General features: G+C 31.1%; 2 protein-coding genes across 3 annotated transcripts; both read left to right on the top strand.

Moving 5' to 3' along the window:
• Positions 1-10,729: 10,729 nt before the first annotated feature.
• On the top strand, positions 10,730-28,969 carry LOC143042392 (uncharacterized). 2 transcript variants are annotated; one of them, XM_076214668.1, is made up of 4 exons: positions 10,730-11,345; positions 20,082-20,333; positions 26,215-26,399; positions 28,414-28,969. In XM_076214668.1, exons 1-4 carry the CDS (start codon positions 11,199-11,201, stop codon positions 28,964-28,966), a joined length of 1,137 nt encoding a protein of 378 aa, XP_076070783.1. In that variant the 5' UTR covers positions 10,730-11,198; the 3' UTR covers positions 28,967-28,969. The 2 variants fall into 2 exon arrangements, with proteins under 2 accessions (XP_076070783.1, XP_076070784.1); XM_076214669.1 differs by lacking the exon at positions 10,730-11,345 and adding an exon at positions 15,917-16,056.
• Positions 28,970-39,744: 10,775 nt separating this feature from the next.
• Positions 39,745-96,678, top strand: LOC143042393 (anoctamin-4-like). The gene is made up of 22 exons (XM_076214670.1): positions 39,745-39,835; positions 47,922-48,376; positions 48,781-48,856; positions 52,575-52,678; positions 53,425-53,545; positions 60,156-60,197; positions 60,859-61,213; positions 61,822-61,869; positions 65,119-65,201; positions 65,453-65,574; positions 72,445-72,690; positions 73,360-73,396; positions 73,757-73,866; positions 74,469-74,620; positions 75,550-75,718; positions 76,371-76,500; positions 77,127-77,260; positions 82,604-82,684; positions 82,975-83,153; positions 83,577-83,713; positions 84,605-84,686; positions 91,765-96,678. Exons 2-22 carry the CDS (start codon positions 47,945-47,947, stop codon positions 91,970-91,972), a joined length of 3,048 nt encoding a protein of 1,015 aa, XP_076070785.1. The 5' UTR covers positions 39,745-39,835; positions 47,922-47,944; the 3' UTR covers positions 91,973-96,678.
• The last annotated feature ends 9,704 nt before the right edge of the window (positions 96,679-106,382 follow it).

Below are 106,382 nucleotides of genomic sequence, written 5' to 3'. Positions count from 1 at the left end.
AAATGAAATAGGTCTACAGTATGAGTGATTTCAATCATTAAGCACTTATTTATCATATGTATAAATTAACATTTGTAACCCATATTTAAATAGGTTTATATTTAACCATACTCACATTTGTATTTGTAACATTTTCATACCAATATTAATTTATGTTCTTATCAAAATATTTACATATAAACATTTTAATACAAAATATTTAATTGCCAAAATTTTGTTTCAGTAGTAATAATTTAAGTGTAACTTGAAAAAGAACAGTAAATTCTAGAAAGAGAAATAAAGCAGAATAAATATCCTGTACAATGGTTGTAATTTGAAAGCTCGGAACTTTTTTTTTTTCAATTACAAAAAAAAGTAGGATGTAAAATGTGTGTTTTGGTTTCCACATTTTAAATGTTTTGACACTACGTTTCTGAATTTTTATAGAAGTCGTTATCCTCATTGCTTTTTAAATTGATATTACTGACCGAAACCAAATCAGGACATAAAATTGAGTGTCCAAAAAATAAATCAAACATATGCAAATTTATATAAAAGATATAACAAAAAACTGAATTCATCAAATATGGGTCCACTTTCTACATGATAACTTTTAAAAAGTACTCACAATGTTAAGGCAGATCATATGTAAGTTTCCTGAGATTCATTTTTTTTATACTTTGCTAAATTGAAGATTTTTATATGCTCTTTTAAAAAATATAATAGAAAGAATGGGCCTCTGTGCTATTTTTAAAACTATGAGTCATTGAAAAATTGTAGGATCATGCAAAAACACATTTTTGTGCAAAAAAAATCTATGAGATAGAACTTTCATTGAAAGAAATTGTGAGAAGATAGGTTTTATAATATGTATAAAGAAAAAAAAAGAAAAAGTGGTGTCACTGAACTGCTTTCTTGATACAAGTAAAATTTTAAAAAAATCCCAATCAGACCAGTAACTTTTTTTTACTAAAAGAGTTATCTCCCCTTAAATGGCTCAGTTGAAAAAAAATGTCTCTAAAACACAAAATGTATGGTATTTGTTTAAATATTTTGGATAATGCAATAATTATCTACCTATTGAAGGAACTCATTAATTACAAATTACTAAGAAATACTATAATAATATTAAGTCTTATATATTATTAATACCATTTTTTACAGGTGAAATACAGGTAAATGCGTTAAGGTGCAACTATTATTTTGGAAAAGTAATGCAAAAAAATGTTGGAAACGTAATACACCCTTTGAAAGGAATATCTCATAGAAAAAAGCAAAGTTGACTTCCATTTAAAAAATCTCTTTTTATCCATTTCTTTTTTTCTTTTGAACAACTCGTTCTATATACAGCAAGAAAATACATAACAATGTACCTTTCCAAGTATATAAACTATTTATCTACTTCATACAAAATACATGTACATGTATAAATGCATACCTAAACATTTAAAAACCATATTTTATTGTCTTCTGAAGCAAATACAACTGGATTGCTTATTTTATCAAAGCTAAATATATGTGTGTCAATCTTTCTGTCATCGGTGACCAAGAATAGTCCAGATTGTTCCGGAATGGGAAACATCTCCAATTTTACCCACATGGTAGCTTTATCTAGATGGTTGTGTTTGAAAATCTTAGAAATTGTGCCAAAGCGACGGTTTGTCCTATGCGAAACACTAACACAATAGTCATGTGAGCGTGATGCTGTCGTCTGATGCTCTGTTGTTGAGAAGAAAATTTGTCTTTTTAACTCGGCATCCTGTCTTTGGCTGAACTTTAGATATGTGACCACTGGGTCTATGTCAAATAACTCATAATTTTGGTCATATATATTATTGTAATTGTCTTTTAGAATTGATAGATCCTCACTTTGCAATATGAATCTTTTCGTAGATGCTGTAGATATATCTTGATGGTGAATGGAGTTTACTTTTTCTGCCAAGCGACACAGACTTGTTTGTCTGCTGTAATTTATAATTTCACCACTCAAAATATTGTGAGAGCTCCAATCGTATATCTGAAATATGAATTAAGGAAATTAATTTATGCATACTAGAGTAAGTGAATGAGATGTGATAAATTGTATCTTAACAAGGCTGTATTCCTTAACTCTTGAAAGCCAAATCAGTAAATTGTATATAGATAATGTTAAATGCTGAAAACCATCACATATAGGGTGCTCATGTGAACCCTCATATGCAGAATCTCAAGAAAAATGCGACAACCATATAAATCATGTCTGTCTTGTGTTAGACTAAAAACATATGTGTTGACTTTTAAACCTGAAGCATTTGTTTACAACTGTCTTAAATAAGGTACCTGGTGTTCAGTTGTTGTCGTTTGTTGATGTGGTTCATTTTTCTTTTCATTTCTCGTTTTTTATAAAAATTAGACTGTTGTTTTCCTATTTTAATGGTTTTACACTAGTCATTTTTTGGGGCCCTTAGTAGAAGTTGTTTGGTATGAGCTAAGGTTTTTTGTGGAAAACCGTTCTTTGGTCTTTAATGGTTTAATTTTAGTGATAATTATGAAAATGCAACACACAATATAACTTGCTAATATGAACCTTGATTCAAATTTCACCAAGTATTTTGAGCGTATTGTAAGGCAAAACATAGATCCCTACTTATAAAATTTCATTACACTGCAACAAAATGCTTTGACTATCACTTGTCAAGGTGTAAAGTACAAACAAATATCAAGTCAATATCTTAAAGAAGATAAAAAAAAAGGTAGAAAGTAATGATTTGAGTGAATTTTCAAAGTCCAAGGACGATAACTCTGCACATATTGTTTTCATAGTATTATTCATCTTTCTCAATACATTTTTAATCCCAAAATGAAAATTTGATGCAACTCAAAACGCCTTCATTTTATAAACTATCATCTATATATAAGATGTTGTGGTCTGCTCGTTGTGGCTCATTATTGAAGGTCATACGGTGATTTATAGTTTTTAATGTTTTCGTCTCTGGTGGACAGTTGTCTCATTGGCAATCATACCACATCTTCTTTTTTATGTTATTCAATTCTGTTTTAACTTACCCGGTATGTCTGCATCACTGTTGATTCTTCATGTCCATGTTGTAAAATTTGTCTGGTCACCCAACTGTTTGCTCGTTCCAAAGGATAAAGCCATCTATCATACAATGGTCCATAGTCTTCATAACCCTCTGGGATATGATGTAGCAGGTGTGTTGTGATATTCTACAAATAAAAATATTTTAAACAAATGAAAAATTATAAATTCATTCGGTATTATATAGTACTACATCTGAAAAGAAAATTATATAAACCTTAATTCTGACTACAGTACTGACACTCGTTTAGTGTCTGTCTGTTATGATGTTACTGATGAAACTTAACAAATCAGCTATACACAACTCCAGGATGTGTGTGAAGGAAATTATTGCAAGGGAAATAATTGAATGTGCTTATTTTAATTGATATTTCAACAAGCATCATGTTTAATTATTAACATCAAAGTCAAGGGTATCCCAAACTCTGTCTGAACGACAAAATGGCAGATAAAAAATCATTCGGACAGACAGAAATTTTGAAATATTTTGTTTGAATATATATGTACAAAAACCCAGATTTCTCTTTCGGTCAGACAAACCCTAAAACAGTTTGGCACAGACTGAAAGTCCATTAATTGGTCACTGAGAGAGTTGGCTTTTTGAAATTATGTGACATCTTCTTACGTTGCATTTTTATATCATTCCGCAATTTATCTGCCCTTTAATTGTTTTTTTTTAAATTATGTATACATTTATAAGGGTGCTATAAACAGTTTCATATAAACAACAGGGGTTATTCCCTGACTAAAAATAACCATGGAGGGAAACCCCTGTTTATTTACTCAATTAATGCTAAAGTAATTAGCTTTCAATTAAAAAAGGTTGAATATTGAAATAATTTTTAAAATTATATTAAATATACATGTTTTGAAGGCAGACAACACTGTAAACATCCTGTTTTTAGGCAGTGAAAAATTAAAACATATTTGCAGCCACTGAAGCTGTTTTCGGAGCAGGAGACCGTACTTTTCAAAGGCCTGGTTAAAACCTATAAATTTCATACAGTTTTGATTATATAAAATGTGCACGTCTGTATGGGTATGAACATAACCTGATTTCAGGTTTTTTATGTTCAAATTAGGCTTCTTTTTTAATATGATAAAAGTACACTTTCTATCAAGGTTATAAGAAGCTAGAGAACATTCTGATTCCAGTGATATCTAGTTTTATACAGGTATCTTTATAAATCAGTCCACCACTAAGGGTCACTTATGCATGGTCCCTCAAAATATGACATCATAGAAAAAACTGTTGATAGCACCCCAAGTACTTAAAATAAATAGTGCCTGATATTATTTGTTTTATTCAGCTCTCTAAGCATACTTTTGGAAAATTAGATCATAAAAATATACTAATTCTTATGAAGCAAAAATCTACAATCTGATTGAACAATTACAATTAAGGCTGTAAATAAAACTCCATCTACCTTAGCAGCTAGTACATGTAGTAGTAAGCAATCTTTAATTATGTGCAGAATTTTTTTTATAAACTGTTAAATTAATTTAAATGGTTAAAACAATCATGCCTTTTTTAATCAATAAACAAAATATCTTGTTTCAATTCGTTGTTTTTTTATCATTTACATTTCCTAGGAGAGGCATCAACAAAATGTTTTGAAATCTTATAAGAATTAACTTTATTTTGGTTGATCAGGGGTGTACGGATATTAACTGTAAGCCTCCTGCTGTAAATTGTGTGAGATAATTAAAATGATAAAGTAGATTATTATTGTTTACTTGATTCTTTCAATTGCAAATACGGATGAATATAGAACTCATACATCTAAGTAGATAAACTAACCTGCAAGGTCAAAGGAAAATCCCTTTCAAGTAATACCAATGCTGTACTTGTGTCTTCAATAAGTCCTTGAAGCTGCTCAGTTGTGTAGGATGGTTGTGTCAGTCTTTTGATCACTTCAAATAAATTGAATAAGGTTTCTTCTTGTGGCTTTGCTAGGAGGCCTCTGATACACCATGCTGCAATATTCTTGGTTACGAACTGAAATAAAGTATTTTTCTATATAAATATGAATAAAAGGAGAATATTCACTATTATTTGAGTTTGAATTAACAAATGTTCTAAAAAAAAAATACTTATATCATACAAGTATCTGTCATGACTGAATTAACTGTACTTTAATAAACCCAATACAATATTTACACATTTGACTTTTATCAAAAGTTCAAAATAGTTTTTTTATCTTTAATGACATTTATAATTGTCATAATTGATATTTTCAATAATTCTCAGTTTAGGGAACTTGACATATTTGTAATTGGTTTCCTTTAAATTCTATCTTCAAGTTAATCATTTTTTTTAGATCACTTTATTGAATATTTCATAGCATTTGTGCATGGTAACTGCATTTTGTTAAAATACAAAGATTCAAAGCATTTGGATGAAATGATATATATTACTAGATATATAGGGCATACTTTCAGTATATATATATATATATCAGAAATAAACAAAAGTTATACTTTTTTTCCAGCTTTCAAATAATTATAATATTATCTAAAATTATTATTAATTATGAGTTATTATTCCCTCCCCTGAATGGTTGCTTTGACAAACACTAATTTTGATCATTGAGAAGCTCAATATTCCTTTAACAACACAACACTCTAAAATGTTTCGTCGATTTAAAAGAGTTATCTCCCTGTAGTATCAGGTACCACCTTAACCTTGCATTTTGGAAATTTTGTATATATATGAATTAAACAGGGATTTTTCTAAATATTGCTAAAATCTAAATTGCATTTTAGTCCCCCAAAAAAGGTGCAATAATAAATGCAAGCAACAATTTCTGAACTTACAGTATTCATATCTAATTCATTAAATAAAATATTTTTATAATCAATACCTGTTGTTTGCCATGCATTGTACGCAGTGTCCATGCTCTGGTAAAATGGTCAGCAGGAGTATAATCAAAGCCTTTAGGGTATTTAACACTCTTTGCTCTGTTGTCAGCTAATTTAACATCCTGTTTTGTTAGTAACCAAGGAGCTGCTGGTAAAGGAGGCGCTTTTGGTGTTGGTTCAGGAACAGCTGTATCTACAGATGATTTCTTTGCCTGTTTGGATGGTCTCTCACATTCGGTTGTTGATAATGATGGTCTTTTTGGCCAGGTTTCTTTAAATCGATTATAATCTTTTTCGCACTGGCGAACTTTAGGTCCATCAGATTTGCCTGTTATCAGATCAAGAATGTTGCTGATGACATCTGCTAATGTGTGCATGCCATCTGGTTGCATCTGATGCACCCTGTCAAAATATGGTAGGCGATGAAGTGGATGTATCCCTTTAAATCCAGTTTCTTTTTGTAGTTTACATTTTTGGTTATTGTTTTTTTTTTTGTCATATTCTTTTCTTATTTCCATTTCTTCTTCCCTTGAATATGCTTGTGGTTTGGGAGCAACCTCTTCAGTTTTCTTGGCAAATAATGTCTTGTCTTTCCGAAATGGCGAATCTGTGGGTAAAAACTCTCTGTTTGATATGTGCAATACTTTATTCACGGAACTGCTATGGACACCTGTATCTTTGCAGAAAAAACAAGCACGAATAGCTGCTTGACCAGAACAGTGTAAAAGTTTAGAAAAAGCTGGTATATCACATAAATACTGTAATAAAGCAATCTTTACATTTACTGGTGCATCTGTGTAGGCGTCATACAAGTTACATTCAATGTTTGATAAAAGTTCGTCAACTAAAACGTTAATATAAGGGTCCAGTGATTTTGGTTCTTTTCTACCATAGCCTGGAACAATACCTGCCAACATCATTGGTCCTAAAATATATCGCATTTCTTGTGGGAGTGTTATCCAGGTGATGATGAGAGGCCATATTGACTTCTGGACTGTTTGGTTCTTATTTGGATTCACACCATCAGCAAAAAGAGCCAATGGCACACAGTTCTGCTGTTGCTGATCTTTGAAGACTCCATCTGTCATCTGTTGTCGAAATATATTGCCATCTGTGTAGCTGCTTAGCCTGCCAGTTGTGTTAAGCTTGTTGGCATAAAGAATCTTTGCCAGGTTCCTAGTTCCATACCAACGAACTATGCGTGGTACTATAGGCATATATTGGAATGTTTTTTTGTTCCTGTTGTTTGAAAACACCAAACTTTCATTACAGTCTGGACAGGCAAGAATGGTACTGCTGATAGGAAAAATTTTACAGTCATTTGTACAGCATTTAAATTTTTCTATTGGCATCAGGTATGGTTGAATAATAGTGACAGCTTCACAATAAGTGGATGGCAGATTGTTTGGTTGTGGTAGAACACACTTTTCGTGGTGAAGATACTGTGACAAAGCTGTCTTTGACATTCCGTTATTAGATGAAAATATGAATAAATGTTCGGCTATGGCATCTTTTACAGTTCTATTAGTTCCTTCATGGAGTGACTGATTTAAAATTAAAGTTTTTTTTAAAAGTTCCTTAGACTCTCTTACAATCTCAGGTTGTTCTCTATGAGTGTCTGATATTTCAGCATGGGTGTTATGAATTTTCTTTGAATGAGCTCGGAAAGTCTTAATGTTGACAAATTTTCCATTACACTTTGAACATGTGCATTGTCTCTTCAAGTTATCCATTAAGGTGATGGTATGGCTGTATACTTCATATGACAAAGATGTTGATGATGTCATCCTGCAATAGAGAAAAAAAATGACTGTAACTACTGCAGTGGTATATGGATCATGCAAATGACTTGAGAATAAAATAGAGAATTTAAATGGAAAATGTGTCCAGGTGACAACAACCCGATCAAAAATAACAATTTAGTCCAGTAAATCTAGCATAAATTTGACCCAAACCTGAAAGTAATTGCAACAGAAGATTAGAACTTTTAATCTTTAGTATTATACCCCAAATATACACAGAAAAATTCCCATAAATTTTACTCAAGGAAGACTTAAAAAACTCTTACAAAAATGGTAGAAATATCAATAAAAATTGATACAAAATGTTAATTTTTCCGCTTCTATTCATCAGAATGTATTGATTCTTGATTTTTTAGCGGTCTTTAAAGTATAACAAACAACTCTAAAGGTGTTTTCATATCTTTTATCAAGCTAATTTACCTAGATTTTTGTAATTCATTTTTTTACCATTTATTGAATTTTTCAACATGTCAAGTGGTCCGAGTACACAGTTATTTCGTAGTGCATTTCTTATGGACAATAAATAAAAAATTAAAAATTAAAAAAATCCCACCTGCGCTTTCTAAATAATATTTTTACAGTGTGCTGTACTACTTTTGGGACAAATTATATCAAAATTATAGAAAACTTCATCAGCTCTTACTCAAAATATGGACAATTTTATGTTAAGGGGACTTGAAATGTTTTGACAGCTTCCGAAGTGCTAATTTGTGACCTTTTCAGCTGAACCTTATCACTACTTTACATTAATATTTATGACCCAAATTTTTTTACAGTGTCAATTCATCCCCCAACTTGCTATATGAGGCATAAAACATGGAGAAATAAATTTGGAAGGGGTATAACAAAAATTGACAAGTAACACACTGTCCACAATAAGGACTATATTCGTGGACAACGAAAATCAAAGGACGATAACTGTGTACTCGGACCTAATAGGATAGAAAAAGTTTACCAATCTTAATAAAACTTGGTATAACTAAAGCTTAATATATTCTAAGACTGCTTACAAAGTTTCATAGCAATAGGATATATATTAAAGACATTATGATTAATTCTATATTCAACTTTACGTGTTAAATTCAGACGTTAAAATTGAGAAATTTCAACTATCAACATTTGAGGCTTTTAAAATTTAAATATTGCAAAAAAATACTTTCAAAATGCCTATATATATAATATGTCATGTAATTTAAAGCAATAGATTACTCATTTGATACATCAGACTTAGCATAATTATTCAAAAGTCAACTTTATATGAGCCTATGACTAAAAATGGAGGTTTTCCAATGAAGGGGGACCTTATATAAAGATGTAATATTTTCCAGCAATTTTAAATTTGTCAAGCTTTTTGATTAGAAATAATCCTTATACATGTTATATATGTATTTAATGTACTTTAAATGGACAGAACACTTACAAATAACATCATATTAATTTAAAAGGGTCTTAGGCCAAGTAAGACTAAAAATAATTTAGGGTCAATTTAGGCCGTAGCACATATTTACATTTAAAAATGCATATTTGAGCTATAGGAAATAAAAATTTGTGTCTTTTCTATCATTTCTATACTCAGGTGACATGATGCAATAAATCTGAGCACAAAAAGGCTCTTACATTCAACTGTTTAAGCAGACAGTATGGTCTGATACAAAGAATTTTCACTTTTTACACCGGACACAATTTTTAAACTAGATACCCCAATGATGATTGTGGCCAAGTTTGGTTTAATTTGGCCAAGCAGTTTCAGAGGAGAAGATTTTTGTAAAAGTTAACGACGCCGGACGCTGGACGACGACGCCGGACGACGCCGGACGCCGGGTGATGAGAAAAGCTCACTTGGCCCTTCGGGCCAGGTGAGCTAAAAAATCTGTTGCAATTAGTTTGAGGTTAAAATTTAATTTGACTGGACTAATTGAACTAAAATTATAAACTGAACTTTAACCATTAATTCCAGTGGATAGGATAGGATTAGTGTTTTTATACAAGTTATAAACAAAGTTTATAATTTAAAAACACATTTGGATCAAGACCACAGTGTATCAGTTTTTAAACAATCTTAATCTTCTTGTCAATTATTTTAATTGAAAAACAAAAATTATATCAAAAGATTTTTTTGTTGATGCATTCAAGAATTTGTATAGTTAGTCTAACTATACAAATCCTTGATGCATGAGATCTGAGTGTTTCTTGAGAAGACAACTAGCCGATATTTTCCTGTTTTTCATTAAAAATGTGGAAAATTTGTAATATGGCCTTAATGTAAATTTTTCAAACATTTACATATTTTTTCTTTAGTGGCTGTTATGTATACATACGGTTACCAATTAATGAGCTTTTAAATTTTAAGTTTATAATTTTAAAAACATTTGTGAAAAAAAATTGGAACTTTTTTGTAAATTATTAATTATGAAGGATTGAAGTGTTACATTTAATAATACATGTACTGGTTTGTTTAATATAGAGTAGAAACATAAACAAAAAAAAGTCACAAAACCTCAAGGAAAAAAAGTCATTTTGATAAGATATAAAAAATAAATAATTATGAAACAAAATTAAAAAAATCAACCTACTAAATTGCTATACTAGTTCTGGTGCTCTTGTCATGGTTATGTGCCATATGAATATAACAAGGTAAAAATTATGGAAATATGCTTTCTAAAGGTTAAGCTTAAATTTTATACTTTTTTAATTTTGTGTAGAATTTGAAAGTAAAATTTAAGTTATAATCTAGCTTTTCTTGGACATAATGAAATTAAGTGAATCTCATCATCCACAGACTGACTGTGGATTTTCATAGATTACCAAGTCTTTTGATTCTGTTGAATTAATTTTTATTTGACAAATTTTGCAAATAAATTGTTTCACATAATCATATATTAAAGAATATTACTGGTTAGGGCTATAAACTTTAAAGTTAATAGTACTATTTAAAAATGTTAACACAAAACCGCTTTACATATAATGCACAAGGATGCAGGAAAATAAATAATTTACATTTATATTTATTCAAAAACACTTTAATTATAAATATAAATGTATTATAAACATAAAACTTCTGATTGTAATTAATGTATATCATTAACATTGCAAATATATTTGTACACAACATTTCAAATGTATTATACATAGTAAAATAATTTAAATGTTGTTTTGATAGCAATTAGGAAAAACAATCCAAACATTTAATGAATTTGCAAAAAACCTTTCATCATTTGAAGTTTCCTATCAGGATATATTTGAATGGCTTCACAAAGCCAATCATAAAATTAAAAACACAATAGAAATGGCATTTTCTATTTACAAGAGCTATACACATGTCAGCTTGGCATTGAAGCCATGTTCATCGTTATTATAACACCTGTAAAACTTCAAATAGAAAACACAAGTAGATGTTTAACCAATCAATTATCATCTTTTTAACCTTATATAAAAAGTAAAACTGAATTCTTGCACATCATTGTTTGCTTGTCAACATGGAATATCAACGTCACTACCAGCCAACCTTTACACATCTTAACAATGTGAGAAGTAACAACCAGATAATGCATCAATACCAGCCAACTTATTCTCTGCCAACTAGTAGTAGATCAACAAGTCAGATGTCATACCAGCAAAATACGGTGAGTTGCAAATACACTATAGTAATTAGTTTAAATAATTAACATGTGAATAATTAATATAAGGCATCAAAATCTGTCTAGTAAAGTTACTTATTTCGGTTTTTTATTTGGGAGGACAGATAGAAAAAGAGGGGAGGAGTGTTAATTACTCTGTATAAAATAATAATATTGAAACACAACCATTATAGACCCAATAAACCATTTCAACTCATTTTAGTTTCATTATTTTCTCACCTGTTTATGAATATGAACATGAATATTGCATTTTTAAAAGTAAAGTTATTTTTTTTATCATATTTTCTAATAATCAGATAATGTTGCTTTGCTTTATATATCATATTTTATTTTTCTGAGCATAAGCAAGGCCCTATTTTGCAATTTGATGTTGTTAAGTATAAAAAATCTGGATAATTAACATAATTGTATAATATTTGATTTAAACAATGATTTGTATAGTCTAACTATGATCCATGATTAACCTAAACATTAGTATCAAATTTGAGATACAAATTTTTTTTACCAAAATTGTCTTCAATTATATTTAAGGATGTTTGCTTGTCATGTTTTGGAAATTTTGTCAGCTTTTGAAATCCTCTGGTTTTATCCATTTGAATGCCTTAAAAAAATTTGACCATGAACCCCCATTTTTTCTTTGTATAAATCTTATACATGTATAATTATAAGCCATTTGTGACAGTCTTATAAATCTTAATTATATTAAATAGTTTTTGAGAACTTTTAACTGGTCAATGGTAAAGCTAGAAAAGTCAAGAGAGAACATTTCTGGCCAAAATTCCAATGGCTAATATCTCAAAAACAATCACATTGACCCCTATATTCTTTTTGATTTTTTTAATCCTCAACTTAACCCCTATCAATACATACTAGTTTTTGGAAAGTTATTTATTTTGAATCTGAGCAGCAAACATCCTTAACTGATGATATTCTGATGGTAGTTCATATCAAAATGTTTTTGATACTTATATCATGCTGATAGACCAACAGATATTTATTAAATGAACACTCTCTGTGTAATTATAATTAATTTTTCAACATGTTTCTTGCATTCCATGAATATAGGTTGTAAATTATAAAATATCCTTTTTGATGTTTATTAAAACAATTTCATCTCAGTATAGGTGTTGCTCATTGTTGAAGGCCATACAGTGACCTATAGTTGGTCATTTTGGTAGCTTTTGGAGAGTTGTCTCATTGGCAATCATATCACATTTGCTTCTTTTGGAAACATCTGTGCAAAAAATTATGATCTGATCTTCTAATGGTTTAACTTTGGACCCTTTTGGCCCCTTTTTCCTAAACTGTTTGGACCAAAACTCCCTAAATCAATCCCAACCTTCCTTTAACGGTCATAAACCTTGTGTTTAAATTTCATAGATTTCTATAAACTTATACTAAAGTTATGGTGCTAAAATCAAGAAAAAAGCTTATTTGGGCCCCTTTTTGGTCCCCAATTCCTTAACTGTTGGAAACAAAACTTCCAAAAACAATCCCGACCTTTCTTTTGTGGTCACAAACCTTATGTCAAAATTTCATATATTTCTATTTACTTAAACTAAAGTTATAGAACGAAAAACAAGAAATTGCTTATTAGGGCCCTTTTTGGTCCCTTATTCCTAAAATGTTTGGATCAAAACTCCCAAAACCAATCCCAACCTTCATTTTATGGTCATAAACCTTGTGTTAAAATTTCATAGATTTCTATTCACCTTTACTAAAGTTAGAATGCGTAAACTAAAATTATTCGGACGCCACAGACGACAACGCAAACGTGAAAGCAATATACGACGTAAAAATTTCTATTTTTGCGGTCGTATAAAAATTTAATATAATTTAAATCATTGTGAAATTATTTTTAGTGCCATTCATGAAATGAGACCCCCCCCTTATTAAATACGATGTCATCATTATGGAACTGTTTCAAAAGATATGAAAATGATCCAAATAATTTTAAAGTTCACTGGTTCAATTGCTTTAAATAACTTATCAATTAAGCATATATATATATATATATATATATATATACTTTTGTAATTGCTTTTCTTAATTCAACAATTGGCCAGTTCTATTTGAAATATATTTAAATTTTTTTCACTGGTTAATATGGCAAGCCGTTTTGCTATTTAATCTAACTTCAAGATATCTCATAAACTTTATAAGATATCTTATATAATAGTTCATTAGATATTTGATATAGTTTGAAAGATATCTTATAAAGTTTATAAGATATCTTATATAGTTCACGAGATATCTGAAATAATTTATGAGATGTCTTATACATGTAGTTTATAAGATATCTCATATAATTTTCTCAATATGATATTGAATGAACTAAATAAGATATCTTATACAAAACATATTTACAAGATATTTCATATACTTTAAGATATCTTAAATAAATCTTATATATTATATGAAATATATATTATGAGATAGTTTGAAATTCGAATAAATAGCTAAAGGGCTTGCCATAGGTTTATGTTAGCTGGTACTTGTGGTATATATGTTTTTTTGTAATAGGCCTCGTTTACCAAAGTTAAGATGATAGTGCATCATATGCAATGATATTCATGTATTACAACTTCCCTGGTCTGAATCCAATAATTTCTTCAATCAGTGTACAGAAGAAATTAACTTAATATTCATTTTCCGTTTTTACAGGAAAATGATATATGATTTCGTCTTATATTGTATGCATAAAAAAATTCCCAATTTGATATTTAAGGGACCCATTTGTAAAAACCTGGAATCATCCCTGCAATTCACTACTTAACAAAAAGTTTCAGCACCAAAATTTTTTTGACATGAATTACATCCCCCTACTTAATATTTCATGCATTTAATATAATTTAGAAATAAATTGGGAAAGTGTATTAAATAAAACATGTTAGTTATACACTGTTTACACTAGGGACTATATTCGTAGACAACGAAAACCAAAGGAAGATAACTGTGTCCTTGGACCTTATGATCATAAGATAGTATCCAGAAGAAACTTTTGTAAAAATAAAATTCCATTTTTTCAATATTTTACATGTAAATGGACTCAGTTTTTCTGCGGGGAAACATTACATTCACTCTGTGGTTAAAGTTTTTAAAATTTTAATAACTTTCTTAAACTATCCTTGGTTTGTACAGGAATTGGACAGAAGCTTATTTATGATCATAAGATAATATCCAGAAGTAAATTTTGTAAAAAATAAATCCATTATGTCCATATTTTACATTCGAATGGACTTAGTTTTTCTTCCAGTTAACATTACATATGTATTCTGTGTTTAAAACAAGTGTTGAATGTGATTTAAATATTCAAATGATTTTATCAGAGTTATCTCCCTGCTATGTTATACAAATGAACAATTTTAGGGCCTCCTTATAGCCTAACAGTGAAAAACTGAAGAAATAGCATAAAATGAGAACTAAGTTAACTAACAATACTTTTCAGATCACTAATATAACAAGACTAGTAGAAAGTTACTTTCACTTGAATGTCATTTAATCAAACCATTCAATAATGCCTCTCATTATTTTGTATATTCTGTAAACAAACTTATAGTCACAGATACTTCTTTTCACATTTAACTTTCTCTAGCCAGTTTCACAGTGATATAATTTCTTGTACTTTTATTATACATAATTGCAGTCCCCTTGATAATACTAGAGCAAGGAAAATTCACATAATTTAGATTAATTTAAACTTTAGAGATAAATTTGTGATCAATCCTGCAGTATATACAATAAATTTTACAATTTTAATGCATCTTTGGAATTGCAAGTTTGAACATGATGAGTCTTAACTGATTTTGATGAGTCTGGGACTCATTGACTTGCCTTAGAGAGAACCCTGATAAGAAATGCACTACAAGTATAAATAAAAAAATCATTGAAAAGCAGGGGTGGATTAAGCGGGTTTTACATAGGGAACCCCCCTTTTTGTGGGAAAAATTGATTGCTTATATAAATCACTGAAGCATGACTGATGCAGGGACCCTCTTAGTTAGTCAGTGGACCCCCTCTTGTGAACATTTCTAGATCTGCTACTGAAATGGACACATTTCTTTTCACTATAAATATTGACTAAATAAATAACTATGCTGTGTTTTGTGAGGCTGCAACCTTTTGATTATCGGGAGGGGGATTTCAATTCAAGACAAACATCTTTTTTCTTTGGCAAAAACAATCTATATTTTTGGGGACTAGTCCAAAATCCATTTGTTTTCTTTCAATTTTAGCATCATATTACACATAGTCATAGTGGCAGCTGCATGAGGATGCAACATACATATCCTATTTACTGGTCAAAAACAAATATTTTTTTCTCTCCAAAACCTGTAAACAAACTTATAACCACCACCCCCTCCTAATCAAATGGTTGGCCTAAGTGCAACATTACCATTTCTATTTTCACCTGGATAAGGAGGTAAAGTTAGAAAAGGCTTTGTTTGAAAAACAAATGAAGAAAATCTCTAAAAATCCTACATTTATCCATCTGTCTAATCAATCTGTCTGTTTGTCAATGTTCACGAGATTGGCAAACACAGAAAAAATGTCACATGATACAACGTTTCAACCTTCACCTCGAATCAGCTTCTAGCTCTGTCGTCTGAACGACATGCAGCTAAGATGTCAGACAAAATTTCCTGTTTATTAACCTTTTTGCATAATAAGATGGGACTCAGTTATTTCAAAAAAGGTAGACAATATTCATTTGTTATAGTCACTGATAATTATGTGAGGGACTATCCACTAGGATGGGGGAGGGGGATGATTTTTCTTAAAAAAATTATCATGGTCAAGCAGATGACAAAAAAATATATTCTTAAGCCAGTTTGTCCCATGCCGTTAATATACAATGTTAGTGTTGAATATAGAAAATTAATTTGAATAAAGCGCCTATAAGGGACTGTGCAATATTTATATGAGGGTTGGGCTAGTGCAAACATGGACGGGGCACATAATTTTTTTAGGCGAATAATGAGTGGGGTGAAAAGTTGATTAACTAACATATGGGGGGTGCACTCTTTTTAATAACCCTTTCATGTGTGCATTTTAAAACAATTAAATCAGGGGCGGATGCAGGAATTTTCGAAAGGGGGGGTGCTAACCCAGGGCAAAGGGGGAGTGCAGGGGGGGGGTGGAAAACATGTCCCGATACAAATGCATTGATCGGCAAAAATAAAGGGGGGGTGCGCACCCCCGGAACCCCCCCCCCCCCCTGGATCCGCCACTGATTAAATCAATTCAATTCTATTCAATTCTTTATAACTTTAAGCACATTATGCTTATCAGAGCAATAAATACAAATACATTTCTATAACACAATATCACATAAATCAAGAGTGTAAAAGATTAAAACTATATTTTTTAAAATCAAATTGAATAACAGCACTTTAACAAATCAATGACTTGAGGATGATTGTTAGTTCATATACTTATACATTATCTGAATGCATTATGTTTATAGGTCTAAATGTTCTTATTTATTATACACATATTTGTTATTTCTGTGAAAAAAATGAAAGAAAAAAAAGCACAATTGAATGTAAACCAATAAAACCTAATACAGAGCTTCAATACATTTTTGTGTGTTTTTGTGTTATCAACTTCAATAAAAACTACCTTGACCAAAAACTTAAACCTTAAACTCCCACTTTCATTTTCTCTGAACAGTTGACCATGAAATTGTGATCAAAAGTTTATTTTGGCTTTAAAATTGGAAAGATCATATCATAAACAACAAGTGTACTTAGTATCAAGTTCAGCTTCCTTAAAAAACTACCTTGATCAAAAACTTTAACCTGAAGTGGTGCGAGCAAACTCACAGACATACTAACTGACGGACAAAGGAACGGAGGCACAGACCAGAAAACAAAATGCCCCTCTTTTATTGTAGGTGGGGCATAAATAATATTAAATTGCTTATAGTACATTATTATTAAGCATTGTCTGTAATAAATAAAATATCAGAAAACTAAAAATGATGTGAATTAAACATAGCATAACGTATGGTAAACAAATGCTTAAAGTAAACAGAAAATAATTTCAATTGTATTATAAACAAGCATTAGCCTTTCAAAAAGGGCTAAGTGCTCTCGCTTAGTAGATTAATTCATTTACTAGAATAGCCACATGCATCAATCAACAAATTTTACTACACCCGTGAGGTCAAACGTTATGAAGTAGTATTTATCATTTAAAGTTGTTGTTTACTCCAGAAGATTCACCTATTTTAGATAAAAGTTACCTGTGTAAAATTAAATTTTTGAGCATTAAAAGAATGTCAACGTAATCTATGATACAGCTGAATTATGTCCCTTGGGAGTATTAATCTCCAACAAAAGTCCTTGCAAACAGTTGAAATGAAAAAAATGTATATATGCCTGATATAAAAAAAAAAGATAGAAACTACTAAATGAAGCGATATTGAAATATTTGCTGAATGAATTGCCAAGAATGTGAACAATTCTTTGCACAGGAGAATATAAATTCTATCCAAATTAAGCCTCAACTCAGGTTGGTCTCTTTTTTTCTTAGATGGACAATTTAACATTTCTTATTTTAATAGATTATGGCTATAGAGAAATATCTAAGTGATACATTTAGGGAATTACAAAGCAAATATAAGGCAAATAACCCAGTTAAAATATTTGTTTCTACTTGAAATTTTGAGTTTCCAATTAAATTAATCATTGTGAAAGGTAAAAACAAATACAAAAGAACAATAGTTTGGTGCAGTTTATACAATATAGCTTATATTGAAATCCGAATATACAGTTTAATTATTTACCCATCAATTTGACGTATTATGATGACTTTGGACTTTTTTCTCGAAACAGTATTAATGTTCTCAGTGAAACATTTCTATACTTTGTGATAAAAATCAAATGTACTAAGCTTCAAAAAAGTAAAAACATAACTGAAGTCTGATGCCCACGGTCATTTAACACCAAATTAATGAATATTTATATAATATTTCAATAGGTTTTAAAATTGAATTTGGAAATATACAAACTACAGATGACTCATAGATAGATAAAAAAAATATTGTACCCTTGGATCCAATCACAGTGCTCCTAAGTTGACTTCCTTCACAAAAATTAAGTCTTTATAATATTGAAATATATATGCATTTTAGTTGAAATACCAGCTCTGATATGTACATGTATTATTGATTTCGTAAAAAAATATCATATGTGTACTTTAGTTTTTTTTAAGCAGGGCAAGGACTTTTTTCCCATTAATTAAAGCCAAGCGAGAACTTTTTTTAATAATAAATATTGACAGGCATAATTTTCTTTTTATTTGCTCCCAGCAAAATCACACTAGTGTTTCGAAAAGTAGTATCTACATTGTATTATCATATGGTGGAATTAAGTCGACAATTAAACATGAAATTCAGAAGTGGCATTATAGTAGACAAATATAGTGTTGCCAAATCTAGTACTTTTTATTTTTTTAACAGAGATTATCCCATTTGTACCATCTCCCTTTTTCCAAAGATCTTTCTCAAAAGTCATAATTATTTATTAGCTTTCTCTTTTACCAATGCATACATGTACCGGTAAACATGTTGTGCTACTTTTTTCTTTCACAAATAAATTTTTACTCTTTGGTCGGGTTGTTTTTCTGTGACATTCCTTGTTTCCATCTGTAATTTTATTGTTATTAACCTCATCCTATTTTTTTTATATAAATCTGATTTTTTTTAATTTTCAAACAATGTATTATGATAATTTGTGTTGATAATTACTTAATACAAACAACTAACAAGAATGAAATTAAAACTCTGAGATGGGGAAATATGAACTTTTTGTTTAAAGAGTATATTTATATATGTATATAGTTAATTAGCTAAATAAACATGATAAATAAACTTAAAACTATTTTGTCCAGGGTAAAACAGTTAAGATGGTTACACTAAAGACTGGTGTCTGTGTAAATGGTGAGAAGTGAGGGTCTAGCATTGATATTAACCATTTATATCTAAAATTAATAAGTCATTTTGCAATAATATGTCATTATAAAAACAACCATTTGTTTTCAAGAAACCAGTCATGGTTACTTCTAGTACAGGGGTACTTCTAGTACAAGTTATTTGTGTCTACTTATAAGTAAATTTTGTTAGATTCAAATTTCATTGTCGATAAAATTAAACATACATGTTGAATAATGACATCTGTAAACATATGGTAAAGGACAGACACTCATGTTTGATAAAAAAATCTCAAAGAAATTTAGATAGTTTGACTTTTTTTACTTGTATAAGTTAAAAAATTTAATGTCTATGGTACATACATGTAACTAAATTAGCCAATAAAATAATATATTAGAAAAATTAAATAAAATACACTTGTATCAAAGTTGTATGTATATTTTTAAAAGTACATGTATCTTACTAATAAATTCTTTAAATAAATAAAATAAAAGTAACTTGTACATGTATGTAGTACTCTTGACTGATATTTCTGTACATTTTCCGCATCTTTGGCAAATAACAATTTCTTAGTTAATTATTATTGTTCTATTACAAAGGCAAAATACTCAAATAATTGCTATGACTGAGATAATAAAATAGTCTATCAAAAAGGATGTCTATGCTCAAGTCTTAATTTACTGAATCTTTTAAGAGTTCACTGAAATTATTATCATGTTTCAATATTTTATTATGCATACAAAAGTGATTTAATTTACATTGCAAATTTCTTATTTAATTTTCAGATGCTGAATCCTTCCTCTCAAGACATAACTATGGCCACACTACAGAACTTTAATACACAATCTGACAGAGGAGATCAGCCACCAAAATGTGATCTAAGATGCAAGTGCTGTGCTGTACAAATGGCTTTTGGACTAGTGTGTGCCTGTAATCTGACCAAAGAAAGTGTTGGTACACAGACTGATATTTTAGTTCTCAACATGACTACTGAAGACTACTTCAAACCAAAGACAACTGCCTTTAAGCTATTACAGGTAAGACAATTATGTATTTTATATTTTACTAGACCTTTAATTAAGAGTATCAGTTGAACATAATAAAAGTAATATTGCATTCTAGTATAGACATGATAGATGTAGTAATACTATCATACTTTGAAAAAATATAAAAAATTAAGGGTCTGTTCTAAAAAAAAAGTACTTTTATTTTCTAAACTAAATTCTAACCAATATTTTAAAAAGGGAAATTTGTATTAAAGACATTTATAATCAAAAGAATGTTGGATTAGATATTGTCAGATGTGATCTTAATATTATTTATTTCTATTAGAAAGTAAAACAAGTCTTATCATATCAGAAATATTCTCTCATACATTTAGAAGTGATATTTTCAAACTAATAAGTTATCAGTATGATTGATAATGGTCTATGCATTCGTTATAGAGAGTGTTCAATGAAAGAAAGTAACATACTATTATACTGTATTAGTCTGGTACTAATTTAGCATGATCAAAACTACCATTCAGAAGCATACTACAATTTGTACATTGTATATCAACAGAAAGAACACATTTAAAGTTGAAAAGATGATGATCAGCCTGAATAAACCATAATCAGAAAATCTTAACATTCAGCAATCATAAATATATAAATTTATTATTGTTTTTCCCCCATTTTCTAGCATTTAAAAAAGTATAATTTAAGTTTTAAAGTTATCCAATAGGGGTCAAATTATGGATTAGCTTTAAACAATCAGTGGTAGTTCATATACATATTCAGGACAAGCCATGATAATGAGAAATTTATCAATTAGAATTGTTCTTATAGGGAAGGTGACTGTGACTGACATTGCCTAGCCTTCAACAATAATCAAATACTTCAATTTAGCATTAAGCCCCATTTATACAAATTAATATCTAAAAATGTTTTATTTGTTTATGTGTTGATATTTATTTAAATGACCTGCTAATTTTAAATACTTTTTGAATTGTAATTGAAGAAATTATAAGCTATTTAGGTAAAACAGGCAGTATTATGACCTTCAAATATATATATATTTTCAGTTCTGATACCATGCACTTAAAACTTTGAATATTTAAATATTTTAAATCCATGAAATAAAACTGAATTGTACATGCTGTAACTTACACAAGTTTGTCAATTCTGGGCCTTTTATAGCCGTCTATGCAATATGGGCTTTGCTCATTGTAGTAGACTGTACAGTGATTATTTAGTTAAGTGTCATTTGGTCTCTTCTGGAGAATTGTCACATTGGTAATAATGAATCATACCACATCTGCTTTTAAATATGAAAGAACTTAATTTTGATTCTTTACAAATATGTACAAAAGTGAAATTTGAAAAATCTTAAATAGAAAATTTATACTATAAATTTGGAAACATTATTGCAGAAAAAAAAGACTAAAAATATTGATATGATATATGGAACTCATTTTCCTGATATTTGACACTTGTGGGGGTGACTGCAATTTAAATATGAAAAAACTTATATTATGATCAAGATGAAATAAATTGTATTTCTGTTTGTTTCATACACTGATACATAGTATGTCAAGAATTCAAGATAATTAAATGTGAATTTTCATTTAGAAGAAAAATTGCCAAAGTTTTAACTCGTATATTCATATTTTTACAAGTTTTTAAGGATTATTATAATATATATAGCACAATGTTTTTTGTTTGAAAATGCATTTTGAGGGGAAGCGACTCTGAAAGAGGGCATTTTCTGAAGGAATTTACTTGTGTATCTTGCTGTTTGTATAATAGCCTTAACTGTGACCCTATTTATTCTTTAGATATTTTAAAAGCCTTTTCAAAGGTATCTCACTAATCGTTTAATTTTTTAACCATAAATTAACATCAAAATCTATTTAGTTTTGTCTCTGCTGTGTATATAATAATCAGTATAATTATATTCAAGTATGAGTTAAAAAAATTAAGTCTACTCACCATATTTGAAAGGAACTGCAACACCCATAGTTTAATACAAGAAACAAGATTAACAACATTTATGCACTGACAGGATTATGAGATATGGATTTCAATTAAATAATTGAAGTTATATTTATATGGCATTGCTTATGTTTGTGTTTAAGACTTTCTGATTGGCCAATGAGTTTTTAAACATAGGTAAAAGTAAAATGATGCTGTTTCATGATTTGATAAAAAAACATCAATCAAAGGATTAAAAAAATATTTACCTTTGATCAGGTTGATGAAGTAATAAAATTTATTTTGCAAAAAGTTTTAACTATAGGTAATACACGAAAGGTGTGAAAAAATTTAAAGATCTAATATATTGTGCAATAAAGATGTCAAGGTTGTGGATGTAAATTAAGATCAAAATGATAAGATTAAACTCTTACCTTCATCAATTGTACACTGATCATTTAAAGGTGTGAAAATTACAAACGAGTGAATTAAATTGTAATTAAAGTAAAATAAAATGAATTGGAAAAATTATGATGAAATTATGAAAAAATAATAAAGCCTTTCTTTTAATGCATATTACACTTCTGGGACTATCATTATTATTATACTGAGGATCACTATTTTAAATGCTTAAAACACTTAATGATAGGGTACTTTGATATTTTGTATTTAAGGAGAAATTTTTCTTAGTTTTAAATAAATCTGTTTATTCTTTACATGCCATTAAGGTTTCACTTAATTTTGAATTATAACTTAATGAATGATATTTGAAATAAAATTGTTTGGCCCATGAATTAATTTTATTTCTTGAAAACTTTAAACAATACTAAGTTTTTTTATAAAGATTATGGTTCAAATGGATAATGTTTGCCTACGGCATGAAGATATGAAACTACAAATGTATTGGGTCAGAGAAAATTAATACACCTGAAATTTTCTTTCCACATACAAAAAAAAACAACTTTTTTTCAGCTTAACCTTGTACGCTATTTGTAAAGTATTGAACTCGTTGATAAAAATTTACTCCTAGCTTTTGTTAATAATGAAGAATAGGAATACATTTCATTATGATTATGAATAAATAGGTGTAATATACGAATGTAGGACAGAAAGTCACAGGACAAAAAGTCACAGACAAAAAGTCACGGACAAAAAGTCACAGGACTAAAAGTCACAATTCATTTTTTCTGATTATTTTCTTTGAATAAAAACTGCTTATTTCTAGAAAAATATTTTTGTATTTTTCTTGAACTATTGTAAATAAACCAACTTTGTTAACAAAATTTATCCAAAAAATATCAAAGATGATCAAATAATTGTTAAAAAAAACAAAATGTCAAAATGGCTTTGCCCTTAATTGGCTTCATGATGCCAAGAAATATATCTTTTGCATGATTAAAATTAAATAAATCTTGATTTTTCAAGACTCATTTTTTTTAATGACTCATTTCCTAAACTTTAATATGCATTTATGTGTTAAAAAGTAAATATTTCAAGATATTTCTCTTATATATTCAAACAATTGTCAACAAATAATTTGTGACTTTTTGTCCTGTGACTTTTTGTCCTACCAAATTTGTGACTTTATGTCCTGTGACTTTTTTTCAACAGGTTTTTTGGTAAAATTGTATGAGCATCTCCTAATAGTTAATTTGAAATAAAATTAAAAAGATTCAAAATAAGATTCAAAATTTATCAAGGAAACTCAAATGTTACTATGTGACTTTTAGGTAAGCAGGAAGAAGTCTAAGGACTTAAAGTCACAGAAAAAAATGAAAATAATTGCAGTGAACATATTTATTTCAAAATGCTTAAATGACAAAAATGACAGAAGATTGTATAATTTAAATATATAAAAGCAAGATCTTTAAATATTGTCTTTTTATGACATATTCATTATTCAGTTTAGGAATTTGTTCTTAAGGAGGCTCATGCAACGGTACAAAAAAATCTGCAAAAATTGAAACATTTGTTTTTTCATTAAACATTTCATTTATTACATCTAAAATTAATTGTTACTTTAAAACAGTTGTTTTGGCCCCAGATGACTTTTAAAATTTTTAGATAATTAAAAAAGCTCCCTCGTTGGTAAAAAATGCCATTATTTTGCATAGAAATTAAAATAACTTTTTTACCTCATTAGTGACCTATATTTTTTTCAAATGAACTGATCTTAAACTTAATATTGTAAGATTTAAACCATTTCTGTAGTTTGATTCTTTTTTTGTTTCAATTTTACCCTTTTTTTCTCCTATTAGTTCAACAGAAAAGTACTGTAAATTCAGAAATTATTGCGCGTGTATGATTGCGATTTTGTCATTATAAACTTAAATGTGATTTTGATTTTTACGATTTTGAGATAAGTCATGCTTTATTCAGTTAAAATATTACAAAAAGTGAGTTTTAATTATTACGTTTACAACTCTGTCGCATTAATCGCAATAATAAAAACCTCACAATAATTTCTGTATTTAAAGTACCTAAAAAAAATGCATGCTGCTTTCAAAGGTAGATTGTGAGCTGAAATAAACAGTGACCCCATATTTTTATTTATTTATTTCCATTAAGAACAGGATAATTTATTTATAGAAAAATAGTGAAATCCTTTGATTGAAAAAAAATAATTATTTAGACTTGCAAGCCCCCTTAATAGAAAAAAAGAAGGTGTGGTATGATTGCCAATGAGACAACTCTCAAAAGGACCAAATGACACAGAAATTAACATCTACAGTTCACTGTATGGCCTTCAACAATGGGCAAAGCCCACACACATAGTCCGCTATAAAAGGCCCAGACATATTTCTTGGTTTTCGACCCCCCTGGGAGCAAAAAAATAGCTGGATCTGCACCTGAATAGAGAGGGGAAAGGTACCAAAGGGATATCCAAACTCATATATCAAAAATAAACTGACAGCACAATGACTATATATATAACTGTAAACAGAAATAGGGGTCAGGTCAGTGAACCATAAAATTGGAGTAAAAACTTTCATACGTCATAATTACTCATTAGATTTAAATCTCATATTATACAAAACTGTTGTCTGCTCTATGGTTAGGTTGTTGTCGCTTCGACACATTCCCCATTTTCTTTCTCAATTTTAAAACTGATATAAGAGTTTAAGTAATAATTCATAGAAAGTCTCATGAAGTTTTTTCAATTTATTGCAAGAAAATGATAAGATTGTCGCAAATTTTTAATATTACAACATCACTTCTGACAATTTATCACTTATGGTCACATCTAAAAAAAAAAAAATTGGATACAAACACTGAAAATTGCAAGATGAACCTGGGCATGTAATTATGGCCTTAAATGGACCTTTAAGGGCAAAATGGATAATTCTTGTTGTTTTAAAATAAATGTCCATGATCTGCTATTTCTATGTTCTCTATTTTCCATGTTCCTAGATCTTTCTGTCAGTAAAGATTGTTGCATCTTTTCTTGTTAAAGTTTCCGGTCAAGGTAGATTTCAATGACGTTTAAGTCACAGCTACTTTAAACTTTTAGGACATATAAAAAAGAAGATGTGGTATGATTGCCAATGAGACAACTATCCACAAAAGACCAAAATGATACAAACATTAACAAATATAGGTAAATGTATGGCCTTCAGCAATGAGCAAAGCCCATACCGCTTAGTCAGCTATAAAAGGCCCGGATGAGACAATGTAAAACCATTCAAACAAGAAAACTAACGGCCTTATTTATGTAAAAAAATGAACGAAAAATAAATATGTAACACATTAACAAACCACAACCACTGAATTACAGGCTCCTGATCCTTATTAGTTGTAAGTCAAATTAGTGTTCTGACCAAATTTCATGGTTTATTGGACATTGAAAATATAGTGTGTCACACTAAGTGAATGTCAGTACATCAGAACTGTACTGTAGAACTTATTCCTTAATTTCTTTCTGTAATATTATCATTCATTTTATCATATTTATTCATCATTGTAGAACCAGATAACCAGTGTCCTCCATACAACCAAACTGAGCAGCACATCTGACAAAACTTTTGAGGACAGTGTTTCAGAAGTAATCAACTTCATTAATGATCTACCAGATACACCTAGAACCAGAGAAAAAGTTAGAACAAGGTTCAGAAAAAGAATGTACAACCAAAAGGGATATGAAAAAACCAAGTGAGTATAATTTTGTTTTAAGAAGTGTATGCATAATTCATGCTCCTGCCACCAGGTCAAAAGGGTGTTGTTTACCTTTGTCCTTAAGAATGTCAGTATATGTTTGTCTGTAATGTGTTTAAAAAATAATGGGGCGTAGCATACAACATTCTTGAGTTATATAAAATAGAAGATGTGGTATGATTGCCAATGAGACAACTATCCACAAAAGACCAAAATGACACAAACATTAACAACTATAGGTCATAGTACAGCTTTAACAATGAGCAAAGCCCATACCGCATAGTCAGCTATAAAAGGCCCGATAAGACAATGTAAAACAATTCAAACAAGAAGACTAACCGCCTTAGTTATGTAAAAAAATGAACGAAAAACAAATATGTAACACACAAACAAACGACAACCACTGAATTACAGGCTCCTGACTTGGGACAAGCACATACATGTTCTTTAAGGAGGCTCGAGGGTGTAAGATTTTCAGAAAAAAATTAAACATATATTTTTTATTACAAATTTTATTAATTATCCTTAGTAATTGTTACTTTATCATATGGTACAAAAATCATTCCAAAAAATCTTTCTGTGTTGGCCCCAGGTGACATTTAAAATGTAAATATCATTGAAAAAGCACTAAATTATCTCCCTTTGATGCAAAAATGCCATTTTTTGGCATTAAAATTGAAATATTTTTTTTAAATCATAGGTGAACTATATTTTTATTGTTTTTTTTTCGAATAAGCTGTTCATAAATTAAATAATTGTATAAGTTTAATTGATTTCTGTAATTTTTTTCTTTCTATTTTGATATTACTGTTTCTCTTATTATAAGTTTGACAGAAAAAAAGGACATTTACAAAAAATGTATGCTTTTTTTTGAAGATTGTGAGCCGAAATGAATGGTGACCAAATTTTTTTATTTATCTATTAAGAATAAGATAAAGTTCATTTATAAATAGAAAAATATAGCGAAATCCTATATCATATAAATAAAAATGTTTTAGACCCAAGAGCCCCCTTAATCAGGTTATATATAAGCCAGGCTACATTGCAAGTTATAAGAAGACCAAGAGTAACACCTGTTTAACAATCCAATAAATGGTCTGAATAAATTTTAAAATTGAAAACAAATGACATGTATATAAATCACAGAATTGCATGCTCTCGATTACTTTAGACAAGTGAATAAGTGACATAGTTTACTCAGGGAGTTGATATGAAAATGTTAATAAAATTAACAGTTGTTGATAGATATATCTTCAGTGAATCTTTGCCACTTCTGTTCTATATAAACAATTAAAGAAACAGGAAACAAATACTGGCAAATAAACTTACCTTACAGAATGAGATGATGATACCAGTTTCTTTTTACTTCTTAGAGGTCTTCTGAGATTTCTTGTTCAGTTGTTACATTCCATGTTTCCGGTACTGGCTTTCATGCAAACCGTGAATTAAAGGTGTACGCAATATATATGAGATATAGAAGTAAAAAAAAATCTTTCAGTTAATCAAATTAAGAATTCTGTTTATGAAATGTCAGTTCCTGATCCTAATAATAGAATGAAGAAGTCTGGAAGACTTGTGAACTTGCTTATTATTCCCAAATTTCTATAAAATTAAATGGTTTTATTATGAAAAATTAAAAAAGACCCTTTCACCCTCTGATGTTAATATTTCCCCATTGTGGCTAACATTGGACACCAACTAAAAAATGGAGATAATTGAATCTTTTATGCAATATGATAACAGTTATTATTATTGTTATTTTAAACACCTTTGTTGTTGTTAACAATTCAATATTTTAAGTTATATACTAGTGAAAGATGTGTGTTATAATGCAGCATATTCTGAAATATTGATGCATTAGTCATAACAGCTAAAACAAATAATAACATTTCAGTTGCCGAGTTAACTATATAAAAAACAAATTACTTATAAAAAGAAAATCTGTATAAATATTTACAAACTTAGGTTTATAGAAGTACAGAGATACTAATTATTTATTTTTTTATTTCAGAGAGTTAGCCATAGCAACTGGCGGTAGTGTTAGAAAATTGCAGTGGAAGAAAGCCAGAGAGGCAGTAATACCACCAAAACAAGCCAGGGCATCCTTCAAACAAAGGAATATTTCAATTGTGAGTTCCGCAACAACATCACCCATATCTTCTCCTGCTGTGTCTCCGGTATCTACTCCATCAAATTCTCCACAAACTTCACCCACTCAACCTCCAATGATTTCTCCTGCTTTGTCAGTCTCTTCTCATACCCCAGAACAGCTTCCACAAACAAACAGTTTAGGAGTTCATTTTAAAGTAGGAGACAATGTCTGCATTGCAAGTGGCGGCAAGACTTATGACTTTGCAACTGTGGAAAAGATATGGACCTCAAGAGTCGACATTACCTACCTAAAAAAAGCTGGGCCTAAGCTTTCAACATGGAAGTTGGGTAGTGGTAAACTTTACAAAGACAGTATTCATAAGAACAGTGTCTTTCATTGCTTGGGCAAAGTAGATCTAGTAGAGGGTCAGCTAATGCAGACAATAAAGAAAAAACTAAATAGTCTTTTTTAGTAGACAATTTTGTAAAAACATGTAAAGTTTGACTTTTGAAATATGTTATCTTATTGTCATTGAAATTTTATTTTCAGATTTTATCAAAATTTACTAGTAATTTAAGGGCCCTTTATGAACCGAGGCTTCGTGTTGAAGGCTTTTCATTGACTAATAATTGTTTACTTTTTTAAATTGTTATTTGGATGGAGAGTTGTCTCATTGACACTCACACCACATCTTCCTATATCTATAAGTTAACAGTTTTGATTATAGGTTAAGCTAGCTGATTGTTTTTTTGTATATATTTATGTAAATATTTCAGGTTTCAATTAAGATATATAATATAAAATACTCATTGAATAAAAATATATTTAATTCATTTAAGACTGTTCTCTTCTCTTCTATCTTAAAAAACTTGCCAGTAATTGGGAATCCTATAGCTTTGTTTTAAGTTTATCCATGAACTACCATTTAAAAATTTTGCACACTAACTCCGACTTTTTTCCCTTAAATGTATCACGTAGAGTTAAAAATGTCATGTTTACAAAACTATAGAAATTTTGGTTATATTTTCATGGGTTTTGAAAGAAAAAATGTGCCAATGTTAAGTGTAGGAAAGTTGAACACAATATTTATTTTCTGACAAATTTTCAATACATGTATTTATCTTGAAAAAATGCACACAGACCAATTATTTGTTTTCTGCTTTTTCAGTCCCTTTATTTATATTAAATCAATTTGTAATAGTATTGTAAAAAGCTGGTTATTTTTACACTGAGTAGAAAATACCCTTCAACATGTTAAATTAAGGAGATAAGAAACACAAAAAATACTTTGTTTATTGTTGAACTTAGTTGTCTTGTATTTTTATTGTTAACAGGCAAATATGTTTTGAATGTTGAATTGTCACTTTACTGTTTGTCATCTTGCAGGAAAAAATTAAATTTCTTTTTGTCGAGACTTTGGGTTTTCCCTGTGTTATTGTTATACTAGTAGTATTTATAAGTTCAAAAATGGTTAGTGAGAGAAGTTGTATAATAGGTTCTTGTTTTGGGAAAAAGATATATATAGGTAAAATATGCAAAGACGTACTTTGGCGGTTCAAAAGGTGGGGTTCAGTTATGTTATATTATTTTTTCACAGAATGTATGATTTACAATATCAAATATGACTTCAGTCCATTTAAATAATGTATTGGACATTTTGTAATTTGTTTTGTTTGAATATTGTTGTTATAATATATATGTTTATTTATAATGTTATTAACATGATTAAAATTGCTAGCTAGAAAAGAGAAATGTTATTGCTAGCAACTAAACTTATACCTAGAGTTTTGTTTTATTTATTATACGAAGGATTAACAAATGCAGAAAAAATGTTTATATAGATTTACATATTACTATCTACACTTACACTTCCAAAGAAAAAATAATCTGCTTTAATTCATTAAGGGGAATAACTCTAACTTAACAATTGGAAAACTAGTTTGACCTAGTGTTAAGTACATTCAAGACAGATTTTAGCATGTCAAGAATATATCAAGAAAAATTAAGACACAATTCAAAATGTTAAGAATGTGTCGAGACATAATGAGGAAAAAAAAGAATGTCGAGAATCCGTCGAGACATAATGAGAAAAAAAAAAGAATATCGAGAATCCGTCGAGAAATAATGAGGAAAAAAAAGAATGTCGAGAATCTGTCGAGAAATTTTAAGACAGTATTCAAATGTCGAGAATTTGTCAAGAATTTTTTAGAAATTATTCAGAATGTCGAGAATATGTCGAGTAAATTTCATACTTATTTAATACAAGTCAGAATTTGTCAAGAAAAATTAAGACATAATTCATTCTTTTTGAGATTGTCGAGTAAAAGTTCATGCAAATCGAGACAAAAACTGGTCTTTTCAGACTTTTGGACTTTTGTAGTGTAGTTGTCAATCTGGATAGTCCATCTGCATCTGCATTGGTCTTGCCTGGACGATAGATGATGTCGAAATCGTAAGCGGCTAGTGCAGCGAGCCAACGGTGTCCAGTAGCATCTAGTTTTGCAGACGTGAGTACATATGTGAGTGGGTTGTTGTCTGTGAGTACTCTAAACTTGTGGCCATAGAGGTAATCATGGAACTTGTCGGTTATGGACCACTTTAGCGCAAGAAATTCCATCTTATGTGCTGGATAGTTCTGTTCCGCTTTTGTTAAACCTCTGCTAGCATATGCGATTACACGTTGATGTCCGTCTTGCTCTTGATATAGTACGGCACCAAGTCCTTGACCACTGGCATCGGTGTGTAGTTCAAATGGTTTGGAGTAATCGACATATCCAAGTATCGGTGCTGATGATAAGTGTTGCTTTAATGTTGTGAAAGCTGTTTCTTGCTTATCAGTCCACTGAAATGCTTCTTGTTGTTGTTTCTTAGTCTTTTTTTTTCCTTTCTTTATATTTGAAGTTGGCATGATGGATGTAAGTGGCTTTGCTATCTGACTGAAGTTACGGATGAACTTGCGGTAGTAACCTACGAATCCGATGAATCTACGTACTTCTTCAGGTGACTTTGGAGTAGGCCAATTCATTACTTTCTCAACTTTCTCTGGGTCTGTCTCTACTCCCTCCTCAGATACAATATGTCCTACATATTTGACTTTTGGCTGGAAGAAAGAACATTTTGATGGCGAAAGCTTCAAGTTGGCTTGTCGAAATCTGTCAAAGACCATCTCAAGTCGCTCTAGGTGTTCCTCGTACGTTTTAGCAAATATGATGACATCGTCTATGAATACGCAACATATACGCATGTGAAGATCTCTGAGACAATCTTGCATAAGACGTTGATAAGTGGCGGGGGCGCAAGCAAGTCCGAAAGGCATACGGTTGTACTCGAAGAGTCCAAGAGGTCCTACGGTGAATGCTGTCCTCTCCTTGTGTTCCTCAAGTATCTCCACCTGATGATAACCAGACTTCATGTCTACGGTCGAGAAGTACTTGTTTCCAGCCATGCAGTCTAACATATCCTCCATTCTTGGCAAAGCATAGGCGTCCTTTTTTGTCTTTAAATTCAATTCTCTGTAATCTACGCATATTCTTAGTGTGCCATTCTTCTTCTTAACTAGAACAACGTTGGAGGCATACGGACTATGAGACTTTCTAATTATTCCTGCTCGGAGCATCTGGTATAAGTGGCTCTTAACATCTTCATACATTGAAGGCGGTATGTGTCGGTATCGTTGTTTGAACGGTCTATCATCTTCTAAGAGTATCTTATGTTGTACTATGTTGGTATGTCCAATGTCGTAATCATCTTTGGAAAATATATCCTGGTATGATGTAATGAAATCTTTTCCACGTTGAAGTTGATCTGATGTTATGTTGTCGTTGGATATGTCTACCTGCTGTAATAATGGTGGTTCAAATTCTTTCTCTTTATTTAAAGGCTTATCTTGTATGAGTACAGGTTGTAGTTCAGCAATTATGGCGTTTGGTTGAATGGTGACTGTTCTTGTAGTGATGTTACAAATTCTGAGGTTGAACATGTCATTATGCTGGTATTTATAATCTATCAGTGATGGTTCAATATCTAAATCTGATGGTAATATAGATGACTTTGTTTGCTGCGTGATAGCAGATGTGGAGTGGTAAGGTAGTTCTTTGGTTGTCATGGCTTTGATGGATATCTGACTGTTTGGTGGTATAATGACTCTTTCATATTCAGCTGATTTAATTAATGCTAATCTGTTGTTCATCTTTCTAAGTTCTTTCTCTCTCAATAGTATACATCTAAATGAAGAATACCAGGGTGTTGTTAAATCTGAAGTTTGAAGAAATCGGTTGCCAAATCTATCTTTGTAATTATCCATGATGGTTGTCAGTATATTTGTTCCCAACAGAACTGGAACTTTGGAGTGATACGGACTATCTGGTACGACAAGTAGTATTGTTGGAAAATGCTGATCGGTTTCTTTCAGTTGAATGTTGGCCTCAATATATCCATGGTACGGCAATGAATTTCCATCTGCACATTCAATGCTGATAATCTGTTCTAAAGGTTTGAGTGGTGTGTCAGTAAAGTGCTGAGTGTAAAATTCATGAGCTATTGTTGAAACAGTGGACCCTGTATCTAGAAGAGATGAAGTTTCAATGCCATTGATGATAATTTTTGATTCAGTTGGTTGTCCACAAAGTCCTGGTGGTATTGTTGATTTGCATAAATTCTGTTGAATAGGGCTTTGTATGTTCATGTCGATCGGCTGCCCCTTGTCGATGACATCATCTAGTTTAAAGGTTTGCCGTTGACATCAGTGTTGGCTCGGCATCCTCTGGCAATGTGCGAGTCTCTTCCACAACGGTAACATGTAATCGGTTGAGCAGACTGATGTTGATTCTGACCAAAACCTCTTCCATTACCTCTACCATAACCTCTGCCATAACCTCTTCCATAACCTCTATCATAACCTCTACTTCCTCTACCACCTCTATTATATCCTCTACCTCTAAACTGATTAAAAGTCTCTTGGTACGGTTGTGGTTGTGTGTCTTGTTGTTGTTGATTTGGTTGATCTTCAAATTGTTGCTTATTATGTTGTCTAGATTCTAAGTGTTCAAGGCGTGTGTTTATCTGCTTCAGTGTTGTAACAAGTTCAGATTCCTCCTCTTTCTCATTCATGTCATTAGCAATGGCTTGTTTTGATGTTGCTTTCACCTTCGGTAGTTCATCCAGATTATGTTCTTTCTCAATCTTTCTCAAAGCTACACGCAAATGATCAAATGTCTTAAAGCGTTCCTTCTCATAGTGGCTAATATGCTTTATATCTGGTCTAAGTCCTTTCCAAAGCATGTCATGCATCATGGTATCTGCTTGTGGCTTACTGACTTTCCCTGAATGGATGGCTTTATCAAGTATTCCTTCCAAGCGACAACTCCATGCTGAAACATCCTCGGTTTCCTTCTGCTTTGCATTGTAAAAGTCACCCATGATAGTTTCAAGTTCATCTACATTGCCAAAAAGGCTTTCCATCTTGGTCATGATCTCAGTTAATGATGCATCTGTTCCTAAACGCATTGCTACTAATCCTGCTTCCCCACGCAAAGCTCTACGTATGGCTTGGATAATAGCTTCCTCTGAGTGGATCTTATCCTTCATGAGTCCAAGTACTTCATATTTCCAAAGTTCGTATGTTGTTTCACCTCCTTTCTTTTCACCACTACCAGAGAAAAGGTTGATTCTAGGAGGCTGAGTATAATGGGATGACGTTGTTGTTGATGGTTCCTTCTTAATAGGTTGCGTCTGTTTTCCCATCTGTAGTGTTTCTACTGCGTAAGACTCAATCCATTGTTGTAATGCCTCAGGTGTATCAGCCTTTGGTTTTATATGCATTTCCTTTAAGGTGTCGACAAGCTGTTGATATTCCTCGTCGGCCATGATGTCAAAATATGAATGAATGTATAATAAGATATCCTATATCTACAAGAAATATAATAAATATTAGCACCTACAAAAAAACAAAGTATCTACAATAAATAAAGAAAATAAGTATCCTACAAGAAATAGCAAATGAATGTTAATCACCTACAATAAAGAATGTGATTAAATTCCTAAAATGAATATCAAATGTATATATTAAGTACCTAAAATTAATATGAAAATAGAATTAATTACCTACAATGAATAAGAAATAATATTAAATACCTAAAATGAATATAAGCAATGTTAAGTACCTTCAATGAATACAAAAATTTATTAAGTACCTTCAATGAATACAAGAATTTGTTAAGTACCTTCAATGAATACAAGAATTTGTTAAGTACCTTCAATGAATACAAGAATTTGTTAAGTACCTTCAATGAATACAAGAATTTGTTAAGTACCTTCAATGAATACAAAAATTAAGATAATGAATAGCTGAAATCAATACAAATGTATTTGACAAACCTATATAAATCTATCTGGTAAATCTATATAAATTTATCTCGTACTCAAATTAGTCAAAATGAAAACAAATATCTGGTAAGTATATCCTAAAACACAATGCAATATGATATAACTATATGTATCACCAGTAATCTATGATGGATAAAGAAAACAAAATAATATATATACTATATGATAAATATGTAGCACTGAAAATTCAAGTAAAGATTAGTTAAAGTCCAAATATGAAACAAAATATCAAAATCTGAAATTAAATAATAATTAATAGATCTGAAATATCAAAGTTTAGTATTAAATCTGGTACCAAGGAACTAAACTAACTGTAAAAGAAGTTATGTATAATGATTAAATACAAGTATCAAAATACAGAAAGAAAAAAAAATAAAGTCAGCTATCTAATAGTATAGTAATCTGAAATTATAAAGTACAATTAATTTCAAAAAAAAAATAATAACCTAAGTATGATAAACACAATATGCAAAGAAAGACAACTCAATAATAGTGAAGATTATCTACCCTGATGAAAAGTAATGAATAAGTATATCAAGTATGTAAATATCTAAACACAAGTATGAATATATACAAATATGACACCAGTACTATGTATAAATAAATATGAACAAAACTAAAGTAAAGATTAGTTCATCAATAGATCAAAGTAAAGTAGATAGAATATAAAGTAAAGTTAAAGTACAAGTATAAGTATAAGCAACAGTGACAACAAATACAACTAAGGTTGGACCACAACACAACTATACTAAGTTTTACTGTGTAACCGAAGCCTACTGTGTAATGTAAGTTTTATATGTATGGGCTTGGGTTACTTACATCAAATCATATACCAAATATGTCTTCTCGTCTCAATCTATGAGTTCACTCAAATGTATCTATATATCGCTATCTATATCTGCTTCGCTTATAGACTATCAAGTGTATGACTGTATGCTTTTAAATGTGTATAAAAGTGTATTAATTTACATGCACTGCAATGCACAAAGTAGGGTAAGTGTCGGGCAAGGCAAGGGAAAATTTATTAAAATGTGAAAGGTCAAGGTCAATCACAGGTTCATATCAACATTCAATCATACATACGCACACGTAGACATACAAATAAAATAAATACACCTATACCCTTATATACTAAGTACAAGTACAAATGTATATGTGACTACCCTGTATAGCAATACACTATGTCAATAAATACTAAGTACACACGTACTAAGCTAATACCAAATCAAAGTATTTTTTTTTTTCAAATATGAAAAATAATCTAAGTACACTTTCTCATAAATAATACCAAATCAGTACAACAGTATCTCACTATTGATGTGTATGCGTGTTAACAAAGTGTAAGTGAATGACAAGAACAAACACAAACAGATATGTAACACCTACCAATCAATAGTACACAATGTAAACAAATAAAAAAAAAAAATGGCTAAGTACAAAACACAAAAGTCAAGTGTAAATACCAGCTGGATTTTCAAAAAATTTCTAAGTTTGGACAAGCAGACCAGTTGTCAGTATTATTCAAACAAAGAAAATTTATAAACAGTACAATAATATACAATATCAACACAAAACATGCATGATAATGGCCAATTTCAAATTTTGGATGTTTTCAAAGTCAATGTTTTTCTTCAATAGTGGCTTTCTGATACCAAATATTTACAAAATATTTATATAGAGTGTAAACTATGTGTATATTCTCACCATTTCATTACATAAACAATGTATACAACAGCAAATAGTCTGTACAATAAACGATTTTCACCAACGTGTTGAATATTTTCGACTGATTTTTCCAATCTTCCGATGGATGTCACGTCCTAGATCCTGACCTTCAGTGAGGCTCCAACAGGAAATATGTCGTTGAACGTCTAACCTACTAGTGGGCGCCAAATGTAATAGGGTTCTTGTGGCGAATAAAAGGATTCGTCAAGTTTAATTATTCATTTATTCATACGACATAAATAAATCAACCCTGAAAGTACACAAATAACAAAACGTAAATACATAGACAGTACAGTGTACAAAGGGATATAACTCTAAATCATAAAACGGAAAGTACATGTATAAAATACGATAAACTAGCTCTTTTCTGTAAGAATACAACCAATACTATTTAAGTGTATATTATAATTATATGAATTCAATCAAACTCAATTATAAACCAAGTCAGGATTAATTACTACATATGTCCAATTGTATTACGCTACTCATTCATAGATTTATGAATGAACTACAATTTCTTACTATAATGTTTACATGTAATAATTGACATACAGGTAACTACTATTCACAAGACACAAACAATACATATACTGAACTAAAATTAAATAGGCAAACACAGACAATACAGTAAACTAAAAATACATGTAACACTGATCTTACCATGTATATGGTACAAAGGTCTATCTCCGTATTTGGAAACATCACCAGATCAATAGAATATGAAGATATTCTGGTCCTGTTAAAAATACAAATATAACCTACATAAGTCTAATGAACTAACTATATCAGCATAGCATTTATATAAACAATAAGTTTAATGTTCAGAAAACATTACTTTGGACCTTTTATAATAATAAAATAACTGTACCAATACATGTATCATTAATATATCTATGATATATTATTGCTCTGAGTTCATGAAAATACTTCTTTAAAATAAAATATCTATCATCCATGCACAATCATTCTGACTTATTCAAAATACATTTTCTCTCAGATTCAAACTAAAGGAATACTGTGCAAATATTAAAGACTTAGAAATATTAGTAACTGACCTGATTAATATGGAATAAGTGTCCAGAATATTTAACTATACAACTATTTTAAATATGGCTGCTACATGTAAAGCTTTCTCTCAAGGTATATCAAAAAGAGTGGCAAAAACTATGAACTTAATGACTGTGACCAATAGTAGACAAGATAATATGACACATGACTGACTGACTAATGAACCAGAAAAATAGAGTAGAAATGTACTAAGAAGATATAAGAGAATAGAAGAATTGATGAACTCTTAATAAACATATAATAAAACTACTTATTAATATTAATTATTCTAAAAGAAAATAAATATTAATGCTAAACACTCTACCCGTTGATTTACTATGAAAATTCAGTACGAAATAAAATATTCCGTTTTCCACTATAAAAGTAGCTGCAGAGCAAAATGAAAGCATATTGAACCATAAAAATTCAACAGGCCAGATTAGGAGAAGTGATCCAAGGTTGTACTGGATAATAATATTTGTATATAACTAAAAAAAGAACTTGGCAAAAATTATGTTAAAAACTTGTCTAGTAAAAGAAGATATATGGCAAATTTTTACTGAATTTATTACAAATAGATTCGATCGCTTAATTTATTTCTAAATAAAATTCACAGTACCAAAGGTTAATATATATTTGTATTTACAGCTATAGGTTTTAAAAACACTTTTTGTATCAAAAAGATCGTTTAAAACTTGAACTTGGAGATCATCCCAGGATAGTTTTGGGGTTTGTGTTACTTATTTTCAATTCGATGTTGTGTTTTATAATACTGTCTTTATTGAGTTGTCATCGTTTTCATGTTCGTTTTTCCTATCAGTTACTTTTTGCCATCAATACAATAATACAATACAAAGTTTATTTACGTCTCACCATTAATATTACAATACATAACATAATACACGAATACATATAATAATATAAAATATTAATGCCATTCTAAAAAGAATTATGAGAGACGGGATTAAAATATATATATGTATATATATTGAAAATTAATAATTATAAATATCACTGTACAGCTAGATTAAAAATTTACTTTTTATATTTACATTTTAAAAAAAAGTTAAAAAAAAAAAAGTTTAACGATATAAAAATCGACGTCTTCTATCTAAAATAAATTTGCAGATTTTGGCACTATAAATAATAATACTATCACAGTTACTGGCTAGAACAATAGACAATTTATCCAGGTTGGAAAAATTTAAAAAGTTTGAGTGTTCTTACAGAATAATTTTAAAAAGTTCATTTCGCAGATCATCGTACAACGGACACTCTAACAAGACATGTTCCTCAGTTTCAACAATGTTTTTACAAGTTTCGCAAGTCCGTTGTTGCACGGGTAGCCTCTCAAATCGTCCAGTCTCTAGGCGGCTTGCCATCATCGACATACGAGTTTGGGTGTCCCTAACTGATCTTTTAATTAAGTTTGGCAATTGTAGCATTATGTTCTAAACGATAAGAGAGAATTTCTAACCGCAATTTTGAAGGAATGTGATCAATATTTCAGAACTATTACTAAGGATATGATTTCTTAGTTTGTGTGCAATCTCAGCGGTTTCTCGGACTTTTAAATTGAATTCTTCGTTCTAATTATTCAAGCTTATTTTATTTAACTTATAAATTCATTGTGTATAATCGTTTTGGAAATTGTTTTCCTTCTCATAAACCAATATAATGTTTCTTACCCAAGAATAAATGGCAAAAGAAATGTTAAAACCCCTCTCTGATCCTCTATCATGGAACATGTAAACATATTGGCTCCTTTACAAAACATTCATTAAAACTGAGAGCAGAAGCCTTATAATTTTTTCCATGTGTTTATTTCTTATAAAATTATTACTTCTTTGCTACATTACAGTAGGCTTATGTTGGTTTTTTTGTTTTTTTTTTCTTTTCTTTTTGTTGGCATAACAGATATCTATGATTGCTATCTCATGATTCGGAACCGATCAAATGGAAAATTAATATAGATAAGAATATTTTATCTCACGGACCTTATATTTTTGAAGAAGAAAAAAAATGCAAATGAGTTGAAACGTTCGGAATTTTTTCTTGTGTAATCCGGGAACGGGAAATGTGTACAGAGTTACTCCCCCTGAGTCTATTCATGGCAACATCAAAACAATTCATTTTTTGAATCATGTAAATACTTATAATATGTCTTCAGGTTGAAAACAAACAGGTAATTATTGAACACATCGAAATGATAGGCATAGGGTAACAAATGCATTAGATATGTGTGGGTCGCACCTCATAGAATCAATTTAGAAGGACTAAGCGTGTTGCACGAGTTATTATTCTCAGTACAGTGAACATGTGATCAACATTAGTTATAGTACCGTCTTTCAGCGCTACGTTTGTGTACATTTGTTAAAATATTCATTTTTTTTTCCAGTTTGCAATGTTCAGTGTTCTCCCTAGATATTTGTGAATTTCTCTCACCTCAGGGTACCTGTTACTGTACGTGTTACTGTTACTGTTAGTCCAAATAATAATGAGGTATCAGGTCTGTTCACGCCCAATACACTTTTGCACCCTACACGTTCGCACCCAATTTAAAACAAATTATAGTTGAATAATTAGAAAATCATGATTGTTGTTTAAATTGCTTTCAAATTTGATGTAAATTCTGCATATGGACCATAATTTGCTATTGGGCTCCGTTTCCTATAACTATAGAAAAGTGATAAAATGTGAATTACTGTAAGAAAAGTTGTAACTACATCTAAAGATGCCATTATTTTTATCAACATACAAGTGTATGCTACTCTTCCCTAGAAAAAAAATTGAAATATACGAATTTCAAAGATTCTACAACCGTATTTTTGTGTCATTTCTCGCGTTACTTTTTGCTTCCGAAGAGCATAACGCTGACTGATTTATAGATAATCGTCACCGGCAAATTCGTAACTTTTGCTTTCAAATAACAAAGAACATCGACCAATAAGAATAGTGAGAAGAAAATGCCGAGAACTATAAGTATTTATGTAGCAGATGTAAGAACAGTGGCGTGATTTTTGTGTCCGATTTCGTAACGCAAATTTTAGATGATGTAATCTGTTTTGTTGTAATAGAATTCTTAAAAACAATATGCAAATATGAACTCTCGCGAGATGTTCGAACAGGTAAATCAGAGATGATTTACATTCTTGTTTTGATCTTCGTAATAATTAAGTAAGAAAATGACGTTATCGTTATGCGTTACATTTCACACGAAACAGAAGTCCAGTTATTTATTAAAATTGTTTTTGTCCTTAAGTTCTGATCATTTCCGGTCATAAGTGAAACATGTGACTAACATGTGATCACGCCCTTACAGCCGGACATACGATATACTGATTCTAAACATTGTTTTTGTTTCCAACGGGATGTTAACAAACATAATCTGTAGACTTGTTTCGACTTGTTTAAAAAAGGAAAATACAATTTTCAAAGAGATTGCGCCGGGGGTCTATTATTTTTCCTATGTGCATAATGTTACATACGATCTTGGTTGAAAATAAATGCCCAATGACTTGACAAAATCGATTTCAGATTTGACCGACGTTTAAACACACTACGTTTCCCAATAACGATGTAAAGGGTCCTTGGAAAATTCAATCGAAATTATGTCTCTTACCATGGTGCCGATGTTCGTTGGATTGATTTTGCTTCAGCAGTAAATATTACTGGATATTTTAGGTGAATAAAGATAATTAAATGAAAAATTCATGTCAATATACCGTTACACTTGGAATGCACAAAGTTGGTAACTTTGTCACAATTTTTAATTATTTTTTTTTTATTCATGTTCTGCAAACACTTTTCAGAAACGCAATAAACTTGTCAAAGGAAAAGTAAACTTTTACCAGGCATGACTTGAAAGGAAGTACTTGATTGATTTTAGCCCACTAAAGTAGGTTAAAATGTGGAAACCATGTAGATGGTGTACAGGTCACAAATATCACATGGTGCCTATTTTAAAGATTTTAATTCCAAGTTAAAAGTTTTTTTCTTTACTGGATTTAAAGAATTTTACATTGCCAATGATTTGGAATAAATTTTATATAACTGGAATTTCAAAACCAAATAAAAATATTTTTTTTTGGCCAAAACATCAAGATACAACGATTATGGTATCCTGTATCAATGAAGAAAATATGGAAAATTCTGAATAAATTGTACTAATTGTTTTCAAAACAAGCACATGTTTAGGAGTTTTATAATACTGTTACATTTAAGATGGATTTTAAGAAAAAGTATACTGTTCAGATTATTTTAAGCAGATTTTGCAATAAAATAAAACTAAAAAAATGCTTTCGGTTTCTTATGGTTTCCTGTCACGTTTTAAAAAAACTTTAATATAACATTGAAAATAGATTTTAAATATAAACATGAAGCAAGTAACACTAGTAATGGTGTTTATTTATGCCTTTTGAATTATATTGTGCAAAATAAAGAAAATAAAGATTGGTTTCCTGTTTGGTTTCCTGTCACGTAAACGGTGAATCAAAATGTATTAATTTTTTCTCGAAAAACTCAATTGTTCCATTCATACTATTCTAACACCAACACAACCCACAAAATAAAAGTTAAAATTTTAGAACTTATAAAAAAGGATACAAAAAGAAACCAAAGGCCGAATACCAAATTATGGTCCATATTTTAAGCTTGGTATGATTAAAAATTGAAGATTATAAATGAAAAACAAAAGATAATTGTTTTTACTGCGATAGCTTAAAAAAAAATGTTGTCAGAATCTCACTTTATTTTGAAACAATGAAATAAAGTCATAGCAATACACTAACCAAAATATGATTAAGAGTTATTCAACGTACATTACAAAAAAAAAAACCGTTGACAGAATCTCACTTTATTTAGAAACTGATTATTATTGTTTTTTTAACAATACACAAAGATTCAGATAGTGACATGTCACTTTACAAATCCTTGCAATAGTTATACACAATCCAAAACATGATTAAGATTTATTCAAAAAAAAAAAAAACGTTGTCTCAATTTATTTTGAGACAATGACAACAAATTATACTTACAGGAATACACTTGCCAAAACTTGATTAGAAAGTCATTAAACACAAAACAAATAAAAAATTGGGCGCGAACGTGTAGGTTGCGAATGGACTTTAGGTGCGAACGTGTAGGGTGCGAACAAGACTGGGTGCAAACGTGAATGGGCGCGAACTGACCCGGATTCTAATAATGAGGCCTTACATCATAATTATTTGAACTTGGTACCAGTATATGGAAATAGTGAAAAACAAAACATCTTTAGCAAAATGAAACACTTCAAAACATGACAAAAAGATTAACAATATAAGAGAACCTAATAAAAAAAGTAATATATATTTATAGTGAGAGACTAAACATTATCAATGTTTTTAGGAATGACAAATACATGTTCAAATCTTTATGACAAGAAGTTTGATTTAAAATGACTTTATACATGATATCTTCAGATATTAAAACTGACTAATACAACAAACAAACTTATAGTCATGACAGAAATCACTTAGTGCGGTATGATTTTGACTCAAGACATTTCACATGTAACTGAACATGCTGAAGTTACAACTGACTTATTGCCTCCCATGCTTGTTTTTACAGGGACATAGACTTAATCTCAAGCTCTGTCCCTCTGGTCTTGTTTGCACTTGTTTTTTTTTTTGCCATGTTCATATAACTTATATTGAAATATTTGTTATGTACTGTAAAATTGCATTGTAAGCACTCTAAAGTTAACAATTCTTGCCAGAATCATATCAGAAGTTTGCAGCAACAGTGTATTGGACAAATTGGAAAATCAGTGATGATCAACTTTCTTAAAAGAGTTTAATACATGTAAATGTATATAATGTTTTTGGAAATCTTAAAATGTCTGTATGGAAAATTAAATTGCATAAAGTGCTCATATATATGTACAATTCTTGCCAGGTTTTTATGAAACATTTATACAGTATTAGCATGATTAGCAAGGCCACAATTAAAAATATTTTGGTTTGCCCAAACCCTACCAAAAGGTTGAGACAGTGGGTAGGTAGGTAGGCATTTTTTTTTTTTTTTTTTTAAAAGAGAAATTGAAGCATCGGGTGTCTATTAGTCTTAATGCCTATCTGATAAAAAAAAAACTTCTTCAAATCAGGACAAAAAAATAATTTGAGTAGGCAGCTTTTTTCTGGGTAGGTAGCGTTTGGGCAAACATTCCTATTCTTTTTTATGGCCCAATGTCTTGGACACTTTGGAAAATCAATCCTGATCAACTATTTATTTTACACATTATCCTCTGGGCAGATAAAAGATACATGTGCAACATGGATGACACAGAAACTCAGTTCTTTTAAACCTGTGCCATAAGACTCATTTAGGCAAATCAGAACTGGGACAACAGAACATAGGATTGAGTTGAGATAAGTTCCCAATTTTCAATGATTGATTGCATGATCAACTGTCATGGCTATATTGGGTGGAGGGGGGGTGGGTCTTTTTTTTTTAATGTTTTTTCACAGTGATGTTGGTTCACAGGTTCAAGCTAGTCCATGAATTTAAATATTATCCTTGTAAACTCATTAATCCTTTGAATAAACCTCGTCTTACCATGCTTACAGGTTATCAATCTGTCACAATAGTAAAATATTTAGATGTAGTGTTTTCGTTTGATATAACATTCATTTTACTTTTCAAAATATAATTAAGACCATGGGATTTTTCGTAAACCATTTAATGTTGGAAAAAACAACCGAAAGTGACTTTATGTAAACCAGAAGTAGCTATTTTTCATACATTATTAAAATAAAAGTATATAGAATCAGATATTTTTGGAATCAGTGTCAAGTAAATATTCATATAGTATCGGAAGTAACATTTTTCAGACTGGAAGTAACAAATTATCTCCCTTATTTAAAAAAATATTGAAAAGAAACCATATTTTTTTTTAATCAGTGTACAATAAGCTATCATTTGATGATTGAAATGACATTTTAAACCTAATTTTACTTCTTTCATATTTGAAGACATGTTTTTTGGTGGAAAGATTTTAAATTCTTATTCTGTTGTTTGTCTTTGCTTAATTTTTATTTAAATCTATATGGTTTAAAATGGACCCATGAAAAAACCATAAAATGAACAGTTCTTTTCAATATTTATATTTACATTGCAGTTTGCCCAAGAAAATTAACAGGAGACTTTATTTGTACAATACTAGTACAAATAAAGCATTAATATTATTATATATATACCTATTAGTTGTACAATAGGTATAAAATCAATATGATCAATAGATGAATTCATTTGAAAATGTTGAGAAGCTGAAAAAAATGAAGAAAAAAAAAGAAATTATGGAGAGAAAAAAAATAAACTCTAAAACAAATAAATAAATGCATGGGTTAAGGATTTATAAACTTATCATTTTCAGCTGTTGATGTTATGTATCCCACCCTACTAATACATGTCATACAGGCTTTATTCTTATTTTCTTCAAATTGATTTTTTAATACATTGTAAGAGCTAGCATTAAACATTTGTTTGTTTTTAATTCAACTTTGGTAGGTTATAAACAGCTTACTTAGTGTGACATAATACTATAGATTCATCTGTCCGCTGTACCTCTTGAACAATTTTGGTTATTTCATCTTGAATGTCTTGTATATATTTTTTAAACGTTTGTAAAGAAACAGGGAGAATGGAATTTATTTTACCACATAAGGATATTTTTTTTTTGCATTTTGATAGTACTTTCTTTTTTTATATTCTTGTTTGGCATTTTATCACCAATTTATCTTAGGCTACCCAAACATTTCAACCTCCAACCTTAGACGTACAATGTACATTTTGTACCAAGCTGCGAAGTAAACGGTGTTTAAGTGTAAAGAAAACCTGAAATATTTATGAGTTCAATTTTAGTCACAAACCCTAAACAATACTTAACACGATAATACATGTACTTCAATACAATGATAAATTTTGCACATACTCATAAAATAAATGATAGAAAACAGACTGTTTAAATGACTTATTTAAAATAATTTCATAAAAAAGTCTATAAATTATTCATATCAAGTATCAACATGTATCACAAATGAAAGTAAAGAATTTTTATTAATATTAAATTATGATTTTTGCTTTTAAATGTGTTCTTTCATTCTTTAAAACTTTAAATATTACCTATCAAAGAAGTTACTAAAAATAGATCAACAGACGTTAGTTGACTTATTGTGTTTTCTGTACAAAAGGGAATTTAATAATTCAACTGAAAGTTCATAACCTATAAATGTCTGTATCCAGGGATCCATGCATATATACAAATGTATGTGAATGACATATTTACATTTTATTTATGTGTTATTGCTCCATTAACCATTGAAATAGTGATGTTTATACACCTACTTATGTATATATGCTGTACGTAATTTATCTAGAAGAAAAAGACATTATTTGAAATCTCTTTTAAGGGAACAACCATTTAACTTAAAGGGGGCTATGGTTTTGCCTAAAAAAATATTCTTATCCCCCAATTTGATGAATAAAAATATTCTGATCAAGAAGATGACAAAAAATTATTCTGAATCAAGATTTCCCCCATACCTTATAGAGTTACATTTAAAAAAAAATAATTTGATTGATAGCGTTAAAAATACCCAACATAACCCCCCTTTTAAGTTAAATGGTTGCTCCCTAATCTATCCATGATTAAGCTATAAAAGCAAAATTAATTTTTAGGTCTCATTACGCATTCTGATGAAAATGTTTACATTAACCTGAAATAATTCTGTCAGCATCCTTTTGGGAATAAGCTAGAGTTATCTCCACTTGGATATATATATATACATTAAGCAATTAATAAACTCTATTGTTGAATATTTATTATTTATAAGAAAACGATTTATAATGAATTTTAGAAGTTACATCAAAATTTTCAGCTTAAGGTGGCTCGGGACTATTCGACTGCGCATAATTTCACGCATGAATTACAAAAGTATTTGTCATAAATTTCGATATATTTTTTTAAAATATTTTGATTGATTAGAAATGTTAAATCATTGTAGTTATGTAACTAATAGAATATTTTCGTTATTATCCGTATTTGTTAAAGGGTCAAAATGACTTTTCACCAATTTTCACCATTTTCCCGCCAAAATTTGGGTTTTAATGCAAAATAATTTTTTTTCCTTATCCGTGACCTATGTTTTTTATTTGCTCATTCTTTGAAGCTATAGTTCAGCTTTTTATATTACAGTTTTGGACCAAGTGTCATAGAACGTTTTTTTTGATATTCCGATTAAAATATGTCAACACCTCTACTTTCCCTATCATTTCATTGAAAAATGGTCCCTTTTACATACCTGTTTAAAAGTAAAATTTTGAACTTAAATGGTCCGTGACCCCCTATTTTTTTTCGACCAATTTGATTCACTTTCTGTAAAGAATAAAATAACAAAAAATACAGCACTTCTGATAGAAACTTCGAATAGGCCCGAGCCACCTTAAATGAGAATAATCTAGTGATATGGAAATTTAATTTAACTATAGGAATCCGTTTTATTATTATATTTTCCAATTAATTTAAAATTAGACTTTTTCTGTTTTTGATATCCTGGATTATTTTTAAGGAAAACTGTGAGGATGATACATTTGTGTATAAATTAGGTTTGATTAATGCTATTTGATATATATCTATCAAACCAAAATGAAGCCTATGATGCCAGGTGTTCTTAATATATCCAAAAAATAAATAGTTTGCTAGTCTGTGAACACTGAGGTTGTGACTTGTGAGTCCTAATGCTGCTGAGATGTACATGTAGCAGCTTAGTAACATTTAATCATCATAATTGTCTAGGGCTATCAGATAGTAAGCTTCCTCAGCCAATAAAAAATGACTGGCATATGATATTGTCAAGAGGGCTGAATCTGACATTAAACACCAACACCAAACAATTAATCCACAGCCCTAACAATTTTGCTAAATTTACCTTCAGAGTGTTCAATAAATTTTATTTATGTGCAGATTCTTCATAAAACTTAGTCTCTAATACATGTAATAGGTGTATATTATTCAGTTACAATGGTATTTTTTTCTTTTTGCAATAACAAGGTGAGTCAAACTGGAATGGCATTTTTTTAAAACCTTGCAAACAAAACTGGTCAAGGGAACATGGACTATAATTCATGTTATTACTAACTGCTCTCAATGTTTTGTCACGTTTGAACGATTGCTATGCTTTATATTTTATCCTCATTATTTTAGATGCTTATCAAATGTTTTTATTTATTCACAGATATCTTCCAAATCTTTTCAGTTATGGAGAAAATAAAAAGAAGAGTTACCAACATGAAAGATAAGATGAGTCCAAAACATAAAAGGACAAAAGACGGGTTTATGAAACCTAAAGCAAAGCAGCCTATAAAAAACGTGGAAGGAAAAGCAATTACTCGTTTTGACAGAGTTTACAGAAATCTCGGAAACTTATTAATTCCAGAATCAAAACGAATTGATATTGTATTGATTCATCCAGATTCAAAAGCTGACGATAGTTCATTGAGTTCAAAGGAAAAAAGAAAAATACAAGTTAGAGACAAGCTAAGAGAAATTTTTGAAAATACGTTGAGAGATGAAGGATTTATTGTTGAAGAATCTGTTCTTAAGGATAAAGTTTATAAGAAAATCCATTGTCCTTTTAAAAGACTGTGCATTGAAGCCGAAACAACAAATTTAGAAATGCCATTACTAGGGGTAAGTGAGTCTTATTCAGTATTGTTTTGCCTGTGACGAAAGTCATGGAAAGCGAAACATAGAGATTGATTTTCCAGCGATGGCTGTGGTGGTTGTTTCGTCAACAAATTCTCTAAAAGACTAGTCATTAATTTAATTGAGGCATGTACATATCTTTACATAATACTTAGCGTCATTACAGTTCATTATGTCTAAGGTAAATCAACATGACCTACATTTGTAACCATGGTAACTGAGTAACAGAGTTACTATGATGAATTTGATATACCACCTGAATAATCCCGTTTCAATTTTTTTTTATTTTCTCTCTGCTTAAAATTGGTTTCCACAAGATGTATCAAATACATGTACAATGTAGTAAGGAATCTAACAGTTATACAATGTTAATTTTTTTTCTTTTGTAGCTTGTAAATCCAGAAGAAATACCAACCAATTCTTGTGCCAAATTTGTTTACGACAAGTTCGTAACAGACAAAAACAGTAAGTTTTGTACATGTTAAATAATTTAATGATATGATATAATGCTTAATTATTGCTTGCATTGCCTAAATTGTTTCCTTGGTGCATGTGTTCACTTTGCTTAGGATGATTCAAGTAAGAATAATGCATCGGAGATCATTTTCATGGTGAACACTGCTGATTAAATGGCATGGGAGTCTGATCCACTCTGAAATGTATACCTTTATATTCTATAGATAATTTACTGTGTATTTCCCCCAAAAAAAAGATTATTATAAAGTAATTTGGAACTTATGAACATGAACTATGTGCTTGCAGAACAGACAGAAAGCAGATACTATAAAAAAGTTAAACATCATGACTTTAAATTTTTGCTAAATCATTAAACTTTGCAAACTACTTTATGTGCTTACTTCAGGTTAGTCTAAATAATTATAAAGTCTTGGACTCATTTAAGCAAAAGAATAAATTAGCCTTCCAAGAAGTCATAAATATTTGGCCTAATTATAACTTCAGGTAACCTTGGAAACTAAAATTTTGTATGTCGTAAAGACGTATATCTATCTGGTACACTCTATTTTAAATATTATTTTGTTCCTTGTTTCAAAAATACTACAATAATATTATTTTGGATAAAGGAACATTATTTATTGTATAAAGTAATAATATTATTTCATACAGAACAGTATACCAAAAGTTAGCATGCAGTAATATATCACATAGCACTAGTTCAAATATAGTTAACAATTTAGTACCATCATTAATGACAAAAACATGATTGAAACTGTTTTTATGCCCCATTTATGGGCATTATGTTTTCTGGTCTGTGCCTCCATCTGTTCGTTCATGTGTCCGTCCGTCCGTTCGTCCCGTTTCAGGTTAAAGTTTTTGGTCGAAGTAGTTTTTGATGAAGTTGAAGTCCCATCAACTTGAAACTTTGTAAACATGTTCCCTATGATATGATCTTTCTAGTTTTAATGCCAAATAAGAGATTTTATCCCATTTTCACGGTCCACTGAACATAGAAAATGATAATGCGGATGGGGCATCCATGTACTTGGGACACATTCTTGTTCTAGCATATTTTGAGTTCATTATTGGTCAAAGGGCATGTAGAGTACTATTAGTTTTGTGGATGGTAAAAAAATAGTTTAAGAGTAAAAAGAAGTACTTTGTTTCAGATACGTTTTTATGCAGTACAACGTTGAATACATGAAATTAAATATCTACAAAATTACAAGTTTTCCACAATCCACAAACATTGGTACCCAAGAATTCAAATAAATGCACAGTATATGCTCACCAATTCTCATGTAGTTACTGTATATTATCACGTACCTAAATGACATCAAGTATCTAGATAAACTATGTGCTATATATTATTCAAATGTATTCCAAATGTGAAAATTTCTTACACATTTCCTTATTTTATATTTTTCAACAGAAGATGGTAAGAAGATGGTCCACAGATATTTGTTTATCATGTTTATATACAGGTTTTCTTTGTTGTGTTAATTCAGCTAGTAATGTTTTCAGAATAATATTCAAATTCTTTTCATTCCCTTTAAAGAAGTTCTCAAATAGTTTTATATGTAAGGAAAACCATGAAAACAAAATATTTTATGATAATAAAAAAATTTCAGATGAGGAATTTGCTAGATCATGTTTTTAGTGACATCATTTTGAAATTCAATGAATTTTTTTTTTTTTTGATTTTCGCCATTGTTCCAACTGTTTTTGTCAGAGGCATTAAGGGGAGTGGCTAGTTTTATAAATTAATGAAGCTACATCTTAAGACTTTGGTTAAACGCATAGACTCTTGGCAATTCTCATTTTTAACTTAAATGTCTTGCCATTTAGGATGGTGGTAAAGCTAGCTTGATATATATTAGAAAATTATATGAACAAAAAACAGATAGTAGATAAGCCAAAGTGACCTTAACATAATCAGCATTATAAGTGGGTTGGTCAAATTTTATTTTTTTTATTTTAGTTATTAAATTGAATTCTACAAGGTTGAATTGACACAATCAATTATACTCATGTGATATTTCTCTCTTTCTTTCTCTCTTACTCTCTCTCTAATACATTAATATGTTACCAATGTTAATCATCTAATTGGAATTATTTGTTATGTAACCATGCACCAACACACAGTTTTTAACCTTTAGATGTATAAAAAATATATCTAGAATTGTTTTACTTGATTAAATGCATGTTCTCATTTAAAAATTGGATATATATTTGACTACAAATGCATTAAATGAAGCATTACATATTATAAGTTTGACCTTGAGGTGAAATCAATGTCAAATAGTAGGCAAAATGACATATTACAAGTTTAATTGACCTTGAAAATGGTAAACAACAAGTTTGACCTTGAGGATAATTAAAGGTCAAAATGGGTAGCAACACATTATCTTGAGGTGATAACTCAAATAATAAAAACATTTGTCATAAGATAGCAAAAATATGGTCAGGACATGATCATATCTCATAAAGAAGTTGACTTGCAGGTCAAAAGGTCAGCATCCAGAGTTATGTTACATATTTTCTTGAGTTAATATACACACATGACAATTGTAAAAAAAAATAAAAAATGTAATGGCCAGGATAAAATCATTTTACTTAAAAATCATTAAGTTGACCTTGAGGACAAAGGTCATGCAAAATGGTACTTTCAAAAGTTTTTTTAGCATGTTTTAGTCAAAACATAAAATGAAATAAATCTGATTTAAATATCAAATTTAGTTTGACTTGTAATGAAATAATTAATATTAGACTAGTGCAGTCCTATTTTTATAAATCCTGGACTCAAGGAGACAAGGACCTATTTTAGTGATAACCCTAAATAACCAGGAAGTTGAAATCAAAGGTCACACACAATAGTTGGTGACACTTCACAGTGAAGTGTACATGTAGCACCCATATGCCATATATCCAAAGCCTATATCTCAAAAGATTAAAAAGTTACAAATCAAAAACCATTTCACAAGAATCAATTAGAAGAAAGAGGAAAATATCTATGCTATATATACACATGTTAATTACTCAGGAGCTTACTTCTATATTAGTCAATGCTTTACAGTGATGGTGAGGTTGATATAATTATTATTAAAGATAAATGATATATTTACAGAGGTTAATGGCAGAGGTATATATATGGGTATTTTTGGTATAAAATCTCATTTTAACTTGTATTTTCTGAATTTTGAATATTATGAACGGTTTTATTATATGATTATCATAAATGATTAAATAACGTTACCATATTACTGAATGCTGCATGACAGAGCTTTGAACTTTACACATTGTATGGGTTACAGTTGATTCACTGCTTGTGTGTTTGTGTAATCATATATTAAGTTGATATAATCCAGGTTGTTCATGATGTATGTATATGGATTGCACATAGTTGTATAATTAAGTTCAATTCATCCTTTTCATATCATCATTTTGACAAAGTATATATATCTTTTTTTTAATTTCACATAATCTTTCCTTTTTTAACCGCATTAGTTGTCATGAAAATAAGGTCTGTAACTTATATATATCTATACTTGTTTGACAATTGCGACAAGCATGAGTACAATATATGACATCTTTATTTCATGTTTTAACCAGATACTCATGATTAAAGGAATTGGAAGGCCTTATATAACATTACATATAGATTAGGAATCAAGGTTAGGAAACGTTTTTTTTTTTGGATAACATTCAACCTCTCTTTATTTTTTAGCCGTGGACTATATATCGGCCAGATTTTTGGTAGAGAGAATACATCTTTTTGACAACCATCATGATCCATCTAACTTCTTCAGACCAGCTGTCAGGACATTACTGGTATGATCTGAATATTAACTTTTATCAGTACCGAATTGTGTGAATAATCCATGAACATTGATTTCTTTGAAGTTTGAAAATAATTTAATCTACAGTCTACAGTTATGAAAAATTATAAAAGTTTTGTTGATTATATTATAAAGCCTAAGATTTAATCGATGCAGTTACCAGTGTGTTGGATAAAAATCCACCGTATTCATTTACATGTATATGATTTTCATTGATTTTGGAACAATCAATTACAACAAGGACTAATATGGGTCTGTTTTGAAAGTTTCGTATATCAACTCAATTTTAAAACATTTACAAACTTTGCGTAGAGATTTTTTTTTTTACCTATGGATACCTATGGATCTTCAGAACGCTGGCACTGTTGCTCCATTATATTCTGCTCTACTTCATCATCGTTGTATTTAATTGTACGTTTCTCACTTCCGGATAAAATTTCATATTCTGCTTCAAAATCATACATTAATGGTTGGTTGGCCCAAAATTTATCTAATCTGTTTTTGAAAGTGTTTTTTTGCATTTTTCAACCCGAAATAGATTATCAGAAGTATTGGTATTCATTTGCATCAGGTCGATTTCTATCAGGCACAGCTCATATATTGAATTCGACTTTGAAATATCATTATGTACATAAGTTATGTCATCATTCTCAATATATGAAGTATTTGACATTGGACATAATGATGAAGCAAACAAAAATTAATCAATCCTTCAATTGTTTTTCTTCATATTAACAGGTTGACCACATTCTTATCAATATGAATATCAGAGAAGACGTACAGAAAGATGACATAATGTTATTGGATGATGATGTTGATGAAGAAGATGATTGGAAGACAAGGACTAAAAAGAAAACAGGTTTGATTCTTTTTTTCTCTCATTTATTGGTGGCCATTTTGGATTTAATATTCCTAAAGTATTAGTTTTAGACCTGATTGAAAAAGATTTTTTTTACACCACTTAAAAACTTGTTTGATGTTGGGCATATATCATGCATGGTTTATGTGACAGCAACCTATCTTCACATAGAAGCAGAAAACATTTAGAGGTCACGATATGGCCTTGATAGAAAAGTTGTGACATTTTAAAGAGACTATCATGTCTATCGTTGATCTGTCACCAATACCTTTTCCCCACAATACCAAATATTGTATAGGTGTAAAAGCATTGACAAACATTTTGTATGGAGTGCAGGTTTGATGTTTTTACATCCCTATAGAATTACAAAAAGAACTAGATTTGCCATTGCAAGCAATAGCGGATGGCACCCTTCCCCTATTGCCAGGCGAGCGGCAGCAATCTAGAAGATTCCAAAGTCAAAGTGTGCATCTACACATTCAAATTATCATTTTTGTTAAGTTTTATTAAGTTTGGAGCATTTTGCAATTTTTTACGTTTTTGCTGTTTCCATGGTTACGGCGGCCATTTTGAAAATTCCAACTTCAAAAGTCAACTTTACTTATGCTGGTGACCATTCCTGTAAAGTTTCATCCAGTTTGCAGCATTTTTGAAAATTTTGACCTTTTTGCATTGTTTCCATGGTAACAACAGATATTTTGGAAATTCCAACTCCAAATTCCACATCTTCCAATGTTGCTCATCGTTACTGTGAAGTTTCATGAAGTTTGGAGCATTTTGAGATTTTTGAAATTTTTGGTGTAGTTTCCATGGCAACATAGTATTTCCAATGAGTGCCAAAATCATCAAACACCTGTATATAGTGGGCACCTATATTGTATTAAAATATAATGATTCTGAGTTAAAGCATAACCAAACAGTTCACCGAAACTAAAAACTGGATTTTTTCACATTTGTTCTGTTTCCATGGTAACAGCGGCCATTTTTTACCATTCCAATGTCTCTTGCACAACTTAACATGGCGGTTCATATTATGGTACAGTTCCATCAACATTGGTTTGACCAATTCTGAGAAATAGTATGGACAAAATGTGTGGAAGAATAAAAATAATAATAATAACTAGAATTGCCATTGCAAGCAATAGCGGATGTCACCCTACCCCCAATTGCCACTAAGCGGCAGCCATTTCAAAATCGTTTAACAGTGAATGCACATATATGCATGGCAATACATCTTTCTGTAAATTTTCAGTACATTCACAGCATTTTAAAAATTTCACATTTCTGCCGTTTCCATGGCAACGGCAGCCATTTTGAAAATTTCAAAAGCCTCATCATTACTTGTCAATTAACAATAATATGAAGTTTTATTAAGTTCAACGCATTTTAAGAATTTTTTACTTTTTTGGAGTTTCCATGGCAACGGTGGCCATTTTGGAAATTCCAAAGTCAAAAGTCTCATCCAGACTTGGCAGTCAACAATAATATTAAGTTTCATCAATTTTGGAGCATTTTGAAATTTTTGAAATATTTGATCCTGTATCCATGGTAACAGAGTAGTTCCAATGATTGTCATAATCATTCAAAACTTGTATATAGTGGACAACTATATTGTATAAAAATTTGATGATTTTAAGTTCAAGCATACCAAAGTTATTCATCAAACACTGAAGTTTTTGGAGCATTTTGACCTTTTTGCATTGTTTCCATGGAAACGGCAGACATTTTGGAAATTCCAACGCCAGATTCCACATCTACCAAAGTTGCTCATCGTTATGCTAGAATTTGAAAAAATTTGGAGCATTTTCATATTTTAGAAATTTTTGGTGTAGTATCCATGGCAACATAGCAGTTCCAATGATTGCCAAAATCATCCCAAAGCAGTATATAGTGGGCACCTACATTGTATTAAAATCTACAGATTTTAAGGTTAAGCATTCTCAAACAATTCACCTAACTCCAAAATTATATTTTTTCACCATTTTTCCGTTTCCATGGTGATGGCAGCCATTTGTTTAGTGCCAATATTGAAAAGCAACAGGAAAGTCAGGGTTCCTTGTTATAGTGCACCATCATTCAGATTGGTTCCTTTGGCTCTGAGAAAGCGAGCGGACAAAATTAGGTGGAAGAAAAATAATAATAACTAGAATTGCCATTGCAAGCAATAGCGGATGTCACCCTGGTCCGCCAATTGCCACTATCAGCAACCATGGTAACGGCAGCCATTTTGAAAATTCCAAAGTTGAATGCCGCATCTGGATTTTTCAAGTTAACATTTCTGTAACGTTTCATACATTTTTGAAGAATTTTCAAAATTTTGCTACTTTTGAACAGTTTCCATGGCAACATTTGAAAATTCCAAAGTTATACTGCTACTTCATATTGTGCCTCCCATAATATTATACCATCATATAACATTTAATGGCTGTAGAATTAATTTAACCCTAATGTTCTGGAATGTTCCATTACATTTTCACATTTTTGCTGTTTCCATGGCAATGGCAGCCATTTTTTTAATTCCAAAGTAAGGTGCACAACTACACATGGTGGTGAACATTATGGTATAGTTCCATCAAAATTGGTCCAATATATTCAGAGAACTAGGCTGGACAAAAAAGTGTGGAATAAGAATAATAAAAAAAAGAATCGAACAATAACAATATGTCACCCGACCTCCGTCAGGGTGACATAACTAGAATTGCCATTGCAAGCAATAGCGGATGTCACCCTTCCCCCTATTGCCACTAAGCGGCAGCCATTTCAAAATTGTTTAACAGTGAATGCACATATATGTATGGCAATACATTTTTCTGTAAATTTTCAGTACATTCAGAGCATTTTAGAAATTTTTACATTTTTGCTGTTTCCATGGCAACGACAGCCATTTTGAAAATTCCGAAGTCAAAAGTCTCATCTATACATGCAAGTTAACAATAATATTAAGTTTCATAAAGTTTGGAGCATTTTGAAAATATTTGACATTTCCGCAGTTTCTATGGCAACGGTGGCCATTTTGGAAATTCCAACTTAAAAGTCTTATTCAGACTTGTCAGTGTACCATCATATTAAGTTTCATCAATTTTGGAGCATTTTGAATTTTTTGAAATTTTTGACATTTGGGATGGTTCCTATGGCAACAGAGACCGTTTCCAAAATTCAATGGCATATACCACATTGGTACATGGGAGGGACCAAACCATCAAAGTTTCAATCAATTTGACCTACCATTTTAAGAAAGTAAATGCCACTTAAAGGTTTTTGGACCATTTTGACCTGTTTTGCATTGTTTCCATGGTAACGGCAGACATTTTCGATATTGCAACACCAAATTCCACATCTACCAATGTTGCTCATCGTTACTGTGAAGTTTTATAAAATTTGGAGCATTTCCATATTTTTGAAATTTTTGGTGTAGTATCCATGGCAACATAGCAGTTCCAATGATTGCCAAAATCATCCAAAACCAGTATATGCCCGCCACCTACATTGTATCAAAATATAATGATTCTAAGTTAAAGCATTTCCAAATAATTCATCAAAACCAAAAACTGGAATTTTCCATTATTTTTCGGTTTCCATGGTGATGGCAGCCATTTTTTCGTTCCAAAGTTGCACTGCAACTGGAAAGTCAGGGTTCCTTGTTATAGTGCACCATCATTCAGATTGGTTCCTTTAGCTCTGAGAAAACTGCCGGACAAAACTAGGTGGAAGAAAAATAATAATAACTAGATTTGCCATTGCAAGCAATAGCGGATGTCACCCTTCCCCCCATTGCCACTAAGCGGCAGCCATTTCAAAATTGTTTAACAGTGAATGCACATATACACATGGCAATACATCTTTATGTAAATTTTCAGTACATTCAGAGCATTTAAAAAATTTCACATTTCTCCTGTTTCCATGGTAACGGCAGCCATTTTGAAAATTTCAAAGTCGAACGTCTCATATTTACCTGCCAGTGAACAATAATATCAAGTTTTATTAAGTTCAAAGCATTTTGAGAATTTTTGACTTTTTTGCAGTTTCCATGGCAACGGTGGCCATTTTTGAAATTCCAAAGTCAAAAGTCTCATCCAGACTTGGCAGTCAACAAACATATTAAGTTTCATCAATTTTGGAGCATTTTGAAATTTTTGAAATATTTGATCCTGTATCCATGGTAACAGAGTAGTTACAATGATTGTCAAAATCATTCAAAACCTGTATATAGTGGACAACTATATTGCATAGAAATTTGATGACTTTAAGTTCAAGCATACCAAAGTTATTCACCAAACCCTGAAGTTTTTGGAGCATTTTGACCTTTTTGCATTGTTTCCATGGAAACGGCAGACATTTTGGAAATTCCAACGCCAAATTCCACATCTACCAAAGTTGCTCATCGTTATGCTAAAGTTTCAAAAATATTGGAGCATTTTCATATTTTTGACATTTTTGGTGTAGTTTCCATGGCAACATAGTAGTTCCAATGATTGCCAAAATCCTCCAAATGCAGAATATGGCCGCCACCTACATTGTATTAAAATATAATGATTCTGAGTTTAAGCATCTCTAAAATATTCACCAAAACCAAAAACTGGAATTTTTCACAATTGTTCGGTTTCCATGGTAACGGCAGCCATTTTTTATGCTTTTGAGACCTACTGCAACCCGAAATTTTTTGTTCCTCATTATAGTCAACTATCATTTAGATTGGTTCCATCGTCTCGGAGAAAAGTGGCGGACAAAATAGTTGGAAGAATAATAATAATAACAAAGAAACAGAGGAAAAGCAATATGTCACCCGACATTGTCGATCGGGTGACATAATAATAATAACTAGAATTGCCATTGCAAGCAATAGCGGATGTCACACTTCCCCCAATTGCCACTACGTTGCAGCCATTTCAGAATCGTTTAACAGTGAATGCACATATATGCATGGCAATACATCTTTCTGTAAATTTTCAGTACATTCACAGCATTTTTTAAATTTCACATTTCTGCCGTTTCCATGGCAACGGCAGCCATTTTAAAAATTTCAAAGTTAAAAGCCTCATCATTACTTGTCAGTTAACAATAATATCAAGTTTTATGAAGTTCAAAGCATTTTGAGAATTTTTGACTTTTTTGCAGTTTCCATGGCAACGGTGGCCATTTTGGAAACTCCAAAGTCAAAAGTTTCATCCAGACTTGCCAGTCAACTATCATATTAAGTTTCATCAATTTTGGAGCATTTTGAAATTTTTGAGATATTTGATCCTGTATCCATGGTAACAAAGTAGTTCCAATGATTGTCAAAATCAATCAAAACCTGTATACAGTGGATAACTATATTGTGTAAAATTTTGTTGATTTCAAGTTCAAGCATATCAAAATTATTCACCAAACCCTGAAGTTTTAAGAGCATTTTGACACTTATGCTCTGTTTCCATGGTAACGGCAGACATTTTGGAAATTCCAACGCCAAATTCCACATCTATTAATGTTGCTCATCGTAACCATGAAGTTTCAAAAAATTTGGAGCATTTTTATATTTTTGAAATTTTTGGTGCAGTTTCCATGGCAACATAGTAGTTCCAATGAATTCCAAAATCATCCAAAACCAGTATATGGCTGGCACCTACATTGTGTCAAAATATGATGATTCTGAGTTTAAGAATCTCCAAATTATTCACCAAAACCAAAAACTGGAATTTTTCACAATTATTCTGTTTCCATGGAAACGGCAGCCATTTTTTCTGGTCTTAGACCCACCTGCACCCCGAAATTTTTTGTTCCACCTTATAGTGAACTATCATTAAGATTGGTTCCATTTCACTCCAAAAAACTTGCCGGACAAAATAGGTGGAAGTATAATAATAATAATAATACAGAAAAAGAAACAGAGGAAAAGCAATATGTCACCCGACATTGTCGATCGGGTGACATAATAATAGTGAAAAAGAAACAGAGGAATAGCAATATGTCACCCGACATTGTCGATCGGGTGACATAATAAAAAGAAAAAAAAGAAACGTAGAATAACAATATGTCACCCCAACTCCGTTGAGGGTGCCATAACTATTCAGGTCTTACTACATCCATCAAATGAAATGTTAAAAATACAGCCTTTCATTTGTTTTTCTGTGCATTATCAGTATTTTTAGATTTTTTCACAGATATATCGCTTGCAGTCATAGATGTTTCATTTTTACCTGAAATAGTATTTAATTTCTGGAATACTTTAGCCAATCAAAATTTGTGGCATTGTATAAAACTACTCGAACTAATGTGATTTAATTTAGATATAACTAAATATATAACTAAAGACATTAGGTTAATTCCTGCCTTGAAACAGGCCCAGGAGCATGTGTTCGGGTTTTACTACATGCACTTGCCACAAGATTTTCAGGCTTCTATTAACTTTGCTTAGTTTAGTTTATTGTATATATTTATGAAGTATAGACTGAAAGGAAACACCCTGGCAAGTTTTTTAAGAATTATTTGGCAGTTGCTGGAGATTATTAGGGGTCATGACCCTCATTTTTGAAGGGAAGGGGTCTTGTTAAAAACCCACAATCCTCCCTGGCATTGGATGTGCTAATTCTTAAATCTTTAGTAAATAAAATACCAAATTCTTTTTTTACAGATACAATCAAATTAGCAATAGACAAAGAGCTTCAGAAATTAAGTGAGTATTTAAAAATGCACTATACACTAAAAGAGAAAAAAATGATAGGAGACATTATATATACTAACCACAACAGTGGTTTTATAGAGGTATGCTTACCTTGAGCGCTTGAGGTCATGGGTTTATCCAAGCCGTGCTTAACCAAAGATTTGAAAATTGGATATTTGCTGCTTCTACAATTAATACTCATTGTAGGAGCATTATCAAAGACCTGTTGGCTCAGAGTTAGAATGATGTGTCATGGTAGGGTGACATATAAAAAAGACATTGTAGTGTGATTGCAAATGAGACCAAATCACACGGAAATTAACAACTGAAAGTATGGCCTTCAACAATGAGCAGAGCCTGTCATATGACTGTTACCTTGTGAACTAAACTGTTAAAAGTCCTGATCAGTGTGTTTAAAATCAGGGTTTATATTTTATCATATTCTCTCATTCTTGTCCCCAATATTTAATTTGCCACTAGAATCATGTAAAATGTAATGGATATACAATATTCTAATCTAAAGCGCAGTCACTTTCTAATGCGCAATCGCATCATTTTTACATCTATGTATTGCATGATTTTTTTGTCAATGTGTTGAATATTCAGGGTGGCATATACTATACATGACATTGTGTACGACCTCATGTTAAAACTTTTAATTAAAATATTCCAGATTTCCCTTACATGAAGAAAATTGGTGTGTACACAGACAAACTGATTTTACACGAGGCTTCAGAAGCCAGCAAAATTCACGAAGAACAGTATGATGGTGCTACAAATGATGACCCAGAAGAAGATCAGGAAGAAAAAGCGCCATTACCTCCAGCTATGGATTTTGACGAAGATCCAAGAAAAATTCTAAATGATGAATGGACGAAACTTTTCAAATTTCAGCCTTTGACAAAAATTCGTAATTATTTTGGAGAAAAAATAGCCTTTTATTTTGCCTGGACTGGTTTGTTGACGACATCATTATGGGTGCCTATGCTTTTAGGTCTGGCCATTTTTATATATGGTATAGTAAACAGGTAAGGATTTTTTTTAATGATCTTTTTCTTTTTTGGGGGGAAAAATAAATAATTTACTTTTGGATTGTGTTCAGTGAAATGAATTGCTTCGTTTGGGGTATGTTTTTTTAGTCCCATCAACTCTCCTTCCATCTGTTCATCAACCCTACTGTCCATCCCGTTATGGGTATATATAGATATTCCAGATAATTTATCCTATGGTTTGAATGCTAAGAATTTTTCACTTTAATGGCAGTTTTAACATATATATATATTATTGAACATTTTATTATTTGAAAGTGTGCATGTAGGATTAGGGTTTTGATTTTTATTAAAAAAAATTTGAATAAATTAGAATAAGTACCATTTCTTTTCCAAAAGATTTGTATATATTAACAGATACTCTATCATACTCATATTTTACTTGTTGTACACACATTATACTTATTTTACTTTATTTTACACATATTTTACTTTATTTTACACATATTTCACTTTATTTTACACATATTTCACTCCACTCATTTTACACATATTTCACTCATTTTACACATATTTTACTTTATTTTATACATATTTTACACATATTTCACTTTATTTTACACATATTTCACTTTTATTTTACACAGTGCCAGTAGTTCAACAGATAGTGGTTCAGCCAGCAATAATGGATCAACGTGAGTATTGTCATTATTATGAATCATATAATGGTGATAATTGTCTGTTTATACATTCTCTCTGGAAGCTTATAGGTTTTAGAAATAAATGCAACACTTGAAGTCTTCTTCTGAAATCTCACATTTATAAGGAATTACTTAATTGTTCATAAAACTACAGGTATATAATTACAAAGCTTTTACATGTATTGTAACAAAGATATAAGGTAATAGGTCTACTTCACTACAAGATTTATTATAATTCAAGGATTTAATCATAAAAAAAGTTTATGAGATGAATATACTCGTAAAGTTGGTGACAATTATTTTTACGTTACTGTTTGGGATGTATATGATCAAAACTATATGTTAAAATTGTTTTTCAGAATTTCAAAAGCCTTTAAAAAAAAGTATTTGGCCCTTTCTATGTGTTTTGGGGTATATTTTTTTGTAGAAGCACTGAATGTTTTTTTGTTCTTCAGAAGTTTACAATCTGAGTAAGTGATAATAATTTTATTTGTAGAAAAGGAAATTAATTTCATCAAATGAAGAAGAAATCCAATATTTAGTAAATGCATGTACTGATTGCTAGTCATTTAGTGTTTAATAACCTCTCTTATGCTAGCCTTTGCTAGGCTGCTTTTAATTGGTCCTCGATGCTCTTCAACTTCATACTTTATTTGGCCTTTTAACTTATTTTTTTTTTATTCGTGCGTCACCGAGGAGTCTTTTGTAGAAGAAAGACGCGTCTGCCATAAATACAAAATTCAATCCTGGTATCTATGATGAGTTATTTATTTGATTTCATTCATCAATTCTTAAAGATAACTACTTTACAATAGTCAATTTCCATTACTGCCTTTATTTAAAATTTAAGAAATCTTTTTTTAACAAAAGGGAAACAATTCCCAGGTAGGAAAAAGCTGGAACCCTGCATGACATTAGGTTAGAATTATGTATGAAATCTGTCATAAAGATGACTGGATCCCTGCTTAAAATTAGGTTAGAATGATAAAATAAATTAGTCATATAAAGACTCATAAGGTTTCTTAATTATTTTTATTTTTTATTATTAATAAACAACAAGTCTGTCTTCTAGTTTAATGTAAGTTTACTAGTACACATACTATTAGATGCTATCATTACTGCAGACTACAGTGGCTGATCTAGGGGATGTTAGTCAGTTTCCAGGGGTTGGACAAGCCACCCACACCTCCGTACATTTTTTGAAGATTAATGCTTTTGAATGGGGACTTATATAAATGGTTGGAATCCCCCCCCCTTTTTTTAGCTCACCTGACCTGAAAGGTCAAGTGAGCTTTTCTCATCACTTGGCGTCCGTCGTCCGTCGTCCTGCGTCCGTCGTCCGTCGTCCGTCGTCCGTCGTCTGTAAACTTTTACAAAAATCTTCTCCTCTGAAACTACTGGGCCAAATTCTACCAAACTTGGCCACAATCATCCTTGGGGTATCTAGTTTAAAAAATGTGTGGCGTGACCCATCAAACCAACCAAGATGGCCGCCATGGCTAAAAATAGAACATAGGGGTAAAATGCAGTTTTTGGCTTATAACTCAAAAACCAAAGCATTTAGAGCAAATCTGACATGGGGTAAAATGGTTGATCAGGTGAAGATCTATCTTCCCTGAAATTTTCAGACGAATAGGACAACCTGTTGTTGGGTTGCTGCCTGTGAAATGGTTATTTTAAGGAAATTTTGCAGTTTTTGGTTATTATCTTGAATACTATTATAGATAGAGATAAACTGTAAACAGCAATAATGTTCAGCAAAGTAAGACCTACAAATAAGTCAACATGACCAAAATTGTCAGTTGACCCCTTAAGGAGTTATTGCCCTTTATAGTCAATTTTTAACAACTTTTTGTCATTTTTTGTAACTTTTCTAAAAATCTTCTTCTCCAAAACTACTTTGCCAAATTTAACCAAACTTGGCCACAATTATCATTGTGGTTTATAGTTGTAAAAAATGTGTCCGATGACCCAGCCTACCAAACAAAATGGCCGACATGGCTAAAATTAGAACATAGTGGTAAAATGCAGTTATTGCTTTATATCTTTGAAACTAAGACATTTAGGGCAAATCTTTCAAGATTTAAATGTCCATCAGAATAAGATATATCCCCTCACAAATTTTGAGTTGAATCGGACAACCTGTTGTTTGGTTGCTGCCCTAAAATTGGTGATTTTAAGGAAATTTTGCAGTTTTTGGTTATTATCTTGAATACTATTATAGATAGAGATAAACTGTAAACAGCAATAATGTTCAGCAAAGTAAGATCTACAAATAAGTCAGCATGATCAAAATTGTTAGAGGACCCCTTAAGGAGTTATTGCCCTTTATAGTCAATATTGAACAACTTTTCGTCATTTTTGTAACTTGTATAAAAATCTTTTCTAAAACGACTTGGCCAAATTTAACCAAACTTGGCTACAATCATAATACTAGGGTATCTATTTAAAAAAAAAGTGTCTAATGACCCCGCCTACCAACGAAGATGGCCGACATCAGTAAACACATTAACAGGTGAGCGACACAGGCTCTTGAGAGCCTCTAGTTTATCTAGATACAAATAGGATGTGTATTGATTGCAATTGCAATTGCTATAAAATGTTTTTTGAATAATGTGTACAGTGGATTTAAAAAAAAAGTGATAAAAAGTGTGAAGTTTAATGGTTGGAACAATCACATTAACCAATAGTTACAATGTATAACAAGCATGTACATAATTATAGAAAGTCATTGTTTTTGTTGGAAAGAAGTAAAAGACATTTCTATTTTTACATTCATACTCTTTTCATTTTAGAAATTGGTGACTGAATCACATTTTATAAATACAACATACCACATCTTCTTATGTCTATTTATGTTTTTCGTTTATTATTTTGTATATAAATCAGGCCTTTACTTTTCTCAAAATTTGAATTATTTTGATTTGTCATCTTGGGGCCTTTTTAAGCTTTTAATTGACTATTTGGTCAATCTCATTAAAATCCGTTGTTCTTATGCGCTACACTCCACTCTGATAGGCTACACTAGTTAGTGGAGTGTAGTTTATCAGTACATTGAATTTTAATGAGATTGACAATAAATTTGGTAAGGATTTTACTTATACTTGAAGGCTGTATGGGGACATAATGTTGTTATTTTTTGTATCATTTGGTCCTTTGTGAAAAGTTGTTTCATTGGCAATCATACCAAATCTTCTTTTTTTAGAGTAAATTTCATGATAATATTTTGTATGTTTTTTCTAGGGTAACAGAGATATTGACAGTAATTAAAGAAGCCTGTGACAATCAGGCCACACCATACTATGCCATGATAATTTGTGTCTGGGGTAAGTTTGTTTATGTCCGGTTGCAGATTAAAAAAAAACCAAAAAAAAGTAAAGAATTTGAAAATCCTGAACAACATTCGAAATGACATAAAATGACCTAACCCTCTTAAATCATGTACTGAAAAAAACCATGAACAAAATAAAATAGATGTACAGTATGTGCACAACACTTTTTCTATTGAGTCAGATTTTTGAAATATGATAGAAATGAACCTGAATGTCAACCCATGAACTAACTTGTATATTTTCAGGTACATTATTTTTGGAATTATGGAAGAGGAAAACTTCTACCTTAGCCTATGAATGGGATGTGGATGAATTTGAAGCCACAGAACCAGACCGACCAGAATTCTATGGAACAAAAGCTAGAGAGGTAAGAAAGAAATTAAAAAAAATATTTAATTCCTATCCAAATACAGACACAACTAATGCAGTCAACCATTTTTCAATCAATTTTCCAAGGGCTGAATAAATTGTAATGTAATAAAATAATGGAACCATTTTAAACAAATTATCAGAAAATGAATGACTTGTTTCTTTTATCAAGGACATAAAGATGATATGGTCCAAGGACTGAATAAGTTGTTATATTACATAATAGAAGCATTTTAGATTTCAAACAAATTATCAAAAAATGAATTAATTCCCTTCATCACGGACATAAAATTATCTATTCCTTTGACGAAAGTCATAAAAACAAGGAGATGTGGTATGATTGCCAATGAGACAACTATCTATCAGAATAAGGTGGTACCTAACACTACAGGGAGATAACTCTGTAAAATCAGCTATACGTTTTAATTATGTTGTGTTGTAAAGGGAATATTAAGCTTCTAAATGATCAAAATAAGTGTTTGTCAAACTGCTGTATAACCAGTGTAATTTTTCTGATAAAATGGTTGGTTCAAATTTTTAAAATTTTTTGTGTTTTTGTCAAAGGGTCAAAGTAAAAACTTTGTCAAAATTTTATGAAAATTAAACAAGCCAAATTAATTTTAGTTAAAGTGTTGGGTTCCACCTTAATACAAGAAATAAAATTTAGAAAGAAAATGGAAATGTGTCAAAGAGACAACAATCTGACCAAAGAGCAGACAACAGCTGAAAGCCACCCATGGGTCTTCAATACAGGAATCAAATCCATCACCTAGAGGCGTGCTTCAGATGGCCTCTAAACAAAAAATGTTTACTACTTCAATGATAATGAAAAAGTCAAACTAAACTTCGAAATATATAAATGAATTAAATTTAAAAATCAGTCAAGACTAACAAAGGGCAGAGGCTCCTGAAGTGGGACGGGTGAAAAGATGTGGTGGGGACAAACATGTTTTTGAGATTTAAACCCCCAAGCCAATGTCAGAATATGTTACAAAAAGAAACTAAACAAAATGATAAGGATACATGAATCAACACAGGAATACTAGCAGTTACTGACATGTCATTCCAAGAAAATTTGCCAAAATTTAAATAAGTCCATGATACAATCCTATCATTTATCTTATTACATGTATTATTTAAATTATGAATTTTAGAAGGTAGGTTTAATCTTGACAGCAGGTAAGTTTAAAGGATGGATGATGATTGGTCACTTGACTCAAGTGTTTACTGAGCCTTGACAATTAGATTCTGTGCTTTCTGAGCTTAATGACAATTAGATTTGCTATAAAATATAGTTTTCTGTTGACATTAATTCATCACAGTCTATAATATACACTAAATTAACATGTGTATTGATGTTGCCTTGACAACATAATATTGCCATGTGTATTTTATTTTTGTAAATATTTGTTAATGACCAAGAATTGAAAAGAAATATATATTGTATATTTGTAAAAAGCCCTGTATACTGCACATGTATAGCTGCTATTGCTGTTAACTGTTTAACATTGTGTTGTAAAGTACAACAGAAGAATCACAAGACAGGAATATTGCTTCCGTTTATTATATCTTACAAATACTTCTCAGGTTACATTACTTGTCAGATTATTAAGGTCTACTAGAGAAGAAGGAGTTACATTTGGTAAGAGAAGCAACAATATCTTGTGTACTGGGAAAGACAGAATTGATATGAATAAGATTATTATACTTCATGCCAAAATGACAGATTTTGATTGGTTGATACAAGGGAGATAATACTTTCTTGTGGTAACAATCTGCTCTATCATCCTCTAAGCTATGTGTTATTTATAGATTAGTCCTTAAGAAAGGTAGAACTCTATCTACAGTGTGGCTATTTTAACCAATAGTTTTCTATATTAAAGTCATGTGACAAACTGTTTATTGCATTGCAATGACAACAATACTTAATTTTAAGTGGGAAACAGAAGCCTTCATCTCACAAAGCATAAATTAGCGATGCATACATGTATGAAAATTATAAGGACATGTGGTTACGGGTATGATTGCCAATGAGACAATATCTTTCAAAGTTTAAATGAATTTGATGTAAGCAATTTAATAGGACATTGAACAGCCTTCAACAATGAAAAATACTCATACTGTAAAGTAGTCTATAAAAGACCCCAACATGAAAAATATGACACAATTTAATTGAGAATATTAACGACCTAGCTAATTCATAACAAAGCATGTAGTAATGGCATGTTAACTTGCATGCTAATTTATTTTCTTTCCCTAATGGTTATCAACTTTATAAAACTGAAGAAGAAAAGGAGGGTTTTTTTATTTCATTGTAATATCCTAAACAGAAGGAACATTTAGCATGCATACTTTTTGTAACTACTCTGAATTTATTGTTCATGTTTTCCAAATCCAACATAAGGGTCAGGATGGTGATTACAGAATAGAGAATTATGATGATGAAAAAGTTTAGAAACAAAAATGTGTCCCAAGTTTACGAATACCCCACTCGCACTATCATTTTCTATGTTTTTATGGACCATCAAATTGGGGTAAAAACTCTAATTTGGCATGAAAATTAGAAAGATCATATAAAAACTCTAATTTGGCATGAAAATTAGAAAGATCATATAAAAACTCTAATTTGGCATGAAAATTAGAAAGATCATATCATAGGGAACATGTGTACTAAGTTTCAAGTTGATTGAACTTCAACTTCATCAAATACTACCTTGACCAAAAACTTAAACCTGAAGTGGGACAAACGGACGGACGAACGGACAAACAAATTGACGGAGGCACAGACCAGAAAACATAATGCCCCTCTATCGTAGGTGGGGTATTAAAATGACCAAAAAAGTAAAGAACAGAGTATGATGTAGTGTTTAAACTTAATAAATAGAGAATAACTAGCAAAATATGTAAAGATTAGAGAAAAATGAACTTACAAATTAAGGAATACAAAATTGTAGGATTACACCCCTATCCTCACCCCTGATTCAGACCCTCCAACATAGCAGGTGAATGGTTTAATAATCCTTTGAATTGTTTTACATTGTCTTATCAGGGCCTTTTATAGCTGACTTTGCAGTATGGGCTTTGCTCATTGTTGAAGGCCGTACAGTGACCTATAGTTGTTTATGTCTGTGTCATTTTTGTCTTTTTTGGGTAGTTGTCTCATTTACAATCATACCACATCTTCTTTTTTATACTTTGTTAAATTGTCCCAAGCACCTATAAAGTCTGGCAATGCCAAATTACAATAACATCATTAGGATGTAGGTGTATAGTTTCAGATCTTCCTTCTATCAATCTATTCTATTGACTGTATATAAATTATCTTCAATTTCTCTGTTTGAATAGCTCTTTATGGAATCATGCATTTAACAAAAAATATAACTTGATGTAGATTATTTTCTTTATTGTGAAATATCTGCTTCATGACAATGAAACTCAATGAAGAGTTGGTCTGAGACCACAATTGATGTCCCTTGATTTTTGTTGCAACGAATATAGTCCCTAGTGTGGACAGTGTGTTACTTGCCAATTTTTTTAAAAACCCCTTCCAAATGTATTTCTCCATGTTTTATGCCTCAAAAAGCAAGAAGGGGATGAAATGACACTGTCAAAAATATGGGTCATGAATTTTAAAGTAAAGTAGTCAGATTTGGTCCAGCTGGAAAAGATTAAGAATTAGCACTTAAGAAGCTGACAAAAGATTTCAAGATCCCCTTAACATAAAATTGTTCATATTTAGAGTTAGGGCTGATGAAGTTTTCTATAATTTTGATATAATTTGTCCCAAATTTAGTACAACACACTGTAAACAAATTATTAAGAAAGCACATGTGGGTTTTTTAGATTTTCATTTATTGTCTAAAAGAATGCACTACGAATTATTGTGGTCTCTGATCAGTTAATGATTTGCATTTTTTAATTTATTCTTCTGTCTTTAAAGACAGGACATAAGGACATATTATGGTATACTGTTCATCCATACATCCGTATAATAAAAAAAAGGGATGTATAATCTTTTCAATTACATTTCAATAATACTTTATTAAATAGTTTAATGAAATGAAAGTAGAAAACTGAATTTGTGCATCAATTTATGCATAAATATGTCTTGAAAGTTCTATTAAATGCCTTAGTGGAGACAGATCTGTTGTCTCAAGCTGCATTATGTTCAACCAGGTCTAACAAATTCTACCGTTTGAAACAAATGATTTTCAATGCTTGTCTATATATATACATTTTATATTGAAAATAAGGAATGAAAAAGCTGCATTTATAAATTTTAGCTTAGATGAAACTATACTTTGAAGCTTTTTTTGTAATACATTTGCACAAACAAGAAATAAGGCAGCTTCAGTTTTGTAATAAAACAAATTGAGATTTCAATATTTTTAAAATTTAACCAAAAATATATGTTTTTTAATAATTATTTAAAAAAATTTGTATATAGCTTTGTGAATAAATATAGTTCACAAACATTAACAAATTATATAGCAATTTTATGATAGAGTTATACTTGTGTTTTTAGCTTACCTGGCCCGAAGGGCCAAGTGAGCTTTTCTCACCACTTGGCGTCCGTCGTCCGTCGTCGTCGTCCGGCGTCGTCCGTCGTCGTCGTCGTTAACAATTTACATTTTGAACTTCTTCTAGAGAACCACTGAATGGAATGGAACCAAACATGGCATGAATGTTCCTTATGAGGTGCTGACCAAGTGTTGTTACTTTGTAGCCAATCCATTATCCAAGATGGCCGCCAGCGGGGGACTTAGTTTAACATAGGACGCTGTGGGAAATGCATACAAATGACTTCTTTTAGAGAACCATTGAATGGAATGAAACCAAACATGGCATGAATGTTCCTTATGAGGTGCTGACCAAGTGTTGTTACTTTGTTGCCGATCCATCATCCAAGATGGCCGCCAGCCGGGGACTTAGTTTAACATAGGACCCTATGGGAAATGCATACAAATGACTTCTTTTAGAGAACCACTGAATGGAATAAAACCAAACATAGCATAAATTATCCTTATTGAGTGCTGACCAAGTGTTGTGACTTTGTAGCCAATCCATCATCCAAGATGGCCGCCAGCGGGGGACTTAGTTTAACAATGGACCCTATGGGAAATGCATACAAATGACTTCTCTTAGAGAACCACTAAATGGAATGAAACCAAACATAGCATGAATGTTCCTTATGGAGTGCTGACCAAGTGTTGTTACTTTGTAGCCGATCCATTATCCAAGATGGCCACCAGCGGGGACTTAGTTTAACATAGGACCCTATTGGAAATGCATACAAATGACTTCTTCTAGTGAACCACTGAATGGAATGAAACCAAACATGGCATGAATGTTCTTTATGTGGTGCTGACCAAGTGTTGTTACTTTGTAGCTGATCCATTATCCAAGACGGCCGCCAGCAGGGGACTTAGTTTAACATAGGACCCTATTGGAAATGCATACAAATGACTTCTTCTAGTGAACCACTGAATGGAATGAAATCAAACATGGCATGAATGTTCCTAATGTGGTGCTGACCAAGTGTTGTTACTTTGTAGCCGATCCATTATCCAAGATTGCCGCCAGTGGGGGACTTAGTTTAACATAGGACCCTATGGGAAATGCATAAAAATGACTTCTTTTAGAGAACCACTGAATGGAATAAAACCAAACATTGCATGTATGTTCCTTATGAGGTGCTGACCAAGTGTTGTTACTTTGTAGCCGATCCATCATCCAAGATGGCCGCCAGCAGGGGACTTAGTTTAACATAGGACCCTATGGGAAATGCATACAAATGACTTCTTTTAGAGAACCACTGAATGGAATAAAACCAAACATGGCATGAATGTTCCTTATGAGGTGCTGACCTAGTGTTGTTACTTTGTAGCCGATCCGTCATCCAAGATGGCCGCCAGTGGGGGACTTTTGAATGAAATTAAACATGTTCCTTTCCTTATAAATGAGGTTGTGTTGTCACTTTTAGCCAAATTTTATATTTTTTTATATGATTTCAAAAACCCAAGTAGAATCAGGTGAGCGATACAGGCTCTTGAGAGCCTCTAGTTTTATTATTATCAAAAATTATGTGATAATTCATTGCTTTTAAACATTGAAAAACTGTTTTGTATCAATTATGAATTGTAATGCCATACTTAAAGTTGTACTTGAATTTGTACTTGAGGAAGAATATTACTCATTGTTGTTATTCAAATGCCAGTGTTTAGAACTTCCAAAAATGTCAATCAGTAGCAAATCAATAGAACGATTTCAATTGACACAATTTGAGCAATAGTTACTTCCCCTGTGTTGCCAAATTGGAAGTACACAAATTACTGCATAAATCAACCAAGTTTAGCTTGTAAGACTGACCGCTACACTTTAAGAAAAAAGTTTTTATTTTATATAAACAATTTTCTTTTTCTTTTAGCCTTGCTTGTGTTACATATGATCTAGTAAGGATCTGTTATAGGACTAAACATTTAGTGTGTATGGAATGTGTCAATTTGGTTTAGATTGATTGATTTATTTATTAAATAATGAATAGACTTATGAATGGATTTATTGATTTACTACTTTACCTGTTAGTTAATTCTTCTATTCATTCTAGCAAAAATAATTATTCTTTGGCTATATAGATATAAGAAGATGTGGTATGAGCGCCACTGAGACAACTCTCCATCCAAGTCTCAATTTGTAAAAGCAAACCGTTATAGGTCAAATTACCAGCTTCAACACAGAGCCTTGGCTTACACTGAACACCCCACTATAAAGGGCCCCAAAAAAGACTAGTGTAAAACCATTCTAACGGGTGAATATATACATGTACATAAATGTGTTACTATTAATATTTTTTTTCCATTCTTTTCAGGATCCAGTGACAGGGGAAGAAGACTGGTACTATCCAATGAGAGAACAGCTAAAAAAGTTCCTGTTGTCCGGGTTGACATTAATCTTCATGTTATGTGTTGTTTTGGCGAGCGTGCTTGGCGTCATTGTGTACAGAGTGTTCGCTAGTGTTGACTACTGTCCCAACATGTCCGCACAAGCCTGTGTGATGGTTACGACAGTTGTTTCATCTTTACTGAATACAATATCAATTTTGATATTAAGCAAGGTAACTGGAGTACTGGAAATTCAGAAATTATTGCCATGTTTTTATTATTGCGTAAAATGCGACAGGGTTAAAATCATAAAAATTTAAATATGAATTTTGAAAATTTTTATATGAATCAAACAGGATTTTTTTGAATATCGCAAAAATTAAAATCATATTTTAGTCTAAAATGACAAAGTCGCAAAAATAAATGCACGCATAAATTCTGAATTTACAGTATATGGCAGTAGAGGATAATTTTCTTTTCAAAATTACTATGCATCACATGTACATCTAAAAAAGAGGTCGAAGATAAAAACTCATAAGTAAAAAATAAACTGACAATGTCATGACACAAACCCATAAACAATTAAATGACAAACAAGTCCATGAATCATTTAAAAAAAATTGACTGCTCTAAGAATCTCCTGCAAGATAAGTAGATTCTGCTCTTAATTTTGACTAAAAACGAAAATTATAATTTTCTTTGAATTAGCTCTTTTAGTTTTACATGTTTTACCGATGAATACAAGGAGATTAGAAGTGTCAACAAAGCATTATTTTTAAGAATATTAAATACAAAATTTCATATAGAAACAAGATTTATAATTGTCGTAAAGGGTGATCTGTATACAGTGGGTTAATAGGTCTATGAAGTTCTTTTAAATACAATTCTATTTTTCCTTGTAGCTTTATGACTGGCTGGCGAGAAAGCTTACAGACTGGGGTAAGATTTTTGTTTCTTTGATTTTATTTAAAAATAAATATTAATTGACTTCAAACAAAAACTCACCTCAGATTCAAGGCAATGTTTGCTCTTTTGGATAAAAATGTAAAAAAAATAATTCTTTATAACGAAAATTTCATATTGAAAGCAAAATTCACAGATTACCTCAAAGTTTACTCATACAGAGTGTTACTTGACCAAATGAGCTATAATTCTTTAAACTGCATAATTTTTTCCAAAAGTTTTCACCAGGTGTGAGAATAAAAAAAAAAGCCATACAATAATTTCTAAATTAGATCATGATCTATCAAGTGCTTGAAATTAACCTTAAAAACAATTTTATATTGTGTGTCTTTGCAGAAAATCACAGAACACAGACATCTTACAATGACGCCTTGATTGTGAAGCTATTTGCCTTCCAGTTTGCTAACAATTACGCTTCATGTTTCTACATAGCCTTTGTCAGAGGGGTTTGTATTTCTGAAATTTAACTTTTGTCCTTGTAGATTACTCATGCAGGATGTCGTGCACCTTTAATTTAAATATTCAATTATAATTTAAATATTCAATTATAAAGGAGGAACAAAATGTTTATATTAAGGAGGATTTCTTTAAAAAGAAAACACTTTGAGTAACATATACTTTTATTGTTTGCTTTAATGAAAAGATCAGGAAAGATGCTCATTTAATTAGTTTAAGCATATTTATTTATAGTGGATTGGAAAACAAGTTTTGGAACTTATATTAATCCTTTTCCACTTTGCAAGTGCGAGTACTGCCTTGTAGCGGCATTAGCCTACTCTTTTTCGAAATCTACAAGGGTGTCTTTAACGTGAAAGAGATATGGCTCTCTCTTAACACGGGTCAGCCATTTATCGTCCCCTTCCGACGGACTATCATCGTTTCCTCAAGACCATACTCGCAAATGGTGTCAAGGGAGAGCCGAAAATTTAGTTCCTGAAATTTAATTAAATTGAACTCTTCATTTGGTATTAAATATTTTGTATTTAATTATTGATCAGACGTCAATTATGATTGAATTGATCATGATGTCATTCCAATATATTTACAGAGATTTGGTGAGGATGGTATTTTTGGTTTAGGACCAAAGTACAATGACAAGTGTGAACCTAATGGTAACTGTATGTCAGAACTCTCCTTCCAGATCCTCATCCTTATCATTTGCAAACCTTTGCCTAAATTCTTTACTGATGTTGTTTTGCCGTAAGTACTATCACCTAACATACTGAGTTTATAAGCATACAGAATTTTATAAAACTTATATTTTGGTGCAACATGTCAAATTTTATTTTATATGAGTAAAATGAAATGTGAGACTAAAATCAATGAGACTGCAACACATAGAAGAACAAGAATGTGTCCATAGTACACGGATGCCCCACTCGCACTATCATTTTCTATGTTCAGTAGACCATGAAATTCGGGTCAAAACTTTAATTTGGCATTAAAATTTGAAAGATCATATCATAGGGAACATGTGTACTAAGTTTCAAGTTGATGTAACTTTAACTTCATCAAAAACTTCCTTGACCAAAAACTTTAACCTGAAGCGAACAAACGCACGGACGGACGAAAGAAAGGACGAACGAACGGAGGCACAGACCAGAAAACATAATGCCCCTCTACTATCGTAGGTGGGGCATAAAAACACAGCTTTCACTGGTGGACACATTAAACGTTTCAAGTGCAAAACTCTCTTAGTGGGATTGATTCAAAACAGGACACTAAATATTTGTATCAAAATCGAATTCCTGAATAGACCAAAACGTTAAGATATAGGTAGATAAATTTAACCACTTTCAAGATTCTTAGATGAAGGCACATAAACCTTCCCCTTTTTATCTGAAACAAAAATAAGGTACAGAGAATAAAATACACAATGATATATCAAATTAGAAAGGTTCTTCCCAAGAAAGAGCACCTACAGCTAAACTAAATGTGTGTGTGAAAAGTTTTACACAAAAATTAGGAACGCAAAATTGAAGATGTTAAATTATAAAAGGCGATTATCACGATTGATTTGTTTGTTTGAGAAAAACAATGACAATAAATGGACATATGGACTGTTCAGTTTTATACTTTTGTCCTATCATTTATAACTGAGTGTTTGTGTTTTTATTTAAAAATCTCAGATTGCTTCAGCGTTTATGGAGAAAGCGTCCACAATGGTGCTGTAAAAGAAAAGTGGAAGGCATACAAGAAAAATTGACGTTTGTCCAGAAAGAGGCTCTCAAACCTTCACTTGGTGATTTTACCATGGGAGAATACACAGAGAAAATCATACAATATGGATTCCTTATGGTTTGTTTACAAAATAGAATTAAGTTCAGGAGAGGGGAGAGTGGGTGGTTGTTTATGGGAGCTAACTCTTTATATCAGAAGTTCCAAAGGATAATTCTGTCACTTTTCAGTATAAAATAAAAACATTGCAGAATCATAATGAGGTAAATTTATACATATATTAAAAAATCAGCAATTATCAATTTCTTTGTCAGGAATAATGTCCCTTTAAAATATAATTTATATCTAAAGTTGCATTTTAAGCACTCTCACACCTTCATTTTTTGTCAGATTTTTATTGAATTTATATTGAAGGTTTATACCAACAAGTTTTTCTAACAGAACATGCCTAATTTTATAGGAGTGTTTCACCTTGGAAATAGAAATTATAAAGGGAATACAGTTAGCAAGCTCATGCCTACATTATTTAAGTGTTAATTAAAGAGTTACAAAGAACAAAAAAAATATTGGGAGTTATTGCCCTTGGACTTACAGACAGATAAAAATTGATCAAGTTAGAAGACATAGGAAATTAATGCTGTTCTTTTGTTTTAAATAATCTACTTGAATTTAATATATGGTTCTTAATTATTTTCTTTAACCAGCTGCCTTTTCTTTTGATGATCTTATTTTTATTTGGCCAATTTTTCATATGTAATAATTTTTCTTTCAGTTGTTTGCAGCCTCACTGCCAATAGCACCACTAATAGCTCTTTTTACAAATCTTATTGACATCAGAGTAGATGCCAAGAGGATGCTTTGGTGGTACAGAAGACCATTAGCCAAGATAGCACAAGACATTGGTAAAATATATGTATTACCCCTATCATATCTCAACCTTTCTCCTCATTAGATATCTCTTTAAATGTCAGTTTAAAATATGGAGATGAGTCCACTGTCAACCATAATTCAAATGATGTGGATATAAACAACTGTATGTCACAGTGCAGCTGTTAAGGTGGTACCTAACACTACAGGGAGATAACTCTGTAAAGTTAGTTAAACATTTTAATTAAGTTGTGTTGTAAAAAGGATATTAAGCTTCTCAATGATCAAAATTGGTGTTTGTCAAACTACTATATAACCAGTGTAATTTTTCTGACAAAGTGGTTGGTTCAAAATTTTTGAATTTTTTCTATTTTTGTTACAGGGTCGAAGTAAATACTTGACAAAATTTTATGAGAATTAAACGAGCCAAATTGATTTTAGTGAAAGTGTTGGGTACCACCTTAAGAACTTTTTTTTATTCTTTGTTGTGTTTTTTTTTTTTTTTTTTTTTAGATATTAGCCTTTCTCTTCATTATTGTATATTTTCAAGATTTTGTTTTTTATTTAATTATTTATTCATTTGTTATTTGGTAAGCAGAAAACATGATAATGTGTACAAAATATGCCAAAGGCTTCCAATGACAATAATTTCTATTTGTAGGTACATGGTATATTATTCTACAGTTTGTAAATGTTTGTGGAGTTATTTCTAATGGTTTCCTCATTGCGTTTACCTCCTCATGGGGACAACAATATGATGTGTATACAAGACTATGGATAGTTGTAGGATTTGAGGTTGGTTTCTCTTCTAATGTACAATTTATAACTATCATACTGAGTTTGAATGATAGCATATATAATTACTTTACATCCTAAACCAAAAATATCTATATCTAATTTTCCATTGAGGATATAACTGTATTGTTCTTTAAGCTTTGACGGCATCAATTGGTGATTTGATGGTTGCAAATTAAGTTACTGGCAATTGCTAACTAATGAAACTGAGAAAAAATGTAAAATCTTTCATTTAAAATCTGTCTTACGTCTTCCAGGATTGTAAATTGATGTCATGAAAATTAGTGATGTTATCCAATCAAAATGAATGTTAGGAATGGTGTTGCATTTGAATTCGGAATCTAATGCATTATCGGTAACATTTTCAAAAACATGCACCAAAACTTTGTGATCTGTTAAAATGTCAATAACAATAAGGATTAAACCAATGATGTAAAGTTTTTTTAATTTTGAGGTACAAGCTTTCACACAGTCTTTTTAAAAGTCTTTAAGATTCTGAAACTTAAATTCAGGATGCTCTTAGAAATTGAATTCATATGTTGTTTTTTTTAGTGCTGTATGACAAATTAAATCTTCCAGTCAGAAAAAAAATTTAATAAGCTTGAAACTACAGATTTTAGTGCAAAATAGACAGTTTATATGATTGAAATATATTTTTTTGTATCAGTAGCTTAGAAAGTGAAAGGTAAACTTATTTTTTATTATATACAAGATTTGTGTATTGTTATTTTATGATGATTTATGCAAATGCTGCATTTGAAGCATGTAAAAGTAACAGTAATGCTTGTGAAAATTTGACACTACAGAAAAGTATGCATGAAAATTTATTCTGACTTTATTTTTATTTATCATTTTGACTGACAGGTCAACATTTAATCACACAGACACAAAAAAAAGAATACAAAGAAATGATTTTTTTTTCACTGCATATTAAAAAAGTCCCCTCTGTGATTTGCTTGTTCTGAGTGTTCATTGCAATTTATTGCCATTTGTCTGCCATTACTGGTCATCACTGAAGTTCCCATATAAACTTGATGTCATCAGAAGAAATGATGGCATGAAATTGTTGAAAATGCCTAATGATATAAAATGATTTTGCGGGTCACATCTGATATCGCAACTGGATATGATGTATGAAATCATCCCAAAAAATTGTTAATATAAAAGAAAATATATGGGAGGGAGGTACCTATAATAGCAATCTTTTATGTTTTGATTTGTGGATAATGTGATGGTTTGTTAATGTTCAGATTTGTGAGTCAAGAGCAAATGCATTCTAGTTGTTTGGTATTTAGATTGGAACTTTCATGTAACTGAGAATGGAAATGGAAAAACCCGACCATAGAACAAACAACAGCATAGTATTTTCATATTTTTTTTAAAGCTACTTGAATATATATATAGGGATTTGAAATTAGACTTCTTCTACAAATTATCTTTTAAACATCGTCTGGCAAACTACTACAAAATATAAGGTCAGCAATACTCAAGTTCAAAATACCTGAAAACCTTTTATAAGATTTTAAATGAATTTACTTAGAAATAAGATATATGTATGTTATAACTGTGTAAAATCATACCATGTGTTCACTTTTGACATGTAGTCAATTTTTATAACAAGCTAAACTCAGCTCTTTTATGAAAATAATTTTGCTGTGGAAATAAAAATTGCTCAGATATAACTAAAACAATTCTGAGGTGAAAATGTTTGCATCAAACATGCTTAGATTTTAGCAAATTATTTTGTGGAAAATAAGACCAAGATGTCATGGGGGTATTCAAAAAGGCATGGATGTCGAAAGTCAGGCAACAAAATGGACAAAGTAATGTCAGACAACAAAATGGACACACAAAAGTCAGACTGCAAAATGACCAAAAGAAAAAAACTAAAGAGATAAACAATAGTAACACTACAGTGAAAACTAAATATGGAACTAAAAAAACAGGAAATACATTTATCAAGACAAAAAATTCCTTTACACTTGATAGGTTTCGGTTTTAGAATTTTATTTAATTTCCTCACTGTTTAAGGGAAAACGGTAGTATTAAATTTTCCCAGCATTAGGTTGGCCTTTTGTGTACCCAAGGCAGGTGAAGGAAGTCAAATTAGGAGCGCTGTAATTGGATGTAAGGGTACAATATATTTTTTATTTATCTATGAATAACTGCAGTGTGTATATTTACAATATGAATTTTAAAACCTATTGAAATATTTTCTAGAGAATTATTCGAAAAGACTTGCAAAATTTCATAAATTTGGTGCAAAATGACGGTGGGCATGGATAACATAAACAAGCTCCGTTGGAAGTTGGTCATGATACTATTTGGCTTTAATTTTTAAAACAGAATAATAAAGTACTAACACATCATATAACTGTTTTATCCAGGTTTTTATCTTAAAAAGTGGTAAATTTAGAAAATGTTATTGCGAACCCTATCTTAGTTTTCCATAGATTCACCTGCAAGTTACCTGTCCATTTAAACTTTTGTAAGTCCTATTGTCCTATCTAACAAATACAACAGGTATTGTTCTCTGTGTAGTTTATTCACTGGGACCTTTAAATTTCTTCTAGGAGAAATATATCACTCATTGATTAATTTACCTGACCAAAAAATTATCTTCTTTTTTTATTGAAATACTTCTAATAACTCACATAAACTGTATGCAATATTGTATTTATTCAATATTATCATTAATATATTTTCAATCTGTTCAATATAAAATCTGGTTTAATACTAAAAAGTTTATTTCAGACACATTCTTTAGTATTTTCCAATGAATTTACATGTTTTTGTTGTTGTTCATTTATAGACTTATGTTTATGAAGACCTTAATTTAAAAATAATAATATTCAATTTTTTATTTATCAAACACACAAAAATATTGAATATTTGATCAGAAATCAACTTTTAATTTTTGAATCAGTATTACAAATGTAATATTGAACACATTAAAAACGAGTTACTCCAGGTATCGAATAAATACAACACCACATGCAGTTTTGTGAGTCCTTACTTAGTATTGGTATAAGTATTTTTTCTTCATTGACAGTTCAATTTTTTACTCAGGTAGATTAATCAATGAGTGATATATTTCTCCTAGAAGAAATTTAAAGGTCTGAGTGAATAAACTACACAGAGAACAATACCTGTTGTATTTGTTAGATGGGACAATAGAACTGCCAAAAGTTTAAATGGACAGGTAACTTGCAGGTGAATCTATGGAAAACTACGATAGGGTTCGCAATAACATTGTCGCCTATGGCAGAATAAATAGTACCGTTTTCCCTTAACACAAACAACACTACATGAATGATTTCAGGTTCGAAAGATATTTACATGTGTCACTCTCTATTTCAACACGATCATACTTAATTGTAGTTTTGATGTTTTTGTTTCATTGGGTTGATATCTCGCTGATTATACGTGCATCTTTTATTTATAAAATGTTGATTGACGGTTAAATTAAATAAAAAAAATCAATAATTTTGATTTCCTTATTAAATTGGCTTAATGTGGGGATAGTTTGCGAAACCTTATTACAAATCTTGGTAGATTTTTAGGATTTACAGTGCCCATGCAAGATCTATGCTAACTTTGCAATATTGAAAATTCAGAAATTATTGGGATTTTGTTTTAATGAGAATAATGTGACTGGATGCGTTACATAATCACAATACTATGAAATGGCATTATGATATCTGATACATATGTCTGTTGGCTGCTTTTCCAGAAAGTCTTACATTTTCGTCCATTCTTCATAAATTGCAATAATTATTGTAAACAATAAAAACTAAATTTACAGTATACAAATGACATGAAAAGATTGAATCTGATCATCCACTGAAACAATTCTTGATTTTGGCCATATAATCTTATTCATTTTTAGGGGTTAAACTAAGGGTGTAGGAGTAAAGTCAACAATAATTATCAAACCACAGAAAAACTTCACATCATATCAACAGCAATTTAAAAAAATGTCAGTAATGTTAGAAATTGACTGTTACTAAGGAAATTAAAATTTAATTGATATTTTGAATACATGTTTTGCATAAAATTCAAAATGCAGGCTAAAAATAATTTCAAGGATTGTTTTGATATGATATAAGTTGTTTGCACTAAAATAAATATAAGTACTATTGATTTTGATAAATTTGTTAGGAAATGCAAATATTATTGTTTGAGTTTTCGAAATATTGATTATTCAAAATGAAAACAATTCAACGTTTAAAATGTCACGTACACCTATTGTAATCACAATCAACAATGCAGTCGTTTGTGTTTTAAATAGATTTGACCAAGGTGTAATTTCAAAAGTGGGACAATTGCATGAATTGATACTATTGCAAAAATAAATCTTTTAAATGTGCATGTATAAATCACAAATAGAAAAAAAAACACCATTTAATCACTGTTTCTCGAATTAAACATGATAGATATAGGAAGATGTGGTGTGAGTGCCAATGAGACAACTCTCCATCCAAATAACAATTTAAAAAAAGTAAACCATTATATGTCAATGTACGGCCTTCAACACGGAGCCTTTGCTCACACCAAACAACAAGCTATAAAGGGCCCCAAAATTACTAGTGTAAAACCATTCAAATGGGAAAACCAACGGTCTAATCTATATAAAATAAAAAAAACAAGAAACACATATAAATTACATAAACAAACGACAACTACTGTACATCAGATTCCTGACTTAGGACTGGTGCAAACATTTGCAGCGGGATTTAACGTTTTAATGGATCCAAACCTTCTCCCTTTTTCTGAAACAATAGCATAACATCACAACATAGAAAAACACACAATAAAATATCAATTGGCAGGCTTAACTCAATAAAAAAACGTACATTAATACACTATAAACGAATAAATTTGATCTGCAATATCTAAATGCAAATGATGCATTAAAATCTAAACAGTACATAAAATGATCAAAATAGAAGTTATGGCAATAAACATTCAAAACCAATGAGAATATTATATTCTGATAAAGGAAGATTTTTGTTAGCTGACGACATTCACATGCTATCCAAAAGCAAAAAAGCTCTTCAAATCTAGAGTAGCTTATATCATGAAATAAATCGTCAGGAGATGATATACAGGTCCTTACAGGAGACAATATGTGTTGGGGAAAAATCTTTGTAGCAGAAAAAACATTGTTTGTATTGATTATTGCTTTGTTTTTCATTATATATTTTAAACAACTGTTACAGTAAAATGTAAACCTCGGTAGATTTGAAAAAATACAGGTGAAACTGCAGTATTCAAGGTTAAAGACATAGAAAGTGATATTAAATTGCACATATTTTTCATTTATGTATTTATGTATTTCAGCATATAGTGTTTGCCCTGAAATTCATACTTGCCTACCTCATACCAGATGTGCCTGCTGTTGTCCAATTAGCATCAAGAAAGGTATTTTTAATTTACACTTTTCAAAATATTGTAATGCATTCTAAATATAAATAATATTGTGGAATAATAATTCTATAGAAATTAAAAACCATCAATTTGTTTGCTCAGATGCTGCTGTGTATATCACAATTATCATACATTCACTTCACTACTCTTTATATGTGCAAAGTACTTAGTGAAATGATCTAGACCTATGAAAATAATTGTAGGAAAATAAATTCCTGAAGTGTTCATTCAGATATATTATTCTACAATTTTAAACCAACATTACAATATTTTTTAATCTACAGAATATGCATCATATGTCCATTGTTTTGAGGAAAGACAGAGAAAAATTAGAAGAAGAATTATCTGAGCTGATAAAAAATCCACCACAACCAGAGAGTCCATATAAGGAACTACCAAATGTTTACACGGAGAAGGAGAATGATGATGAATGGCAGCCTGTTGATGAAGAACAACATCAAAAGTATTGGACATTTAATGCCGCCCACCATCCCCATTAGTGTTACCCTTTTCCATCTGTATATCCCAAAATTTATGTTCAATAACTTCTAGTTAGCTTCGACAAAATGTTATGGAATTTATACACTATGAATATATATAACCTATTACATACAAAGTTTAGATTTGGTTGAAGTCTCAAGTTATGACCTGTTATGATATTATACACAAGTGGGGGCATCATCGGTTGCACATGGACTCTTTTGTCATTCTTTGAAATTAATCCAGATTGCTAAAATTATAATAATACTTTCAATTTTATGGAAGAGTTCATTTGACAGTACACCCTTATTATAGTTTTGATTTGGCAGTCACTAGTAATGCTTTGAATATCAGCTACACATATATTACTGTACAATTATAATTGAATCTTTTGATTTTATTGAAGATCATCACCTAAACAGAAGAGAAGACATAGGGTAGATGAAGAAAATGACTATGAGGAAATAGATAATAATGCCATAAGGAAGTTAAAGAAGAAGAAAAAGAAAAAGAAGCATCATCAACAGGACGATCGAGAAGATGGTAATGTTATAATAGCTATCAATAACATTTACTTAAATCTTGTTCTTGGTACATGACACTTCAGGGAGATAACTCTGTAAAAATAAGGTGAATGTTGTAATCACATTCTGTTGTTAAGGAAATATTAAGCTTTGGAATGATCAGAATTGTGTGGTTTCTTTTTTTCTTTTCTTTTTTATGCCCCACCACCATACACCTACGATAGTAGAGGGGCATTATGTTTTCTGGTCTGTGCATCCGTTCGTTCGTCTGTGCGTCTGTCTGTCCTGTTTCAGGTTAAAGTTTTTGGCCAGGGTAGTTTTGTCCAATCAACTTGAAACTTATTACATATGTTCCCTACGATTTGATATCTCTAAATTTAAATGCCAAATTAAATTTTTGACCCCAATTTCACGGTCCACTGAAGATAAACAATGATAGTTCTAGTGGGGCATCTGTGTACTGAGGACACATTCTTATTTTTAATATGTTTGTTGAAGAGTCAAAGTAAATGTTTTGTCCACAATTTTGAAAATGAAGAGCCAAAATAATTTTACTCAAGGTGTTAGGTACCACTTTAAATGTAAATTCCCTAACTTTCACTTCCTTTACTGGGTTGACATTAGTGAAATTAGTTCATGGGTAATTTTTTTGTGAATTAAGGAAAGCTTACATTTTTGTGGATATTTGATTTCATGGAGACTCTGCAGATGAAGTCTATGGAAAACTATTTTTTTGCACAAAAGAATGGGGGGGGGGGGAGCATCCTGGATCCCCCCTCCCCCTCAATTCTGCCTTTGGTAATCATATAGTTTGGGTCTGTGTTCATTGCTGATGTCCATATAATGACTCCTATTACCATTTTCTCAACATTGTTTTTGAGGAATAATTGTTTAATCATTGTATTTATAGATGATATTGAACCTCCACCTTACAGTGAAGAGCCATCTTACCGTTCAGACCCTCAATACTACACAACGAGAGATCAAGAGAGGTAATACATAATATTACATGATATCAACTTTTTATCATTGAATATTTTATATTGCTATTAATTAAATTCTATGCATGTTTACTTATTTTTGGTAGAAATACTAATTTGATAATCAATTTGTTAAGGTGGTACCTAACACTACAGGGAGATAACTCTGTAAAGTCAGCTAAACGTTTTAATTACGTTGTGTTGTAAAAGCAATATTAAGCTTCTCAATGATCAAAATTGGCATTTATCAAATTGCCATATAACCAGTGTAATTTTTCTGACAAAACGGTTGGTTCAAATTTTTTAAAATTTTTATATTTTTGTTAAAGTGTCAAAGTAAATACTTTGACAAAATTTTATGAAAATTAAACGAGCCAAATTAATTTTAGTGAAAGTGTTGGGTACCACCTTAAGGTTTAGTCAAGAGTAACATCAAAATACAGTACTGTAAATTCAGAACTTATTGCGATGTTTAGAAAAATGTGACAGGGTTAAAATCGCAATAATTTGAAATTTTTTGTATGAATTAAACAGGATTTTTCTAAATATCGCAAAAATTAAAAACGTATTTTAGTCTAAAATTACAAAATTGCAATAATAAATGCCTGGCCCTGCAATAATTTATGAATTTACAGTAGTCTAATCATCATAGAGGTGCATGTGTAAATTATTTATTGACTCACATTAAGGTGGTACCTAACACTACAGGGAGATAACTCTGTAAAGTTAGTTAAACATTTTAATTACGTTGTGTTGTAAAAAGGATATTAAGCTTCTCAATGATCAAAATTGGTGTTTGTCAAATTGTTATATAACCAGTGTATTTTTTCTGATCAATTGGTTGGTTCAACTTTTTTGAAATTTTTATATTTTTGTTAAAGGGTCAAAGTAAATACTTTGTCAAAATTTTATGAAAATTAAACGAGCCAAATAAATTTAAGTGAAGGTGTTGGGTACCACCTTATATACGTACTACAATGATTATTTTAATTTAGATGCATATTACCATGATAGATAAGTTTATTTTAAACTTGAGTAGAATATCCTATGCAAGTACTTATGTTAGTTATACGTCCTTGTCCTTAATGATTTACTAAGTATTTCTTAAGAGGTTAATTTTGTTTGAAATATAAAGTACAGTTTAGAAATTATTAGGGCCCCACCGACGGCGGGTCGCCCTATAGTGATCAGTCTGTCCGTCTGTCCGTCCGTCCGTCTGTCCGTCCGTCCGTCTGTCCGTCCATCCGTTCGTAACACTTTCGTGTCCGCTCCATATCTAGAGAACCGTTATGATTTCATACTTAATACTTAACATGATTATTAACCAACACCAGAGGGTGTGTCATGTTGTATGTACAACTTCCTAGGTCAAAGGTCAAGGTCAAAAACTTTGGTTTCAGTTGACAACCCCGTGTCCTGTGGTGAAGATCGTGTCCGCTCCATATCTAGATAACCATTATGATTTCAAAGTTTATACTTGACATCCATTTTAACAACCACCAGAGGGTGTGTCATGATGTATGTACAACTTCCTAGGTCAAAGGTCAAGGTCAAAAACTTTGGTTTTGAGTTGACAATCCTGTGTCCTGTGGTGAAGATCGTGTCCACTCCATATCTAGATAATCGTTATGATTTCAAAGTATATACTTGTCATACATTTTAACCACCACCAGAGGGCGTGTCATGATGTATGTACAACTTCCTAGGTCAAAGGTCAACGTCAAAAAAACTTTGGTTTCAGTTGACAACCGTGTGTCCTGTGGTGAAGATTGTGTCCGCTCTATATCTTAAAAACCGTTATGATTTCAAATATTATACTTGACATCTATTTTAACCAACACCAGAGGGTGTGTCATGATATATGTACCACTTCCTAGGTCAAAGGTCTGTCTGTCTGTTGGTCTGTCCATCGCTAACAAATTTGATCCACATTATATTTTGAGAGGACAGCTGTTATTATTTCATACTTTATACCTGACAAATATTTTCAACTTAACATATATATTAACCAACACAAGAGAATGTGTCATAATGTATGCATCCTAGGTCTAAGATCAGTCTGTCGGTCTGTCCATCTGTTCGTTGTTCTTAACAAATTGTGTCCGCTCTACCTCTCGAGAACCATTAATATTTCATACTTTATACTTGGTGGGTCATAATATATTGAAGGCATAATTCTAAAAATATGTGACAAATATCAATTGGGCAGCACCTTTAAACATATTGTTCAAACATCAATCCATATATCCAGAAGTCACCTTAGAGTAGTAATCAATGAGTTCACATCATGCAGTCATATCACTATTATACTATGAAAGTAAGATGAGAATATTTATCAGTTTTAACTTAAAATCTTAGATCAAAATCACACATGAGACTATGTAATAACTTCAAATAATGCTTCATATCAGATTATCCATACAACTTATTTACCCCACGTTATTGACAGCGGGGCCCACAGAGATGGCTCCCATCTCAATGATATCTAGTTATTCTATCTCTGCTCAAAAATAATTTTGTATTAGAAAAAAAAGCTTATTTAGAAATTGATAAAAACAGTGTTTTTGCTGTTCAAGCTAAAAGTGAATAGTAGAGGCCATTTTTTACTCCGGCTTGAGGAGGATACTGGGACATTGAGGAGGGATATAATATATGAGGATGGTAATGGGAGTACCTTCATGACAAATCTCGGTAAAATTTCTTCCAAATGACGTTAACGGTACCTTTTGGTGCATCACAATAAAATGTGCACTTTCTTTTAGACGATAAAACAATCAAATGTTTTGACGAATCACGTTAATTTTTTCTCCAAAAATAAAGATAACAATAATTATTTGAGACCTCTGATGGATATTTTGACGAATCATGACAAAATTTAAATCAATTTGACGCTAACGGTAGCATAAAATTACTGTTTGACGACTGGCAGTAAAAGGGCATTACTACCCTCATATATTACTTTTTTTTTATCATAGAATATAAAAAAGGAATTATTTGAATCTGGAATAATTTTGAATTCTGGAAATTGGAATGAAATGTATTATAAAAACTTACCCTATTAAGGAGGGTTAGCCATGCATTTAAGGCCACCGCGGATTAGTAAGTTCATATTGAAATATCAGCAATAGTAACCTAAACCTTAGTCATACATGTTTGTCTTATAAAACTTTTAAAATTAGGTTAGTTTTCATGATACATGTCATATCAACTTTCGAGAAATCAAAGTTATTCCAATTTGAAAAAAAAAATCTTTTTTATAGGATATAGGCTATAATTATACTAATACCTACCATAATTATTAGGAATAGGGCACATTTAATATATTTTGTATGATTATTCAATATGGAAATTTAGTTGTAAAGAATATTTATTAATACTTTAATAATACTCATCAAAATCACCAGATTGTTAGTAAGATAATTCAAAGTAATTGAAATAACAATATATTTTTCTATTTATATATGTAAGTTTGATTGTAAATTTTAAATGTAAAAATGTCAACAAGTATGATCTTAAAATTGTAGCCCTAGTCATTCCACTTTAACTATATATACTTAATCTGTCTCTCTACAGGAAGCTTTACATACTTAAACTATCTCTTTACAGAAGAGTGGATTTCATTGATCTTAAAGTGCCAACATCCTTTTTTTGCATAAAAATTCATGCTGACCTGATTTTCCATTTGTAAAGTTATTTGTCATACCAATTTCTTAATTTAGCTAATGTTAGTATCAAATTGAGAGAAAGTGTCATTAAATAGTGTAAAACACTTTCTATTGGCCCTGCTTGGTATGCATTTTTGTCTCGGATTGACGCAGTCAAAAAGCAATACTAGTTATATATCCATGGAGTGGTACATTAAGGTCATGGGTCTCTCATAGGTCTCTTTAAAATGTTGTTGATCAGTGACAATAAATCCTTATTTTGGTATAATCAGTACAGGTTCTTCTTTAATTGATATTAGAGAGAAAATATTGTCCTATAAAACAACTGCTGTCATAAATGTAGCATGTACAAAGTCAAGTATTTGTTCTAAGTAAAAGTTAATTTCAGAAGAAAAATGTCCTTTAAAATGATCCTAACTATTTGGAAAGGATTAGATATAGGAAGATGTAGTGTGAGTGCCAATGAGACAACTCTCCATCCAAATAACAATTTAAAAAAAGTAAACCATTATAGGTCAATGTACGGCCTTCAACACGGAACCTTGGCTCACACCTTTGTTTGCATGTTCAAAATGTAAGATTATTTTCCAATGGTGATTTTGTGTTTTCAGAAAAGAATTTGATGTATAAAAAGGTAACGTTCAACACTGTGTATATATAACATAACATTTTGGTTGTTGTTTTCACCCTTTTAACTTTGTATATGTTTATTTATAGATAGGGTGAAATGTTTCATATTTTTTTCAGTTCTAGGAATATATATACTTATATAAATTTGTGTATGAAAAATAAAATAAAAACATTTATTAGTTATTTTTTTTTCTATCATACTTATTGTTTGTTAATCATGTTAATGTTTTTGTAAATAGATTTTTTTTGCCTGACCTTATTAGTATTACTGTGCATAATTTGTTAACTTTAGACATTAGAGGGAGCTTTGCATTAGATGGTTTAATGTTAGTTAGTATATATAAAAAAGAAGATGTTGAATGATTGCCAATGAGACAACTATCCACAAAAGACCAAAATGACACAGACATTAACAACTATAGGTCACCGTACGGCCTTCAACAGTTAGCAAAGCCCATACTGCATAGTCAGCTATAAAAGGCCCTGATAAGACAATGTAAAACAATTCAAACGAGAAAACTAACGGCCTTATTTATGTAAAAAAATGAACGAAAATCAAATATGTAACACATAAACAAACGACAACCACTGAATTACAGGCTCCTGACTTGGGACAGGCACATACATAAATAATGTGGCGGGGTTAAACATGTTAGCAGGATCCCAACCCTCCCCCTAACCTAGATTTATTTCAATTGCTGCCATAAATTGAAGGGCAACATTTAAAAATATTTCCATAAATTAATTTAATTCAACTTGACTTATTTACCGTGAGACTTAAGAAAAAGTTGATTTCTGAATTTATAAAATATCTATTCTGTGTAACTGCATTTCTGACACTGTCAATCAACTTTCAAACTTTAACTTTTTGGATTCTTGCTGTAGTGCATTGTATATTAAACTGGTATATATCTAAAGTATTTAAATGCACTTGTACCAGTTTTACAACTAATTTTAATGAATTGTAGTCCTTTATACCATTTGTACCATGATTTATACAAAATATAAATTACCAGTGCTTTAAGGAAGTTCGCTACTCTGTTTAAAAATAACAAGCTTTTTAAAAGACTGTTATAAATTGATAGAATAAATAAAGAAGCTAAAAAAGCAGAAAAAAATGGAGGGTACGTGTGCTTGTTTTCGAGATATAAGCCATTGAAAATTTGGCGGGAAATAATTCTCTCTAGATTTTTCATACATTTAACATTGGCACCTTATTTGTTTCAAAAACTATAAAAAAAATAACAAGAATTTTATAAAATTTTGAAATATGGCTTTTTAAACTTTATGTATTAATACAATTATGAAAAGAAAAGTAGGGGTTAGTGGGCAAATTTTTTTAATGACAATACATGGATAAAACCAGAGGATTCCGAAAATCTGACAAAAATTCAAAAAATAGAGGAGCAAACATCCTTAACTAGACATTACCATGTTTAATTACTCAATTTTTAGCTATAACCTATCAATTAAGACAATATTGTTTGTAGTAAATGTCGTCAATGTAGCAGTGCTTAGAATGTGATATATGTTATAGGCTTTCAAGTAGGTTACTTCAATGTATAACATAGTTATTTAGTCTATACTCTAAATGGACTGTACTAGTTTCTCCAGTAATATGGTCTTCAACTCATCATTTTTTTTGTTTTGAATATTTATGGCCCTGTGGATTGGTGCATTTAGTGTTAAAGTCACCATACTTGTCCGTTTATACATAACATATCCCTATATCCCATATTTAGTCCATTGTCCTTCCTAAGTTCGCATCAACCAAATGTACTTTTACAAAATGCTTATTACCACCAAACAGCGCTAGATCATGTTCGATTGGTCTCAATTTCACTGTTCTTGAGTTATATTCCTTTTATAAATGGGAAAATTTGGCAAATTTGTCCTTTCCACACTCTGTCTATACTTTGCAACAACTATGTTTTGAAAGTTATATAGTGATTATTACCACCAAACACAGATCAAGTTTGAATTTGGGTGGCATCTTTATGCTTCAGTTATGTCCCTTTATAAATTGGAAAATTTGGAATTTGCAGTTTCTGCACTCTAAAATTACATGTACTTTGTCAATACCAAATGTTCCAAAAGTTATATACTATGCTTTTTACGTGCATCTGGCATACTAAATTACAATCCTGGTACCTTTGATAACTATTAACCACTAAATATAGATCAAGTTGGGATTTGGGTGGCATCACTTTTTCTCTATGCTTGAGTTATGTCCCTTCATAGATAGAAAAATTGGTGAATTTGCAGTTTCCACACTGTTACTTTACATTGTCTCAACTAAATGTTATGAAACTAATACACAATGCTTATAACAACCAAACACAGATAAAGTTCAAATTTGGGTGGCTTAATCTGCACTGATCTTGAGTTATCCAATTACTGTTTGTTATTAAACAATAAGAGCACTCGAACACCCAAGCAATCTCTAACGACAATTAACATACAGAAACAAATGTCACACAGTTTCAATAGGTATAAATAAGTGCATTGACCTTGCATATAGTATAGCCAATGCATCTACTTCCTATGGACACACCCTTGTGTTATTATATATTTTGTAATTGGAATTATGTAAGTTTTGAAAAAATGTTAGTAACCTTTAAAATTGTAAGTCAGCCTCAGAGAGGATTTAAAATTTTGGGTATATTAACATTAAGTAACATTATTTGTTTTTTTGCATGCATTTGAATATTTGAAAAAAAAGTTAACCTAATTGAATTGAATAAAATAAGCATAATATATGCAATAGTTTTGATACACTGCTTTATCTTTTACAGACCAATATATTTTAAAGTGAAAGGACCTCAGGGCCAAGTCTTTACAGAGCTTCCTATATCAGAGAGAACTAGACGTTCTTCCAAACATTCTGCTATTTCTTCTTCACATATCACCGTCAAAGGACCCAGAGGAGAATTCATCAACGAGCTTCCTATGTCTTCTGATAGAAGATATAGATTAAAACATTCAGATGACTCCATGGCTTAAGTTGTACTGAAGTCAACAGTTGTTTTCTGTGGGTGCTTATTTAAATGCATTTTTTGTACGATATTAATAAAAAATTTTCATTGAGAAAATAATAAAAAAATCTTAATAAGTGTTTCAGAAAAATCCTTTATTCGTACAAGAGAACAGGGAATATTTTTTTTTCTTAAATTTTGAGAAATACATTGTTTATATATCATCAAAAAGATGATTTTTTTCATGTTCTTTTTTCATCTGTTATATTTTATAAGTCCCTTTGATATAAAGGGAGTTGTTATACTGTATGTCTCTCCATTCATGCTTTGTAGAATATATCAAGTTATGTTTTGATCAATTCTTCATGGAATGTTGAAATGATATAAAACAACAACTAATGAAAGACAGCTTTAAAGAGGGAATATTTTGTCTGTGTCTTTTTAAAGATAACTTAAGGCAGTTTTATTGTAATTTTCACGGCAATGATGGCCATACTTGTTTTTAATTGGGTCTATTTAGAACGGTATAAAATTTCTCTTATACCTTAATTTGTAAATTATAATATATTTTATTATCTGTCATGATTGCATATAGAGTACTCAAGACAAATCATTTACTTTTAGTGATATATTTGTAGGCAGCAGATGAAATTTCAAGAGAAATGTAAACACTGGCATGTTTTATGGATGTAATTGCTTGTAAAGTTTTTATTTTTTTTAAATTTATTTGGTATTTAAATTTATATTAAAATTGTTCATGTTTATTCTATATATACAGGCTTTGCAGGGTTTTAATTTGTATTTTCTCAAAATTTCTTTCAAGAGATGCAAATTTTCCAACTTTCCAATCATACAGTACATACCTTATCTTTTTAAATTTCTGTATAACAAATTAAGATGGAAATGAAAAATAAAACTTGTTTTATTATATTAAAAAGTTTTATGTATATACATGTATAAATATCAGTATATAACATGTAAGAAAATGAAATTTGGTTTAAAATCAACATGAAAAATTGAAGGGAACACATTTCTGTATTTTTATTTGTCCAGCTGATTCATTTTTATATTTTTTTTATCTAGAAATGAAAAAATAGTGTTCTTTCATCAAAAAATCACTTATCAACCTTTTTGCATACACAAATCAACACCCTCCAGTGGCGGATCCATCCATTTTAAAAAGGGGGGGGGGGTTCCCAACCCAGAGTAAAGGGGGGTTCCAACTATATGCTCCCATTCAAATGCATTGATCGGCCAAAAAAAAGGGGGGGTTCCAATCCCCGGAATCCCCCCCTGGATCCGCCACTGACCCTCTTTGTTTGTTTTTTTGGTAAATTGATATTTTGATCTGTGAAATTATTAATGACTCAATATTCTAAAGTGGTACATTTTAAGGGGGTACCTAACACTACAGGGAGATAACTCTGTAAAGTCAGCTAAATGTTTTAATTACGTTGTGTTGTAAAGGGAATATTAGGCTTCTCAATGATCAAACTTGGTATTTGTCAAATTGCTATATAACCAGTGTAATTTTTCTGACAAAACGGTTAGTTCAATTTTTAAAAAATTTTAAAATTTTGTTAAAATTGTCAAGTAGTATTTACTTTGACAAAATTTTATGAAAATTAAACGAGCCAAATTGATTTTAGTGAAAGTGTTGGGTACCACCTTAAAAAGGCTTTATTTTTAAATGACATGTAATAATGCAGTTTATCTGCAATTTAATCTAATTTTCATTATGTGTTGAAATCTCAGGGGATGTGTGATGTGATTGAACAAACACAAGTAAAATTTCTGACAAGTTGTTTAATGGCTTGGTGCTACTTGCTATTGCTATTTTTCAAAGAATTGTTCCCAGTGTTGTTAATTGTGAGGTTTAGCTTTTATTGGGAAAGGTTTATTGTAATATATTCTATAAACAATTTTCATTGATGTCATGCTCATTCCATTTGTTTTTGTTCATGAGTGGCAGATCCAGGGGGTAGGTTCTGGGGTTGGAAGTTCTTGGAACCCCCCTTTTTTGGAGGATGGGGACATATAATTGGACCCCCCTCCTTTTTATCCTGAGTTGGGAACCCCCCTTTTGAAAAAATGGCTGTATCTGCCCCTGCTTCATGCAGAATCATCCTCAATAAATATACATTCCTATAATGAGTAAACATGATAATTGACTTTAAAACTTTAAGTGTGAATTAAATCCTTTTCAAATTGTTTAATATTTTATTCACACATGAAATTTGAACAATGGTATTATTGTTATAGTGCTATATGTAAATTTTAATTGTGAAAAACTTCTTTATCTCTAATCTGTGATACCGTTTGTTGAAATTTTATATTTATAGCAATTGATGACGGATTTTTTCCGCTATTTATATTAGATGTCTACTTTTAAAAAATAATAATATAGATCAGTGTATGAGTAATTTTTGTATATTTTGTATATTTGTTTTTTGGTGAAATAAATAGTATTTTAGGTAGTTCTAGTCTTTAATAGGAGTTAGCTTTTGCTTAATCAATTTCACATGAATGAACTTTGACACTATTATTTAAACCATGAATTTTTAGGTAAAATTTATCAAGTAATAATATGATAATATGTAATTATATATTTCAATTATTTAGTATACACAAGTTACTGAAGTAAATTGTCATTTAAAGTTATTGTGAGGCTTTGTGGGGGTTATATTAATATAAATGTATATTCATACTTAGTCTGGAACTTTATATTTAATGTATCTTCAGTTCAATCAGTTACTGTAATGATGTGACCATATAAGATTTCCTTTTTTCTAATAATAAATTGCTGGATTTCTGTCTTAATAACCATTATATGTATACAATATATTTTAGCATATTTGATAAAGATTTTTATTGGTGGTTCAAAGAAAAAAAATTGGTGGGATGGGGAAGGCACAGAGTTTAATCAGTACAAATCTACAATACCTAAAAACAGAAATGCTACACGTCCTATTGCAAAATTATACCAAAAAAAAAACTGTAGTTATAGTATTAATAAGAGAAAAGGACATAACAAAGTAATTTACACTGGGTGTAAAATATTGATCAACAATATTTAGAAAAAAGTATATCATTAATATATTATCATTATCCTTGCAACACATTTTAGGAGAGAATGAATCTGTCTGTCTGTCTATAAAATATGCAAGTCAAATTTTTCATTAAATTTTTCGAAAGGTTCTAATGAAACTTGGTACAGAGATACATATGTACTATAGTATACATATTTTTTAAGGGGCCAGCTAAAGGACGCCTCCGGGTTGGGGAGTTTCTCGCTACATTGAAGACCCATTGGTGGCCTTCAGCTGTTGTCTGGTCTATGGTCGGGTTGTTGTCGCTTTGACGAATTCCCCATTTCCTTCCTCAATTTTACTCTTTAAGTTTGGTACAAGTGTATAGGAAAATATGTATGAAATTTATTTCTGTCAGAAATTTTGAGTTACAGTTTAAAGGATATTGTCACAGTGGTGCAAGTAATTTATCTTATGATCTTAGATAATATGTTTTTGTGATCTTACATATGTGAACTATAATTTGCAGTTAACCATTCAATGATAACTTACAATTTATTATAGTGTTCCGTCCATATTTTTACATTTATTTAGATATGAACTCTTGAATTAAAATAAAATTTGATTAACAGTTTTTTGTCATGTGATAATAATGTGATATTAGGGAATTTTTTAACCCATTTACAAGCATAATACATCAAGGGTGAATGTATATAAAATGGCATTTTTTTTTATTGTTTAACCTTCCCATTTTATGATATTTTTCTATATGTTTTAATATGAAATTCCATTTTCTTTATTTAGTACTTGTATTTGTAGAAATTCAAAAGGTATATATTATGTATATTTATATGAAATATATCTATATAGAGAAAAATATTTTTTAGGAAAGTTATTAGATGACTTGTTATTCTTAAAAATTTAAAAGAAACAACATTTGCATTTTTAATTCGTTTCTTGTAAATTGTAAGTTTTTTATAATTGTGATATTTTTATGTTTTTAATTTAATATTGAATATTGAATACAAAACCATGACTTTCTATAGTACATACAAAAAAATTTTCCTATACGAACAAATTTGTTTAAATTTGACTTAAATTGAAATTATAAAATGTATTTAATTTAACATGTTACAAACTACATGTACTACATGTAAATCTTAGAGGAAAACTTGTGTATAAAAATAAAACTTACTCAGTTATCAATGAATAATTTAATTTTGGATGTAACGCGTCTTCTGATTGGCTGACGTTATTTTGTTGTGAGCCCATAGACATAATTTAGTCATGTGACCGTGACGTCATCAACGCTTTTTCATGGTTTTATACGGTTTAAAATGGAATTCAGAATTAAATTATAAGAAATGACTGCAATATTTTTTCTGTCTATTCGAAATAACATAAAAAATGTGGTGCAAACTGTTAAATAACCCGCTACGCGCATTTTTCAGTGTGCACCAAATTTTTTATGTTATTTCTTCATAGACAGAAAAAATATTACAGTCATTCCTTAAATATCAAAACAAAACTTTGAAATAAAACCAATTATTTTTATTTAAGAAAGGTTGCACTGTATTTTTATGAATTTTTACATTTTTTATTGTTAGTTGTTATCTAATATAGTTTAGAATTTGTTACTGAATGTAATGTCAGCTTAGGGTACAATTCTTCCTATAATGAATAAATAAAGCAGATCAAAATAGAATGTTTGGTAATTAGTCAGAGCCGTGGTGTACTGGTTAATGCATCAGACTACTTACACAAAGGTTCCTGGTTCGATTCCCGTTCTGGTATGAAAATTTCAGGGACTGAATTTTCGGCTCTCCCTTGACACCATTTGCGAGTATGGTCTTGAGGAAACGATGATAGTCCGTTGGAAGGGGGACGACGATAAATGGCTGACCCGTGTAAAGAGAGAGCAATATCTCTTGCACATTAAAGACACCCTTGTAAATTTCGAAAAAGGGCAGGCTAATGCCGCTACAAGGCAGCAATTGCGCCCACAAAGTGGAAAGTGATTTATTTAAGTAGCAAACTTGTTTCCCAATCCACTATAAATTATTATGTTTAAGCTAATTTGCACAAAAAACCACAAGAAGATCTACAAAGTTTTGAAGCAAGATCGGATATATTTTGTAGGATTCCACATTATTAAATGGAGGTTCAAGGGAATTGTCTGATTTCATCTTTGAACATTTTTGACTGAGTTCATATTGATCAAACTTGAGTATTCCATGTAGTGTTGTTTTGTATTTTTCATACTTTTTTATGAGTTTTTCTCAACGTATGAGTCCTCTTTTTACGCCCCACCTACATCTGTCTGTCTGTCCCACTTGAGGTTAAAGATTTTGTCCAAGGTTGTGTTTTGTCAAGCCTGCTACTTTAGTTGCAGAAAGCTCGACATAGGGAAAGTGATCCGGCTGCGGCTACGGAGGGGGCGGGGTTAGCTAACTTCTTAAAAGCTTTATATTTTAGAAGGTAGAAGACCTGGATGCTTCATACTTGGTATATAGATGCCTCATGTTGCGAAATTTCCGTCAGTCATAAGTCCAATGTCCTTGACCTCATTTTTATGGTTCATTGACTACTTGAAAAAAAGTTAAGATTTTTTGTAATGTTAAATTCTCTCTTATTATAAGTAATAGTGATAACTAAATTTGGTATGTGCGTACCTTGCAAGGTCCTCATCCCTATCAGACAGTTTTCACTTGACCTAAACCTCATTTCATGGATCAGTGAACAAGGTTAAGTTTTGGTGGTCAAGTCCATATCTCAGATACTATAAGCAATAGGTCGAGTATATTCGGTGTATGAAAGGACTGTAAGGTGTACATGTCAAACTGGCAGGTGTCATCTGACCTTGACCTCTTTTTCATGGTTCAGTGGTTATAGTTAAGATTTTGTGTTTTGGTCTGTTTTTCTTATACTTTATGCAATAGGTCTACTATTTATGGTGTATGGAAGGCCTGTAAGGTGAACATGTCCAACTCGCAGGTGTCATCTGACTTTGACCTCATTTTAATGGTTCAGTGGTTATAGTTAAGTTTTTGTGTTTTGGTCTGTTTTTCTCATACTGAATGCAATAGGTCTACTATATTTGGTGTATGGAATGATTGTAAGGTGTACATGTGTAGCTGGTAGGTGTCATCTGACCTTGACTTCATTTTCATGGTTCAGTGGTCAAAGTTAAGTTTTCAAGTTTTGGTCATTTTTGCTAATAGTATGTGCAATAGGTCAACTATATTTGGTGTATGGAAATATTTTATGATCTTGATGTCAGCCTTGCAGATTAAATTTGACCTTGACCTCATTTTCACAGTTCATTGTTCAGTGTTAAGTTTTTGTGTTTTTGTCTGTTTTTCTTAAACTATAAGCAATTGGTCATCTATATTTGTTGTATGGAAGAATTGTTAACTGTACATGCCTGCCTGGCATGGTTTATCTGACCTTGACCTCATTTTCATGGTTCATTGGTCAATGTTTAGTTTTCTTGTTTAGTGTTAAGTTCATGTGACAGTTGTATTAAAGCTTTATATTTAGGACTGTCAACATAATATCAATGATTGGTAAAGAAGGCGAGACATTTCAGAGTGTGCACTCTTGTGATGAATTTGAAGTCCATTCAACTTGAAAGGTAGTGTACATGGTCCCTGTAAAGATTGTTGCCAATCTTTAATTTAAAAACAATATCTTTGGTTTCTGGATATTAAATAATGACTAAACAACTTTTAAAAGTATCAGAGATTATTATTATCAATAATAATAAATACAAGTAAATGAAATACAATATGTTAAAACGTTTGAAAGTGTTTTTCGTGAATGCGTTATTACCTCTTGTATTCTTTCAAGCTTGGTTCAAATTCGTTTCGTTATAAGAAAGATCCGGTTTTTATAAGACTTAGCACGCCTTATCCTTGCGTGTAAGAATATAGTCCGTAGCCGGTCAAGGTTAAATGTTATTCTTAACGTTATCGAGAATGTAAACATAGAATTATATTGAAGGAATGGACAATTTCATCCGACTTTACACCGATTTAGGAATATAAAGCAGGTAAAATGCAGTTACTAATGAAATGTAGGATTAATAACAACTGAAAAACAAATGATGTTTTCCGAATGCCACATGTTGGCGGAATTTCGTAACGCAAAATAGGAAACTGTCAATTTTGCCGGGAACAATATTTTCGGCTAAACAAAACTATGAAACTATAATTAACGTTCATAACACTGCCCTCCGTCAAATTAAATTTCGTCTCGAAATTATAAAAAATATTAAAAGTGATATTTTCTCAAATTAAAATAAAGCGATTTTTACAAGCACCTGCCGTGGAGCTTATGAATACATGTATACAAGTAAATTGCAAATTTTATATATGCATATAAATATTTCCGGTCATGTCTCAATTAATTGGATATCAGGATATCACGACACGTATTATTGGTTATGTTAACAATTATATCAATGAAAATAAACACAATTTATATACAAATAAATGTTAAGTATGTAGAAAATTAAAAATGTTCACATCTTCTTTTTGGCACCACAACCACACTTCGTATCCTTTTGTTAGGTTCCTGATAACTCCTCTTTCTATCCTTTCTTCTTTTTTCCTTCTCGCTCGTCTGGTTTTCTTTATTTTTCTGGTTTTGTACATGTAGTTCTGCTTTAGTTTGATTGAGTTCAGATTTTAAATTCTTTTTGGTTTCTTCCATCTTATTTAAATAATTTTCAAATTGATTTCTCTCTTTGACTAATGTGTCTGTTAGATTTGATATCTCTTCTTTAAGAGTAAAAATAGTTTGATCTTCTTCTGTCATTTCAACAATCACAACTTCCTCTGAATATTCAGGTACAGGTTCAATATTTTCTTCAAAAGGTATGTTACTGGGTTGAACAGAAGTATATTCTATTGGTATGAGTTGACCATTGGGACTTATGTCCAGCTCAAATTTCTTATCGGACTCTATACAATAAACTTTATCGGATAACATTGTATGACAGGAATTAACAGCACTAATATGCTTAGGGAAAGAGCTTAAATGTTTCTCCCATTTAAATTTGTTGATGGCTCTAAATTTACACAAAACACAAAAATATGGTACATCATTCTCTGGTAAATGTCTTTTTAAAAACTGATCCACAGCATTTTTCCTTTTTCCTTTAAATTTACAAAGGGAACACTGTAGGAAAACCATTTTACTGAAAATACATAAAATTTACAAAATTTTTATAAATCTTAAAGCTATATTTCTATTATCATATCAACTTATAGTACATGTACATGTACAAGCTGATTAGTATTTTATGAAACTCTTGTCAATCAGAAGTACAGGACTTAAGTCTGTCAAAATGAACTATTTCAATTTTATTCTTATAAGATATTTCATATACCACAGGACTTAAAACTTTTGTAACCTTATATGGACCAACCCAAGGTGACTTAAATTTTTTATTAATGTTTTTATCAAATTTATAGACAAGGGACCCAACTTTATATTGACGGTGGAAAATCCTAGTGTCATGATCACGCTTCTGTCGTTCTGCATATGATTTTAAGTGATCGCGTGCAACACTGTAAACTTCCATCATCTTGTCTCGTAATCTGGTGATATACTGATCCTCGTTGTCGTAATCTTTTTCCTTTGGAAAAGGAAATAAAATGGAACTGGAAATGTTGATTTCCCTTCCCAGCATCATGAAATTAGGGGCGTGTCCAGTTGCAGGATGTGGACTACTTCTGTAGGCTGATAAAAGAAGATTAATATACAAATCCCAATTATTAGCATTAGAATTTATGAAACTTTTTATCATTCCAGCTAATGTTCTATTAAATCTGTCTATCATTCCATTTGATGATGGATGATAGGCTGTGGTCCTAGTCTCGGAGATTTCTAGTAGTTTACAAACTTCTGCAAATAACTGGCTCTCAAAATTCCTTCCCTGGTCAGTATGGATCTCCAGTGGTGCTCCAAATCTGGCTATAAATTCCTGAACCAATTTCTCTGCTATAATGTCAGCATTTTGATGAGGAATTGGGTAGACTTCCATCCATCTAGTAAAATAGTCGCCTATGACTAAAAGATATCTATTCTTGTTTTTGGTAATAGGCAAAGGTCCCATGATATCAATTGCTATGCGATCCATTGGATTACCTACTCTGTAATCCACCAGAGGTGCAGTTGGCTTTCTTGAAGAATTTTTCAATCTGTTACAAATCTGGCACATTTTAATGTGAGATGTTACATCTTTTCCAATTCCATACCAGGTGAAATTTCGCCTCATCTTGTCTTTTGTCTTTGCAACTCCTAGATGTCCAGAAAATGGTGTATCATGACAATTTATCATGATTTCCTTTTGAAGAATGGCTGGAACTATTAGCTGTAAATTGTATTTGCCATCTTCGTCTAAAATCCATTTTTGGAATATTACACCCTCTACAAGTACTACATTCTGCCAATTCAACCAGTAACGCCGTACAGCAGGGTTCAAACTTGCCGCCTTATCTCTATCTGGTATAGAACCACTACTCATCCATTGGTGAAGAATTTTTAGATTTTCGTCCTCTTTTTGAAATACAGACATCTCCTGATTAGTATACTTGGCTAACCACGTTCTGTTTGTACCTGGATTTTTGTAATGTTGTTGTCTGGTTGTGACCCTTATTTTACTCTCTGTGTCTTTACGATGATCTATCTTGCTGCTTAATTCTTTGATGTTGTCAATTTCCAACTTAAATTTCTGCCAGTCCTCCATTAGGCCTTTGCAACATTTGCAGTCTTCCTTATATTCATCTCTCTTCTGGTGTTCACATAGCTGATCATTGTAGTCCAACCTTGACAGTGCATCAGCGTTGCTATGTTTGATACCAGGGCGGACAGCAATATCAAAATCATACTGTGCCAAGGACTCAATCCACCTTGCTAATTGACCTTGAGGGTCCTTAAATGAATACAACCATTTTAGTGCAGCATGATCAGTTCTAATGGTAAACTTATTGCCTAACAAATAATGTTTGAAATGGTGTATAAAAGTCACCATTGCCAAAAGCTCCCTTCTTGTCACACTATATCTCTGTTGGGTTTGATCTAACTTTTTAGAGGCATAAGCTATGACTTTTTCCTTTCCATCTTGTATCTGCTGAAGGACACCACCTATACCAATGTTTGAAGCATCTGTGTCCAAAATGAATTTTCCATCTGGCTTAGGATATGCAAGTATAGGGGCTGTGCATAGTGCTGTTCGAAGTAGGTCAAAACTCTTTTGTACTGCATCGGTCCATTCAAAAATTGTATCTTTCCTAGTCAAATGACTCAATGGGGCTGCAATATTACTGAATCCTCTGATAAATTGTCTATAATAATTACAGAGTCCCAGGAATTGTTGTATTTCTTTGGTGTTGCTAGGTGTTTTCCAATTTTTAACTCTTTCTATTATCTGTGGGTTAGGTTTCACTCCATGCTTACCAACAATATGCCCTAAATACAAAATTTCTTCCTTAATCAAATCACATTTGGATGGTTTTAACTTTAGTCCTGCTTTCTTCAATCTAGTCAGAACTTCCCCTAGGTGTTGAAAATGTTCATCTATATCAGAACTAAAGATAATGATGTCGTCTAGATAAATCAATAAGGTTTGCCATTGTAATCCACGGAAAATGAGTTCCATACACCGTTGGAATGTAGCTGGCGCATTACATAATCCAAATGGCATCTTGGTATACTCGAACAACCCATATTTGGTGATGAATGCTGTTTTTGGAATATCATTTTCTTCAACCTGCAGCTGCCAGTAACCACTCTGTAAATCGAAACAGGAGAATACAGAAGCTGAGTGAAGACAATCGATGCACATATCTATTCTCGGAATCGGGTAGGCGCATTTAATTGTTAGATCGTTCAAAAATCTGTAATCAAGACACCACCTAACAGTTTGATCTTTCTTCCGTACCAGGACAACATTTGATGCCCAAGGTGATGTGGAAGGTCTGATGACTCCGTTATCCAACTGGTCTTTTAAATTTTTCATCTCTTCACCTTCAAATCTAATGGGAGTACGTCGTAATGGCTGTCTTATTGGTGCTGCTCCAGCAGTATCAATTTTATGCTTTACAAGGGCACATGTACCTAATTCTGTTCTATTCGAAGCAAATGCGTCCTTATTTGTCAGCAATAGATCTCTTAATTTCTGACGATTAACTTCATCTGTAAGATTCTTTGAGCTCCTTTCATACAGATCCTGCAAAAAGTCTGGCATCATTTGAATATCGACCTTATTCATCTGGTTACCATCATTTTCTGCACCACTGATCTTCCGTATCTCTGAGCTTTCAGTCCATGACTCTGGAATTTTAACTGCTTCCTTATTTCCTTGATCTGTCAAAAAATCTTGAAGAGTTACACTGTGTTTACTATGTATACTGCAACTATTGGTTGATGTACCACATCTATTAATCTTCTTTTCTTCAAGGTCAATGACTTCTGATATATCTTGAACAGGATGAAGCTCCCCTAGCAGATAATTTTTTCTCAATTTGACAGGGTGTTCATCAAGGTTGATTAATCTAACAGGTACATTACAACTGTGAGCATCGACTAATGTCCTTGCTACCATAATTTTTCTACTATCTTCAACAACTGGTTCAAGTATAGAATACCGGCTGGACAATCCTTCTGTGTCATAACCCTCTCCAGCAATAATTATCTCAGAATTGGCTGGTATGGTAATTGCTTCTTTTATCCTAACTCTGGCTATACCATCTATTTGTCTTGTGGTTTGGCATTCTATCCATTCACCATTTAATTGGAGTCCCCTCTTGCAGTTGATGGTAATGTCCTTTTCGTCAATCAGGTCACATCCTAACAATACATTATCTCCAATTGGGGCTACATACATGGGCCATGTGAAAATCTCATTTCCTAGTTTCATCTCTATCTGTGCTATTCCCCTTGTTGTCATATGCTTCCCAGCCTCTGCAACCACTAAATTCCTTGTTGCCTTCTTCAGTTCTGGTCGCATGTCTTTTGGAATTTTAGAATACAGTTCCTCACTCAAAACTGTCACCTCCGCTCCAGTGTCAATAACTGCCTTGGTTTCAACCTTGTTAATGACCAAAGGAACAGTAATGGTAGCTGCCCTCACCCGATCAATGACGATATTTTTCTCTATTGCCTGACTCGGTTCAGCACTGCCAATTACATCACTAGGTGTACTCTTCTGTAATTCATCAAATCCCTCAAACAACAAATTCAAGCTCAGATCATGAGTCAATGCATCAAATTCATCTCCACATGGTCCATTCCTGGTAGTTATATCCTTAACTTCAATAATTTTATCAATGGCTGATACTTGGTCGACAGTCTCAGCCCTTATTAGTTTAAAGAATCATCTTGTGTCTCATTGCTGTTGGAAAAATCTCTGTTTTCTGTACTGCTTTTATTTTTCTTTGGTTTTTTACAGTCTTTGATGTAATGCCCTTCTTCGTTGCAATTAAAACATCTTGTGGTTCTTGTTTTTGTTTTATTGTCTTTGTTATACGGCTGGTTTTGCCTATAACCTTGGTTAACATTTGATTTGTTAAATTTTGTCATTTCCTTCTGAATTATCTCCCCTAATGACTGAGTGATCCCTCTTTCAAATTGTGTAAGCCTCTCCTCAGTTACATATCTTTTCCCGCCAACTTTCCTTATTTCGATATCATCTTCACCTTCATCAAAATCAACAGTTTCCTGCATACTCAGCTGACGGATGTTTCTATCTTTATTTCCTCTTTTATATGTTTCATACAGAGTCACCTGGTGGATAGCTTCAGTCATACTGGTAATTCTCTTTGTCAGTAATTCTATAGCAATGCTCTGGTCGGGTAATCCCCTTAGCATGTACTCTACACTCAATGTACTGTGAGTGGCTACGTCAATAGTTGGAAATGACCGTCTGACTAGCATTTCTACTCTGGAAGCATATTCATGGATGTTTTCTTTGCCCTGTTTCCTTAATGTATGCAATTCTTGTCTATACGTCTCTGGATAACCATGGTCACCAAATCTATTAGACATAGCTGCACATAGCCCAAAGAAAGATCTTTTAGTCTCTGGTGAGAGGTAGGAAGCATAAACCATTGCCTCATCTTTAAGTGCTGTTACTAATTCAATGGCTTTAGTATCAGTATCCCATCTGTTTATCTCTGCAATGAGCTCGAATTGCATGAAGTAGGCACTCCATGGATCTCTGCCGTTGTAAAATGGCACTCTGTTTCTTCTCCCATTGTCTATCTTGGAGTTTTCAATATTATGGTACTGTTGCTGTGGTCTGCCATATTGTTGCTGTGGTCTGCCATATTGTTGCCTAGGTAACCAGTTTGATACTGAGGAATTGTTTGGATACTGCTCGTAATCTGTACGTTGCTGGATTTCAGGCATGATTGTACTTGTACCAGAATAGTTTGGACGATGCTGTATCTCAGGTATTGTCATATTAGCATAGGCATATGATTGTTGTTGCTGGGTGTCTGGCAATGTTGTGGTATTATATGAGTAGGTTGGACGTTGCTGGGTCTCTGGCAATGTTATATTGTTGCAGGAGTTTGTTGAACGTTGCTGGGTCTCTGGCAATGTTGTATTGTTGCAGGAGTTTGCTGAACGTTGCTGGGTCTCTGCATAACTATTTGGACTTCTGATAACAGGGTCAGATTTACTCTCAGTGAAATGTTGAGCATTATTCTTCATCTGAAGGTTCTTAAAATTTCTTAATGCCTCTAACTCTTGTCTCATCTTTACCATTTCTTCACTCTCATATGATTTCTGAAGGTTTTCATTTCTTAATGCCTCTAATTCTTGTCTCATCTTTATTATTTCATCACTCTCACATGATTTTTCTCTTGTTATAGTCGCTATAGCACTATCACTCTTACTTTGAGTTGGGAAAAGAAATGGGTTTGTGCTTACTTCCCTTTGAATATTACTCGCAGTACTACTAAATGGCCTGGGGCTTGTATTTATTTCCCCCTGGTTTAAACTAATAGCCTGGTTTGAGGTTAAATAATTATGAGACGTGACATCCCCAAATGAGCAGGTATCAATATTTGTAGATGCAACAGACCAAGTGGGAATAATTGGACTAGCTAATGTGGTAATTCCCCTACTAAATGAATTGGACCCCTGTGGTATACGAGATCTGTCTCTTAAATTATACATTTTACTTTAATTGCTAAATGAAATCAAGAGTTTCAATTTACTAATCAACTTGGATTAAACTTTATCCTTGTTAATCTTGTAGTTTTTCAGAATTATTCAACTAAGATTACTTTTTATCCTTGTTGAAATAGAAAAACAATTTCCTATGTCTTACTTTTAAAACACCTTTTAAATTATGAATATATCCTTATTTTGTGAAATAGACTATATAAATATCAA

The sequence above is a fragment of the Mytilus galloprovincialis genome, chromosome 8 (assembly GCF_965363235.1).
Source record: "Mytilus galloprovincialis chromosome 8, xbMytGall1.hap1.1, whole genome shotgun sequence".
Lineage (NCBI taxonomy): Eukaryota > Metazoa > Mollusca > Bivalvia > Mytilida > Mytilidae > Mytilus > Mytilus galloprovincialis.
The sequence above is the reverse complement of the archived record's forward strand: the minus strand, read 5'-3'. Positions and strand labels throughout refer to the sequence as shown.

Coding starts and splice junctions, on each gene's coding strand:
- LOC143042392 (XM_076214668.1), top strand. CDS start 11,199: ATGGAATATCAACGTCACTACCAGCCAACCTTTACACATCTTAACAAT. Junction 11,346..20,081: donor TGTCATACCAGCAAAATACG/GTGAGTTGCAAA, acceptor TTTAATTTTCAG/ATGCTGAATCCTTCCTCTCA. Junction 26,400..28,413: donor AAGGGATATGAAAAAACCAA/GTGAGTATAATT, acceptor TTTTTATTTCAG/AGAGTTAGCCATAGCAACTG.
- LOC143042393 (XM_076214670.1), top strand. CDS start 47,945: ATGGAGAAAATAAAAAGAAGAGTTACCAACATGAAAGATAAGATGAGT. Junction 52,679..53,424: donor CAGCTGTCAGGACATTACTG/GTATGATCTGAA, acceptor TCATATTAACAG/GTTGACCACATTCTTATCAA. Junction 65,575..72,444: donor ATGGAACAAAAGCTAGAGAG/GTAAGAAAGAAA, acceptor CATTCTTTTCAG/GATCCAGTGACAGGGGAAGA.